Genomic DNA, 144,179 nt, shown 5'->3' with positions numbered 1-144,179 from the left:
ACTATGATGGTATAGTCAGTCCCTTTCGCATTTGGCACATGAAATGCCTGCTCAATATCAAGTAAATAATCAGATGGGATAGGGAGTATCTCGTGCAAACGTTTATCCACAAAAATAGGCAATTTTACACCTTTAGACAAATGTTTAATCCCAATAATACATATATTGGATCGTCTCGTGAAGGCCTCGAGTTGAGAAATGCTGTCAGAGGCATTTTTAAAACAAATTTGTGTCATAGTTTCATTTCCTGCCACTTGGTCTTCTAGCTCGTTAATTTTCGTCTCCATTTTTTGCCATGATGCATTAATTAAATCCACAGCTCCTTGCAAGGCGGTGATGGAATTTTGGATTAAATCTAACCTTTTGGGTTGCTCTGGAAATTGCGAAGATAAAGTCTTTATCAGAGTAAATAATTCCCCTATATCTTCTGTTTTCGAAACTTTTGACACAGGAGGTACGGGGGGAGTTGATGCCAGCTCCTTTCTTCCCCTCGGCGCAGTCATGTTTCTCTCAAACAGAACTTGCAGGTCCTCAGACGTTCTCAAATATTGTTAATATTTCTTAAATCCTCCATCAGGAGTTGCTGATATTTCTTAAAGCATATATTATTATGGAACATGTCAGCCCTGTTTTCTCCTATAAAATAGGAGTCTCAGAACAGCTTTTTGCATTGGTAAAGCTCTGGGGAGATAATCCTGGAATCCAGCCCCCGCAACTAACTCAAGGGGGGTACTTTTCTCCAAGATGTTATCCAGGTGCTGTCTTGCCCCCCTTTTAATTCCGGGGGGTTTTTCAACCTTTTAAAAAGCTGTTTGAGAAAGCTCCCACGGAGAGCCTGTGGGATGCTACCAGAGCGACACTGGTTCCAACCGCGCTGCCCATGAGTTTTTGGAGGAGTTGCGTTTGGTGCACCACCTTTTATGGGACTCCATTGAACAAGTGAAAGCAGCATACAAGGAAACTGAAGACCGGTGTCGCCAGCCTGGCCCACCCCTGCAGCTGGGGGACTGGGTTTGGTTGCCTACCCCATACCTCCCCCCTCGCTCTCCTGCAAAGAAGCTCACAGCCCGTCGGATGGATCCTTTCCAGATTATGGCCCAGATTAACCCTGTCACTTTTCGCCTGGCTCTTCTTCCCTCCATGAAGGTGCATCCTGTTTTTCATCACTCCTTGCTTTCCCCCTGGTCTCTGGTGACTCCCATCGCTCAGCCTGCTCCCCCCCGCCTCCGGTGCTGGTGGTGGGGGGGAGGAGTTTGAAGTCGCTGACATCCTGGACTCACGCCTTTCCTGCGGGCGCCTACAATATTTGGTGGACTGGAAGGGGTATGGCCCAGACGATCACTCCTGGGAACCTGCTGAACATGTGCATGCCCCTTTGCTGCTGAGATGCTTCCACCAACAACACCCCCACAAGCCTGGGGCCCCAGGGGGGGGAGCAAGAGGGGTGGCCTCATGGAAGTGGGGATTATGTCAGGGTTGGATCTGAGCCCATAGAGTCCCGAAGCAGCTCTGATTTGAGGAGGAGATAGAGTCCATGGGAGAGGCACCCCCTCAGGTTTCAGAGGTGTAGATGGAGGGGGAGCTCCGCCTGCGCACATTCCTGGGAGCGATACTGACCCTGGCATGGAAAGGGAGGGACAACTTGAGCTTTTAGACACGAGGCACAGGTGCAGGGAGAAGTGAGAGATTGCAGGAGCCAAGCTGAGGCACTCAGCCCGTTTGGCTCGAAGTCAGCAGCTACGCACTGAGGCCCCACAGGAAAGGGGGAGAATTTCCCCTCCTACTCCTTAAGTTCAGAAAGTTGCTGCGGTTTTCTCCAAACGGAGACCAACTGACGTCCTAACCCTTAGAAACCTCTGGTAGGCTATTCCTTTGTCTTTCTTCTGAGTCTCAGGCAATTAGCATCTGTAAGCCTCATTAGGTTGAATGGAAATAAAGCTTTGGAAAGCAGCCCTTTTGTCTGACTGCTGATTCTGGCTATTGGAGGGCTCAGAAGATTACAGGGACATTCCTGACAGGAGGAAAGTTAAAAATCAGTCCTAATAAAATCTCAGGAAGATTTAAGGTGCAATCCTATTGCAATGATGCAATGTTTACCTAGGATGCTTTGGAGGGGGAGGGAAGGAAGGCAGAGAGGCCTCAGGATAGCTCATATTCTGGCCTCTCCAGTCTCCTCCCCTCCCCATCCACCAAAACGCCCCCTTTCCCCCCCTCTCTGAGGTTGCATTCCTGATCTCAGAGAGGCAGCCAGTATGGTTCTGTCTGTGCCAGCTGCGAGGGGAAAGGGAAGGGGGATTGTAGAGCTGATTCCCACATCCAAAGTCAGAGCACTGTCTCTGATCATGGATCTAGGAATCCAAACTATCCTATGGTTCCTCGGATGCTGTCTAGGAGCCAGAGGATCGTACCCTTAAGTAGCATTCTCTCTCTTAAACTGATAGAATAGGCTTTCATTAAAAATTAAGCAACAGAGATGTCCCAAGACATTATGATGCTTGGGACAGAAAATCCAAATGCTCCTCGCCCCTCGCCCCCCGGGTGGTAAAAATACCAAAATAAAATCAAATTATTTCCTGTTACATAGTCCACTACCTGGCAGGGTTGCTTTTCACTACCTTAAAAGCAAGTTTGCTAGAAAGATGAGCCATGGTGTCACTTCTCCTGACATATTGACAATAGTAACACAGACAGCACAAACTCACCATTCCTGGAACGTACATCGCCATAGTTTCTCTTCTCCCCAGCAATTATGTTCTGCTTACCTGCTTTGTCTTTTATCTTTAGCAGAAGCCAGGGTCCCTTTTCAAGGCAAGACCAGGAACTGTAGCCTTGGGGAACATCTTATGATTTTTATATACTATACCTGCCATTCTGAGTTAACTAATTTGCATTCTGTACTAAAGCCATTATTCATGACTGAATATTAAAGTCGTTAATGGGGATTGCTGGTGAGATAAACTGTAAATGCACCCGTTTATGTCAGTTTTTACTGTTTAAGTAAAAAAAAAAAAAAATCACACACACAAAACACCAGTTACTGTAAGAACTAAAGATGTCCAGGAAAGAAGGTGACTAAACTGTAAATTATATGCGCTTACTTCTTATATAGTTAAGGTTATGGGGATGAGATCACTTAAATAATTGCTCTAGTTAGGGGGCAAATGTAAGCACAGTGCTTGATGCGGACATGCAGCTCAGCACAGTAGAACAGCCTTCCTGAACCTGGCGCCTTAGGTGTGTTGGACTACACATCCCATCATCCAGTTAGCATGCTGGCCCAGGGTGATGGGAGTTGTAGTCCAACACACCTGGGGTATGTGTGCCAGGTTGGGGAAAGCTGTAGTACAGCATAGTAGCAGAAGAGGCAGCAGGCCTGTATTTTATCTTCTATTAATTTTGCTGCGTATTGCCACAAACTAACCAGCCCTCCTCCTAATTTATGATTCACAAACTACTTAAAATGGCCTGTATAGCCATTAAACACAGGAAACATGTTCTGGGTCTGCAGGCTTACAACCTACAAAGTGAGAGGGGCAAAAAGACAAGTGAGCAGGAGGGAAAGAGGAAACATTTGCACAAGCTGGAGAGAAAGAGAGAGAGCGAGTGCAAAAGAAGGGAGGGAGGAGGTGAAAAAGGGTATGTTAATGAGACTAAGCGTAGGAAAGAAACTGCAAAGCCAAACGATACATGAAGAGGGAAATGTCAGACAAGGCCTACTCTGCAACCAGTTATGGCCCCTGTTCCATAAACCACTGGCAAGCTTTAGATTAGAGGAAAGGCCTTTATTCTGCTCTAAGTGTGCTCAACCAGTCCACTCTGGACAGCTGCAGTGAGAGCCCTGCCCACAGACTTCCTGTCCCAGCACTTCCTGTCCCCTTCCTAGATACTGAGCCGTGCCACTTAGTTCCATTGCTCATCATGATACATGTCCCTCCAGTCCCTGGAGTCTACAAGCAACAGTCCAGAAAAACCTTGAAGATTTGTAGTTGCCTGAAAGAGTGCAGGCCACAAGGAAATGCCCAAGAAGGCCTGCTGACTGCAACAAAGCTAAATAAGAAACCTCGGAGAAAAAAGGGGGGAAAGGGGGAAGGAAGCATGGCTCGGAGCTCTGAATTTAATATTTCAGTAGGAAAGCTGAATAATGTAAGTTATCAATTACAGAAATTTAAAGTTGAAATGGTCCTGCCTAAAGATGACGTATGGTAGGCAACACAAACAGGCTGGCAGAAAACCCCCAGTAGTGGGGAAAAAGTTAAAGGCAACAATAAGTTTATTAGTGGAAGATAATAATCCCTTAACCCACATAAGAAATGAGGCCACAACGAAGGGCATGTGTGGAAAATGCATTGCAAAGGATGCATAAAAGAAACAATTTCAATAGTAAGCTCTTCCTCCTGAGGAAATTATACCAAATGAGACTTAGGAAAGGAAATGCAAGACCACATAAATACAATGCTGGAAGTGGTGATGCAGCTACATGGTATTGAGGAAGACATAAAAGACAATAAGTTCTGCGTTCAAAGCAAGGGTGTTGAACGCCTTTTAGCCTGAGAATTCCATCTTGGAGAAGCTCTCTGGGGCTGCATTCTAGTGGTGGGTGGAGCCAAAGGAAAACAAGGTGGGGCCAAATATCAGCATATTTTAGTTTAAAGCTTTTACGGCCAGCAGCTATGCCTTAGGAGAGGCAGTTCAACCTTTTAGAATGGGGAAAAAACTCCACAAAAGCCAGGAAACCACAAACAGGTGATCAGGGGAAGGGGGCATGGCCCTCTGGGGTACCCCAAGGGGCCATGGCCCTCTGGGGTACCCCAAGGGGCCAGATTAGGATCCCAGGAGAGTCATATTTGAGCCCTGGGTCTGATGTCCTGCACCCCTGATTTAAGGGAATACTGTACTGAAGCAGAGGTCATAATCTGTGTTGTACTCAAGTACTGTGCACTGTACCTGTAAACAATACAAGGCTGGGGCTCCTCCTTCTCACCATTTCCTCTTAGCCTAGGAGAAACCTCACTGCAGGCCCGCATTAAGAGCCTGCTAGGGAGCTGTACAAAGCCCTGTTATTAAACCTGTTACCTTACTTGTTACCAATACCTGTATGGATCCTGAATTCTATAGTTAAAGTTCAATACCTATCCCTCCCCAAGGTTCAACAGACAACACATATCCCTTTATTGGCTCCAGTGCTGGTTCTGGAAGGTCAGCTGGGCAAGATGCTCTCAGCTTCCGCATCCCTGAATCTGCTAATCTTCTCCTACTTGCCACTGCTTGCTGCTGCCCATTTGCTTGCCTCTTCCTCTGGACCCAGTCCATCAATCCTTCCAGAGGGAGAAGGCAAGGCATGCAGAGGTTACTGCTCCTTCTCTTTGCTCTTCTCACTGCATCCTTGCTTGGAAAAGGTAGATGAACAGGCAGCAACAGCAAAGAGTGGCAGTAGCAGGGCCAAGAAGCTACAGGAACAGGCTTTGGCAGTCAGAGCCTTACTGGGATCTGGGCCTTGGCAGATGGCCGATGATGCCAATCCCTGACGCGGTTCCTGTTTGGCTCATTTCCTTTCCAATAGTAAGTGGTATGACTGCTAATTTCATTTGAGAGGAATGATTACGGCATTAGTTACCTTGGGCTGCAATCATATGTAAGCGTGCTCTCAGGCGGTTGGATTTTCCAGCATTAAAACGGGCAGCCCGATCTGGTTCTGATCTGTTAAAGTCATACAATGGGCTGAGTACCTTACCTGGGGTTGGATTCAGATTTAGCTGGATCAACTGTGCTAGTGGAAGTGGACTTCCTTGCCCGCTCCTTCCCATGGCGGCCCTCTGGCCCTCTGAAAATGCTACACAGAGGGCTGGTTCACATGACACAGGAGTGGTTAATAAGCTATGGTGGCTTGTTAACCACCCTGCAGTGCCAGTCACATGCCAGCCCGATTCACATAATTACCCCCACTGGGCATAGCTTGTCATGATGTTCAAACCCAATGAGGGTGGTTGGTTGGCGTGGTTAACAAACCACCCAGCAACCCTACAACAGGCCATGGGTTGTGAGTGGTTTGTTATCCACCTCAGCTACTCACCTCCACCAGATTTGGAATCCATGACAAGCTGAGCTCGGTGAGGGTAATTATATAAATCAAGCTGGCACGTGACTGGCATGCACAGGGTGGTTAACAAACCACCATGGCTTACTAACCACCATCATGTCATGGGAACTGGGTCAGAGAGTAGGAGACTGTGCTGAATAGGGTGAGCTGTGGGGTGAGGGATCCCCAACAATTAGGTGGTGCCATTCTTCTCACAGAAGGCAGATCCTGGATCCAAATCCTGGACAGTGGTAACCACAATTCCAGGAAGTGTGTGAATGGGAGAGGCATGTGCTCAACTGGACACAGTTGTGAAGTGCAATCTTATGCAGGTTGACTTGGAAGCAAGTGCAGCTGTGTTCACTGGGTTGTATTTCCATGTAAGTGTGGATAGGACTGCAGCCTTAGTCAGCTAGTTGGGGAACAGATCTATCAAATTAAATACAGTACTGCCTGGAGCAAAACTGGAAAATATAGCACTGGTTTTGTGAGGTCTCCCAAAGCTAGAGCCACATCTTATGAGCAGATTGGTGTGTTGAAACTATGACTGGTGAGGATGGAAGAAGGAGAGAGAGGGCTTATTTTCCTAATCATGAGTGACATGTCAGCTACCGCTTGCACTGACAGCAAGGCTCTCCTGACATGGAGGCTCTCGTGTATAGGCAGATGGCATGCACAGAATAGCTCACTGTGTATTGGCCACAATCCGATAGAGCATTAAATGCCGCTAAGCCCATTGCAATCGAAGGGCTTTAGAATGCTTAAGGGGGAAGGGCTGCAGCTCGGTGGTAATGCACATGCTTTGCATGCAGAGGGATTGAGGTTCAATGTCTGGCATCTCCAGGAAAGGCTTGGAAAGACTGCTGTTTGTCAGTGCAGCCAACATTGAACTAAATGATGGCAGCCGGTATAAGGCAACTTTCTATTATCACGGTTAACTTTGTGTTGGATTTAGTGGAGGCTGGTGGCTTTGATGTCAGGTGGGGCAGTGAATCCGCTCTGGGTTTCACTCAGAACCAGTCAGAACTCTAAAGGAGCTATCTAAGGTGCTTCACACCTTGGATATCTTCTTTAGAGCTCTGACTGGAATCCAGAGTGGATTTACTGCCCCGCTGACATCAGAAGCATCAGCCTCCACTGGCTGGATTATGGCTTTTGTCACTGAGAATGTCATGACGAGCATTTGAAAAGTTCTTCTCAGAGGAGCATAATGAAAGTCAATGCACACCATGTCCTGTGCGTGCTGTCAGCAGGGCTGGCCCAAGACATTTGGCTGCCTGAGGGGAAGAACAAGATGGCGCCCTATTCTCATTCCATATACGTACAGACGCCAGCTGGATTGGCAATTGAATCTTACTTCAAAACTGGCAATGGGATAGTGTCCTCCGCCACACTAGAGGCAGCAGGCTCACTTAGGGGGCCCAGATCAGGTTATGTGGCATACAGAGCTCTGTCCTGTAACAGAGGGGAACAGCAGGAAACTGCTGCTGCCCCCTTAGCATACGCTGCCTGAGGCAATTGCCTCACTCTGTCTCATGGAGCCAGCCCTGGCTGTCAGCTTGGAAGCCAACACCTCTGCATGTCCCATTGGTGGCTGGAAGCCAGAGCAAAGCAATATGTGTCGCATCCTTCAAGGTCAGGAGAAATGGCCCTTAGGGATACAAGTGTGCAGTTATTTCAGCATCAGTTCAGCTTGCAGAACCAAAGCCATATTAATTACTGGCACACCCTCCCTCCCCTGAATGTGCTGACAGAGGCACAAGGGGCGGAAACAGTGCCTTACATGTGTGGGTTTCATTGGAACAAGGGCCCCGAGTTAAGCAAAGCAATATGTGTCGCATCCTTCAAGGTCAGGAGAAATGGCCCTTAGGGATACAAGTGTGCAGTTATTTCAGCATCAGTTCAGCTTGCAGAACCAAAGCCATATTAATTACTGGCACACCCTCCCTCCCCTGAATGTGCTGACAGAGGCACAAGGGGCGGAAACAGTGCCTTACATGTGTGGGTTTCATTGGAACAAGGGCCCCGAGTTAAGTGAGAATTCCTTCACTTTGTGCTGAACTCTGCATGGATTCAAGGATCCACCCACCAATTGGATGCATGTGAGATAGCTCTGAGGTGAGATTATTTGACTCCTTGATAGCTCTAGGGAAGGCTTGGGTTCCCAGTCAGTGTGCAAAGTATGATGGCTCTGCCATGGCCAGAGTATCACTGGGAACTTTATCTTATCTGACCAAATAGATAAGTGCTAATTCATCTGCTGCAGGATTGTTTTACAGTCCAAACAGGAAAAGCTTATTTTGGGGATGAGGAGATGACACTAAGTCCATATCAGTGTATGGGCAATGTGCAGCTCTGCGCTTTATTCTTTCACTTGTCTCATGACCTCTTTATTTGTTCTCTCCATCATTATCTTGGGTTTTTAAAATTGTCTTATTTTTAAAAACATCTATCATTTGACTTCTGACCTTTCCCTGAACCTGTGCAGCTTCAGGGACAGACTAAATGTGATGACGGCACAACCTTCACAGTTTCTTTAAATGTGTGATCCTGCTACAGTCATCTGGAGACTGTTGTCACAGAAATTTTGCTGAGAATTTGTAGTGCTTTGTGGTTGTCCTCAGCACATGACATCGTAGCCATCCCACAGCCACCCTGAAGCTTTCAGTGAAAAAAAAAAAAAAGAGTTCCTGAGACTGTTTATACTCCCATTGATTTCTTTAATTTGCTTTCTCTTCACTTCCGGTGCGTGTACTCTATCCTCCGCATTTACTTCGGCATGGTAGACCAACCCCATGGGTGTGGCTTTCACCTGTCTGTAACCTCGCTGAACCTGGTCAAGGGATGTTTCCCCTCCCATTCAGAAAAGTAACACCAAGCAGTGCATGCACAAGTTAAGACAACACTGCTATCCCTCAAAATACCGCATTTAGAAATACTGTCTCTTTCCCAAGCTGCAAACAGGACTTCATCACCTTGAAGCTCTTCTCACTTCCCACACAGCAGAGGTTTCATACATTGTAAATGAAGGGAGACCGTATGGGGCAAAGCAACCTAGAGCAACCTCCCCCCTTTCTGTGCATGTTTACTTGGAAGTAAGAACTAAGCATTTAAAAGGTTAAAGGCTAAGTTTAGAAACTTTCCCTAAAGTGATCTTTCACTTCTCTGTGAAATCGCTATCTCGCTGTGCTTCTTAGATATTCAAAGAGTATCTGTTGTTATATAAAGTTGCGGTACTGATTGTTCGAGATCATGGGAGTGTTTCATCTCATTGGGATCAGGGATAAGGAGAAAGGTGGGGTAGAAAGAGGGGGATGTGGGCTTCTCAAGGCGAAAGTGTGCACACTGGGGAAAAGAGGGGCAGTAATGTAGTAGCAGGGTGGAACCTTCAGAATTGTGAATTAGTTGCCCTCCATTCATAATAACATAGTAGCAGGGGGGAGCCTGGACAGTGGGGGGGAAACAAACCTCTCTCATTGGCCCCTGCCAGTCTGATGATGTTCAGTTCAACTCCCCCCACCCCACCTGGAAGTATGTTCCTTTCCAGCGGATTTTAAAGGTATTGTACACTGGGCTTTTCTTGCTTCGTGTGTCCTTGACGGACCAAAACTGATTCCATGAAAATCTGGGTAATCGTCCAATGTGCTTCTCATTCCGTTGTTGGGAAGATCCCCCCATATTGGGTTGGGTCCAGATTTAAGGTGGATCAACTGTGTTGATGGAAGTGGACCCCACTGCACCCTTCTTCTCATGGCAGCCCCTCCAGCCCCCCTGAAAACGTTACACAGGGAGTCAAGAGTCCCTGCTGAATGGGGTGATCTGTGGTGTGTATGTGTGTGTGTGAGAGAGAATCCCTCCAAATTGGGTGCAGGGACTTTCAGAAAGCAAAGCCCTTCCTCTTGAGGAAGGTCCCTTCCTCTCAAGAAAGGCAGATCCTGGATCCAACCCAAGGTGTGGGGTGTGAGGTCTGTTTTTAAGAACTATAGGGAAGTGTGGGTAAGGGGAGTTTAACCCCTCCAGTGTGGGGTTAATGGGATGAGTGTGGGGTGAGTTCAACCCCACCACAGAGCCAGTGTGGGGTAGTAGCTACAGTGTTGGACTGGGAGTTGGGAGATTTGGGTTTTGGTCCCCACTCGGCCATGAAGCTCACTGGGTGACTTTGGGCCAGTCACAGACTCTCAGCCCAACCTACCTCACAACGTTGTTGTTGTGAGGATAAAATGGAGGGGAGGAGGATTATGTACACCACCTTGGGTTCCTTAAGGAGGAAAAAAGGCGGGATATAAATGTAATAAATAAATAAATAACCAACCAACCAACCAACCCACCCTTCTCTGTTCATGGTTTATTTCCCTGCAGCCATTCCCCCCAAGCACTTTCCTTCTCAGCTGAGTTTTGACGGTAGAATTGAACTCAGCAGAGAGAAAAGTGTATGTATGAGGAAGGAGTTTGTTACTTCTGGGAAGTTAGGTTTATGACTTTGTTTAAAATAATTTGTCTTTAGATTGGACAGGTTTGCTTTTTATTGTATATTGTTTACTTTCAGTTTCTTTTAAATTGTTTTTTTCGTATGTGACAATTAAAATAAAATTAAATGCCTGGGAAAGAGCTGTAGGCAGGTAAGCCATGGATGGTGGAGGGTGGGTGATGGTGTGGCGGGGAGGTCTCAGTGCCCCCTTTTTCTTAAAATTGCCGTGCTCCCTACTTTATATTTGGGCAGACTTGTGTTTATAGACACTGTCACATCCAGTTTCAAACTCAGACTCTAAAATAAACACAGTGGGTTAGACCCAGACTTAGGCCTACTTAAAGTAAACCCAGTGAAATGGACTTACTTAAGCATGACTAAGTCTGTATTCAACCCAATTGCAGAAAATTGCAGAAAAAGGCCCAAACTCAATGATGTGGACAGGTGGACATTTTTTCATGTGGAAAAAATGAAATAGGCAAACTCTATTTTGGTCATTCTTTGAGCAGAAATGTCCTTCAGAAGTAGGTATCATAGATCTGTCAAAGATCTTTAGAAACAACATGGGGGGCACAGAGGGATTCTGTCTAAATGTAATTAAACATGTATGTTTTGATATAAAATACATTCAGAAACTTGTATTTTGAGAGAGAAGGTGTTTAGAAATTTGTATTTTGAGAGAAAATGGGTTGGATCCATATTTGGCTGTGTGCAACTGGGCTGGTGGAAGTGGACTTCCCTGCCCGCTCCTCCCCAGGGCAGCTCCTCCAATACCCTAAAAATGCTACACTGTAACTGGGTTTGCACAATCACAGAGGGGGAAATATGCCATAGTGGTTTATTTATCTGCCACATGTGCCAGGGGGATTTGCATAATTAGCCTCGCTGGTGCAAACCTGGCAAGGGTGGCTTGTTGCTGTGGTTATCAAGCTACCCAGAACCCATTCTTTCCCCCTCTGTGATTGTAGAAACAGGCCCAGAGGGTTGGGAGCCCTGATGAGTGGGGTAGGATATGTTGTGGGGAAGGGTGGGAAGCCCTGAAAATTGGGTGGAGGCACTTGCAGGCTTGGTGGGCTGCACAGAGAGTGGTGGTACTTGTTATGCAGCCCATTGGTCTCCGGTTGTGCACCCCTGCCCTAGAGCCTTCATAAGTCACCACTATCTATACATATGCATTAGCATGTGCACATTTTATGCAAATCAATGCCCCCTTTTTAGGTGATGCATAAGTGGCCACCCTAGGTGCTTTATAAGTGCACAACAGCATTAATAATAATAGTACGAGAGAGAGGCGTCAGACCGCAGAGGAGTACAGATACTGTGTTGTAGTGAGGAACAGTGAATTAACTGTGTACTCTCCCTTAAACATAACACACACTCTCCTTTTCTCTGTCTTCCCTTGGTCTAAAATAGGTGTGGGCAACTTCCAGGGGTCGGGGGAGGTCAATGTGACTCTACTGGGGGCTGCACCCCTGCCACCATGCTGCCAAAATTTGGTGGCACAGAGGTAGGGATGTCTGTTGTTGGGAAATCCATCCCTTTCTGGGTCTGCTGGAGTTCCACAGAGCACCCAACTTGGCTTGCATTTGCGAGCTGAGCCATGGGTTTTCCCCAAAATCTGGGAACTTTTCCCATTAAAAAAAAATATTTCTGGAAATAGACATTTGGGCAAATTGTGGATGCAATTTGCGTCATTTGCTCAATTTTTGACCACAATTTGTGCAAATTATGCAAATCGCATCCCAGCCAGCATGGCAAACAATTCAGCTGGGACTTATGGGACTGGGAGTCCAACACATCTGGTAGATACAAGGTTGGGGATGCCTGCATTTGGGAAACTCTATTATAGTGACTTTACGTGTTTTTTAAATGCATGGAGGGGAAAGCAGGGCTGGCATGCATTCCATAGCAATATGGCATGCATTGCTTTGTGGTCATGCCACAAATACAAAGACCTAATTATATGTAAGTATTGTAGTACTTATATTGCACTAACGTAATATAGTGCAATATATTGTGCACTTTTGGTTGCTAAAAGACTGGCACTATGATATTGGAAGGATAAGAGCTCACTGCCTATACCGCAATAGACTGAAGACCTAACGATGCTAGCAACTTTTGAAAGAGCGGTATACACTGTAGGTGTAACTTGGAAATGGACTTATATGCAGATATTTGGTATGCTTTTACTGAAGTTTATGTGTAACCTATTCCCCCCTTTTTTTCCTTTCTCAAATATTGTAATATTAGAAACTGAGGATTTTTGAACGTGTCATTGTATTTTGATTTTCGATTTTTTTTAGGTTTTGTTATGTTTTCAATTTGTTTTGTTTTGTAAAAATTCACAATGAAAGATTGGAAAAAAATATTGCGCTAATGTATAGAATAGTTAGATGTATACATTAGTACAATATAAATCCTAGTTACATATACTGGGACTGGCAGTTCTGATTGCCAGGCAGTTTCCAGGCCCAGTTCAAAGTGTTGTTACTGATCTTCCAAACCATAATTAGCTTACGACCATTCTTCCTGAAGGGGTGCCTTCTCCCATATGTCCCTGCCTGATTGCGAAGATGGTCTTCGGAGGCTCTTCTCTGGGTGGTGTCGCCAACTATGGGGTAACGGGTGGCTACCCGGGAAAGAGCCTTCTCTGTAGTGGCCCGCCTCCTTCTATGGAACATCTTTCCCAGGGAGATCTACCTGGCGTCTTCGCTGTCTGCATTTGGATGCCAGGTCCTCTTCCAGCAGGCATTTAATCTTTAATTTGTTGCTTTGATAATTAATTTTGCTGATGGCTCATTAACGTTTTTAATATTTGCTTTCTTTTCCCTGCTCCCTCCCAATCCCTTTTTCCTTTTGTGTCGTGTCTTTTAGATTGAGGGCAGGGACTGTCTTAACCTTTGTAAGCCACTCTGGGAGCCTTTTTCAGCTAAAGAGTGGTGGGGGGGAATGCTCTAAATAAATAAATAATCCTACTTTGATATTTTTATTGCTGTATTTTTTTTGGTTATTTTTTGGTTTTGGTTTTGGTAAACTGCCCCGAGGGCATTTGCCAGTTGGCCAGTATACAGATCTAACAAACAAACAAATAAAATGTTTGGGTCTTTGTATATGTGGTGCTGATCATTATGAGAAAACACTTATTGTGTGAATAATCTATCTATACAATACATTCCCTTTGTGTCAACAATCTGCTATTGGTAAGCTGGGCAGGACAATTCAAAAAATGGCTTCAACAAGATGCCATTTTACTTTCTCATTGGTACCAGGTGTCATGTCTTCTCAAGCCAAATTGCAAGACTACCAATCAAATGATGATGCCATTCAGTCTTTTTTTTTTAAGAGTTTCTAGTCCTCATCATTCTTGAGCAAAACTTGAAGCTGTGACTGTGGCAAGGCTGTAAATATAACGGGGGCAGCGCATGAAAAAGAGCACTCAAAATCATGATTGTGTTTGAAGGAGCTGACCTGAGGTTAGCATTCCTGCCGCTATCCAATCTATTACAGTCTTCTGCCTACAAGCTGACAGCTACTGAAGTCTTGGCTTCAGATTGTTTAGCGCGGGTGATTCCTTAATTCTTCTCCCCCGTTCTGTTAATGAGAAGAACAGCAGCTGGGGAGAACATTTGCTCTGGGTCTCGCGTAGGCTGCATTAGGGATCAGTGCTTAAGCACACCATTTCGACACTGATGCAGAACCCATTTAGATTTCAGCTGTGAACATGTTTAATCTTGTTCAAACTGAGCCTCTTAGAATCTCTCTGCAAAAACTGAGAACTGCAAGAAATTACACTTGCACGTATTACCTTTGCTGCAGAAGGTCGCTGACACCCTAGAAGCACAGCATGTCCTTCTCTATTTGTGTTGACGATATAGCGTACATTTCCCAGTGTTGTGGCTAAGTCTGTATAGGTACACCTATTGTTGTGTTGATTCTATATCTCCTGATCCCTAACACAGCGATCATTCATACCTAAATACAGCAATCTCTGAGCAAGTCAGAGAGAGCAATTTGGCAGCCGTCTCCAGAGAAAACGTCCTTAGAAGTTTCACACCTGGCCACTGCATGTCTAACCAAAACCAGAAGGATTCCTCAGAGACTCACAGTTGAACTGAATCAAGTCCGTGCAGTGCCAGCATCTAAATTTGCTCTTGGTTTGGGTGAAATGCTGTGTAAATTTGATTATGTTGGATGACAATCAACCGTTTCACCACCCAGACAAGGGCAAAGTACAGCTAAATCGACGTCAGCACCTTCATATGAATGTTGGCTTTGGCAAGCTGAGAAAAGAGTTCATTCTTGTACGTAATTACTCGTATTGATCCAGGCTCGTAAAGGAAAGGGGATCTTAAGTTCACAGAGTTGAGGGCACAGAAAGAAGAGTCACCTATATGCAAGACAGTGTGTATCCCACATTTAACATACACACACACGTCTCATTTGCAGGCGGCACACACACGCACATACACCTCTTTTTCAGGCAAGCAGTCCAAATTCTGCACCAAGAACAGCTAAAATGGAGCCAGTTGGCATAATTTCTCCTAGGTGCAGGCTTCATTTCTAATTTTGGAGGGCGTGCAGAGGGTTAAGGTATTGCCGATGAATTGTGCAGGCCAATGAATTGCCACCCCAAACCACTGAAATGGAGTGTTCTCCGCTGTAAAAGAGAACACCTGGCCAGCCTGCTTCTGAGAGTTAAGCAGGCGTGGTCCCAGGGCTGGTGGCAGCACGTGGGCAGCTTCCTCAGACAGCTGCTGGTGCCCCCTTGCCCAGGGAGATCCCACTGCCGAGGCCTGGCCTGGGCCCGATCTAACTGGTACTCCAATCCAGTGGGGCGGCAGGATCAGGGATTCCGCCATTTTAATTTACGACAATGCCCCATTGCCTGGAGCACTGTGGGAAATTAACAAGGTGGCTGCGTTATAGTCATGCTACTGCCGCCTGGCAAGCCCATGGCACCAGGTGGATGCACTGACATAGGAGAGCAATTTGCCAAGGCAACCAGGAGCCAGCCCTGAGCAGTCTATAGTACTTTCAGGCATAACTTCCCAGCCATAAGGACTAGACCCTTGCTTTAAAAATGAAAAAAAAAATGCTGAAAAACAGAAGTCCTGTTCAGACAACCATCACATGGAAGTGCAACATGTGGAGGCAGGGAATCAGGGCTGCACCTGGTGCCCCTGCCCCAGCCATTGTGCATTCAGCTGAAAATCTAAACCGAGCCTTCACACCTACCTACCCAAATACATACCCCAATACATACAAATCTATGCCCTTTGTGCCACGCACACAATCTAGGACATGGATTTTGCAGGGTTTCTGATCACATGGAGAGAGCCTATCTTCGTAAAACCTGTGGGCAGTAGTCTCCATGCACACTTTTGGATAAACAGGTGGAGGTCAGGAACAGGAACAGTGGCTGTAATCCCACTCCTACACCTGCCCAAACACACACACACATCCAGTGAATGTGTGAAAAGGCCCTCAGAAAAGTGTCTTTTTCTGCATACAGCTTGATCTGTATAACCATTGGGTATGTGCAGGCATTATTGAGCTGCCTGCGACTCATTTTTAACAGGGGCCATACCTTGAATTGAGCAAGGGGTGAAGGGCTCTGCCAATGGGCTTGCTCCCATGAGCTGCAACCTGAGAGGTAGATAAAGGGCTCTTTAACCCCTTGCTTCCCAGAGGAACTGGCATAGCTCTCGCTCCCCATAGACACCTCTCCTTCTCACTTCCACGTGTGTTGTCTGACTTGCTTGTGAGAATGTGCAGCTGAGATGTAAAAGGGAAGAACTCTGCTGAAATAGCTGCAGCTGGCCACAGAGTAGGAGAATTCGGGTGCCCTTCACCTGTGCCTCAGCTTGGGAGAACATGGCTCAGGGGGGTAATCAAGGGAGGGGAAGGAGCTTGAGGGCAGGTATCAGAGACCAAGCCTCTGGGAACCAGGTTGAGCCCCTGAGCCTCCAGTCGCCTGTCGCTACTGGACAACATTTCTGGTCCTGTCTTAGTGAATGTGTTGATTAGAGTTCTCTATCAGGTGCCAGCTAGGAGTTTCCAAGAAAGACTAGCATGCAGCAGACGTTGGCAACATCCTTCCAGCGCACAGGTGGGCAAGTTTTTTTTTTTTTTCCTGCCGAGAGCTGCATTCCCTTTATTTGATATTTATTTATTACATGCATTTCTATATCACTTTCTAGTAAACTCTCAAAGTGGTTTATGGCAATAAGAAAAAAACCATAACCTATAACAATAAAAACACAATAAAATAATCACTGGTTACTTATAACCATATAACCTTGAGGGTAATCTGATGTGGGTCACATGTTGGTGGGGGTGGGGACAGGACCAAAACCAAAAGCAGGTGGGTCATTTCTGTTTTTTCTTTCTGCCACCCCCCCCTCCCCTTCTCCCCTGCCCTTCTGATGCAGCAACCTGCCAGGGAAGGGATAGATCACTCTTGCCAAAGGTCTGATTGAATGCGAGGGCTTTTGAAATTAGGCTGAGGGCTGCATGAAATTAGGCCAAGGGCTGCAGGTTGCCCACCCCTGTTCTAGCAGCAATCACATAGGGCTTCTGGTTGTCTGATCCAGGTCTGTGTTTATGGGTCATGAGAACAGGTCATTCATCTCACCCAAAATGTGATGGAGCTTTCAAGAACCTCTATTCACCTATGTGTAACCAGATCTACCTATATCCGGATTTAGACTAGAGGACATCTGAGACATTGAAGAAGATTGTAAATTTGAAAGGCTTGTAGCACTTTGACTTATTATTCACCATTTTCATTGGTGATTTGTTTGTTCTTTTCCATCTGTACCCAAATGTCTGTATTCAGCTGGGACGTTTGGTCACAAAATATTCAGCGTATAACTGTGTTAAGTAATTTGCTGGTTTTATTTGTTTACATTTTTAAACAGTTCAGCAAGGTTCCTTTTAAAGACATGTCAACTTCTGTATTTTCTCTCTCTCCTGACCTCTGCATTGTTACTACAAAAGCATCGCATTCATCCAGCAAGTGAGATGCACCTGCATTGCAATGGCCATTCAGACACATAGCATGTGTTATATAGCTCCTACTTACACTATATGGTGAGGACAGATGTGTATGCATGTCCACATTCTTGGTTTCCACATGCATTGCTGTGAGTGACTGTGTGTGTGCATGTGCGCGCGTGCGTGCCTGAATTTATATGGAGCTATGAAGAAAAAATCTCTCAAAACTCTGTTGTAGATGTTATCACAATACAAACAAGAATAAACACATTCCTCCCAGACTTGTCTCTGTTCATGTCCTTGTGGATTGTGCCCAGTAAAATCTGGTTACAGCTCTCTCTCTCTCTCTCTCTCTCTCTCTTCTTTTGAAGCAGCCATTCCATTCAAGTCTCTGAAATATTTTGGCCCTTGAGGCTCTTAGGAACCATTTGGATTTTCAGCTCTGTAGGTTGCCTAGCACATCACAATGACAAACAATTAACACATTCTAAGGATCTTCCCTGGATGGTTCATGTAATCCCAGGATTCAAATGTTATTAGACTTCCAAGAGCTTTGGAAAGTTCAAATTTTTTCCTGCATGCATTATCCTTTCCCAGGGTATCAACAGCTGTTTTAATTCTTAATAGCTTTGTCCCAGTTGTGTCTCCATTGCCTTCCTAATGCCCTCTGCAGATTTCCCTGCAATTATAAGTCTTAAGCTCCTCATATATGCAGAATACTGTGGGCAGAAGGAATCTGTAGGGGAGCAGAGGTATGATTTAGATTGGCAAATTAAAGAGCAAACCTGAAACCTGGGTTCAAGTCTAGGCTGAGCCATCAACTCTTACTGGGTGGTCTTTCATAAACCATTATTTCAGACTTGGCTGCCTAACAAGAAACCATGAAGAAGGGTGTGTCCAGATGGCATGTTTTGCACCATCTGCTATCAATTGGCCACCCAGTGAGATACAGGGGCCATCGGGTACCTCATTTCTTGTAACTGTCCGATTGGAAGTCCGTCCTTCTTCCTGGCTATCATTCTATTTCTCCATTATTGGATCTTTATTGCTGCTTTTCCTCTTCTAGCATTTCTGTGATGAATGTACCCCTGAACACATTAACCAAGGCACTTTGCTACCGTTATCTGCCACGAACACAGGATGCTGATGTAGAATGAGTTAGTCGATTCTTTCCTCTAGCCCAACATCCCCCAATCTGGTGCGCTCCAGATGTGCTGAAGTCCAACACACCTGGAGACCACCAGATTGGGAAGGCTGATCTAGGCCATTTCCCCCCCTAATCCAACAGAAACTGAGATCCAGTGAGAGCTGGTGGCTCCAGTGTCAGTGGGATGGTGAATCTACTCTGGATATCAGTGCAGAGCTCCTTTAGAGTTCTGACTGAAACCTGGAGTGGATTTACCGCCCCACTGACATCAGAGCCACCAGCCTCTACTGCTGAGATCTCCAAGATCTCAAATTGGGGGATTTTCTTTTCAGCCAGCTGCCTGAATTCTTTTTAAATGGAGTTTCTGGTTGAATCTGGAAACTTACACATGCAAACCACACACACTCTGATTAAAGATTGGTCCATGCATTCAGTTGTGCACAATTTATTTATTTATTGCATTTCTGTACTTCCCAATAGCCAAAAGCTCTCTGGGCAGTTAAAAAAAAGAAAGATTTAAACCCTGAAATACAGCATGAGAAAACATAATATAAAACCTTTAAAAGTTTAAAATAGAATAAAGTCAGAGTAAAAACCAGAAGCAGGGGCAAGATCTAAAAACCCAAAAACTCATTTCAAAACAAAATTTCAAGACTAAAAAGCCTGAGCTTTTTGGCCTGCTGCCAAAAAGACCACAGTGTAGGCGCAAGGCGAGCCCCTCTGGGGAGGGCACTCTACAATTAGGGTGCCACCACTGAAAAAGGCCCTTGCCTCACCTTAGTAGCCAATTTAAAAATAATTTAATGTTACATTAGTTTTTTTTTTTTTTAATAGTATGTGTGAATTCCAGTTCGATTTGCAATTGGGCTTGGAAAATCAAGCTATTTTCCAAAAAAAGTAAAATAAAATAAATTGAACAGTAGCTTGGGTTTTCCAATCCCATTTCTGAACCTGGAGACCCAATGTTGCCATTGGGAGCATGACAGGGTTTCCAATCACTTCCCCAGCCTCCTTCCATAATCCCCCCCTGTGAATCCCTAGATCTTGCCCTGACAACTCTTAGCAGAGAGCTTCGGCTATTGGGTGGTATAGAAATGAAATGAAATAAACAAATAAACAAACAAATAAATAAATTAGCTTTCCTCAGACTTCCCTGAAGGCGGAGCAGTGGTGCTGCAAGGTCTCTCTCTGGAAGTCTCTACCTGCCTGCCTCTGGTGCTTAGATTGCTGCATCAGCTTCATCCCAGGTACAAGAAATGTAGTTCTCCAGGATGCTTGCCCCCATAGTATGAACTCAGGCACCTCAGAGAACTACCTTTCTAGGGCTCCCTTGTACCGGGGCTACTGCTTATGCAGCATTTTAAATACTAGAACGGTGGAGGGGAACCAGTAGTGATCCTCCAGAAGTTGCTGGACTCCCAACTACCACCAGTGCCAATCAGCATAGTTGATGGTTAGGGATTATGAGAGTTGAAGTCCAGCAACATCTGGAGGGTCCTGGGTTCCCCACCACTGTGCTAGAAGGAGAGATAGGGGAGGCTGGGTAACTTTGGGAGAAAGGAAGAGGTTTGTGGTGCAGAGAAGGGAAGGGTTCTTCTCAGGCTTGGGTTACATTTGTCCGGAAAAGAACTCTTAGGCAAACATTACGAAAAGCCAGAGTTCACATTCCCAGAGTGAAAATGAGAAACTTTGGCAGTGTGACTAGATGGGGGAAAACACTTAGAAGAAAAAAGGAAGTACAAGCTTTCAATTTTAGGAGGAGGAAGCATGTATGAGCAGGAAATGTACTGGGACAGTGAGGAAAAAGTTGAAATTGGTGCTGTTGTAGATACAGCCTAACAGTGACATGTCTGAAAGAAGAGTTGTAAGAATGAAAGAGATGACTGGAAAATCCATTGCTTCGTAAAACATGCGGAGCAATAATTCTGTTGTTTTTCTAAGGATCCGCACATAACACTAAGCCATGATGATTGCTTAAATATGGATTGTCGTGTTTGAACCCCTCCCTGCAAACAAAGCGTGTTTGTTAACCATAAATAGAACCAATGGCCTGGTGCACATGACACGGCAGCCCACTGTGGCTTAATCTACCCGCAGTGGCTGTTGCGTTGTGCTGAGTTCCTCTCTTGAACCCAGGCAGCACAGGTGTTAAACAACCCTCAGACGACTCATGGCTTATTTTTTATGGTTATAGAAATGTCATGAAACAAACAAACAAACAAACAAACATATATGCCTTCAGATGTGAATTCTGTTCTCCCCACCCCACCCATCATTCCATACTGTACTATTGCTTCTACATTCCTGATATGTTAGAGGGAGAACCCTGATTTAAAACAACAACAGCTCTGAGCACATGTGATTTCATATTTGAAACCCACTTAAATGATAGCATCACCATGACTACAGGAATAAAATGGAGTTTGCTTCAGCTGCCCTGATGGGAAACATGATAATAAGAGCCACTTTGTTGTAGAAAGGGATAATATATTTTAAAAGCGTGTGTGCGTTTTACAAATAAGAAGGATCAGCCCCAGTGGGACCTGCCATGCCCATGTCGTCCCACATGCTGATCCAGGCCTGCTTGCTGCTCGCCTCATCACTTGCTGCTCTTTGGCTGGTCATTTGAAGCTCCCCTGGGCAGCGGGCCCCTAGACTTTGGCCTTGAGGCCCAGCCCTCACTGCGCCACTCAGTGAGATGGTTGAACTCCTGCTCTTCACAGCCTCCTTCCTTACTCCTCTTCCTCATATGCTGTTGCCAGCAGTCCCCCAGGAGCAATACACAGCTTTTAAGTGAGATTGAAAGGCCATAAGCAGTGCCTGGTGGCCATCCTGCAGAAATGACACGTCAAAGCCACGGAAGTGGAATGGGGTGCCTAGGCTCTAAGGGCAACATCCGACTGCGTCAGTGCTGTTGCACTAGAGGAAGCTAAGTTCTGAACTATGTGCAAGGGGAGAATCTGACTAAGTTACATTTGTGCAAGCGTGGTTGTGTAAGTGGCTGTGCATTATGCTTATGCAGCCATTGGGCAACCGGCTGTGCAACTCCTTTGCACAACTGGTTGCTCAAGCGTAATGGGCAACCGCTTGCGCCAAGGAAAGATTCAGTGGAGCTCCACTAGTGCTATTTGAGTTTGCAGGATGACACCGTTGGATACTGCCCAAAGAGTAGCATGTGCCTATATATAAGACATACGATGTGCCAAACACACGGAGGGACTTGTCCTCTCATTACGAGGCCAGAGAGCACTAGCTGTGTAGAGAATCGAACGCAGCTCTTTAACCCAGAGGGAGGGGAGATTAGCCCCATAAGTAATCCTACACATGCTTAAATGCATGGCACTAAGTCACATGACAACAAAGGAAAAGCTGTGGAAACACAAGCAGCTTAGCTTCCCCTGGAGTGAAGGGACGCCTAATTAACGAACTAATCTGAAGCAGAAAGATATGTTCTGGGCAGAAAAGCAGGATGGATATAATTTATTAAATGAAATAATACATACGGCACTTTCTCAATTCTATCCCTTCCTCAGCTAAACCAGGAAAATGCCATTATCTGTATCACTTCCTAAACTTGAAGCGATAATGCTGATAATGGCATTATTCAGGTTGAACGGGAGAAAGGGTCAAATGGGAAACAGCAGACTTGATTATTTTAAGTCTAAAAGAGAACAGGAAACAAGAGAGAACAATTAAAGCAGCAGCTCAAATCTCAAACAGAAGATTTCCTCAGATCTCATCTATTCCCTCTCTGATTTCAGCTGGAATCAGGGGTGGAAACTGAGAAGCAAAATAATAAAGTGGCCAGTGTGCCCATTACAGTTAGCAGAGCTGTACAGTTTAACAGCCTTCCTCAACCTGGTGCCGTGAGGATGTATTGGCTGGGGTTGATGGGAATTGTGATCCAACACATCTGCAGGGCATCAGGTTGTGAATGCCTGGTTTAGACTGTCCCAGGTGTTCCTTCTGTCAGTGACAGACAGGTTCTGCCCCTTCAAAGCATAAGAGAGAGAGAGAGAATTACTTTGGGTTGAGCACCTCTGCACCTTTCCACAGGCTTGTTTGGAGATTTGATGTAAAGCAGGAGCCTGTACTCAGCTAGAAAGACAAATATTCTCTGAATATTTGTATCTGAAGTGCTTTGCACCTGTAGCCCTTTAGAATATGGTTGTGCATTAGAATCACCTCAAATAGTCCTTTACAACTGATGATACATCAGATGTTACAGGCTGCATTAAGCAGGGCTGGCTCTCTCGTTGGGCAGAGTGAGGTCATCGCCTCAGGTGGCTGATGCTGGAGGGCAGCCCCTCCCCTCCGCCATTCCACTCTCTTGGGGGACAGTCCTGTACCCCCTAAACTAGCCTGCTGTTCTCAGGTGCAATGGAGGGCGCTGTCCCAGTTTTTCCCCAACATGCTGCCCTCCAATATCAAAGTTGGGATAGGGAAAGGGGGCATTAAGCGAGCAAGCAAGAAGGCATCTGACACAATTTGTCCTAATAGTGCTAAGATCTTTGGGCTTTGAAGGTGGACTCCCTGATCAACAGGCTCCAGGACAGGTCACCCTGTTCCATCATCAAAGCTTTGCCCTGGACTGGCCAGGTAAGGTCCCGGACTCGCTTCCACCGGAAGGTCGGAGGAGGACTGGGCATCCTGCTTTGTTAAAGGTGTCAAGTTAGGTTGCAGTGAGCCATCATTGCTTGGAAATTCTATCCCATTGTGTGATTGGGGTCTTGTGGGCAATTGAATTGCACTGGATTGTAGCCTTGGGAAGCCGATGCATTATACTTGCAATCAATAACATCGAGTTGTACCCTTTTCTCTTTTGTGGTCTAGATTTCTGTTCCCGAGTGCACGGTCTGTATAACCTTGGCAAACCCTTATGCCAACTAATGTCAGTGCTTGCTTACCAGGCTCACTTCCTTATCACGAATGAACTACATATGTCCATCAGTTACTAATGCATACCAAATTTGCTAATGCGTGGCAGAAATTTCAGGAGCCTTCTGCTATCAAGCAATAAGGTCGGCACCTCTCAGTCGTTTCCACACTCCCATAGATTTAACCCTTCAGAGGCCAGGAGGTTGCAAGTATCAGAGTAGCTGCCTGAACGTAATTTAGATTTTTGGCACAGAGGAAACTGCCTTATATCAGGCCAAATGTTTTGTGCCACTGAGCTATGGTCCCTCCCTAATCCTTGCCTTGAACTGCAAATTGAAGGAGTAAAATAGCATGTTTGGATTAATGACTTCTATGATGGTTATTTATTACATTTATATCCTGCCTTTCTTTCAAAAGACCCTCCAGGTGGCTAATTGAATCCCTTCCACCTCACAAACGTTTGGCAGAAGCAGCCAGATACTTTTTCTCATTCCATGCAAGCAGTGGATGAAGTAGGAGGTTCCTAGGGATGTCCGCGGAATCCACCTTGGACTCCAATGAGGCCAAATTCCAGTGAATTCGGCCCCCCAAATCCGCGGCGAATGCACTTACCTGTGCCCCTCCGGACTGAATATCTGCCCCTGTCCGGTTCCGTTCCACCGTCTGTGCGGAACCAAGAAGTATCGGACGCAAATGGCGTCCGCTACGCCGTTTGCATCCCCATTTTCCCTTGCAATAGGCTACGCGTCTCTATTTATGTAGATACTTACGTAGCCTATCGCGTGAAAAAACAGGGACGCAAACAACGTAGTGGATGCCATTTGCGTCCCTGGTTTTTCACACGATAGGCTACATAGGTATCTACATAAATAGAGATGCGTAGCCTATTGCGAGAAGAAACGGGGACGCAAATGGTGTAGCTGACACCATTTGTGTCTGGAGAGCACTGTGGGAGCTGGGACAGAGCTGGCCAGCTCGGATTCCGGGGAGGAGGAACGGATCGCCTCTCCCCCTGGCGGACCCCCCTCCCGCGAGGTAAGGGGATCCGTACATCCCTAGAGGTTCCCCACTGCAGGCAGCTTGGCAACAAGGGATAAGAGGGGTGAGGGTGAAATGTGGGAAACGAGGTTCACATCCTTGCTCAGCCATGAAACTCACCTTCTCTCAGCCTATCCTACCTGACAGGGCTGTTGTGAGGATGAAATTATAATCCCCCCATATATTGTTCTGACTCCTAAACCTAAGAGCATGAGATTCAAATCTGAGAAATGATTACAACAGAGGGGGGAAGGAGATGGAAGGAAATGTGAAGGATGTGTTTCCTTTAAGCTAGGCTGGGAAATCTTTTCTTCTCAAAGGGCTACCTTGTCAATTTGCTACAGGGCTGCACTTGAGAACAAACGACATTTTTGATTGCAATATTTAATTCATATGGATTATTCTATATTTTAAGTCATTGTGTTTAAGAACATTAATAAATGTATAGTCTAAAGATGGAAATGTAACGTGTAAGATAGATTAGGAACAGCATGTAAGAAAGGTTTGATATCAATTTTTAATATTGATATTAAGATATTTTTGTGTTTTCCCTGTGTATTTAGATAGATTTAATCTATTAATTTTATGATGAGTATAGAAAATAAAAATTAAAAGGGGAGGGACACACTACATTTCTGCTCACTCACATACAAGCATTCACCCCTGTGGCCTGACTCCAGCTACAAAGGCTGCTGCTCCCGCTGTTACTTTTCCTGCCGCTTAAGATTTTTAAAAATTGTTATTTCTCTGATTGATCTTAGTATGAGTTATTATTGGATTATTTAATCTTGCTGTGTATTTATTAATGTAAGATGTGTATGACTATTCGCCTATATGTATGTCTATTTACATTTAGTTGACTTTTGCTAGAGAATTATCTGGCAATGCTGTTTTATTGTGTAAATTCTTCTGATGTTGCTGAAAGCCACTTTGAACATGGTTTTACTACCGAAAAATGGCAAACAAATAAAATGTTTATGATCATCATCATATGCAAACACACACTGCTTCCACCTCCCTCCTTCATTATCAAACCCATTAGCATTACAACAATGGAACCAATTCCCTAGGGAGGTGGTGGGCTCTCCCACACTGGAGGCATTCAAGATGAGGCTGGATAGCCATCTGTCGGGGATGCTCTGACTTGGATTCCTGCATTGAGCAGGGGGTTGGACTCGATGGCCTTGTAGGCCCCTTCCAACCCTACTGTTCTATGATTCTATGAAAACCTTGACCAGATGTGCAGGTCTACCTGGATATACTTTCGTATCTCTTATACTGTTTCTCACCCTCCTCCCAGCTCCCAGAAGCTGCTTCTTCCTTGAACTGGGCTCTGTCACCCATCTCCCTTGGGAACCTCACAGAGATGAAACTGGGGCTTAAAAACAAAATTAGGGTGGTGCCAAATAAAGAAGGGACATGAACGGAATTGAAAGGCTAAGACCAAAATTGGCAGATCCAACCTGGTACGCAGCCTGAGGTTCCACACCTCTGCCTTAGGTCCCAAGAAAAGTGTGAAATAGAGGCCAAGGCCCAGGGAGCTACTTAAGGTATGTTCAAAGTTTTGGGCATGCCCAGAGGGATTTTTTTAAGCCATTTTTTTTCTGTTAAATGGCAGATCACACTCTGCTTTTGGAAGTCCTTCAAGTTTCAAAAGTGATTTGCCAAATGGAAAAGGGTTAGAGAAATGCAATCCTGCGTTGCCCATTAGATCCCAGCCAGAATTCCGGATCATGGTTTCACTGCAGAACAGTCTCCAGGAGACAAGAGTGATCAGTAATCTCATGTTTTATCCAAAAGCCATTTGGATGACAGCCAGTGTACTGCAATATCATCTAGTACAGGGGTAAACAACTTGGAGCCCTCCAGATGTTTTGGACTACAACTCCCATAAGCCCCAGCCAGCATGGCCAATGGTCAGGAATTCTGGGAGTTCCAACACACCAGCCTGCCTAACCTGATCTAGAAGGTGGTATTGTACTCATACTGTCCATTTAGAAGGAAAGTACACCCATATCATACATTGGAACTATTCAAACTACTACGGTGTCAAGGTGTCAAATGAACACAGAAACCCAGAGGCCAGGTAGGGTGGAAGAATTCATGGCGGAGGAACTGCCAAATCCCAAGCCCTACTGGGTTTGCCAGAATAGAAGGTAGGGGGCAGCTGGAGCAAAAACAAAGTAAGCATGCTCGCTCCAGGGGTGTTGGGGGGGGGCAGGAGAATGAGAGAGACTTGGATTCAGCTGGTGGGACCAAAGCCTCCCTGGATTTATTTATTTATTGCATTTATATCCCGCCTTTTTTCCTCTTGCAAGGAACCCAAGGCAGCTTACATAATCCTCCTCCTCTCCATTTTATCCTCACAACAACAACCCTGTGAGGTAGGTTGGGCTGAGAGTCTGTGACTGGCCCAAAGTCACCCAGTGAGCTTCCATGCCTGAGTGGGGACTAGAACCCGGATCTCCCGGCTCCCAGTCCAACACTCTCACCACTACACCACACTGGCTCCACTGGATCCTCCTACAACACGCTCTTTTTGCTGGTACCACTGTCGGAGTGGCAAGGGCAATGGAGGTTTCAACGCCAGCAAGGAGAAGGCTTGCAAGGGTGGATCTCTCTCTCCATGGCCAGGTCTCCCTTTCCATGGTGGTAGTGGAACAGGGGAAGACCTGCACCATCCCATGCCCTTTGGGATGCCCTCCCAGGGGGCCATAGGACTGCAGCCTCAATGACTTTTCTCTTCATACTTGGGATTTTTGGAGAGGGGGGAATTGTATGCTAGTACCATCTACTTCCTTTTGACTTCCAGTTATTAATTAGAAAAACAAACATAAGATTCAGCCAATGCCCTCATTGAGGAATCAACACATAAAGTGAAGTTTCAAAACAACCTTTATTCTGGTTGAAGACCTAGTACAATTTTTCTTAAAGCAACTTAAAACAGGACACAGATCCATCAGTTTCAGAAAGCCAACAACATTTTTTAAGGAGGCGCATTTGTTAATATTGCCTTTTAAAGGCAATGTAGAAGTAATTCATTTAGCCTCTGCCTCCCTAAAAAACACATTAAAAACAAAGAACTTTTAATGTTTTAAAGACATTTAACAGAAGAGAGCTTAATTTTTTTAGGGGAGGGGAACTAAGAATAAAATAGCAGCATCTTGGGCAGCTAATGCAGTCTCATAGGGACAAATGGCAATGTAACTTTTCCCAATTTTGTATCTGGCCCATTTTATTCAGTTATTAAAAACCAGAATATTGCATTTTGAACCATGTCCCATGGGAGGCATTGTGCTTGGAGCTGCCCATTCTGAAAGCGATCCTGAACAAAAGCCATCTTAGGAATCGCTTTCCCAAACAAATACCATGCATAGCAGAAGCACTGTGTTAAATCTTACCAATGTTCTCCCCACTGAAAAACATCAGAATGGTATTTCCCCCCCCAAGCATCATAGCTCATTGTTAATTACAAGACAAAGCCACTTTTTCTATATAACAGCTGACACTGAAACAGAAGATTTGGCTTCACACATTAAAACAAATTTTAGAAACATGACCTTTTCCAAGCTCCCTACACCTTTCAAGCAGGTTACTTGAATTTAAAGTCAGATGCACCCATGTCATTCACTCTTCACTAGTGAAGATCTAGTTTGGAAAAAAAAAGCTTGTGTTTTCCTTTTTGATAGAAGTTAGAGGTGTTAAAATATGCTCAATTTAGTACAATGACTGCATGTACAGCAGCCTTCCTCCATATTCAAATCTCATTTTTAAAAGAAAATCCAACTTATCTGAATTGAATTTGTCTCCGTGTAAAGAGCACTCCATTTATACAAAGTTCCAATAATGAGAATTTGATTCTATGTGATTCTTACAATGAATCTCCTCTCAGATAGTTTAGAGAACCCTCAGGGAAGCTAATGGCACATAAAATGACAATAAAATCCAAACACTAAAATACAGTTAAGAACATTGCCCAGCCCATCCCTTCCAGGCTGTTTGGATAAATGGGAAGTTTGAAGAAATGTTTCACTGCATGCTTAGATTCACTGAAAACTGCAGTTAGAACACGGCCCATTCTCTCTCTCTCTCTCTCTCATACACATCGATATATATAGAAGTACACCAGAGATCACGAACCTAAGCCTCAAGTTAAGGAACCCATAACTTGTTTTGTCTGTAGAAGCTGTATTCATGATATAAACATGGCAGTTCATATTCCAGAAGCCCTGTTAAGTTATCTTTGTAGCTCAAGAGTTTTGGTTTCATCTCTCTGCATCCAGAGCCAGAGAGGGAGATACATGCACAGAAGTAGGCTTTTGTACGTATGTACACTGCTGAATAGGAAACCACACACTAAAAAGCAGATTGTGCATGGAGTTCCCAAGGCGTAACCACTGTACCCAACCCAGCTCTTGAGGCTGCAAATGTGGTTCCCAATATAAGATTGGCAATGGTGCACAGCACCAAGCAAATGATCAATACTGTCAAAATTGAATGGTGTGTGCTGGTCAACTGGGGGGTGGGAGGACTGAATCCTGGCCTCATCTTTCTCTCTCCAAAGGGACCTACATTCACCTTCCTTTTCCCTCCAAACAGGTGATCAGAATTGACAGTGCCAACTGTCTGTTTGACAATAAGTCAGGTGTGGGAACCCATTGATGCACATTCATCTCTCTCTATCAAAGTGCATTTTGGTCCAATTGTAAATTATTTGCTATTCAGTGACCTGTCATAATTTGCCCTTCACGAATAAGCAGAGCAATATGCATTTTTTTTTTAATGCTTGAGAGGTCTAGTGGGGAAGTATAAATGAATGGATGAAAACTGGTGTATGTTTTTGAGTTGATCTTTGCTCCATGAGATGAAATGAGATTCTCAGTCCACTTCCTCCTGGGTGGACCTGGAGTCGTTCCATTGACTCTAGTCAGAACAGTCCATTGCAAGAGGATTAAAAGTGTTCAGCCTGCAGTTGCAACTCTAACTTCTACCAAAGCCTCTCTTAAAGCTGGCAAAACTCCCACTAGCATTTAAAGAGGGCTTGAACACAGTCCTGAAGTATGTTGAAATAAAGTACATTCCTCAGGAAAGCAAAGTCAACAAGTGATAAACAAACTCCTCACACACCATCACATATAAAAGATACTGGTAAATAAAAACAGAGGGAACCAAACTAATTTATTCATAATGTTACCGAATGATAAAAATATATCTACAAGTAGTCCTTAATGCCTCATTTTAAGAAGCATAGATTACCTATGGGGTCAAAACCATAAAGAGCTCCACAGATCTATTTTCTTTTTTGCTTATTCACTAAAAAAGAAGTCTTCCAGAGTTCCTTAACACTAACCTGTAAAACATAAAATACAAGCATGATTTGTATTGTGTTGTCCAAGAAATGCAGAATTTGGTGCAATATTAACACTGAGGTTTTATGTTTCTTTCATTACTTTTACTCCATTGGTATTGGATTTATTTGCCCTTTCAGATGACAACCTTTGTTCTTTTACTTAATAGATATAAAAGTAACAAAAGATTAATTGTGGGAAATAAGTGTCACAGAAACAGGACCTCCTAAAATTATTCTTATTCTGTTATTCAGAACAATATGAAATATAGAAGTCAAATGCACACATACTTAAGAAAACCCAACTAAAAGCAATCTCCCATGTGACATGGAAAGTATCTTGATGTACTGTCTAGAACTGTTGGTAAAAAATTCCCATGACTTAGTTTAAAGGATTAAATTTGATTTAACTACTCTAGTAGTCAATGTTTTCCATCTGTTTTTATGCAGCATTCAAAATAAGATGGAAACTTCTTCCAAATACAAACACACCAGGACTGAAATCTAAAACTGAATCAAATGTAATGGGATACCATAATCGGCAGATAGTTTTCAAACAATATTGTTGGACTCAGTGATACTTTGCAATGTCCGTATATATTTTTATTGAATAAAGCAGCTTTGAAGCTTATCAGGCACTGCCCAACAAAATATTTAGTCAAAAAGGAAATCTTGAATTTCAACCTTGACCTAGCAGCCCAATACTCTATACAAAGGGGGAAAACCCTAGTAAAATAGTTCATAGTTTTAATTCTGAAGCCAACTTTTACTGACGTTCTGTACATTCCTTTTTAAAATAAAAAAGGGGTGGGGGAGAGAATGAACAAAATGAAAATTAGCTCAAAGATATGAACTAAGGGAACATTTTGAGATGACCCCCCCCAATAGAAAAAAGCTTATCCTCTAGTTACACTTGAGACAAATACACCCTATAGAAAATGAAGTATTGCATAGCAGTGTAAGGATTCAGCTTTTGAAAAACAAATAATGAACAGAATGAGCTTGGTACTGACAGTATCCATCTATGATAGTTAGTCATCCAGAACTATGTACATATTATACTGTATGCCATGAAAGTCCAGTTTTTTTCAGTCTTAAATATCTTCTTAAAACAGGATTTTAAATGTCTAAACAAAAACACTTCCTGGCACTTCTGTTATCATGTCCGTTCCTCTAGTGAACACACTGTCAAAGTCTTTTAAAGTGTCCCTTAAAAATGAAAGTGCCATTCTGCTACATATCATTCACCAGAAAACCAGCAATCCACAACACTGGGCATCTGCATCCACTGCACACGGCTGCATCACCCAAGTCACGACTGAGAAATTCTGCTGCCATTTACACAGCCCCTGCTGCAACTTTGCGGTCTTCAGAGTTCCAACATTTGAGCTCTTAAAGCTTCAAAGCGGTGGTCAGCAAGCACCATGGTTAAAGGCCTCTATGTCCCTGCAGGGAGACAGGTGTAGCACTTCTCTCTTGTTGCGTTTTCTTTTTTCCTTTGCTTAGTTTTTTTGTTTTATTAAAAAAAGCACTTTAGATTAGAAATGTGTGTTCACAGCTCTCAACTGCGATCTCTCCCACTGCGGTTGTGAAGAAAGCTTCAGTCCCATCTGAAGACAGGTGGCTTTGACACCTTAGCTCCAACTCAAGAGCCTTCTCTACCCAGAGGCCTCAGGATTGTTGAATTATCTTTGTGGGTGTTTCATAAAAAGAGACAAAACCCAGAGTATTAACATCTTCATCGCCTCTGCTGTGCATATACTGGATAGGCTAGTGTGACATTGAGAGAGTCATTGTGCTGCACTAGCGATGTGTGTTGATAATGTAGCACCAGTTCTTTCAGCGAGTTGTACAAATTATATGGCTCTGCAAATCCATACCCAGTAGGTGTTTTGTTGATAACACAGTGCTTCACTTCACCATCCACACTAAAAGGAGGAGGAAAAGAGATTCTTTTTAATGTTTCCAAGCAAGATACATTTTTCTTATTTAACTTGCCTTTCCAATAGGATGATACAAATATCCTTTGATCGATTATTACTGTATAGCCTAAAATTACTTCCATAATTTTACTCATGATTAATGATATTTTGTTACTTTGTAGTTCCACCATAGGTAAATAAAGCCCCCTCTTTCCCAGCATCTCTCAGAATATTTCTTATTGATCTTGGGCTGCAATCCTGTACACATTTACATGGAATTAAGTCCCATTGAACTCAATAGGTTATATCCAACTTGACATCCCTCCACTGAGAGAGGGCTCTTTGATCCAGTGGATGATTCTGTCAGTGGAACGAGGGGGGGGTTTGCAACTCCCTCTTGCCATTGCAGCTCCTTGCATCCCCCAACCCCCAAGAACAGATTTGGAGGGGGTAGAAGCAGGGGGCTTTTGGAAAGGGAGTCACTAAAAATCATCCCCTCCCCATTCTGCTGGCAGAAGCCTCCCACTGGATCCAAAAGCCTTCTATCAGTACAGGGACACCAATTGGATATAGCCCATAGAGGCTTATAGGATTTCACTGTTCAACGTTTTTAAAGCATTTTGTAAAACTGAGTCATCCACTTAATGACTTCAGCATGAAGAAAGTATACAAATTAATGGCTTCACAGAAACAAAGCTAGGCCCATGTGGTGTGGAACACCATGCTGGTTTGCAGAGAACTTCAGCGAGCATGTAAAAACAATGCGTGCATAAAGCGGTCACACACGCACACACAGAGGTGGGATCTCCTCCTTCCACATGGTGGATAAACAGATCAATAAGCTAGATCTGGTGATGGGACAAATAGGTTGGTACCAAACACTATTGAACAGTTTGGTAACTGTGAAGATAAATACGTTTTATTCTAGATCTATAGGTTGCCACAACCTGAAGGCTCAAGGCGTGTGCGTGTGCAAATGTATTTCAAGCCATAAAAATTACCTTAATATAACCCTCTGAAAAAGACAATCCAAACATACAGATGCTTGGACTTGAAGTCTGGATAATCATCATCAGAAGGGAATTCATTACAGCAGGTATGGGGAGGAGAAATGGGGGATAGTGGCAGGGCGGATTAATTACATGTTCTGTCCATTGCTTCAGAAAATAGGGCAACATATTTGGATACATACACAACAGAGCAGGCATAGCAACCCTGTTTGCTACTTTCCCGAACAAGGAATGTTCCATCCCGTTTTCCACGTAGTAAATTTTCAGCTTGGCTCCTGTTGATATTTCCCACATTCCATGTTCGCTCATCATGATGAGGCAAATCCTCGTCATCTTCTACCATAGAGTATTGGCTATTTAAAAGCAATACATAATAATCAAGAACCAGTTTCATTGATTTGTATTTATTTATTACAGTTTCATCCAAATTCAGGACTTGAAAAGATAGCTCTCTTAGCATTCTCAAGCAGAATACTTTTGTGAGGACAGAATTCAAGCTTTGATGAGCAGCAAACAATTCCCTAATAATCATTATCTTATGACTACCTTCCAAATCTGGAAAAACAGAACTATAAATGCAGGCTTGTTTGTCTTGAGTCTAGAAAGCATAAGAATGGATGTCCACAACTTTGCCATGTGGCAACTTAATGAGATCAAAAGGATTTTTGTCAACTTCACATTATGGCCACAATCAGGTTTTTATAAATGTAATATACACTTCCAATATTGCCACCACCAATGGCGACACACTGGTTTAACATGAGGTATCCCAATGAGGTATCCATAATCACAAAATTGCCTTCCAAACAAGTTGCAGCAGGCCCTGAAGCAATCTAGGGTGTTCATGTTACCAAGGAGTAAAACAGCACTGGCTGGGTATTTAAAAAATTGTGAATTTTGCTATTTGCCTTGTTTTACTGGTTTACTGCATCATACATTTTTGAATACTCAGCAATTATGTGGTACAACATAAGGACATAGGAACACAGGAAGACAGGAAGCTGCCTTATACTGAATCATTCCAATGGTCCATCTAGCTCAGTACTGTTGACACTTACTGGCAGTGGCTCTCCAGGATTTCAGGGAGGATTCTTTCCCAGCTCTACCTTGAGATGCTGGGAATTGAACCTGGGACCTTCTGCAAGCAAAGCATGTGCTCTGCCACTGAGTTACTGTCCCTCCCTTAAACATCCTTCAAACACTTAGCAGGGTGTTGGACTCGATGGTCTTATAGGCCCCTTCCAACCCCACTATTCTGTGATTCTGTGATTCATTAGTACCTAAAGCTTGCTCAAAGCTGTTGCATTCTGCTTCACTCGCTGCAAGTAGTTATGGTAATCTGCCACAAGAACATTTGTTATTGAGAAGATTTAAAAATCAACCAAACAATCAACAGCTGGCCAAACAATCAGAGCCTTAAAACAGTGGATCTGATACATGCAGGACCTGCGAGCGGTGCAATGGAACCTCTGTAGGGATACTGTCCCTTCTATTGGAGAGAACAGAAAGTGCTACATATCATCTGTTTAGATGAGGGTTCTGCTGATAACAAAAAAACTAATTTCCACCTGCATTGCAGGGAGAAAAGATACAAACTTTAGTCAGCTTGTGGTCAGAGAGTGAATCAGAAATCTCAGTTTCCCTTTATTACTTATATATTTCTTTTTTAATCTTAAATCACCGAGGTCTCAACTCTTAGGCTCCCACTGGCAGAAAAAGTAAACTTGATGCCCAAGCTAGTTTTCTGGGTGAAATAAAGTATTACACTCCCTAAGTACAGCATGAGAAGCTTTATATTCCATCACTGAAAATGCACTGAACTACAATTTAATTGAGATAACACAAGTGCTCCAAAAGATTCTGGATACTTACTCTTCTGTGTTTTCATTGCCAAGCCATTCATTCAATTTCTTCTGCCGAACACCCTTCTGAGTCAGCCACCTGGAAGGCAGTTTTGAAGTCATGGTTAGTCATGGTAATATTCATAAAAATTGGACTCTACAGAAGAAGTACACTTAAAGTCTGGCAAAATTCACTGCTACTTACATCAAGTACTGATCTCTAGTCTTTCTGAGCTGTATGAGGTCTGGTTTAATGCTGTTCATGCGTTTGTCAATTTCCCTGTATTCAGCAGCTTGCTTCTTTAAATCCTCTTCTAGTCTATGCCGACTGTCCACAATTTCACTGATTCGAGATTTGAGCTTTTCATAGTTGTGCATAATTCTAGAGAAAATAATTTGGCATGTTAGATTCTGGTTGGAGTTAGTCACTGTTCAGCACTGCAGTTTCTAAGGAAAACTTTTGTATTTTAAAATATAAAAATGTGAAGCAACACTACCAACCTTTGTATTTCTTTCTCATTTCCTTCCCGTTTGAACTTTTCAATATATTCTTTGCTGTATCTTTCCTGTGTTTGGCACTGTTCTTCGAATATTTTTATGGTTTCATTAAATGCTTCAATAGCAGTTCTTTTCATTTGGATTTCCTGGAGGGGAGAAAAGTTGCAACTTTAGTACAACTCTAAAAAGTATTGGCTAGTCTCCATCTGAAGCACATTTGTGAGAGGATGCTTTTTAAAAATACCAGTAAAGCAGCCGGTGCATCTTTCTGATGCATGCAATATCAACTTTGGCTGTGGAAGAAAGAAAGATGCCATATATCGAATCAGGCCTCTCCTTTATCTATCTCAGTATTACCTACAAGGGCTCTCCAGGGTTTCAAACAACAGCTTTTCCCAGCCCTAACTGGAAATGCTGGGGATTGAACCTGGAACCTTTCACATGTACTGTACCACTGAGCTACACCCCTGCAAAGCATGTACTCTGCCCATGAGCTACACCTCTTCTTTGCCTGAGCAACGGACTGCTGTTTCCTGAACAGCTGCCGCCGCTACCCCTCCCCATGACTAACCACTTTTGAAATTTTTTGGGACATTCAAAAGTAGTCTGTGATATGCTACGGAAGTCAGATGTTTGAAGAGAAAAAGTAAAAAAAAAATCCTATGGGGCATGTCTTACTGGGGCCTGAAGTAGTAATTCTACCATTTACTGCATTTATGCAGATTTACAGGAAAGGGAATGAATCGTATGGATATGTATATGCAATATATGCTCAGCATTTACATTACTTTTAATTGTATGTACGTGTCATTCCAATATTAAATTCATCTGAGTAATTGGTTAGCTTTCTTACAGTTTTAGTTTAGCCGATTTCCCTCAAACACTTCCCTACTGGTTTATTGCTGAAAGTACCATAAAATGACTTCCCCAGCATTAAATCCAGTCCAGTTACTGTTGGAGGATGAATTGGTTAAGTAGAAGCACATGAGGAGTACTAACATTACAGAGCTGAGACAACTGCAAACAACGTACTTCTATCTGATCAGACATAGTAGACTAGAACATCCTTATCAAAACCAGCTTCCTTCATATTCATTCTTTTAATGACTGAAAGAAAGTATAGAGTAGCCAATCTTACCACAAACTAAACATTAAGCATAAACCAGGTGTAGTAAAATCACAACAGAGCTGTGTGAGCAGGCACAAAGCAGTTAACACTGCTACAACCCAGAATCAAGATTTTTAAAATGCATATGCAAATTCACCCTCTGAAATGTCTTTATCCACTCCCCATTTGGCTCAAAATCCTGTACCTTCTAGATACACCCTTGAAACCCTCTACAAGTAAAAGATTCCTCCGATATCTATAAAGCAGTTCTTTTTTAAAATGCATATGCAAATTCACCCTCTGAAATGTCTTTATCCACTCCCCATTTGGCTCAAAATCCTGTACCTAGATACACCCTTGAAACCCTCTACAAGTAAAAGATTCCTCCGATATCTATAAAGCAGTTCCACCAGCCTGGTATTTTTAGTCCCTGCCAAATCACAGTTTAATATGGATAACGTTAACTTCTTGCTGTCCTGTACAAAGAGCACATCTTTTTTATTTTGAAAGTTAGTACTTAATTATTGTGCTAGCGCACCCAGATGAGACTGAAGAACAAAACACTTTCCAAGCAAATGGGTTTTCAGCATATGGAGTGTCAGACCTGCTCTCATATCACTGAATTACACTGATGGTTTAAAAGTGAAAAAGTAATTCCAAATCTGATCAGCTATTTAAACATACACTTTTTGTTCTTTCTAAATGTGAACTCAAAGCCCATCACAGCAGTTTGCATTAAAGTTTCTGAAATATCAAGAAGATGTAGGGCGCAATCCTACATGTTTAGACAGAAAAAAGTCCTACAACTCCCAGCATTCCCAGCCACGCTGGAAGCTGTTGGCCTTTTTTCTGTCTAAACATGCATGGGATTGTGCCCTTAACCTCAAGACATGGCTGGCATGAGCCTGATTGAAGTAAATGGCCCCTGCTGTGGTAGGGGGTGTTAAAGATTGGGCTTATGGACACTGCTCACCTGAGATGTTCTTGTGTAGTCTTCATAGAGTCTGTCGTACTCTCTATTCTTCTCTTGGAACTGGATATTATATTCATGTAATTTCTTTCCTACTGCTTCAATGCTATCCTCTTTAACCACTTGATCCTGGGAGCACAAATACATGGAAATAACGTCCAATGAAGACACAGCTTCTTACAGTATTAATGTATTTCATAAAACAGTAATTAGTTAAGGGTTGTCATTTGTGAAGGGGTTAACATCCATGTGTTAGTCTTCCTACAGCAAGAAGAATGGATTCAGCACATGACTGAGTACTTTGCTTATAATACTGCTTCCAAAAGCAGGTGCATAACACACATTTTATGGTGGAATGAGCTTATGTGTTAATCAAATGCAACTGTAGTTTCTTGCCTACAAGAAAAAAAATGTATGGTGAGATTAGCCATAGGATCCTTCTTTTGGTTTTGCTACTACAGATTAACGCAGTTCCTCCTGGAACTTGCAGTATTATAAAAATAAAGAACTCATAATGATCAGCAAGAAGGTTATTTGGATAATAATGCACATTCCAGGAGAGCAGCTGTGTTAGTTCTGTAGTAGCAAAAACAAATGCGGCATCCTGTGGCAATGTAGATGAATAGGTTTATTGCAGCACACGCTTCTCCTTGAAGGCCAGAGCCTACTGTTGCATCTGATGAAGTTAAGACCAGTTATTTTCTAGTAACAATTATGTTCATCATTTAAATTATCCTTCCACAGTAACAATGTTTTTAAAGGCCTTTAGTTCATATACCTCACAGAGTGATTTAAGGGCACTGCGCCAGAAAATAATCTAAGGGTACAATCCTATGCATGTTTAGATAGAAAAAAGTCCTACAACTCCCAGCATTCCCAAGCCAGCCATGCTGCCTGGGGAATGCTGGGAGTTGTAGGACTTTTTTTCTGTTTAAACATGCATAGGATTACACCTTTAAAGTGTTTCTGTATTCAAGTAGAAGGGCGGGGAGGGGGAGAGGAGGGGAGAGAACAATTTTTTACCTGTTGGTACTTGGATACTGGGTAGAGCAATTTAACATCCAGTTTTGGATTATATTGAGCTAAAGACTCATTCCGGTAGTGGTTTATTAGTTCAACCACAGAATTGAATGTTAATGGATCCGAAAAGCCGTATTTCCCATCTCGGTGAAATATTTTGATTAATTTATTATTTCCCCCCTTCCTGTAAATTAAATTTGGAAAAAAGAGTCACCATATTTATGCCAAAACCTTTTCTTAAATTTAGTCATGTAAAGAATACTTCAATAAATAATCTGATTCAATTGTCTTTACCTTAGTGTAAGTGTATAGTCCCCATGCATTTTGGTGGAAGCATCTCGTACCAGGAATGTACCATCAGCAGTGTCACGAAGCTTCTCATTGACTTCTTCCCTGTGATGAACCAAAAACAACATCCAATTTAGCATCATACTTCTAAAAACACTAACCCTTTTACTAGGAACATAATTTCTCCTATCCTCCTTTTTATTCTTCACAGAGCAAGTATTTAGAATCTTCATATGAACTCTTTTATTTACATATTTTATCCAGTACATAGTTATAACTATCGTATGACTATTCCATGTTATTCTAATGGAATAGCTCTTTTCCCATTTGTTCAAAGAAGGAAGAATTTGGTGGCAGCCTACTTTCTCCCCTATACACACAAAGCTTAAAAATGATAGAGATGTATTGCACTTTTTAGTCTTCTAAGATCAAGCATTTTAGATGTTCAAAAGTATATGCTGGTATAGTTGATATGTTTGCAAAACAATCTTTGCAACTGTAGTATATTAACAGAGAAATGTTTAGAGTATCTGTGTTTTATTTTGTATTTCTAGCTAATTGTCACAGTTTTTAAAGCTTTAACTGTACAAACTAAGCCTTATGCTACAAATGTTTTGTTTTAAATAGACTATATGCTAAGAACATGTATATGTAATTACCAAGGCATCCTCTTGCCCTTACCTTGAGATATCTCCCCAGTACCATTCAGCATCTTGCAGAGACATGTTGTTATTCATACCGTTATTTGTTACAGTATTAGGCTTTGGAGGCTTAGGAGGCAGTGCTGCAAATGAAAGGGAAAAAAATCTTTAGCCTACCTGTACATAGCAAGCAGCATAAGTTCTAAAAATATTAATTATACTATTATCAATTTAAATCTATTAAGAAATAGTAATTTTAATTTTTTTATCAACAGCATTTTTGAAACTTTTCCACCTCCCCTTCCATTCAAGCACTAAACAAAATCCATTCCTTAGCAAGCAAATCTTGCTAAGGAATTAGAAAGTAAGCCCACTGTGTTCAATATGGCTTTCCCTGGCATAAAATTACAGCCTCAGTTACCTCAAAATCTTATGCTCCCAGCAAAGGAGAATTGCTCCTCCCCCATTCTGTCTAGAAAAAATTGCAATTTGGACTTCAAAAGATACAAACTGAAGTTTCTCTCTGCCCCATTTCCCATCCCTGGTATTAACTTCCTTATATCATTTTATGTGATAAAATTATGTCATACTCTTCTCTGCTCCCTCCGCACTCCATTTAATCATCCAGAAGGAATTATTTTTGCTTTCGAGCTTCAGTGCTGCTGCGGGTAAGAACAAATCAGCAAATCCACAGCACTGCTGTATGTTTTAGGGAAAGAACCGGGTTTCTCTGATCTTTTGCATTTTGTATAATGATCTGCCATAAAACACTTTAAGGAACCTATCTAACCCAAATATTCCTGGAGTTAATCTTAGCATTCTATAGGATAAAACTGTTCCAAATGGCAAGACTGATTAAAAAATCACATCCCTTTTGCTCAATGTCAAAGCTGCATACGTAACCAGTAGGTGCCAGAGAAGATACTGCAGCATTCCTGGCTTACTAGCTAAGGGGGACAACACCGGAAACTGATTTTTTAAAAATCAAAAATTAAACAAGCTTTTCAGTTCCATCGTAAATTCAATCCTGCTCATGTACACCAATGCACGTATAAAAGATGTAAATAAAAAAGAATGTTTTATTTTCAGAGGTTTAATGCAGACTACTGCTCTTCCAATTTTTGTTGTTCAGTACTGTACACTAAATGATTGCAAGTAAAAATGGTCAGATCTAACAATCATAACAATGTCCAATTATTTAAAATGACAGCAAGAAAACCAGCTTTTTACAGCATTTTGTATTTGTTATGATACAGAAAACAGGATTGTCTTTACTGTATAAAAAACAGACCTACAGGTGAGAGAAGAAACTAAAACAGAAATCACATGACAATCACAGTTTCATTAAGCAAGCCAAAATAATTTTGTGCAAAATGCCTTTCTGATTCCTTTTCCCATGCACTAAACACAATTTAATTCAACAACGAAGTAGGTTAATCCTGAACATCTGATTCAGCTCTAACCACAGCTATTGTAACATTCAGAATATGCTAGTATTCAACAATAATGCTGCAGTATTACCTGGTGGGTCCATTTCTATGTAAAACATTAAGTCCGTGCCACAATTTATATCTGTCCTAGGATAGTCTATATCCAGTTCTTCCATGTTCCAGACAGTGTTGTACATTTGTATGAGTTTCAGCAAGAAAGCTCAGTTATAAGGAAACAGTCAGGATCTCTTTGTAATGGTGTCTTGGAATTCATTTTAAAACCTATAAGGGGCTGCACTGTAACCTATTACATCATAATCTCCAGCCAATCATGTTAAAAATAATGTCACTGGACCACTCCTGTTTCATCATTTTTGTTATTCATTGTTAATCTTATAACAATTGTCATTTCAGAAAGAATAGACACTTATGAACGGCACCTGATTTTATTTTAAAAAAAGACTGAACATGTTCTCAATTTACACTGATTTTTCCCCACCCCCTTAATCTTTTCTGTCTGCTGCTTGGTACATTCCACTGCTGGCAGGTTGACAAAAGGCTGAAACGCTGCAGCAGGAAGCATTTTCTTTCAATACAGTAGATTTCTTGGTCTACAGAGAGCTGGATCACTTCTCCGTCACATTATTCTACTATCTAGTAGAGGGTTCCTGACTGTGATCCCTTTATGTAAATGTTGAATCTATTGCGATGCTTTCTGAAGAAAGATGTGGGGAAAACGGAAGTCTGCAAGCTTCAACTATAGTATAAAGTGCCTGTTTTGCACAGTTTTGTGTTCTGAATGTTTAAAACAGTGATAATGCCTTCTACTAATAAAATGTCCCCGGGATATCCTTTTTTCACTATGGCTGACAAACACAATGATCTAATCATTCACAAAGTATGTCGGTTTGAAATCCAGCTTCCTTGTTTTAAATCCCAATTTAGCCTTATTAAGATAAATAACCACGATGGGTTTGTGCTGCAATGAGTAAAAACCAAACAACTTCTTTTAAATTAAAATAAATTTCTCAACCATTAAATGCTTGGCAAAATGCTAAGGGATATTTCAGTAAACTTGATTCACGCTGCTTCTCTTGACCTGTTCTGATCAGGGCATTTGCCATTTTGGCAATTCCTAAAGAGCAGGAATTCTTCGGCAGTCTTCTCTGTATTAGACTTGATATTCTCAAGTCTCCTCCTTCAGACTGTCTCAACAAAAGTGAACTAAAAAAGCTTCTTTTTTTTTAAAGGTCATTTCTTGCTCACCCACCACAGAAAAAAAATCCTACTTATTATAGAACTTATCATGCAGATGAATTCTAAATATTTTACATATTTATTACTGCAAAAGAAAGCCAGACATGGAAGTATTTAACTCATTAATACCACTGTTGCCACTCAAATATGGGATGTATATTGCAGAAAGCCATGAATAAATGTTAAATTACGTCTTCCAAGCACTGTGCATATGAATAACCTCTTGACCATTTTTATCCTTCCGGACAATTCTAACACATAAAGACGTGGTTACAAGCACCAACAATAGCCAGAACAGGCACACACTCGTTGCCCTGCAACAGCCATGCGAAAACCCATCCTGAAGTGGCCTCCCACCCCTATCCATTTAGGTGGGCATGTTCCAGAGATTCCTTCCATTCGCCTCGCGTAACAGGACACTTCAGGCAGTCCCAGACACAAGTCCAAACACTGAACTTGAGGGTTTAGCCCACCTGCTATCCAAATAGCTGTGTTGCCAAGGTATGTTGCTTAAATTAGGCTATGAAAGACACAAAGCACACATAGCTAGCTGCTGTAGTCCGATGAGGCCATTACTGCAATTTTTACTTGCGTTTTCTTCAAAGAGCTTTCAACAGAAAAATTGGGGAGGATGGGAGAACAGCACTCTCTCACAAAGGTTTTACTACTGGCTAAATTCTGGATAGTCACTCTTGCATGATCAGGTTACTGCTTAACTCAAACTAGTTTAGCTTGCTGTGACACCATGTGGCAAACCAGAACAGGTGAGATACTGACGAACAGGTGATTTTCCACTGGTCTAGCATACACTGAACAGGTATCAACTTTCACTCAATCACATTTTTAACTATGAATGCTTTACTTGCTAATCAGTTCTACTAGAACATATATCATAGCAAATGTATGTGCATGTATATATGCGAGTGTATGTATATGTGTGCATATATATATATAGATACACACATGTACTGCCTACACAAATGCCTGTATTTTTAACATTAAAAATATTCTATATATTCTTATATATAAAAATAGTCAAATCAAGAGTCACTTACTTTGTATACTGTGCATGGCACGCCGTCACCCTTTTAAGAACTGTATCTGACAATCTGAAAATTCCAGATTGTCGGTGGTCACTGCACAGTTCCACAGAATTAAAAAATAAATTAATTAAAAACCAAGAACAGACTATCCTTGGATCTCTGAAAGCTTTCCTGAAACAACCAGGAAGAAGTATCTTCAAAAATATAGCCTATTCTTCTGGCTCCATTAATCCAGAAGAAAAAGTTGCAGTGTGCAGAATTCAAGAACTCTAAGTCCTTTTACCTTTGGAGAGAATCAAGTTCTGTGCTCGGGGAGACTATCTGCTCATTTCTATTTCATCACTGATTTCAGCAGGGTTTTTTTTTAAGAAGTCCTCTGTAGCTTGCACGTCTCTCCGAGATAAAGATCTCAGTTTCATGATTAACTTGGGCAGGTTCAAATATTTGCTGAGCAAGGGATTTCAGGTGGGGGAGGGGAGCCAGAGTCAAAGTCAGAGTTGTCATCGGCTAACAAGTGGCCAATGCAAGACCAGCCAGTCTCATTTTAGCCAAGTAAATGAGAAGACCATTGTAAGTGGCCTTAAAATAGTCTCTATAGCTGGCTGCTGCATGCAGTATTGAAGTAGATGACTGTCAAGAAAAGCATTATGAGCAGCCAAATACAGGAAGTGGCTGAGCTAGTTCGGAGTGGGGGAGGGATAGAATGAAAGCCTTCCTTGTAAAGTTCTGTGCCTCTGAGAGCCCATGAGCGCAGAAGACGCTTGTTAGCATTCACTGCACCACCTTCTACACACTTTCACCAGACCACAACGACAGGTGTTGTTTGAAGACCCATAAAATGAAGTCCTCCACTGCTGAGTCAAATTAAAATCAACTTAAAAGTCCAACCCTTCCCCAGATGCCTGATAGCTTCAGCTTGATACACTGATTACCACAGAGCTTTCAAATGATATACAGCACAATCCTGTGCACACTTACTCAGAAGCAAGTCCCACTGTCTCTAATGGAGCTTACTCTCTAGTAAGTGTGCACAGGATTCCAGCCTTAAGCACAAGCATTATTTTAGTCAAGTGCAATCATCAGCACTGTGCAAGGCAAGAATTCTGACATGAACTGATTTGATCACATCAATTTTGCTGCATCTGATGAGGTAGGTGTGCAGATGGGGTGAAAGAAAGAAGAGAGAAGTCTCATAGCAATCCTTCTATTCGATTACTAACCTTCTCAAGAATTATATAAATGAGAAGAATAAACCTGCAAGCCTTCATTGAAGGGAGAAAAGGGGTAAAGATAACCAAATCCTCTTATGTTCTGACAACATACTCAAGGAAAAAAGAAACTTCTAGGGACCTCCCCTAGGGACCAGCCAAATAACGCACATACAGAGTAGTTCAGCACATAGCAGTATACTGTTTGTGCTTCTGAATTTTTTTTAAAAAATAATATATTCTATTCTTTGGATGCACTGCTCTTGGCTTTCAACTGGGATGCTATTGAGTCTGGCATGGGTGAGGGTGGTCATAGGAGGTACTGGAGGATGGTGCATCTGGCACCAGGACTCAGGCTGCAGGAACCATTCTAGTCAGCTGCATTCACACTCTAGGGAGAATTCCTCCCCTTGCTGATGTGACTCCATGGTGCTGGCTTGAGGGTGAAGACATGGGGAGGGGGAGTGAACTGGAGGCAAAACTGCACTGGTCTGCTCCCAGAATATTTCAAAGGACAGGAGCTGGGACAGTGACTCCTGTAAACCTTTAATGTAGCCTATTTAAGAGGTTTTGGAGGTGGGGGGCTACATGTGCCCAAAATATTCCTGAGATTGGCTAGGGTTAATAGAATCCCTCCAGGGCTTGATGCCTAAGGGTAGCAGTCATCAACCTGCATGAACGCTGCCTTCAATCATTCTCCTGGATGTTACAGCTATGGTGCTTGGGTCCCTGCCCTCTAGCCGAACTGCTTGTATACCTGCAGATTCAATAAAAGTTGTGACCTGGTTCCACCCCATGCTGCAGGTTTGCTCTCCTCTTTCCTCCCTACTTTCACTACAGCCACAAATGGAACAACTTCTCATATTTGTATGGAAAGTTGTCTGAAAGCAGCAACGGTATTTGATTTGGTTTATTACACTCAGGCATGCATAAAGGACTTAGAAAGTTTTGACAGTGAACAGGCATCTTACCAGATTTCTGGGGTTAAAAAAATACATACCCTTGAACCTCAACCTGTTTTCTTGCTGTACCTGCTTATAACCATACTTTGATATCTCTTGTGACACTGCTTGTGCAGTACCTGGTATTCTCTATCCTAAGCACATACTCGCTAACCTGGGATCAAGCAGTAAGCAAGTTGCATTAAAAGAAAAGTCCTGAAGTCCTGAAGAAACAAAGCTTTGGGGAGATGTAACTCTGCACACATTTCATATCTTTTTGCCTTTAGCTACATACTGGCTTAAGGCTGGACAGCCACTCAGGAAATCAGCTTCCAGTTCTTTAACAGGGAACAGAAAAGTAACTGGGAACACATTTATAACTTCCACTTCAATGCAGTTTAAGTGTCATAATGAAAATCTGCATTTAATCACAGAAATTGCTATTATACAGGTATTTGTTGGGTTCATTTCTTGCTACAGCTTTAATGATTCAAGGAAGAGTTCATTTCCATCTACTACCTGGCTTGGAATGCAGGGATTTTATCAGGAGTCAATGTCCACACTTACAGCTGCAGCTGATATTTAACTTGGCCGCAAGTTAGCCCTTCCCCTATAGGCAGCAGTGCACGTATACAGCTCTGCATATGTGGGAGGGAAGAGCCATTCGGGGAATCCAATCATCTGTGCATAGCTCTGCATGTAGGAAGCAGGAGAGAGGGTAGATTGTGCCTTATGCCTTCAGCTGACTTTATTCTCTAATTTGTAAAATGTTATCAAAATCAGGATTTCGCCACCTCTTGCATGTTTTGGTTTTGATAATTGGTAGATGGTGCTTGAAAGAGACTGAATCCACAAAATCCCTAATGGTACAAACTGAATGGAGTCCATATAACACATCCAACTGTAGCGATTGCCTATGTTGTTATATGCACAGTTTAAACCAAAGAAATGACTGAAGTCTCTGTTTCAGAAATAAGTTTTGACAAAATTTGGGTGGTATTTTATTTGTTAAAAAATATATGAGCCTTGGTTATTATTAGCTTAGAAGGGGAGCCCTCTGCTGGACAAACATTATAATGTAAACTGGCTTAAAGTTAAGAGTAAAGGGGAGGGGAGAAGAAATTATGCTTTCCATAATCACTCGCTCATTAATTTCCTCTAATCACTGGAGACTTCTGATGAATGTTTATACTGAAATCTATAAAGGCACAGCTTAAATGTATTATCAATTAATAGCGTACTTGAAATTCTCTAACATAATACATATCATGTTATACAATCACTATAGCATCCTGTTCTATTTACTGCTCTGCCAAATTCATTTGACATGCAGCAAGCATCAGTTATATCCTACCTATTTTAAAATCTCAAGTCTCTCAATCATGCTACTGATCATGACAGAGTAATCATATGCATGTTTACTCCTATGAATGTTAAGTTAATATGCATTGGATTAACTATGCATGTTAACATGCATAGTTAATCCTATGCAAGTTAAATCAGCCCCCCTGTGTTCAATGGAGTTTGGTCCCAGCTAAGTATGCATAGGATTGAAGCCTAAAAGTATCTTTACTTCAACTTAGAAAAAAAGTAAGCTATTTTTGGCTACTCTTAAATATCCAAAGGGCTTTCAAGAGTAGATAGAACGTTTGTGTATAAAAAGAAAGATAAGCTTCATTCAAATTTATTTATTTATTTACAATATTTGTATACCGCTCCACATCTAGAACAGATTCTGGAGTGGTGAGCACAAGAGATAAAACTGTAAAAGGATAAAAAGATTAGAATACCATATTAAAATTATGTTATTTTTAAAAACAGAATACCAATACCAGGAACCATGACTGATCAATTAAGGAATGCCTCCTGGTACACTGCTGTTTTCAGGAGGTGTCGGAAATAGCACAGTGTTGGTGCCTGCCTGACCTCCAGGGGAGGGAATTCCAAAGAAGGGGGCTGCCACCCTGAAGGATCTTCTCCTGGTGGATTCCAGTCGAGCCATAGGTCCATGTGGAACCACCAGGAACATGCCCTCCGATGACCTCAGTGACTGGGCAGGTTGGTAAGGCAGAAGGCGCTCCCTTCAACAGCATTCATATGTTCTTGTCCCTGATCTGATATGTATTAAAGTATGACGTTTCCCACTTTCAGATTTGACAAGAGATACCTATTTCAGTGGCAAGCCAAAAATCCCAGGCTGGGTTGAATTGTATATAAGAAAGTGGGCTCTCTAGAGCCTCCCTCCTCTTAGGAAGAGCTGTCAAGACTTAAAGATTACAGCAGACTGAGAAAGTATTCAGCATCTTGGTAGAACCAACCTCATTCATGCCTACTTATTTTTTCTGGCAATTCCGACTCCTGCCATTGCTATATTGTGGGAAGAATTGTAGCTCAGAGGCAGAGCACCTGCTTTGCATGCAGAGGGTCCCAGGTTCAATCCTTACATCTCCAGGGTTGGAGAAGACTTCGGCCTGAAACCCTGGAGAGCCGCTGCCAGTCAGTGTAGACAATACCAAGCTAGATAGATGAATGGTATAAGGCAGCTTCCTATGTTTCTTTATTGTGCATAACTCTGCAACAGACTGCAAACATATATCTCATATTTGTAGAAATGAAAAGTGCACAGGAAAGCTGTGCAACAAGTGTATTAAAAGTAAGTTAATGTGCACATCACATTCCACGCAACAAGGACTCCAACCCTCACTAAAGACAATACGACATTCTGATGCTCATGGAAAACAATGGGAAAGGCACTAAATACACGGAGCTCTGAATAAGTGCCAGAACTGCTACCCAGTGTCCAGTTTCTTCATTTTGGCATATCATATCTGTGACCTTATCATTTAGTTTGTGATACTTATTTAGCTAGCATAATTCAAATGTTCAAAGCACCTCACATTATGGGTGACACCTAACTAATCTGCATAAACAATAGTTTGTAGAAAAGTATATGCATGTAGACAACATGGCAGGCACCATTTTAGAAGAGTCATTCCATGCTGCTGATGGGCAAAGGAGGCATATTTCTTCTAGGCTGGCATTTGGCAGCTGCAGCTTTTATAATTACATATATTAAAAATAGTTAACTTTAAAAATGGGTTGTCTAACCCAGAGCACCTTTCTAGCTGATCAAATGGTTTCTAATGTTGCCAATTAATGTTGCAGTTCTACATCACGTATATTATCTCAGTAAATCCTATAACACCTCTGCAATGTAGACTGCTATCATCATCCCCAACAGTGAATACCATGCAGTCTTCAAAATGCTATTCTCTAAAAATCAGTCAAGCACCAAAGTCATCTGTGCATGACTTAACATCCTGCTTCTGAAGAAAGCTCTCTTATCAGATAAATGAGAAGTCCATAACACACAAAGTTGATATGTGTTTGCTGCCCAGAAAATTCAGACAAGAATATGGGTATGAAATGGTGCATCTTCTTCTGGAGTTTATTCATTTTGAGTTGAATGTATTTGGATGTAGGATGTTCTTTCCTATACTGTGTTTGTTTTGAAGGATATCTATTTTATCTTATGTGGAACTTTTGCTGTAATAGTACATATTCCCTAAGTCACCTACAATTTTAAGCATGTAAGTAATGGTAAGAACAAGTGAAGCGATCTTTGTACAGAATTCCAGCCATTCTATTCCATTAAGATCTCCGACTTCACCCCGGCATCAATTCGCTGTTGCCTACTGAACATGCTCAGCCCTCATAGGGATGTTTGGTTTTTTCTCCCACTAAGGGTTTTCTTTCTAAATATTTTTGCACTTCTACACACCTCAGGGTTTCCTCGAGTCTGCTGATATCTCTGTCTTGTGCGTGGGTGGTGTCATTTTGGCTACATAAGGACTGGTGCTCAGAGAATTAAGATCACTATTAGTATATACAATTACTAACCCCATCTATCCGATGGGGAAGGGTAGAGAATAGTAGCTTGCTTATGGCCTACCTAGTAAGTTCAACACAGACATGAGATTTCAATCCAGCCCACACTACTACCTACTACTCCATATCAGCTGTGTGTGTCCACCAGGGCTTATTCTACTGCGAATGTCACAAAGTATGAATGCAATGTGTACTGTTGATAAGAATTTATTGTATTTCATAGAAGTGTTATTCATTATAATCTGTATGTGTGCTATCTGTAAGTACAGAATATATGCTATAAGCTAGCTTTAAGTGTAAAAATGTGTTATTGGAACCGGGACAAAGAAGCTTGCCGCAGGTGGGTTGATTAATTCTTGGTAGTAAAAAGCTCATTACCTCATGAGAAGATGCTTCACAAAGGTGCTTCTGAAGTTAGCTGTAAGCCTGGCTGCATTATGGAGCTATATGACTCCATAACACAGCTTAAGGTTATGAGTAAAAGCTATGACTGAGTCCAAAACATGAAGGTGATTAGATGTGTGCTTAAGATAAAGGAACTAAAGCTATTGTTAGGTAGAATGAAATAAATAATACGATTTTAATATGGTTGACCAGACAGTTCTTGGGAGAATAGGAAGCCTACCAAACATGCTTACTAAATTCTGCCAACTATGCCTGCCGGATAGGTAACTATAAGATCTTAACGATTGCTTTGTTGAGAGGAACAGAACTTTAAGGGAGTAACCCTATGTCTGCTAGTCAGAGGCTAGATGGCCACAGGATATCTGTTTTTCCCAGAACTGACCTTTCCCCACTTCCACGCTGCCTCACAGGCAGCACAGAAAAGCCCCGTGCTCGCAAGAGGAGTGCGGAGTGGCCAAAATGGGGCATGCCGGGGGCGTTCTGGGGTGTGTGGAAATGCCTGTACGACACATCCAATGTGTCCTGTGGCAGCCTCCTCCCCTGCTCAGCCCTCCCATGGCTACACAGCTGTCTAGCCAAAAATGCAGGGCAGGAGGAGCGCAGAGGAATGATCCCCTCCATGCTTCTCCTGCCCTACACTGGATAGGCAGTTGCCTCTGAAGTCGGAGGCGGCCGCCTATCTGCATACGATTGTGCCCTAATTTTACTAAGAAATATGCTAGCACTATTTCTATTATGCTTCTAGTTATCCTATGCTTTCTATTATGCTTCTAGTTATCCTAGACACAGAATGTATGAAGTAATGTGTTTCGTTTGTTTCAGCATTGCAAAGTTTTGTTATTTTCTAATACTGTTTCAGCATTAAATATATATTTTGTGGTATTACTTCGTGTTATTTAGCTTGAGGAATGCTTCAAGGACCACAACCCATAAATTAATGATTGTAGCCCAGAATGCTCAGCTAGGATTTATAAATCTGTTGCTGAGTGAGGTCTGTCCATACAGCCACTGTCTTCTCTCTTGGTCAGGTGAGTCACAGACACAACTGTTCAAGTAAGAGAAACAAGCTATTTGGATGGAACAGGAACGGTTTTTCTGTCTCACTAATAAGTATAGATTCTGAAATATATGCAAGACAATTAATTTAAAGCCACATCACAAACAGAACAATATTTGTGTGTGTGTGTGTGGGGGGGGGCAATAGCTAATACAGGCTTTGCCCTTGATTTTATCTTAACTTTGGATAGGTTCACACCGGAGTTTCCCTCACTCCTATTTTGGTGCTTCATCACAAAACCAGGCAAACAAGAAGGTACAATCTTTGCATACCAGCACAGATTTCTGTGCAGAATCCTACGTTCCCTAAGTTAGCAAATCTTGCTAACTTGGGGCAAGATTTTATTATCAGCATGGCTTGTGGCAATAGCATACTAAACCACTAAAAACCTTCTGCCGAGATGCACTTGTTGCTAACGTTCTAAGGCAAATGCGCTTCAACAGGCTTGGTTTTTCAGCTGTATACACTGCTCACTAACTGGTCGACAATAAGAGAAGTCAAGAATATTTTGCTTCATCAAACTTTCACTTCAAAAAGAATCACTGAAAGGGTAAGAAAAATGCCACTGGCAAAAACTCATTCTGAAAAACAAATGTGTATTTTTTACTTTAACATGCAGTTCCTATGTTGTTAACAAGGAACGTAAAATGCAACATTTGTTGGCTCCAAAACAAAATTGTATAATTTATTACAAAATGTTTCCAAAATACAGATTTTCTTACCTGGTGCAGGTTGTCTCTCATTCCATTCACTTGTAATTAATACTTCCAGGATTTTTATGTGGTGTTCAGTACTGTCAGAGCTGTAAAAATATTTACCATATATTAAAACAATAAAATGTATGCTGAACGAATTAAATATTCTGTATAGTTACTGGATACATGTGTGTACATCTTACCTTGCTACTGGGGTCCTGAATAGCAGAAGGCTGAAAATTTCAGCTAGGGATCTTGCATTCAAAAGGTTTTTGGTAGAGGTCTGACAAAGTCTGGAGAAATGTTTGAGCAGATATTGGAGTGTGAGCCAATACTGTTGAGGTATATTAGGCGATCTGATGAGCCTCTTCAGCACTTGAGCATATTCCTCTGAGTTCTGGACTTCTGCAAAGAAATAAATGTCTCCCAATGAGCTTGGTATCATTCAACAATTGTTTTAAAAAGCTACCCTGAAAAGTATCAATTCTGTAGGAAGACATTAATTCCTACACTAAAACCCAAGTTCCTTTTTCTTCTTTGAAACGTGAAAACTTTAAGTGTGGATGGGAAAACGGATCAACTAAACAAGAGTCAAAGTGAAACAGAAGTATCATTTGGTAAAAACCACAGAATGTTCAGTGTGTGCTGGTAGAGGTCTGCCTTCTGTTTAGTATTACACATGATTGGGTAATTCTGAGATGAAGCAGATAAGACTCAGAGGTGCTGTTCTAACTTTGAAGGTTATACCAGCAATAATATCCTGTCCCTAGAATTTGCAACTGAATATGAAGCCTGCCACTGAAAAGGTTGAGTCCCACTGCCTGAATTCACTATTAAAAGAGACGAGCCTTATCTGTAGGTATTTACCTCATGGTATCCCATAATTGCCAACAGACTTCAGAACCTTGTCTACTCTAATACATTTACCTTGCAAGTACTGATAAAAGGTTAACAATTAGCTCTTTCTGCATACAGCCAAATCCTTGATTTGTTAACCTGTGTTTGTACAAAAATCGTACTCACCAAGACACAGAGTTCTTAACAAAAAGATCCGTTCTGTACATTAAGTTTTAAAGATGTACCAGTAAAATATTTAAATATAATGTAAAAATGTAAGGTGAGCACATTGCACATACACACTTTCAAGCACACATGCCAGGGAACCAGGAGTGGCTGCAGATGATCCCCACTATGGGTATAATTGTAAGAAGCTGATGTAAAGGATAGAGGTCTGGTGTTTGTGCAATGTTCAAATAATACATATGAGTCTTTTGTAAGGTTCTTCCTTTTGGCATATTAAGCTTTCCATATCCTAACCACACTGGAAATAGAATCAAATCCCTGGCACTGCCAAGGGTAAGGATTCTAAGATACCCGATTCTGTACAGAGGAAAACTTTTGGATACATACCTTGTGCTATGGAAATCATTTCATTGTAAACAGATGCTGGAATGACTGGGTTTGGCAAGTCAAGAAAGTACCTCTTCAAAGCATCTGATAAAATCTGCAGATCAATGGCATCAAAATCCACTGTAGAAATATCTAAGAGAGCGAGAGAGAGTGAGAGAGAGAACCCATCATGTTTTGCCTTTTGAACAATTCAGTTGTTTCCTCTGTATTCTTACTTCATACAAAACAGATACAAAGCTTACACCTCAATTTAATTTTATAATGAAATATTCATAGTCCTCCCTCCCCCAATATGGACTTCTATTTATTCATTAATTTGATTTCTATCCTGCCTTTTGATCCAGAAGAATCCCTAAGGTGGCTTACATAAAATAATACAAAGCACACAACATTTTGGCTGTTACTACCCTCTTGGCGACATGGCGTTATGGGTAGCATATCCTCCCTTCACCCTAGGACTGTAATCTTATTATACTATCTAAAGGCAGAGAATGAGAGCCAGATATAGCAGCTGGCCTTCAGGTGAGCTGTTGGACCTTCTGTTGCCTGGCTGTGTGCTTCTCACTCACTCCCCTTAGGAATGCAGATCATTGGCATATATCTAAAAAGTTAAGGAGATCTTCACATAAAATAAATTTCACATCAGCATACAACTAAAAGACTTAATATATTGTACACAGTCAGCTTCTTAATATAAGATCTGTTGACAACTGCATACCACTACTCTTCTAATAGCAAGTTTACATGCAGAGGGTTGAATCACTCTTGAATCATTCATCCCTGTCCCCCTTGGAGCTCCCTGTGCACCCTCCAAATTTGCTCTGGAGGTCTGGGGAACTCTCTGGAGGATATGATGAGAAGGCATGGGGAACTGCAGGGGGAAAGAGAGGAGGAGATAGTAATACGTCAGGTGATGATACCAGCTGAAAGTTCTGACAGAACATGATCATTTGCAGACTGGCAATGAAGGACTGCAAAACCTACATAAGGCATAGCACAATGGGAACAGATCTCACATACTTTAAATATTACTTTGAATATATGCTTACCTCTATTTCATGTGGCAATATGAGTAGACTATTATAGGCCTTCTAAGAATCCAAGGTATTTTTAACTGAGCTATGTTTTACATACTAATATTTTGTGTAAACAGTAGTGCAGTAAAGCACTACAACGAAGGCTAGGGCCAGTGTGAAAAAAATGAAGAATACTATTGGCGCTGAAATCAGTGACTTTTAGATCTCTAAAATTTCAAGTATGTATTACAGGCACATCTGTGCATGTAATCTGTGCATGCAGAATATAATTACTGAATAGATATACTTTTAAGTTTACAAATATATTTGCACTTCCTTATTTTATTTAAGGAAAATCTAATCAATAAACAATACAACCTCAAAATATCTTTAGGCTGTTATTTTAAAAAGTATGCATTTTAAAATAAATAAGGGTATCATTTTGTTACTTTAAAAATAATTTTATTTTGAAATTACATTAATCAGAATTCTGTACCAGGAACAGTTAATAATCCATTTTTGTCATATTAAAATAATAGTAATAATGCACCCCGCAACAACGGAAATTTCAAGAGTTTAAATACTTAAAAGCCAGTTGTAAAGTATTAAACGTTTCAGTTGAATCAGCAATCCAGTTCAGTAGGAATACCAAGTCTTAAGCTTCATTAGTACCATTGACTAAACTGGCTTAAAATCAAACACAGGGTTGTGGAATGTGTTTGTCATTTTCCTTACATATGAGGAACCCAATCACACAGAAACGTGAAATAAAACTGCCAAAAAATTATTTACAGTCTGCCTCATCAAAACAAATGGGTTCAATCCTATACTGAAGGTCCACTGGCTGAGGATATAGGATTCGAGAGAAGGCCTTCTATGCTGGTGAACCACCACTAGATATGTCAGTGGAACACTCCGCTGGTGGAGTTCTTCCACCAGCAAAAATATGCTGGCACAAGAGCCAAAATGGGGCACAGTCATGGGTGGGGCATGGGCAACACAGAGGAGCACATTTATGCCAAATCCTATAGCTCTTTGGTTCATAGCCATACCCTTGTTGAAACTATACCAGCCCCAGGAAATCTCCCTCCCATTCAAACTTCAAATGAGAAGGGGGAGGGTTTTAAAAAATAGCCACCCTTATGTGGACGACTGCCCCTTCCACATCGCCACAACACAGTATAGGATATATATCATCATCCAATTACAGCACACCACCAACCAGTGTATAAATTCCATACAGGGAGACTACAACTCAGATGACAGCTTGCATGGCATGGGGGTATCTATACCTCTCTGGCCCCATGTCATGCACACTAAGAGCTCACAAGGTGATGGGAAACTATAGGAAAAGGACACACTGCACAAAAAGGAAGCGCTTTGCAAGAACAGCCTGGCCTTACAATACACATGGGAATAGGAGCACATTGCTAACACTTCTCTGCCTAGAACCCTAACAGGTACCTCACCTTGGGACTCTAGACACAAATATCCAACACCCAAATCCAAACTCCATTCCAACAACTGAGGGTGCCAGGACAGAGCACCCCACATGGGTAAGCAAGGAAAACACCTGCCATAATGTAGAACTGCTGCACCTGTCTCCCATGTCCCCTCTCATCCCCTTTGCTATATGTGAATGCTGGGTCTTGCCTCAACTCAAGGATTTATTACAGTCACAGACCGACATAAATATAAATAAAACTGAAGTGTGTCATCTCAGCTGTATTACTCTAACACTTTCCCCTTCCCACCACAGCAGAGGTCAGTGCCCCACACACACAGGAGGCACCCTCACACACAGGTAAGCTCTTTGTTGGCAAAGGCCAGATGTTCCATTCCAATTATTTCCACTGCTGGTCAAATGCATATAAATGCTTTTGCTTTGCAGGACCATAGCCTGGATGCATGGAGCAGAACCAACTGTACACACAGTGCTTCACCTCAACCCCCAAGGGGGATGAAGAAGTATACTCACAGAGTAAGTGAAGTCTCCCCTCCCACCATGGGGATGGAAGGTTGATACATAAGCACTGACTGACCATCCATGTAGTACTACTCTTGTACTCCTTCACTTCTTCAATCTCATCTCCTCACAGACACCTATGGTGCATACAGGTTCAGGGATTGTGTACTCCAGCTGTCAACTACTGTTCATTACTCTCTCCCTCCCCTTGCCCTCCATGGGCTTCTCTGCCGCAGGTACAGAATCTCCCACCCACCAATTGATTTTGTGCTGACCATGAGGGAGGCCCCTCCATGAACAGCAGCAGTGACCAGGAACACCTCTTTGGGGGTATTCACCTACTTACTCCATGCAGGCTACTGTACCCTTGCAGCCTCCATAACAGACAGCTATGCAACTGGTGAAGGTATTTGTATCATGGAGCTAGAGTCATAAGGGACACTACCCCTGTTGTCTCTTAAGCCAAGGCACAGAAACCCTGCTTGGGTGATTGACTGGCAATGCCACATATGCATTTCCTTTTCAGGATCAACTCTGCCCTGGATAGTGTTAAATAAGGCATGGATTTTGCCACAGTTCTGTATGCTCTGTGCAGACCACCTGCCCACGGTGCTATGTTATGTGTCCCCTCCTGCCTCCCCTTTGTGTGTTGTGCTCCAAAATGGTGGTTGGGAGGTATCTTAAACTTGGGGCCAGGTCCAGCTAATTTGGTTAATGTGACCCTGGCTGGACCAGGCCCCAAGTTTAAGACAGGAGGAGTATAAGGGGATTCAAACCCTTGGCTGCAAGGATGCCTGGGGCCTGGAGGTATTGGGCTTCTTGCTGCCCAAGCCACTGGGGCTGACAGAGCGGAGGCACTATGGTATCACTGTGTGTGTGGTGCGATGCAGGGGTGTGTGCTGGGGGCATGCTCCTGTTGTAATGAATTGGCTCTCTCTGCATGTGGAATAGTACAGTTCCTAACTGGTGGGAACTGGCAGTATTTCCAATTTTATTTTTCTGCAGTTTTTTTTTAATTATTATTTGCATGATTTTCCCTCTCCCCTCCTGGGCTGAACATGCATTGGATCCAGCAGTTGTTCCACTGGCAGATACGGCAGCTATTCTATTGGCATAGCAGCAGCACTCTTCTCCCAGAGTATAGGATTGCACTGTCTGTCTCAAAAACTCTATTTAAAGGCAACCTCACTGCACTGTTTTCACCATCCCTTTTGTTCAGTTGAAACAAATTACTAGAAAGTTATTTGGATCTATGGAATTTCAGTTTCACTACGGAAATTAACCAACATGATATGGTTGCACACCTATTGATCAGGATCCAAAGAACCACTCAACTAGTTCTACATGCCCAATGGGGTATTCTGGACTTGTGTTTCTGGAACAACTCCCCATGCAACATAGAAAACCACCTTTGAAAGGAGACTTCAAAGGAAGTTTGTGAAAGGGCCCAATGTCTGCTGTTTTAAGTGCTGTTGTTTTTTAAAGTTGACATGACTGGGCATGCCCAAGCCCTTAGGGAGTTCTTTGGATTTCAGCTGTTATACATAAGTTGTCATATACAAACAAAGATTTGTTCTTTGAATATTCTCAAACTATGCAGGGGATCATACACAAGTTATATCTTGCATCCTCAGTTATTCAGCCAATCACATTTCTTTAAAGCTGACATTGTCCAAGGTACTTCCAGAATGCCTAATTCCTTCTAATACTGTAAATGAATTAGAATACTAACAAATACTAATTAAATATATACTATCCTCAATGTTTATGGTTTCATTTTAACATTAATATATCACACATATGAAATAAAGTGCATAATAAATATATTAAGCATAGTCACTTGGAAGCAAATTACACTGAAATCTATCAGCTTATAACTCAATCTGTTTATTTGGAAGAAAAATAGTTGTACCTACCACACTCAGTAATTTGTCTTAATTCACCAGTGCTGTTTGACCCTTGTGACCTATACAACGTTGAACATTCCAGACCTTAAAAACAGAACAGATTGGTTTTATGGACCCAAACATCTCCTGTGGGTTTTTGCATTTTAGATTCCAACCAGATGCTACTGTGTAGTAAGAGGTAGCGTGTACTTGTGTGAATCTATCTTCAATCACTCACGTGCAACAGTAGCCCCATACAGGGTATAGCTGTCATGTGTATTTACAAACTTACTGGATGAGCAACACTAGACATCATGCTACTCAGAATCTTGACTTTGAGAAGTCTACATCCAGGCCAAGCCAAACGTGAACTGGGAGATCTGTGATCAGATCTCCTGACTGGAAAGAACATATGCCCAACAACCTTAAAAGCAGCTTGTGGGGGGACTGGTATAGTGTAACTTTTCTGGGGATGGGTGGGAGGTGGTTAACCCTTCATGCAATGCTTCACCCTTCTTCTTAAGGTGCCATCTCCTCTTGGAGTTTAGCTATCATTACAGCTATTTTTGTTTTTGACACTGCTGCTCTGAATAGTTGTACAGAAGTACAGCTGAACCATTCCCTCAGATTCTTTAACTGTGATGTTTGTCCTCTTCCTATTGATATTTTTCCTTCCATTTCCCCTTGTATAACAAGTTGGAGTATGGTGTATTTTTCACCTCAGATAATATGACCAAGGTATTGAAACTTTCTTCTTTTGATGATCTTTACCAATTCTGTTTGTTTGTTTACTCTGTATAGTTGTTTTCCTGTGTTACTCAATCAGTCCATGGTATGCTTCACCCATTAAAAAATAAGCTGAGGGGTGGGCATGTACACTACCTCCCCTAATACTGCTGTTCTGATTCAATTTTGACACCCCTGCAGCTGATTTTAATTTTTGGTTTTAAAAAATAGTAAGAAAGATCTGACCACAAATCTCCTACATCACATGTAGTTTGGCTTTCAGTTGAAAAGAAGGAACTAACGGACTCAAGTTTGATTTTCAAGATTTCCTTGCTATATGAAACAGCATCCACTGCCACTCTTCATTGACTTTTCCCTCAGAAACAACTGGGCCTAAAATTTCTGGATAGTTGTACCTACACATGTTTTATGCTGCGCCCTTTTCTGAACAGTGTACCTGGAGACAGAGAAAACTAAGTACATGTTGGAGGTTAATGCCTTCTCTAATGTAAAAGCAGGTAAAAGTCAGGTAATGTTTCATTAATATAGAATTTTGGCATACTGATAACAGTACTATCTGTACATTTTGAAACAGCCATGTTAGATACAGGTGCTACTTCCTTTCCATAGGAAGTGTTTGATGTTGCTGACGTTTAACACTGGCTCTATTTAAAAGAAGCCAGCTGTCACAGCAAGAACAGCATTTAGGGATTACAATCCCCCTCACCCTTGGTCTTTCAACCTTCACCAATGGACAGTCCAGTCTTAACTTCAAAGCCAATGGAGGAACTCACTACAAGAACAGCCTTGTAAAGAAAAGGGAGGCTGACAATGTGAAGCAATCAGATGGACAGAAAACCCCAAATTTCCTTTATTAGGCAGACACGTTGCTTGCTTGCCTGCTTGTTTTGTTCGGGGTGGGGGGAGACATGTTACTTCTTTTGTTTTGAACTAAAATATACAGACAGAAGAAGCCTCCTAGAGCCGTCACATGGAACACATACAAGAAGTTTGGAGGTTTTGACTACTGTGAATGGGCCTATCACTGATGAACTGAAGGGTAGGCAGGGACATAAGAAAATAATGCTCTCCAAGTTATTAAGGTTAAAATGAGCAAGATAGCTCTGTAGACATTTGTGGAGGTGGCAAACTGTACAAGCTTAATGACTATGTTCATAACCAAGTAGCCACTGTTCAAACAGCATGTGCATACAAGGGAAGTCTGAACTCAATTTGTTTGAAAATTAATAGATTTGGGTTTATTTTAAGGAAACTCATGAACTTTGGATGCAATTCTGACATCATTATGCAAGTACATAAGAATTGTATAAGACGACACATGACATTACCTGACATGGCTCCTGACATTCACAAATACTGTTTAAATTCAAAATGTGACTCTCAAAAGGTGGTATTTGAATCCCTCGGCACACAGTAAATTAATATTCAAGCACCATTCGTTATCTGCATACCTTTTCTTTCAATGGTTTCCACTAACTTGGCAAGGAGGGGAGGGGCATTTTCAGGTGGTGAAAACTGCTCTGAAAGATCTGGAAGTGTAAACACTGTAAAAGAGGGGAAAAAAGAATATATAAAATGCATAAAATAAATCAGCTGAACTACAATTAGAGTTTATGAAAATCATGAGATGTAATGCAGCTGGTTAAATTTTAAACACTGAACAAATTCTCTTTATCAGCTGTCAAAGTCTATGTAAACAGTTTGTTCGTCAGTCCTTGCTCACATACTGGAATCCTACATATGACTTTGTTTAAAATAAATTCAGGTTTTGAGTCTCAGATATGATGTTTATATTGAAACCAAAAGATTAAAATCTGGATTAAACTTTTAGCATAGTCTTGGTGGACAGTCTCCTGCTGTAATTACCTTTCCAATTAAAAACAACAACACTATGCTACTTTAGAAACATACTCTTCAATTTCAGATAATTTTGTTTACCCTCAGTTATTTTAAATCAATTGTCACTACAATCAGAACTTCTCAGACAAAACAACAACAACAACAATAATACTGTTTCACTGCAAGAATCTCAAGCCGTGTTACAATAATGTATGTCCATTTTTGAGAAATATAAATAAATAAAGGCCATGAGCCTGATCACGGTTTTGTGCACCACCCATATTTGATGGCCATGCACAAATGATACAATGGAGGTGAATGGTAACCGTGTCACAGGGATGCTTAGGGGTCAGTGTGCCATTATCAACTTGTAAAAAAGGCAGCCCAATAGTGCTATCCCTTGGGACATTTCCTGGGAAAGCTAATGCAGAATATGAGAGCAAGTGTTGACTGTGCATGGGTCCCCGCCAGTGATGGTCCCTCCTGGGTAAAAGGTGGTCCCATATATATGGTACTGACTGTCATGAGTACAGCGAACCTGTGCCCAGCTATGCTGGGGATCTTACAGGATATAGCAGCCATATAGTGTTTCTCAAAAAGTGCTCAGTGCTGTGGGACTGGCATGCAGTTTGTGCTCATGGGCAAACTCATATGCAGTCTGGCAATTGCAGCATCTCCCAGGGTTGCTCTATTTAAGATTCTTGCCATGCCTTTCCCAGGCTTATTGTTCATCCTCCTTGTCAGTGTGACTGATGACGGAGGACAGTGGGGCATGGAGATGCATAGCCTAAGTCTAGATTCTATACAAGCTTCTCATTAAAAACAACAACCTGTAGCTATCTGGGTTAATGTCTAGCACCACCTGAGGAAGCTATGCACCTTTATTTGGGGGGCAGTTGGTGCAATTATTAAGAAAACATGTGGTTTCTAAAAAAAAAACCCACTAACATGTCACATTTTTTAAAGCAACAAAAACTTTTTTTAGTTTGTACAGAATCCTCTTAAGAGTAGCTCTTTGCCACAGAACAAGAACCTAAATTCGAAAAATTAGACTCTGGAAGCATTCTTTGCAGCAATGATTAGAAATGTCTCCAGAAAAAGAACAAACTGCCAAAAAGGATGTTCTTCCCTATCCAGGCAGTGGAGCCAGAAGTAGTCATTCTAAATATATTTGCTAACAAGGAATAATTTTATCTTAAAGTTTTAAGAACTTTTGTTTATTCTAGAAAACCAACCATTTTGAAATACAGGCATGTCAGAAATATCTTGCTTTATTTATAAAAGTATATACATTCAAAATATGTGGATCTGTGTGGAATCAGTGTACATATGACCAACTGCCTCTTTCTCATAAATGCATACATGACCATGCATGTGAAGTTTACATACACAGAGTATCTGCAAAGTAAATAGTTGTGTCTGAAGCAGCTCTGAGGAGGGCAAAGATGCAACAAAAAATCCAACACAAGGTATCAACACCCTGCCTTGTTTATCTTACTCCCTCTAGTGTTTTCTGTAAGGAAAGCAAATTGAAGCATTTTCTCTATTGCTTTCAGGTCAGCTTTACCATCTTGTGTCAGAAGTAATCTAGAAATGTTGAACTGTGGCTAACCATCTACTACGCAGAATCCTATGTCTCATTTCAAACTAAAGCCATCTGAATGGCACTTCCCTCTAGATATATTTTTCTGGAATTGCCAGAGTAAGTTACCTGTTATCTGAATTACTGTTCAAAATGACAGTATCCTGAAAAGATAACTACTTGCCACACAATAAAAAAGGACAGCTCCAAGGTAGTGGTCACCTCTGCCAACCATGCTGCTCACCAGGGTGACACAGTGACTTTTTCTTTGACTGTCAGTCATGGGTTTTATGTCAATGTACAGATGGAGCTACTTTTAACTACTTAACATCTGGCCAGAACCAGTTTGGGGAAAGAGCAGTAGCACTGGACTAATATGATGTTTTATACTTCACAAATATACAGGTGCACTGGTTTTATAGCAGTTATAAGTATTAAAGTATTTTTAAGGACAGGCTTCCCTTACCTTCTCCTATCTTCTCTAGTTAGCAAAATCGGGTGATATGAGTTAGAAATGCTCTTACAATTAATTGGGTTTGCTACATAAAAGATAACTTTGAGAGCTGCAATATGTTAAGTGCTATCCTATGAACATTTACTCAGAAGTACTTGCAGTCTTAATCTGTTAGACTAATCAAGATCTTTTTGATTGTCTAAAAAGCCCCTCCCTAGTTAATTGTGCAGCAATTAAAATACAATATTTAATACAAGTCTTTATAAAAGCTGCAAATGGCAAATAAGATCTTAGAGCAGGCACACAAAGTAGGGGCGCCTCTTCTAAGATGGCATGAGGGAAGAGAAAATATTGTTCTTCTAAGATGATGCCTGCTATTATATTTGTATCCACCGTCTAAAAACCCAGGAAGTATGCTTTTTGTTTTTGTCAGAACTGTTTTTATTCAGATGCAAATTTAACCGATGGATCAATCCACTAAAATCATACAATTAACTACAATTTAAAAAAACATTGGGTGGCAGCCCTGATTATTTTGCCTTTTGAAACTATACTTCCATCTCACTTAATTTAACATTCAAATTAACTCTGCAGATTGTAATTTAATTCTTAAGGAACTGATGGAAATTAAAAGCACTTAAAATGTAATGCAAATAAATGATGAGTAAACACATTATCAAAATTGACACAACCTCACAAAATGTCACTTTAAAATACTATTTTAACAGGGTTTTTTTTTAATGGACCTCTTGCTGTACTGTTCTGCAAGTCTCTTGTGTAAAATCCCCATACCATTATACTGCAATTGGTGCTTTCAGCAGTAAACTTTCCACCTTTGGCACAAAACTGAAAATTACAGTCATGGTTAAAGTAAAAAAAAAAAAAAAAAAAGACCTCAGGAAACATTTGTCTGCCAAGCTAAACACTTTACAACATTCTTAGAACTAAATGCTATTTTATAAGACTTACACAGAAGAAGGCCAGGTTTGTTCGTTGTGCTTTTAATTTTTAAAACGCTGACATGCTACAGAAACAGACTGGAATAAAAGTCAGTATTCCAACTACCAAAGCCAAAATAAGCTCTGAATATGGATTAGATGTAATAGAGCAGAGAACTACACACATATCAGAAGGATTACAACGTGAAACAAGCCCACTTCTAACATGCAATTTTTAATGAACGCACAGAAAAAACAAAGCATGACAAGCAGCCTGCAACCAGTACCTGACTTTAAAATTATCTTCTGCTTTGAAGTGTGCTGTAAAACAGCACAGAGGTTTGGAGACCCAAGTCCATTCTTAAGAATCTGGGCAACTTTGCTGATTCCTTTGCTACAATCCAATATCAGTCTTTCACTTAAAGTAATCATTTTACTTTTCAGATAAGATGAAGTGTACTATTTGAGTTTTATTTTAAACCCCACTATCTCCAAAATTTACAAGCTGCTGGACGTATCTTAACGAACCTCCTTCACTAGTCATTAAGCATTTGTTAAAGAAGGCTTCTGATGACATGTCAGAAATGCTGGATTTTCCACTGGTTCTATTTTTACCTTGCCACAATGATAACCAATCAGATGAAACAGAACTTGGGATTCCCTCCAATCCGAATGTTCTTCCTTCTCACTCATAGAGACAGGCCTGAACAGCATTTAGCAACAGCAACGTGTGGGAGCCGACAACATACCTTGCATCTAAGTACTGCCAACATAGCTACAAACTGCAAGACGAAACCAGCACACAGCTGCACCTTTTGGAGGAGTTCTCAGTAAAAAGAGATTTTCAGAGTTATTACCTGGCACAGACCTATGGAAAGTTAAAGCTGGAAGATTGGCCCTGAAGTGTCTGAGCCAAACCTTTCATTACTGCTAGAGGAAGCACGAAAGTGGATAGAACAAAAATTATAACCTAACCTGCCCTTTAAAATGTAATATGATACACTATGAAAAAAGGGACTCATTTACCACAAGGTATACAGGAGACTATGGTCCAATATTACAGTTTAAATCCAACCCTGAGTCATGAGTTCCATCACAGTAGCTTTCATACAGATACATACAAATTCACTTACATGTGTGAATTTTCTTGGAAACTCATACCGTATGAGCACAAATCTTGAAAAAGTTAATTAAGCTTTAAGTCCCAGGAAAATCAACACTAACTTAACTGCCACTAGCTAGCTGCATCCTCTCTGTGGCCAGTAGGGGTTTTTTCTCCAAGAACTACGTCCCACATAGAAAGCCACTTTTCAACTGGGGAGAGCTTAGAAAGCATTTTACCATGTGGGAGAGGAGAAAGAGAAGGAGAAGGAGAGAGGCACAGTTTGCAAGAAATCAATGAAAACTTGCTGGGTGCCTAACAGAACTTTCCGTCGTGCATTAAAAATGTTGTTGTTCAGGCAGGCATTTGGGGTGGGTTAGGGTATTTTAGAAAATGTTTTTATTGTAGAATTTTATTGTTTTAAACTGTTTTTATTGTATGTTGTACATCGCCCAGAGTGGCTGGGTGACCAGCCAGATGGGCGATTAATAAATTTAATAATAAATAAAAAAATAAATAAATATGTTTATAGTATGAAAGTGTTTTTTTTTATTAATAACAGCTGTATGAGCACAATTATGGATGGAGCTAATAGGTCAAGAATATTAAGCCTACAATTCTACACATACTTTATTGGGAGTCTCATTGAACTTTGTCAGGCTTACTTCCAAGTAAACCTGCATAGGATTATGTTGCACATGTAGTTAGTTCTTAGGAAGTAAAGTTTTTCAACACAGATAAACAAGCAAAATGACTACGGAAAAAGCAATGAACATTAGCAAAGTGGCACTCACTTAGTACAGGCAGTTCAGTGTCAAGGAATACTATTCATGCCCTCAATTACATTACAAAAATTCCCAGAAAATGTACCACACTGATGTTCTGAAAACCTGAGAGCTGTAATATTTCTTTCCTAGTTGCTTTCCATTAGTAGGAAAGAACAAGTATTTTACTTTCACTTAACAATGTGAGAATTCATTTTTATTCTTCCCCTAAATGTAAGATGTCTAATTTTAATAGCCTGCATATTCTGGGTACAAGCCTTCTGCACTATTGCTTGTGACAGCTGCGATGGAAAGATGAAAAATTTGTTCAGTTCTGGTAAGTTGTTGGTAAGTAAGTAGTATTTTCTGATGAAACTTTTATTCAAGTTTCAAAATATTTTAAACAGAAGTGAGATGCAAGAAAATGTCCCTTAAAAATGCATAATCAAGATGACAATACAAGGAGTTCATCTAATATAAAACAAAATAGATTCAAGGGGGGAAATAAACATTTTTTTCATTTCTAGGGACGATACCAGCTTCCGAATGCTAATAAAATGCATCTCCCCAGCAGTGAGTTGTTAGTTCTAAACCAACATTTTGCAATAACGAGGCACCATGCTTCTTCATTAAATTTTTAATTATTATAACAACTGTTGCAAGTTGTATGTCAGCTCTCAATTTAACATGTAGCAAACCCATGCTATCTTCTATTAGAAGGAAGCAATATTGTCCGTGTGGTAGGGAGGAGTTTTGTACATGATGTTCTATCAGATTAAGCTTTGGTAACTTTATGAATTATGAGCTGTCATCCACTTTTTCATCTGCTATAGAATATACTTCTTGGAAATGCGAGCTATAAATGAAACAACAGATGTTTTTTATTGGCTCCAATTGGAACTTAAAAAAAAAACACATGCCTGTAGTTAAACTGTCTGTTATATGCTACTCCCGCTATGGGCCACTGTTAAAGTACACGTTATATACAAGTATGGACACTTTTTTCAATCATCCTTCTTTAAAAAAGGAAAAGAAAATGTAACAGTAATACTGTGAGGATGCAGTATGAGTAAAATGGGTAGTGGAGGCACTGGAGTAATAATTTGGATTGTAAGCTCCTTAAGGCAGAGAACTGTTTTGTTTTTACTTATGTTAACATGTAAGACTGTTGCAGCAAAAATAACTTAGAGTCTCATGGCACTGTAGAGACTAAGAAATTTATTCTGGCATAAGTTTTCACCGACTGTTCATTAGATGCACGAAGTGTTAACCTCAAATTGGCAGATTTAAATACACATGCTGGGGGGAGGGGGAGAGATGTAAACTCCCCCTTTACAGTCAGAGGGAAATGAAATGCAAAAAGTAGAGACAGTGATGATTATTTATTTATTTATTGCATTTATACCCCGCCTTTCTCCCTCTCGCAAGGAACTCAAGGCGGCTTACATTATCCTCCTCCTCACCGTTGTATCCTCACAACAACAACCCTGTGAGGTAGGTTGGGCTGAGAGTTTGTGACTGGCCCAAAGTCACCCAGTGAGCTTCCATGGCCAAGTGGGGACTAGAACCCGGATCTCCCGGCTCCCAGTCCGTCACTCTCACCACTACACTACACTGGCTCTCCAGTGTACACAGTGTACACTACATTACCAGTTGCCATTCATAAAATGCTGCTGAGTGATAATGCAGACATAATTGCAATGGTGAGCTGATTAACATATAATTCAAACCACAGGAAATAAGAGTTGAATCTCTTGATGAATTGTACTTCAGCAATTTTGTGTTCATACCTGTCTCTGAAATTCTTTTGTTCAAGAATGACCATCTTAAGGTCATTGACAGGATGTCCTGGGGGGCTGAAATCTAATCCCATTGGTTTCTGAGCATTGCCATTCCTGGTATCAGATTTGTATCCATTTATTCTTTTACGTGGAGACTGACCTGTTTGTCCTATGTAAAATGCAGTAGGGCATTGCTGGCAAATGGTAGCATATCTCACATTGAAAAATGAACAGGTGTAAGAATCCCTGATGTTGTGGGTGGGTTACAGGACATTATTAGGTCCTGTAACAGTGTTGCCAGAATAGATTTGGGGACAGAGTTGGCATCTGCTACAGGGTCTGGTTCCTCCCCACTCTCCCTCTCCAAGAATGTGTATAGATCTGCCGATTTGAGGTTAACGCTTCATGCATGCCAGAATACATTTGTTAGTCTTTAAGGTGCAACAAGAATCTTAGCTTTGCATGTGTACAATAGCACTGTAAACAAGAATGGTAGGACAACTGCAAACATAATGTTTGCATTATTTATTCTTGTTTGATTGGCAAATACATAAACATATAATATTAGGTAGGGTGCACAATCTGAAGCCCGTGAAGCCAGCTGCACCTCACCCACTTTTTCCCATAGCCCAGCTGATCTGCCAGCTTCTTTCCCAAGCCCTGCCCCCTCTCCCAGCAGGGAAAAGGTTGCTGGGAAGGGTGTGTACTCCAGGGGACAGGATTATTTTTTTAATCAGTAGCATTATTGTATTTTATTAACTTGCTGACCCCTGGAATACCTACTATTGTTTTTTCTCCTCTTAACAGGAATGATGCTCAAATTAGCTCCGACACCTAAAAGTCACTTTCATGTTTAATTTCCAGAGTAATTATGAAATGTATTTCTTTCATTTGTATACTGCCTTTGTTCCAAGGAGCTCTCAGCTGCATGCTCCACCTCATTTTATCCTCACAATCATACTGTGAGGTAGGTTAGGCTAAGACAGAGGTGCAGAACCTTATGCCCGGGTGCAAATCCTGACTTCCTGGGGTTCCAATCAAGACCCCAAGACTTCCTCAGGTGGACCCACCCCACCTTCCCCTGGTTTCACACCATTTCCCCCAACAACCAATCATTCAGTGGTATCTCGGCTTTTGTACAGTTTTTTCCCCCATTCTAAAATGTTGGATTGCCTCTCCTAAGGCTTAGTTGCTGGCAGTAAGAGTGCTAAGTGAAAATATGCTGACATTTTAGGTATTTCTGGTAATTTGGACCCCTCCCCTTTTGCCTTTGACCTTGCCCCCTTTTCCTTCAGCCTTGCCACCACTGATATGCGGGCCCCAAAAGCTTCTTCGAAATGGAACTTGGCCCTCCAGCTGAAGGAGGTTCTGCACACCTGGGCTAAGAGACAGTGGCTGGCCAAAGTCACTGTTGGGCTGCTCTTGTCCAGTATAGGCAGGATACGGAATTTAATTTGTAATATCTAACACCAATGGGATATACAAATTAGACATGCAAAAGATATTTCACCTAAACCCCTACAAAGGCTAACCTTGCTATTACTTTTTGTACTGTTTCAGGAAAGAGTAAGTATCCGGTAACAGTGGTAAATCTTTGCCATTACGTATAAAAAGTTTTTTTCCCAATGCTTGGAGAACACTAACTACAATAAGATTTTAGTAAACTCATTAGAGATTGTTACTGTCAAAATAACAGTTCTCAAAGTACTTTGATGGGATACCATCAAGGAAAAATTTCTGAGCAGCAAAACCTATTAGAAAGAAAGTAATATAAGATTCCAGTTATCTCATGACTGTGTTGATTGCTTTGAGGTTACTCCACACCTCAGAGTGTCAGAATTTTCCATCAGTGCCTCTTGGATGAATTTCCTACTCAACAGAGGGCCATTATGCTATGTGTGGCACTATGCTTCAGAGATCTCTTTTAAGTCTCTACTTATTCCTTAATTATAGGGAATGTATGTATTTACTTTAAGATTACTATTCCTCTTTCTTGACCCCATACAGTTCCGCAAGAGGGCCACATATATCTCCGAAGTGTTCATTATTTTGTCCAGACTTATCTTGTGACTGCGCAAACTGAGTTAAATCTTCATTATGTCCAAAAAGAAAAAAAAGAGAGATAACGTTTTGTCTTCTAAATCTGAGAAGCTGGTTTGGAAGAAAGCTATTTTCTCCATCTGCTTTCTATGGAGAATATATAGATATAAAGTTCTTGATTGTGAAACAAAGTGGGCGCTTACTAGTCCTATCCCCCCTAAAGCAACACATGTGTAAATTAGCAAGAAAATTCCATAATTACATTTTGTTGCTTTGTTCTGGAAATCAAAGTACTATTATGGGTCTCTTCCCCCTTTCCTTGCATGGATAAGAAAACCATGACTCTTCATGTAGAAGTTGGACATTACAAATGGTAGGGAGACAATGGCCCTGTCTGGATGTAACAGCAGCATTTGGTGGCAATTTGTGGGTTAATTAACTCATGAATTGATTTTCATAGACTTATTTTATACTCCTTAACAGATTGACTCTGTTTCGATGTAATGGCAATTTCTGGGTTAATTAACCCACAAATTGTAATGGCCGGATGCTGCCATTACATCTGAACAGGGTCAATCTGTTAAGGAGTATAAAACAAATCTATGTAAATCCATTCTTGGGTATAGGGATGCAAGCTGTGTGCAAGCCACTTCCAGATTCCTGGAACAACCTACTGATCTAGCATTTCAGGTTGTTTTTGTAATGTCTCAACACTTGGGGTTGTTCAAGGGTTAAACAACCTCAAGTTAGCCTATGGCTTCTTCTTGAGTTTACCTTGGGTTGTTCAACCCATGAACAACCCTAAGTGCCTGGGTTTGGATGTCACAGAAACAACCTACGCTATTCCATTTACACAGCATCACAAACCATGGCACTATAACAGACCTATGAGAATGTTCATCCATAATAGACAGAAAATGTTTAGGTTAGAATGTGATTAAGAAAGTGCTTTCATTACATACAAAATCCCTACTTGTAGAGAGAAATTAAAATCTACTTATTTGAACTTATCTGGTTAACAGGAAATGGTTTTTAAAAAGTGTTTTTTTCCCGGCTAGGTCTTGTGACCTTTTCTTTTAATAGCTCAGTGCACTGATTCCTAAGGTAACACCACCCACAGGACCTAAAAGCATACTTCGTACATGATTTTCATCATACTGAGTTTGTGCATGCAGTTAGAACAAGCTGTACCCTAATTAGCCTTGCCCTTAAATCTTACAGCAGTATACAAAATTCAACATCAATTAAAGTTGCTTAATACTAACCTGATGCACCAATTGCCTTAACCTACTGCACCTCATTATTGCTTTGATACAAAAAGATCCGAAACCCTCTGGGGAATCTTAAGCTTTTTAGGCTGCAACCCATAGTATACACACACTTACCTAGGTCTAAGTCCCGCTGAATTCAATGGGACTTACGAGTAGACATGTATAGGATTGCAGTGTTACCTTTTCTTCATGTTCTCCACAAGCAGATTTATGATTATTATTTTTAATAAAAACTTTCTCTTATACCGATTGGCTTGGTAAAATTGTATCTCTCTGCAACTGTATGCCTTTTATACAAGAGAAACTTAATCGCTGCTACCTGTGGGAAATGGTTAGCAGTTCTTGTCCAGTGCAAGCAGCTTGTCGCTCACAGGCACTTTCAATATAAATGGAACACAATGAACATGTCTAGCAGATTTCTGAAGTGAAGCCACAAACTAAGAGCTTGCTTGTACATTTTATACTCTACAGTGGGGGTGGGCAACTTGTAGCCCTCCAGATGTTGTTGGACTATGATCAGCCCTAGCCAGCATAGCCAATGGTAAGGGATGATAGAGCTATAGTTCAACAACATCTGGAGAATCACAAGTTGCCCACCCCTGTTCTACAGCTTCCCTCCTAAGGAACAATCACAAGGTCTCAGTTGCGAGTACTCCAGAATGGAGTTGGGCCTAATAAGCTGTCAGTTTGCAATGTGTAGGTAGAACCTGCAGTAAAACCAGTATTATGCTTGCCCAGCATAAACTGGTTGGTTGTACTTTTTCAGTTATCCAGTACATACAAATCTATCACAGCCATTCCAAACAAATGATAAAACCCACATAGCTTAAAACTCTGGGTAAAGTAGCTATGAACTGTCTACAGCAAGGCCCACTGCTAGATTGCTAATCGCCTAAGACTAAAGAAACCTTACTATTATGTTACCATCTGCATTTTTTAAAATTAAAAACTGCTCAAACATTTCAAATGTTGGTGGTGACCTTTAAAACTCTAAAGGGCTTGGGGCCAGAGCCTGGGTTTGGATGACATGCCATAGCTGATTGTGGGTTATTGAACTCATGACACGTTGCGGTGACTGTGAGCACCAGCTTGCATATTCCAACCCCGCTCAGGAGTTGTCATGTTGCGCGAACCCAGTAAGTGTAGGTTATGCAAGGACTAAACAATCCTTACATATCCCTAAAACAGTCCATTTGTTATGCAAGGGTTTAACCCTCCCGCCATAACCCACACTCACTGGGTTCACATGACATGACAACCCCTGAGCGGGGGTTGCATATTCAAAATGATGTCCGCACATGCCCTGCACGCACTGCAACCTCACTGTGGGTTAAATAACCCACAGTGGGCTGTCATGTCATGTGAATAGCCCAAGTGTTTCTAAAGGAACATCTCTTCCCTTATGTACCTTCTTGGCCCCTTAGATCATCTTCAGAGGCTCTCCTTCAGGTGTCACCCGAAGTAGTTAGATAGGTAACTACAAGAGGGAGGGGTGTTCTGAGTTGTGGTGCCCTCTTTATGGAATGTCCTCCCCAAGGTGGCTCACCTGGTCCCTACACTGTTATCTTTTATGGCTGTTTTTGTATATTTCATATTGTTTTTTCTGTGCTACTTGTTGTTTGTATTGTATTTTTTCTTTTAACTTTATGTAATCTGCCCAGAGAATTTTTGTTATTCGGTGGATTAAAAATATAATAAATCATAATAATACTCTTGAGAACAAAACTTCCAGTCTTTCTAGGAGCTAGAAGTGCAAGGAATTTCAGATTTTCTCAGAATATTTGATCCAGAAATAAAAAAAGATATCATCATTTATTCCTGAGTCCTGAAAGACTATTATGTTGAGCCCAGTACAATAAATTAGAACCACATTTAATCCTACTTTTCCCTAGTAACTTTATAGTTTCCTTACACTATAAACACTCTATATTTCAGCATTTGGGCTCCCCAGCCCCTACCCCAGCATGCTGTAATCTTGCCAGCAGACAAGCTTTGCTTTTAATAAGTCGATTTGCCAATTTAAACAGCAGTCTCCTAAGGCAATTAAATAATGAAGCATATGCACGTACTTGCACGTAATGTGTCAAAAGCTTGCTTAGCCCAACACAAATGGTTCCTGCAGTATTAGCTGTTATGCAAACGTACATTCAAAATTATTAGGTATTCAAAAAATATACTTATTACTATGTTCCATCCATCTCTCATTTGCCACTCTTCCTTCACAATTCTTCAAATTTCATGATTTAGCAAAGAAAGAGAGATAAAATCAAGTTACAAAAACTTATTCAGAAGCTATACATTAGCTTTTCCCAACCTGATGCTCTCCAGATGTTTTAGATTACAACCCTCAGGATTCCTGATCAGTAGCCATGCTGGCTAGGGCTGATGGGAGTTGAAGTCCAAAACATCTGGAGGGCACCAGGTTGGGGTAGGCTGCTGCACAGAGACTGGGATCCAGAGAAGAGATATGCTTATGTGGAAGAAGACTACACATGCAGCCAAAGATAGTCTTGTTCTTATTAATTATATTGTATGCTGGGAGCTGCTTTGTATGTTGTTTTGATAGAAAAGGATATTTTTTTTTTAAAAAATGAATAAAATGCATTTTAAAAGCTTCAATTGATGTTTTTATGGCAGTAGTTCCCAATGCTGAAGAGAAATTCCATTTAAAAAGAAATTGTATTTTCACAGTGGGAATACCACAGTAAACACACCCAATTAAGATGCGGCTATGCACAGTGACAACAGCAAATTCAAAATGCGTACCAGTCCCAAGATCGCTTCATACGTTATACGGTAGCAAGTGTGTACAGAATGGGGCTATAACCCATTCTGGTTGGGTTTTGTATATAATATATGCATTGGCAAACATGTTTGTTGACTTTGTATACACATTGTTTTCTGGTCCTGACCTTTAAAGCCTTAAACCTATCAGGGTCCCAGCATTTAAAGGGCCACCTTCTCTGTCAAAAACCAGGCACCACTTAAGAACATCATCAGAGCCCTCTCCAGGTTTCCCCACCTTTGGAGATCAGGCCCTCTCTTTAGAAGCCACCAGCCCATTCTTTGGTGACACTTCAATTATGGAACTCCCTCCCTAGAAATATTTGCCTGGTGCTTTCTTTGCTATCCTTTAGGTGCCTGGTGAAGTCTGCTTTGTTTGCCCATGCGTTTAATGGCTTTCGTGATATTACAGATTCCTTTTAAATTGTCCCACTTACTGCTTTGATCTGGGTTTTACCTGATGGCCTCGCTGTTTTATCTATTCTCATTTTGCTGTTTTGTATGGTGGTTCTGTTTTTACTGTTTTATATGTAAGCTGACGTGAGGCCCTTTAGCAAAAGGCAGGATAAAAACAGCATAAATAAAATGCTGTGTGTGTGTGTCTGTATAAAGTCATTCAGGGCTGATTCCAACATTTTTTTCCTCTTGCTTATGCTCTGAAAGTCAGCTGGAGTGGCAGATCCCCCCCCCCCCCCGACCTATATCTGGAAAAGCTTCACAACCTAGATAAAATGCATGACTGGGATTCATGCATCTCATATTTTGGGAATATGCAGAATAGAAGTGAATCTATTGCCACACATATATTTAGAATATGAGTAGGAAAATATAACACCTTTTGTTATTATACTAGCATTGGAAGCAATCATTTGCCTATAGTTCTTATGGGGAAAAGATGTTGCTATGAAATCCATTATTCTAGCAGTGTTCTTAGATGAAATCTGTCATAGGTTTGGGGAAAATTCTGTTTCATGTTCAGAGTGAATTTGAAACTCTTATATCTTCCTCTATAGCATGTGGAATTACTTGAATTTTGCAATATTAATTTTATTCCTTCTTGAGTAAGCATGCCTCGCATATCACTACTTCTTCAATTTTGCTCTCTGCTTGACTCACAATGTTATCTGGATGATGAAAACTAATCCATTCAGTATTTTAGTGAGGGAAAACTCTCCTCAGATGACACCAAAAGTATTTAGGCCCCTTCCAATTTTTTTTATACATTCTGTACAGATGTTATTACTTGGGTAATTAAAGCTTATTTATAATACAGAAGTTGAGGTAATAGCTTGGGAAGCACTTAATTAATTTGGCAAAAATACGAGGCAGTATCTATTACTGTTGCTTTACTCCTGCTGGTTCCGTTGCGCTTGTGGGATCCACCAGCTGCGCAACAGGAATTAGCGCTTCCGATAGTAACCCCAGTAATGAGCAGAAATGTGTTTCCAAATTGGGGCAGATCAGCGGAGCTCCCTTCTGCAAATTCCACTGACCTGCCCCATTCTGGATACTGCCTATTGTGTAAGATCTACTTAGACTACTTTGAGCCTAAAGCCAATACTACAGCAGTAGTATTCACCATCTAGGACTTGTTTCAGAGAGAAACTAGACAAAAATGGCAGCAGGTAGTCAGCAATCAATAGGTGATCAACTTGATTTTAGCAGAAAGCTGACATAATTTACCTACTTCCTTTTCTGTTAAAATAGTACAGGCCATTCAAATCCACTCTTGCAGGAAGTAGGTGAAGGAGATGAAGAACAGGATTCATTAGTAAATGAAAGATCCAGAAACAGTTGAGTTAATAGCCATAAATAATTGGCAAGACCAGGTGTAGGCTAGATATGGAAGCATTGCTGTGTTGTACAACAACACAACAAGGATGAGTTACATTTGGCAGACACATGACTTGTTCATAACCAGCTCTGTGGCAATTAAGGGCTTCTCTCACACATAGAGGAGCTGCAAGAAAGAAAGCAAACCCAAGATGGCATCTGCTCTTGAACTAAAAGACCAACAGAAATGGTTTACCACAAAGGCAAAATTGTTAATCCTGAATATTCTTGTTGGGAATAAAGGTAATTTTTTTCTCCCTAACCTGCCAAATCACAGCTTTGGAAATCTGAATGTCCCTTTGCCCTATGTACTATATTGGTCGGTAATGGCTAGGTACTATTATTATTCACTAGAGCGAGCTGCAGAAAACAACTTGAAAACCCTTTTATTTACACTTCTCCAAGAGCAGAGGTGTGTGTGTGTATAGAAAAGTAATCACAGCAAGGTTTCTCTAGCTAACAGACCTAAGTGAAAGTAGTAGTAGTTGGTCTGGACCAGCAGGAGTTGCATCCTAAAGAACACCACGTGTTGTGTGAACCCAGTCACTGAGAACCTCTTAGGCTGTAATCCTACATCCACTAATCTATAGGGTGGTCATGTACTTTACAAAGGACTGCCCTCTATTTGAAGTTGTCTTCTATTTGAAGGGCTGCCCAGTCCAAGTCCAGTTTAAAGATAAAAAACAATAAGAAAGGACAGCACAGGCCTCAAAATTGCTCATCAACAGTTAGCACCTGGCCAGTAGACTAAGCAGGCACACAGGTTACCTGGTCACTGTGTGCCAACTATGGTGTGCTGTATTGTATTTCTATTTAAACTGGGTTTAAACAGAAATACACTAGTATCTCTCTTCATACAACATGACCCACACTCAAGGTTCAGTATGCGTTGAGTGTGGGCTATCGTTGAATTGTGGGTTGTCATTAAAAAGTGTGTTGTTGCGTTGTGTGAACCCAGCTGAGCTAAAAAAGCTATGGTTTGTTAACTACGAACAACCCACGAAGAGAACGCATGGTTTGTTGTTGGGTTATGAATTGTGGGTTGTTAGTAGTTAACAAACCATGATTTGTTAGCATGTCTGGGTTCACACAACAACCCACATTTCTATGCCCTTCATATTTGAGTTGTATGTATTTTGCATTCAATATCCATATTCAAGTACAAATTATAAAGTGGAAATCAGCCCTCTGAATCAGTAAAATAAAGGTTGAAAAAATGGGGCACAATATGAACAAGCACTCTCAGATGTGTGTTTTTCAAGTTTCTAATCAATATTGTAAGGAATAGCTTCAAATGGTCAACAGATGAAGCCAATTCCATTAGATGTCATACAGTATTAACAAAAGAGATGCGTGGGCAGAGCAGTAAGTATTCCTACTTGCATTTCTTTTTAAAGCCTACTATGTATGGCCAATACAGTCGTGGACCTCTAAGACTATAGTACTTCCTCAGACAAGATTCCTAAGAGCTAATCCCATACCATCTTTGAAGTCTGGTCCTATTTTCACTCAAGTTAATGAGGGATTTAGCTGATGGCCCTGGTGGGTAGAAGATGACAGTTTGCACCTTCCTGTGCCACGCCAAACAAATATGAAATACTCAAGCACAACAAGTTAAAAACATCCTTCTATTTGTATTGTTGTTGAAGTATTTCAGTGGTTAGTGTTTAGGAAAGAGAGATGTTGTTAAATTAAAAAATGCCACATGTTCTGTTTAAACCTGCCTTGATATAAACACTGAAAGACAAATCCTGCACATCAGACAAATAAACTTACTTTTTGAAGTTTGTACCATTTGGTTCCTTCTTTTACCTAAATATAATAAAAACTATATATGTCTGTCTTGGAGGAAACATCTGGAGAAAAACAAAACAAAAAATAGTCTAAAATTGTCTTCCCCTTTTCATGTTGATAAGGCAATTTGGACCAACATCTATCTGTTGATGAGAATCCTTAAGCTTAATAATTATTTGCACAATCATTTAGGATCTTTTTTCTATGCAACCATTCCAAAGACAAATATCCAAACATGTGCCTGTTTTTATTTGTTTTGGTGGCATATTATCCAAAGATACAAAAAATACCTGAATTGAACCCATTTGGTATAAGTGCCTTTTTCATTGCAAAGACTGGGACACAAGTGAAAATAAACTCAAATGTGCAAGTTTACAGCCTTGGTTCAGAATCAGGGGGGAAAATATGACATTTATGTTTACTGACGTTAACGTCAATAAAGCCCATAAACAGCCACACACATAGAGTAAGAATTATCTGCCGCCATGCAGGCAATCCTTACACAAACCAGTTCTCTTTTAGGCCAGAAATAACTTCCACAGTGAAGTGAGGCAAGCAATTTAGTAAACAAAAGTTGTGGCCTGAACTTTTATGAACGATTTAAAACAGCTTCTTTAAATTGGTCAAGCACACAAAACTTACTAGCCTGTCTCCCACCACATACATAATTTCATCAGGTATGGTTTGGACCAAAAGAGCACCATCTCTGTCAAACTTCCCTGCCTTATCACCTAGAGCCAGCTCTTACTCGCCAGAGGCAAACAGGCAAGTGGCTGTCTGCAAACCTGGCAACTGCTGCGAAGCAATCAAGGGCTAAGGGAAAAGCATGCCTTTCCAGTCACTGTCAGGCAGCTGCGGTGGATATAGGGATTGTCTCAGGCAGCACTGAGAAAGCACACAGTTGCTGACTACACGGCAGCCCCCACTGATGTCAGCAGCACACATTCGGAGTTACTAGTCAGTCAGCGACTGCATGCATCCTTGCAAGTTGCTTACTGAGAGACCCCTTGCAGCTACCACCACCACCTTTTCCTGTTAGGCATAAGGTCCATCCTCCCTCAAACTGCTCTGCAATGGTGATCACAGTTCCCATCAGCAACTGCCTTACCGGTCAACATCGACCTGTTGAAAAGAATCCTGAGTTGTCAAATCAGTCTTACAAAAGAAAAACTGAGGCAGTCTTCACCAACAGTGAAAGCACATTTTCTATGAACTTTGAAGAGGGAATAAGTGGAGACAACTGCCAGCTTATTACAAACAGGGGTCTTTGAAAGCTCTGTGGTACATGCTGTGGTTATTACCAATACAATGGTAATTCCAATACCAGATACATTGTTATGAAAACCTAGCAGTGCAGGTTGGTACTGCAAATTGTTCAGATTGAAGTGGTTTGTTACTGTCAGCACAAAAATCTGCCCCAAAGAGGAAACTGCACAAATATAGAACTGGTGGCAGTTAGGTTAAAAAACACAACTTTAAAAAAAGTATTATTATGCACCATCAGTGTACTTGAGGAGACCCCTTCCTGGATGCACAAAGGCCCTTTAAATCTAGATATTTGTTTTTTTACATAGACAACAAACAGTTCTTGTTATTTACCATTGTGTTACTGAATATGCATTCCTCAACACTTTCCCCTACTAACAGGCAAGACTCTGAAGCCCACAGAGAGGTCAAGTCTCAGAACAGAATTATGCCAGAAAAAGCCCTCAATAATGCTTTTCATAAAAATGCTTATGTAGGCCAATTATTAGCTATGTAATTCTGGATTTTGAACAGCTGACTGGATTTGAATTGGCAAGAACTCCATTTCAATTTACATTCAAAAACTGGTACACGTTCAAAGGCTTAAAATCAACTAGCCACCATTTCTGAAGTTTCTCTCAAGGGAAGAACATAAAATATAAAGCAAACCCTTAAGTTCTAGTAGTGGGGAGAGAATAACTCTCTCAACTTTTTAAAACAATGATAGCTATCTTTTTTTCTGAACGGAGCAATCAAACTTCTTAAGACTTCCTTCATAGATAATGCTCCATAAATACCATTTATGTATTTATACATAAATACTCTCTCTCATCTGCCCCCTCCCCATGTTTTCTCACAGACATAGCCCAATAATCAGATATTGTCAGCAAGCTTTTACTATGACACCAGGATCACCTCCCATCAGCAGTTTCAGTCAATTTGGACACTCTCACTAAATATGTGAAATAAGGAATGCTTTGTTTCAATGAGCATCATTTTGCATTTGCTTGGGTTGAATTTGATCTGCTGTTTTACCGTACAGTCATAAACTCTGGAAGGATCCTTTCCGAGGTCTTGGCAGCATACTTGGTTTAAATAAAAGCATGGGCAGAATGTCCCAGTTTAAATATTGGCTCAGACACAAACTTGCTGTCTGGCCTTAAGCACTATTTCTTAGTCTTCTCTTCTTCTCTCAACTGTAATATAGGTAATAATAATATTGTCCTGCCTTATAGAATTTTGGTAAGGATAGTTAAGACTAAGTATCACAGAGTGCTGTAGATAAGTCCCACTGACTTCAATGAGGCTTACTCATAAGTAATAGTGCATAGGACTGCAGCTTTAGTATTTATAGAGTATTTCTCTTCTCCCGTGCATCCCACCCACCCAGCCCTGCCAAAAATTAAGCACTTTCAAATGTCATTATTTTCAATGGTGGGATTAAGACCTGCTTCGATCCCTTTCATGAATTGTTTGTTGTAAACCAGCCAGTCAGCTTCGGCTATGGGGCCGGTTAGAAATGAAATAAATAATAACTGAAAATAACTGGCCTTAAAATTGCTTAACTTCCTGAATCATGCATTCATGATCATTAACAAATACAACATAGTCATGAACACCTTGGTTTCATAAACATTTTCTTTTTTAAGAACTGTAATTTTTATGGCATTTAAGTTTGTAAGGGAAGAGTGGTAACAAAGAATTATGAAAACGGAGTGAGAATGAAGCAGATCCACAATTCTTGTGGAACACTCAGAAAATAAAGCTTTGAGGCAAAAAGTGGAGCCCCAAACTGACTGAATACAAACTCTGGCTCTCTGTGGCCATCAGGTAAGAAAGACGTCAGAGGTAAGAAATAACCTGCCAGGCTAGAGCAGGAGATCTGGTCCTGTTAGGACAATTTATATAAATATATAACACATTGTATAAATACAATAAAATAAAATTAGAACAAGTCATTTTCTACCACCCTGACAGATGATGCGTTAGGACAAGTTTGAAGCTGTAAAATGCCTCATGTGAAAATGAATGCTTATTGCATAAGGTTGTTGTTGTTGTTCAGTCGTTAAGTTGTGTCCAACTCTTCGTGACCCCCCATGGACCATAGCACGCCAGGCCTTCCTGTCCTCCACTCTCTCCCGGAGTGTGCTCAAATTCTTATTCATTGCATCGGTGATGCTATCTAGCCATCTCATCCTCTGCCGCCCCCTTCTCCTTTTGCCTTCAATCTTTCCCAGCATCAGGGTCTTTTCCAGGGAGTTTTCTCTTCGCATTAGGTGGCCAAAATATTTGAGCTTCAGCTTCAGTATCTGTCCTTCCAATGAGCACTCAGGATTGATTTCCTTTCGGATGGACTGATCTGACCTCCTTGCAGTCCAGGGGACTCGTTACAGTCTTCTCCAGCACCACAGTTCGAAGGCATCAATTCTTCAGCACTCAGCCTTCCTTACAGTCCAGCTCTCACAGCCATACATTGCTATTGGGAAAACCATAGCTTTGATTATACGAATCTTTGTCGGCAAGGTGATGTCTCTGCTTCTTACTATGCTGTCTAGCTTTGCCATAGCTTTCCTCCCAAGGAGCAAGCGTCTTTTAATTTCATGGCTACAGTCACCGTCTGCAGTGATCTTGGAGCCCAAGAAAATAAAATCTGTCAGTGCTTCCATTTCTTCCCCTTCTATATGCCAAGAAGTGAACGGGCCAGATGCCATGATCTTAGTTTTTTTAATGTTGAGTTTCAAACCATCTTTTGCACTCTCCACTTTCATCCTCAACAAGAGGCTCTTGAGATCCTCTTCGCTTTCTGCCATTAGGGTGGTATCGTCTGCGTATCTGAGGTTGTTGATAATTCTCCTGGCAATCTTAATTCCGACCTGTGATTCATCCAACCCGGCGTTTCTCATGATGTACTCTGCATATAAATTAAATAAGCAGGGCGACAATATACAGCCGTGTCATCCTCCTTTCCCAGTTTTGAACCAAATGGATGTTCCATGTCTGGTTCTTACCGTTGCTTCTTGTCCCTCTTTCTCCCTTGCATTTAGGGATGGGGGAGAATTTCTCCCCGAAACTTCGGGTGGCCGAGTGCCAACGCATTCAGCCCCCCAAAATCGGCGGTGAAATTCTCCGCCCCCCCGGGATGGGACTTACCTTTCACGAATGTCCCTCCCGGCAGCAGGTCCCAGCGGCGGTTCGTCGGGTCTTCATCAGGGGTGGCAGCTGGTCTTTTGACTGATTGGCCGCCGCCGCCGCCATTACAAGTGCAGTAAAAAAACAAACAAACCCTGTGATAGGCTACGTAACGATTAACGTAGCCTATCACGGCTAGATCTCCAAAGTCAGCTGTGATAGGCTACGTTAATCATCACGTAGCCTATCACGGGTGACTTTGAAAAAAAAAAAGCACGTACGCAAATGGCGGCCCCCATAGGGAGCCACCATTTGCGTTCCTTATTTGGTCCCTGTAGTCTACGTAAAGATTTACGTAGACTACGGCGAAAATAAGGGCAACACTATTTGCGTTGCCTTTATTTTCGCCGCAGTCTATGTAAATCTTTACGTAGACTACAGGGACCAAATAAGGAACGCAAATGGTGGCTCCCTATGGGGGCCGCCATTTGCGTACACGTTTCCCCCCCCCCAAAGTCACCTGCGATAGGCTACGTGACGATTTACGTAGCCTATCACGGCTGACTTTGGAAATCTAGCCGTGACAGGCTACGTTAATCGTTACGTAGCCTATCACGGGGGTGGTGTTTTTTTTTTCGCGGCAAGGTAGACGGGGCGCTTCTACCCAGCCTGAATTTCGCCAGCGAGGGATAGGGCGCCTCCTGCCCGGCCTGAATTTCGGCCAGGCAAGGTGGGGCGCCTCCCCCCCGCATGAACTTCGGGGGGAGAAGCGAAGCGCCTCCCCCCCACCGCGAAGCAAGCTTCGAGGACAGGTAAGGGACTTTCGTCCATCCCTACTTTCATTTCGCTTCTCTTCTTTCCTCAGCTCCTTGTAAAGCCTCATCAGACAGCCACTTGGCTTTCTTGCATTTCTTTTTCTTTGGGATGGATTGAGTTGCTGCCTCCTGAACAATGTTACGGACCTCCGTCCATAGTTCCTCAACCACTCTGTCTACCAGGTCTAATCCCTTAAATCTATTCCTCACCTCCACTGTATATTCATAAGGGATATGATTGAGGTCATACCTGAATGGTTTAGTGGTTTTCCCTACGTTCTTTCATTTAAGCCAAAATTTTGCAAGAAGCAGCTCATGACCTGAGCCACAGTCAGCTCCAGGTCTTGTTTTTACTGACTGTATGGAGCTTCTCCATCTTTGGCTGCAAAGGACATAATCAATCTGATTTTGATATTGACCATCTGGTGATGTCCATGTGTAGAGTCGCCTCTTGTGCTGTTGGAAAAGAGTGTTTGCTATGATCAGCGTGTTCTCTTGGCAAAACTCTATTCGCCTTTGTCCTGCTTCATTTTGTACACCAAGGCCATGCTTGCCTGTTATCCCAGTGATTTCTTGACTTCCTACTTGAGCATTCCAATCCCCTGTGATGAACAGGTCATCTTTTTTTGGTGTTAGTTCTAGAAGGTGTTGTAGGTCTTCATAGAACCGATCAACCTCAGCTTCTTCGGCATCAGTGGTTGGGGCATAGACTTGAATTACTGTGATGTTGAATGGTTTGCCTTGGATTCGTACTGAGATCATTCTATCGTTTTTGAGATTGTACCCAGTACTGCTTTTCCCACCCTTTTGTTGACTATGAGTGCTACTCCATTTCTTCTAAGGGATTCTTGCCCACAGTAGTAGATATCATGGTCACCTGAATTAAATTTGCCCATGCTTGTCCATTTGAGTTCGCTGATGCCCAAGATGTCAATGTTCAGTCTTGCCATCTCATGTTTGACCACCTCCAGCTTACCTTGATTCACTGATCTGACATTCCAGGTTCCTAAACAATATTGTCCTTTACAGCATCGGACTTTCTTTTCACCACCACCAGACACATCCACAGCTGAGTGTACTTTCGGCTTTGGCCCAGCTGCTTCACTCTTTCTGGCGCTACTTGGAAATTCCCTCTGCTCTTCCCCAGTAGTATATTGGACACCTTCCGACCTGAGGGGCTCATCTTCTGGCGTTATATCTTTTAGCCTTGTGATACATTCTTAGGGATGGCGGAGAATCTCTCCACGAATTTCATTCGGCCCCCCGAAATTGGTGGTGAAATTCTCCGCCGGCCCCCCGCCCCCCCGGGATGGGACTTACCTCGTGCGAATGTCCCTCTTGGCGGCGGGTCCCGGCGGCGTTTTGGCGGGAGCGGCGGCCGGTCTTCTGACCGGCCGCTGCCGCCGCCATTGCAAAATAAAAAAGTAAAAAAACAACAACACACACCCATTATAAGCTACGTAACGATTTACGTAGCCTATCACGGCTAGATTTCCAAAGTCAGTCGTGATAGGCTTTGTAAATCGTCACGCAGCCTATCACGGGTGACTTTGAAAAAAAAAAAAAAGCGCGTACGCAAATGGCGGCACCCATGGGGCACTGCCATTTGCGTTCCTTAGTTTGGCACGTCTAGTCTACGTAAAGATTTACGTAGACTACGGCGAAAATAAGGGCAACGCAAATAGCGTTCCCTTATTTTCGGCGTAGTCTATGTAAATCTTTATGTAGACTAGACGTGCCAAACTAAGGAACGCAAATGGCAGTGTCCCATGGGCGCCGCCATTTGCGTACGCGCTTTTTTTTTTTTTCAAAGTCACCCGTGATAGGCTACGTGACGATTTATATAGCCTATCACGGCTGACTTTGGAAAACTAAGGAACACAAATGGCGCTGCCCCATGGGCGCCGCCATTTGCGTATGTGCTTCCCCCCCCCCAAAGTCACCCATGATAAGCTACGTGACGATTTACATAGCCTATCACGGCTGACTTTGGAAATCTAGCCATGATAGACTACGTAAATGGTTACATAGCCTATGTTGGTGTGTGTTGTTGTTGTTTTACTTTACTTTTTTTTTCACGGCCGGGTAGACGGGGCGCTCCTCCCCGGCCTGAATTTCGGCGGTGAGGGATGGGGCGCCTCCCCCCTTGGCCTGAACTTCGGGGGGAGAACCGAAGCGCCTCCCCCCCACCGTGAAGCAAGCTGCGGGACCAGGTAAGTCCCTTTCATCCATCCCTACATTCCATGGGGTTTTCTTGGCAAGAATACTGGAGTGGGTTGCCATTTCCTTCTCCAGTGAACCACATTTTGTCAGAACTCTCCACCATGACCTGTCGGTCTTGGGTGGCCCTGCACGGCATAGCTTATGGCTTCACTGAGTTATGCAAGCCCCTTCACCACAACAAGGCAGTGATCCATGAAGGGGATTGCATAAGGAGGTATGTATAAAGACTGAAATAGAATCTATGTTTTATCAACAGGGGAACACTTGCCGAATATTTTCAAATCCTAAAATACGAGAAAGCTTCTTTTCTAAAAACAAGCAGTGACTATTTTTTTTAAATATACAGCTGCCCCAAATGGAGTTCTAAATAAAAACAAACTATCATTTCTGCAGATCTGTTTCATTTTACAAAATATTTTCAAAAGTATTTGTTGCTTCAACAGTTACTGATTTGGAATGGTTAACACAAAAATGCCGAGATCATAGATTTAGAGGATTCTGAGAACTGGTGAGATAAGTATTTTGATCTTTCAAACTTTGGGTCCTTTCTTTAGTCGCTTTCTAAACACTCTGGAGTAACATCAGAGAGATAAATGGCGATCAGGAATAAAATAGTTAGAGTAGGAGAAGAATGCAGGCACTAATATTATTCAACATACATAGAAATATCAGTAGCATTAATAAGGCTGTAAAGCTTATCACAGCAATTTTAATAATACAAATTTGTAGTAGGATTGTTTAAAGGAATGTTTTCATAATTCAATGTATTCCTTAAGAAGCAACATTCCAGTACACACAGCATCAAATGACACATTGTGTTCGATACATAGCATGGAGCTGACCCTGTCTTTCTTTCTCTAAGGTAAATACACAGGGTACCAATCTGAACTGTGACCATAATGCACAGGAAGACCCACCTGCTCAGGATGAGGGCTATCTTGGGAGACTGCCTGTGCAACAGGCTGCCTCCTGGGAAACCTCTCCAATCTCCACAATGCCTGGCTCTGAAGAAGGACGCCATCAGAGCCAGGCATTTGGTGGTGACAGCAGCAAGAGGAGGGTGTGAGCAGCAGTGGGGGGGTGGAGGAGGCAGAGGGAGTGGCAGGGGTAGCGGTGGCAAAAACAGGGAGAAGGAGGGGTGGGGGCCGTCAGCAGCACCATGGCTGAGGGCACCCAGAAGTCTGGCTCCAGCATTGTTCATACACAATATCAATGTTAAGAGAAATCTATAATGCCTTATTAATCAGACTTACACAAGAGACTGTGTGTAAAACTGAAGATTTATTGACTAATACAGAACACTGATAGAGGAAGCCCTTAACCCATTCCTGGCCCTAGCACTGCTCCACATATTGGCATTGCTAGTTAAGTTTGATACCAGGATCCAACCACTGCTTCTCTGAATATCAGTTTCTCTTTCAACAAACACATAAACACATGTATTACTATAGCTCCGAACTGTGGTAATCCTCTTTTGAGCACCCCAAAACTTTTTACACAAAGGAAACGCAGTCATGCATTCACTGGAGGCATTCACTTCTACGTCTCTTGGTGCTAATCAGGGCAGGGCCTCCCTGCTCCAGCAACATTTGGATCAGACTATTAGCCTCCAAGCACTATCAGATTTCTACTCCCAGAACTAACCTTAAAGAGAGTTATAGCAAGGGACAAACTTTCAACTGCAAATAATATGAAACACATGCAAGATAATGGGTTGAGTTACTTAGAAATGTTGAAGTTAGAATTCAGTGCAATTATGACTAAGTTATTACTTGCAACAGAAAGCTATCACAGTAGTGCAAACGGTGCTGTTCACCTGCTTGCTATTCATCATGAGACTTCAGATGATGTTCAGTTAATAGCTAAACAGCGGTGAAGCTTTTATACTAGCTGCAATGGTGATTACTTTTGTATTCAGAAATTGGGAGCAGACTTACACTTTGAGAGAAAAGCATTGTGGGATTTGCAACTGGTAGACCCAGGTTTAGGGTATGCCTTATGGCCAAACAAGATGTACCTTGGAAAATGCAGTCCCAACCCCACAGATAACACTGAATGCATGGGAGTCATTTTGCAGGTGACATCCAGTAAGTTGAAGGGGGTGTTTTCCCACTTAAACAACATTTAAGCCAGTATGGTGTAGCGGCTAGAGTGTTGGACTAGGAGTCGGGAGATCTGGGTTCTAGTCCCCACTCAGACATGGAAGCTCACTGGGTGACTCTGGGCCAGTCACAGACTCAGCCCAACCCACCTCACAGGGTTGTTGTTGTGAGGATAAAATGGAGGAGGAGGATTGTGTAAGCTGCCTTGGGTTCCTTAAGGAGGAAAAAAGGTGGGATATAAATGTAATAAATAAATAAATAAATAAAAATATATAAATTTAGCCTGCAATCCTATGCATACTTTTCCAAGAGTAAGTCCCATTGAAATAAATAGAGCTTACTTCTGAGTAGATAAGTATAGGATTATACTGGAGGTGCGTTTTATTGACTTTTCAGTAATCAGTCAAATATTTCAGTTCAAATACTTTATCTATTAGAAAAACATTTGAGAGGTTTGTGCAGTACAAAAAATTAATGTGGGTCACTTTTTTTTTAGGTTTGTTCACTAAATGTTAATCAAACAACATACTAATGGATTCCAGTTACTTTAGGGTATCAGAAAGCTTCCTGGAACCCATATCACTGGCTCCATTCGGACAACAAAAAGGCAGAGAAAGAGGTGCTCTTGGTGGCTGTCTCACAGCTGTGGTATCCCCCCCCTTGGAGGCATGCCAAAAGACTAAGCACATTTCAGAAGCACTGTAAGACCTTTGTTTGGGCTGGCATCTGGGGTCAGGGTTCAGCCAACAAAGCGTGGGTTTTTTTTTTTTAAAAAAAATTCCTATATTCGTTTATTGTAATCAGTGCATAATCTGTGGGATAGGGCAGGATACAAATAATTAAGATATGTCACTTCGATCTGTCTGTTTTGAAATAAAAATTTAACAGACTGGATTACAGATATACTGAAATAAATAAAGCAACCCTAGTAACTCCTTCAAGTTTAGAATGATGCCAGTACAATTCCTCAAAATGGATAAGCTGTAACTATTGTTAAATACTTAGATCATAACACAACTGTCCTTTTCATTCCAAGCTATTAAAATAACGTAATTCCTCAGATTTCAGCCTTCAGACTGATTTCATGGTAATTTATCATGGAGACAAGATTTTAAGCAAGATATACATGCAAAGGTTTTATGGCCAGCTGTGCTGTAGACATCTGTGTTATTTCACAAGAAATTGTGTATCTGTAAACGGCATTAATCAAAGATTTAAGAGGGCATAGGGGTACAGAATTATCATTTCTTGGCAAAGACTTAGTAGTTGCAAACAGTGACATGTTGCAGAAAAAAGTGTGTTCCCTTATAACCCCAAACTGAAAGGGAACTCCAGCTTGTGCCAGGTAATAACAGATATTACCATTGATTAAACATATACCCTGACTTTAATTAGGAACTTCGGGGGGGGGGGGGAATTAAGTATAATATGCAACATGCCATTTGAAGACAAGAAAGAGGTCCTAAAGTAGACAAGCTAACTAGGTTTTGCTTTAGTTTCAGCAGGAATTACCATTTACTAACTGGGTCGGATCCCATGGATACACTGGATACTGAAGCATTCATATTACCCAATTCACAATATTAAAACCAGGTTTCATTCTAAGCAAAATTTCATTCCATTTTATTAATTTCAATCCATCAATTTGGAGTCTCATATACTTCCTCCAGTACTATGAGCATTTACCAGCAGGTGGAGTCAAACAACAGCTAGAGAAGCTCACTAGCAATTATTACTATATCGGGGAAAATAGTAGTATCCCCCAATATAGCAGTAGTTTCCTTTGAAAAGGGACAGTAGATTCCTTTGAAAAGTGTTTATGTGTACACACACACACACACACACTCAGACATATATATATATATACACACACACACACACAAAAAGGTAAAGGTATCCCCAACCTGTCGTGTCCGACTCTAGGGTGCGGTGCTCATCCCCGTTTCTAAGCCGAAGAGCCAGCGCTGTCCGAAGACGCTTCCGTGGTCATGTGGCCGGCATGACTGAACACCCAGGTGCACGGAACGCTGTTACCTTTCCCGCCGAGGCGGTACCTATTTATCTACTTGCAATTTCTTGCTTTCGAACTGCTAGGTTGGCAGGAGCTGGGACTGAAGACGGGAGCTCACTCCGTCACGCAGCACTCGGGTCTCGAACTGCTGACCTGCCGACCTTCCAGTCTGCAGTTCAGCGTCTTAACCACTAAGCCACCGTGGTCCCTACACACACACACACACACACACACACACATATATATTCAGATTTTCAAATGCAATAACAGATATATACCAAAATAAATTGGAAATTAGTACTTCATTTAGTTAGCCATTTAGTTAGTACTTCAAAGAAACTGGTTAACTCAATGACAAAACAAACTTCCATAACAGGTAAGACATTTTTAACATGGCTTCAAATATTTATTTAATAAATTTCCTAGCTGCCTTTCAAGACCACAGTTTTCTCCAGGCAGCTCACAATATAAAACAGCCGCTATTCATTTCAATGTAACAGATTCATAATATAAAATAACACAAAAAAAAATAAAATCAAGCCAGTTAGAATAAAATACAGTGTAAAAACAAATCCAATCTCCAAACTTAGTCAACTAACAGAAGCAGGAGCAAGTACAATAAAACTGGTGCAAAATGCAGCAGCTAGTCTGCTAACTGGAACAAGGTACTGTGATCATGTCATCCCTACAGTGAAAGATCTGCACTCATTATCAGTTGTTTTCTGGGTTCAATTCAAGGTATTGGTCTTAACCTTTAAAGCAGGGGTGCAGCCCCGGGGTGCAGCCCCGGGGTGCAGCCCCGGGGTGCAGCCCCCCCCAGAGTACATGAGCCTCTCCAAAGCCTTTACTGTGACCCCTCAAGAGTACCCTGACTCTTACCACTGAATTTCCCCCACCTACTCTCTACTCCCTCTCCCAGAGATCCTCATATATATTGCTCTTTCCCCGCCGCTACCAGTGATGACAGAGCGATTTACATCAGGATCAGTGGTGTGTGTGTGTGTGTGTTTGTATGTGTGTGCATGCACATGAGTGTATGTGACTCCTCCTCCCCAAGCCAGCATCACATTTGGCCTTTGGGGCTAAAAAGCTTATACCCCTGCTTCAAATAGCTTAGGACCTGACTAGTGGAGGGATTACCTGTCTCGCTATGAACCTATCTGGTTATTAAGAACTTCAGGAGAGTCCCTTTTCGGGGCACACCTACTCTCAGAAGCCCATTTGTTGGGCAGACGTGAAAGTGCTTTCTCTTGCATCACTCCCAAGCTGTGGAATGCACTTCCTTCAGAGCTAATATTGGTCTCCACTCTCTCAGCTTTTCAGAAAGGACACATCTCTTTAATTTGGTCTTTGAAATTGTGAAGAGTGGCTTTAAAGTTTTGGTGTTTTGATATGGTTTATTTGCATATGTCTTTAACTATTATTGTTCTTATTTATACTGTTGTACACTGCCTTGATGACATTTGTGGAAAGATGCGCTATAAATATTATAAATAAATAAGTAAATAAATAAATCCTTTCAATTAAAAGCCAGAAAAACAAACCAGTTTTTAAAGCCTTCTTAAAAACAGCCAATGGGACTAGTCATATATGTATGTATGTATGTATGTATGTCTTGGGAGGGAACTTCCCAGGTCAGGGGCCACCACTGAGAAGGCTCTTTATTGACTACCAACCTTATAAAACTTAATTGTGGTCCAGTAAATAGGGCCTCCAGAGATGTAATTACGTTACAGCATGGGTAGGCAAGTTGGTGCCCTCCAGATTACAACTTTCATAAGCCCCAGACAGGATGGCCAGTGGTTGGGGATTATGGGTGCTGTAGTCCAATACATCTACAGTGCAATACAAGGTGGTAGGTGGAGATACCAATGCATTTCTCTCAACAATATTGTTTAAGAGTTGTGGTTGTACAACTTAAATATCAGCATGAGGGATAACAACAGATGAAGAGGGGACAATAAGTCTACTCCTGGTTTCTCGCTTTTCTAACAGAGCAACTAGCAAGCTGCCTCAACAGCCCCCAATGCTTTAGTGTGTCTTTGGTGTCCTGTGGACTACAGGCATCTTCATACAAGCATTGTGGAGAACCCTAGTTCTTAACAAACTCAGGCTCCCTCCATGATTTAAGATTTTTCCTAACTCCATTAAATAGTGCATGAACAAAGATAAAGAGCATATTGACCGATGACAAAAAAGTGAGAGTTCTCTCCGGCTAGTTTGCATACAAATCACTTCAAGTTAACTCACATTTTAACTTCCTTCAGACATTAAGTTATTCTCGCAATCATAAAGGAGAAAAAGATAGAAGGGCCGACAAATTAGTCCTAATTGAAACTCAGGAAATAAAGCCAGACTGCTCACTTGAGGAAATGATATTAAAGGCAAAACTGAAATACTTTGGCCACATAATGAGAAGACAGGACACCCTGGAGAAGATGCTGATGCTAGGGAAAGTGGAAGGCAAAAGGAAGAGGGGCCGACCAAGGGCAAGATGGATGGATGATATTCTGGAGGTGACAGACTCAACCTTGGGGGAGCTGGGGGTGGCGACAGCCGACAGGAAGCTCTGGTGTGGGCTGGTCCATGAAGTCACAAAGATTCGGAAGTGACTGACCAAATAAACAACAACAACAAATTGAAACTTGGTTGTTTCTAGTTGTCTCGCAGATTAGTACACAATTTCCAGTTGTTTGAAAAGTTTCTTACAATACAAATATGCTATAGAATGTGTTGCTGTTTCATGAAGCTGAACTGTAGATTTTCTGTACTTTACTTTCAGTAACTACTTCTATTATTTGAACACCTAGTCTCTTATGAGGATTAGGTCCTGATGATCTGAACCATTCTGCAGAGTGCTCCCAAATGCAATTTCCCTTCTGTGCAGTCCTTCAATAGCACAAGGCAGAATATCACTGGAGAAAGGCCACGCAGCATAGCTTCATCAATGTTATCACATGGAGCCAGGCTAAACTGACAAGACTCCCTCTTTTTAAAAGTTATTTTAGAAATCCACTTGCTACTTTTGAAAATATTTCTCTAACATTAATTGGGAGGGCAACCCACAGACAAAATTTCTTAGTTTGTGGGAACACATACAATGCCCATTAGATGTCTTAGGGGCTATACAGGAATATATATATATTTATTTAAAGAGCAACAGAAGTGGCCTCTCTCTCAAGTATTTGGCCAGGCCAGCCCTGATATATCCATGCAAATGTCATGTCAGGAGAGATGGGAACACCAGTGTTGGAGAGGGGGGACATACATCCTTCTCGAACCCCCCCCCCCCCCCAGAAATTGCTGAAATCAGAAGTGTATAAACAGCACTGCCTATATACAAAACACAGTGGTCACAAATTTCAGGGGATGTTTTCGAAGTTCATCCATAAATTATGGTTGGCTTATATTTTATTTAACAAGACTTTGTCCTGGCTAATACAAAGCCAGAGCAGTGTGGCTGCTACTTCCTGTTGACTGCATACCTCATGGCTCTAATAATGTCCGAGAAGAGAAACCACATGGGTTAGGCAAATAATCTGGTCATTTCCAACATTAGCGTCACTGGAAGAACTGATGGTGGTGTTTGAAGCAACCTCATGATTTCCCCAGCTAAACCAAGTGTCAGGTCACATGATCCTTCTTTCTAGATATGACCAAAACAGAAAAGGGTCCAATCATGGGAAAGTAGCAGCGTCACCACTCAGATAATATTGCATAGGCCCTTACTGTCAAAATATACTTAGATGAGTATACAACAGGTACAAGGATCTGAACTGACTAATTTGTAGTTTTACTTATGATTAGAAATATGGATTTTAAATTACACTAATGTGTCTAAAGACTATAATTATTAAAAACAAAAATTCTTGTGGCACTTTAAAAACTAACATATTCATTATGGCATAATCTTTTGTGGATTATAGCCCACCATCAGAAGTGTTATCCTACATTGGCAGTTCTATATAAATATGGTTTTATAGAGCAGGGTAGGATTGTGAGCAGCAAGGTCAGGAGGTAATGAAATGCAAAAAGGAAAGATTATGATAATTATAGTAATGCTTAAATGTATGTAATTATAATGATCATTCAGAAAACAGTGTTGATAACACAAATATTCTAGCATTGGTGACACAGTTACCAATATGTTAATCTTTAAGGTGCCATAAGTCTGAGCGTTTTGCGGCAACAGGCTATCATGGAAAAAACCCTGGAATTATTCGTGTTCCACAACTGCTTTGCATTTGCATGCTGTAAAACAGAACATACATTAAACAGTTTTGGATAGCATTAAAAATATATGAAATCCTGGGTTAGCTGCTCTGTCAGTTTTATGAATTAGAATTAGTTCAAGTGCAAGTTAGCACAAACCTCCAAAGATGGTACATGACTTTCAATCAGCTGTGTTGTTTCAAAGACACTATAGAAGCTCACAAAGGCAACAACACTGGTTTGATTATGTTAGGAGAACAAACCAAGTTTCAGGATAAGTAGGGTGCAATCCTGTCTGGATAGTCACCAGCCTCTGAAATTGGAGGCTGACGACTATCCAGTGCAGGGCAGTTGGAACACGGAGAGGGTCCTCTCCTCTGTGCTTTGGCTGCCCTGCATTTTTTTTGCCTAGACGGATAATTTTGCCTGTCTAGCTGCAGCTTTCGGGAGGGAAGGGGCCTGGAGACCTGACAGAAAGCTGTGTAAAGTAGCTTCTGTGGTCTCCTCCCCATCCCTGGGACCACCCCCGTTCCCCATCTCCATGCTCCGTTTCCAAGTGCGGAAAAGTAGCTGGCACAGAGAGAACCATGCTGATTACAAGGAGGTGGGGGAGAAACCGAACTATCCTATGGCCCGCTAGACAGTATCTACGCGCCATAGGATTGCTCCCTCTGTTTAATACTCACAAGTGAAAACCCAAGTAAAGCTTGTTTTGTTTATGGGAACACTCACTTTAAAAAAAAAAGTGGAAAAGGTACCATGGTGAATATATAGGTGGGAAACCACAATAGTGACTTAATTTGCAAGACATACAAGTATGTTTTTGTTTTTATTTGACTCCAAATAGTACACTAAGAAACACCACTTTTCTAGGCTCACCTCCCATATATTCATACAGAGCACTTTGAAACGGTTAAGCCCAGAGAACACAAACTTCACCAAATACAGTCAAGCAAATCTTACATCAGAGTCTCCTTATATTCAAAATGCACTCTAATGTGCAGAGCAATCATTTATTATCCTGGGAAGATTCCTGTTGGTTTGCTGGCCACATGCATCTGGACTATATAAAAGATTAACTATTTCATTCTATGGGGAGAAGAAAATTCCATTTTACCACATTTTATAATTTAAGACTGCAATAACTAGTAGTATTTATGCACCAGATATTTTCACCATAACACACCATCTAAAGGCTTTTCTTAAATTGTTCACTGGACTGCTGGAGCAAAGAGCTAGTGACTTGCACAACTGATGTATAAGGGCAGATCAGAAACTAACAGCAGTTTCTCCATAAGCCATTGGTAGTTATTTTGTCATTACTTTCTGGAACACGGTTGCGTTGTGAACACTGGTTTCTATGCCCTCTTTCCAGGTTTATGATTTTTCAAGTTAGGCTCCACTCACATGCATGGTACTCTTGTAGTAACATCCCACACTACTCAAGTACGCGTTTGAATACAAAAGCTACATAGTGCCCATGACTTGGGTCCTTCCTAAGTAACAGCAGTCTTATAGTTGAGTGATAATCTAGTAGGAAGAACGCAGATTGCTGGTCCCATCCCCAAGGTTCAAGTATTCACACACTTGCTGGAGAAGTGTGGGAAGCTGCAGTGGGGAAAGAGCTCTCACACTCCAAGCAGTGTGTGTGAACATGGCTATAGTGTTTTTTGACTTACAGCGGGATCCATATGCAAGAAAGGACATTGCCTTCAATTATGGAAATAACTTTTTGTTTTACAAGAACCCTCTAAAATATAAAAGGTGCTTTTATATTTGCCATTGTAGGAAGGACTGCAGATAACAGTGTGCTGAATATCTCTATTTCCTCTTCTACTTTGGGAGCCTTCTACCTCTCCAACAGAGGTCTTTATGTGCAACTTAGAGCCTCAGAGGGGAGTCTATTTGGATACATCCTGCTCCCCAGGAAATATGTATATAGATCTGTGAGAAAGATGTATATAGATCCATGTAAACACAGCCAACTCTTGCAATTCACTTGTTCTAATCCACCACTTAACAAATGACACTTTTCCATCAACCACTTCACCACATCACATATTGAAATTTTACCATTCAGTGCAACTGTAGGATCAGGGTAAAATCAGGAATAAGTGGAAGGTGAAGACGAACACTGTTACTGAGTAGTTGCTTGAACAAATTACACTTCTTCAAGAGTGGTAAAGGCTCATGTTAAGTGCAATCACTTAAATATCAAAATTTTCAAGCTGAACTACTTCTGTTGTAATGCGCACATTAGGAAGCTTGAACAGAGATTGGAAATTATTGAGACTAAGCTCCTGCATGAACATCAGATACATTTTTCTTATGAAAAATATGAACCTGTGTTCAGATATTAGCATAGCTCAGGACAGGACATAATTTTTCGTTGAATAAAAGTGTAGAAAAACACTACTAAACATAATGGGCTGTATCCAATGCTGTCCATTCAGCAGTGGAATGGAAACCACTGGTGGAATGGATCCCCCTCCCCTCTGCAGTCCCCCACATGCACCCCCCATCTGTTCTGGAGAGTTGGGGAACCCTCTGGAGCCAATCTGGGGGGTGCACATGTGAAGTGCAATGGGGAGGAAAGGAAGCAGAAGCCCTGTTCTACTAATAGAAGCTGGCTCACATGATGTTACCCAATATAATTCTGGGCAGGACCTTGCTTTATTCTACTGTGGCAGAGGGAGAGAAAGAGGAAGAAAGGTAATGACCATTTACACACGTGCATTGCCACTGACCCCAACGGGACAATACTAGGATACATGCTAATTGATTAGTTCCATTTAAATGTTAAGTTTCTTATTATCTTTTAGGGAGCAATCCTATGGCTGCTAATCAGTCACTAGACAGCCATAGGATATCTGGTTTTCTAGGAACGGACATCGGAGCCTGCACTCTGAGGTCGGTTCCCGCAGAACCAACCTTCCCCCCTCAAAGGCGATGCGGAAAAGCCTCATGCCCTGCGCTCAGAAGGAGCGTGGAGTGACCAAAACAGGGTGTTCTGGGGTGGGGAAGGTGGAAATGCTGGTACAACACATCCTACGTGTCATTCGGCAGCCTCCTCCCCCATCCCGAAATCAGCTGTCTAGCTGCAAATGTAGGGCAGGAGAAGCAGAGGGAATGATCCCCTCTGTGCTTCTCCTGCCCTGCATTGGATAGGCAGTCGCCTCTGACTTCAGAGGCGGCCGCCTAGTGCCATAGGATTGCACCCTTAATTGATTATATGCACAACCACCCATACATCTTGGCTTCAAATTTTTAATGTCAATTATCCTAGCTGATTGGTACAGTCATTAACAAATTTTAAATGGAGACCAACACACACTAAAAATTCTATCTACAAATAGCAAAATTACATTCAAGACATTTTACATCATTAGAAGGAATCTATTTTTTTTTATGTTGTTTTTAAATACCCAGATATACAAGCACCATTGGCACATGCACACGGCCCAACAGTACCAGTGTGTATTCTTTTCTATTTAGCCACAAGTAATAGCACCTGTGAAATATGTGGTTACTACTACATGGGTGTTATTCTAACAGGCATAATTCATGTTTACTGATCATACATATTGCTTAGGTGCTGTAAGTTGAGAAGTTTATTTTCTCAGAATTCCTCATTTTTATGTATAGAGCTTTTCAGAACTTTATACAGTAAGGGAACCCAATGAAAGTTCCACAGGATGAAGCTTTTGATACTGAACCACAACCATCTGGAAAAAAGACACACTACTAACCTGGTTGATCATTGTCTGTTCCTAGTCTTGCAGGACTTGGTGCCACAGGAAGCGGTCGAACAGGACGAGGCTTTGGAGTTGGGGGAGAAATTTTTTTTCTTCCAATATATTCTACGTAAGTTCCTGGGAAGTCCCCTCTTTCTCCAGTAGTTTCATTATAACCATTCAACCAACCAATTTCCTCAGGTTTTGCTTCTTCCCCATCACTGAATCCAAGGGCAACTAAAGTACCTTTATTCACAGTTAAAATATCTCCCAAGTGCAAGTCAATGTCTTCTTCTCGTTCTTTTTTGTAATCATATAAAGCTCTGTATTGGTATCCTTCTGCACTCATTTTGGCAAATGTCTCAACATTCAATTATTTTAGTGAACAACAGCAACACAGTGCTACTCGGTTTTATTGTATATACAATTAAAGGAGTTCTAAACAGGCTAAGTAATTTATCAGTTATGAGGACCGTAACACAAACATGTAAGAAGCACCAGGGTCTGTGGTTATTCTGCTGACGTTTGTATTTCTGTGTTTATATTTAATCAGTGAAAATGCAGAAGAATGTACTCTTTATCTATGTATAGACTCCCAGCTAGTTCCTTTTCGGGTTTGCTTGGTACTTATGGGCACAGTTTTTCAAGGTGGGCTGAATATTACTCCTTGCTGAACTTCCTTCTGACGTACTTGCCATAAAACATTCACTTGTCTTACAACATTTGCAGTGCAGGTCTGTACACATTTTACCTATGGAGAAAAAACATTCAGACACAGTATTAGTACAATTGCTCCAATCATTTAAGGCTCCAACTATAGTAAAGCTTAGGTTCTAGAGCAGGGGTGCGCAACCTGTGGCCTTCCAGATGCTGCTGAACTACAAAACCCATCATCTCTGACCACTGGTCATACTGACCATTGACCACTGGCTCAGGCTGACGAGAGTGGAGTTCAACAATATCTGGATATCACAGCTTGCCAACCCCTGTACTAGGGGAACATTTCTCAAAAATAGGTGTGTTGCCACAGATTAAAACTCATGATGAAAGTCCCAATAAAATTCTAACTGCAAACAAGAACACCAGAGCGTCAGCTAGCTCAGAAAATAATTCCTTGGGCAGGCAAAGGATATTCCTATATTGATGCTCCTCATTCCTAGATAGATAGATGAATGCTCTCTACCTTCAATGTATGCACTGCGAAGTATACACTGTGTACACCTCAAAGAGAGCTTCGGCTATTGGGCAGTATAGAAATGAAATAAATAATAAATAAATAAAAGTATTTTTTTTTACGCTGCTCCCTTTGATGCCCCATCTACTCTGGAAATAACGCCAACCCAAAGTCACTCTGTGGGCAAGAATGAACAAAGTCATAATGGGAAACCATCCTAATTAATGAAAATATTATTATCGTTAATGCCCAATCCGCCTCTGTATCCCTTCAGTGTAATGTCCCCCTCAAATTACTGAGCCAACAGGGCAGGGGCAGCAAGCAGAGAGAAAAGAACAGCTGGAGTCAGGGACAGAGAAGCACGGATGAAAGCCTCAGGGGGGAAAATATTTACACCAACTAACTCCAACACATTTCCATCCACAGCTGGCAAAACCTGGCCAAACAAAAACATGCCAGGCACAGCAGCAGACCAATGGCAGAAAGGCCTTTGCTGCAACGTCATCAGCCCTCCCCGCAAAGACTCCCGGGATAGACTTGTGCCGCGAAGGCTCCTGGGATAGATGCCGGGCGGGGGTTGGAGGACTGAGGAGGGAACAAGCCATGGCAAGCCTCAGAGCGTGCCACTGTCTGTCAGGAGTAATGTAGGTTAGCAAGCAAACAACCCACCCACCGTGGCTTGCTTATTTATTTATATTTATTTATTATTAAATTTATTAATCGCCCATCTGGCTGGTCACCCAGCCACTCTGGGCGATGTACAGTATACAATAAAACAGTTTAAAACAATAAAATTCTACAATAAAAACATTTTCTAAAATACCCTAACCCACCCCAAATGCCCGACTGAACAACCACTTTTTAATGCACGACGGAAGCTCATTAAAGAGGGGGCATGACGGAGTTCCCTAGGGAGGGAATTCCACAGAGTGGGGGCCACCACAGAAAAGGCCCTCTCCCTCGTCCCCACCAGTCTAGCTGTCCTGGCTGATGGGACAAAGAGAAGGCCATCCGAGGCTGATCTTGTTAAGCGGCCACAGTCTGGTGCTGCTGGAGGCGCTCCTTAAGATAGGCTGGGCCAGAACCATATAGAGTTTTAAACGTCAAAACCAACACCTTGAATTTGGCCCAGAAAACAACTGGTAACCAGTGCAACTCCTTCAGCATTTGAGTGATGTGATCTCGCCGGCGGCTGCCTTTAATCAGGCGAGCCGCCGCGTTCTGTACCAGCTGCAGCTTCCGAACTGTCTTCAAGGGTAACCCCACGTAGAGCGCATTACAGTAGTCTAAACGAGAGAAGACCAGGGCATGTACTACCGATGGGAGCAGATGGTCGGGAAGGAAGGGGTGCAGCCGCCGTATCAGATGCAGTTGATACAGCGCTGTCCGGCTCACAGCTGACACCTGAGCCTCCATGGACAGCTGGGAGTCCAAAATGACACCCAGGCTGCGGACCTGGTCTTTCAAGGATAGCCATGCCCCATTCAACACCAGGTCAACATCCCCCAGCCTCCTCTTGTCTCCCACCAAAAGTACCTCGGTCTTGTCAGGGTTCAGCTTCAGCTTATTCCTCCCCATCCAGCCACTCACCATCTCCAGACATTTGGACAGGGATTCTACGGCCAACCTTGGTGAAGATTTGAACGAGAGGTAGAGCTGCGTGTCATCCGCATATTGATGACACTGCACCCCAAACCTCCTGATGATAGCCCCCAGCGGCTTCACATAGATATTAAATAGCATGGGGGAGAGGATGGAACCCTGTGGCACCCCACAAGTGAGTGGCCATGGGTCTGAAACCTCCTCTCCCAGTGCTACCCTCTAGTACCTGCAGGAGAGGAAGGACCGGAACCACCGCAATACGGTGTCTCCAATGCCCAACCCCTCCAGGCAGTCCAGGAGGATAACGTGGTCAATGGTATCAAAAGCCGCTGAGAGGTCGAGGAGAACAAGGAAGGAGCATTCACCCCTATCCAGAGCCCTCCTCCTAGAGCTTCTTCTCTAGGGTGGCTTAGCTTTATGTGCAAACCTGCAGTCTGTCTCATATAAATTCTTACTGAGGAGCTTAAGTTGGGGAAGGTAAAAAAAAGGTGTTATTCCCCCTACACTTCCCCGGTAAGCATTGAACCACTGAAGTCCAATGGCTCTCCAAGTCCAGGTAGCTTTGTGACAGAGGCAGGACAGCTGCCAGGCAATAAAGGAACAGGAGCCCCTCCAGGTGTGTCACCCCAATTTAATCACTTTTAAATCCATTAACTTTCCTCTTGCTAACACATACAAGTGTGTGTGAGTGCATGCATGCATGCGCACCCCCACATACACACTCTTCAATGAAAATAATTTGCTGATAGTCTGTATCTGTCCACTTTCACAACTGTTCTTAGGGCTCTTCTCTTAAATATCTGCTCATGACTAAGAGTTAATGCTCTATTCCCCATTGGTCTACCTTCCCCAAGGCTGAGGACAAGAATGGGCAAAGCCAATTATAGTGAATGTATGCAGGAGGCGGGCAGGGTGTGTGTGTGTGTGTGTGTGTGTGTGTGTGAGACGAAGCTTTGGCATCGTGCCAAACATGGTTTGGGATGGTTCTTTTGAGAAGGAACATTGCTTCGACCCATTTTTTTCCCCTAGGTGAAGCCATTTGTCTCCATTTTTCATGTGTTCAGCCTCAATATATATATAGAGTTTTTCTATGAAGCCTTTCACTTTTTTGTCTTCCATACTTTCATTTAGATTTTCCAGAGTTTTATGTAATTGTACTTTAGCTAACTCATCTAGACCATCTAAGGAGTAGTTTTTGGACAGGTTGGGGTAAGTGGAAAGTTCTCAAATTATACCTGAAAGCTAAGCTTGAATATTTAAATCCTGATTCGATTGTGAAGTAGTGAAAAGAGTAATATGCTGCTGAAAAATAGTATATACATACTAATCATTAGCTTGCAGGAATCTAGAACAGTAGGTTTTATTATTTCACTTGTTATTGGTTCTATTTGATATTTTAGAAAATCAAAACTCAGTAATAATGGAGGGCACAATCCTATGGCCACTAGCCAGTGGCTAGATGGCCATAGGATAGGTTGGTTCCAGAGAACCGACCTCGGAGCCCGTGCTCCAAGGTAGGTTCCCGAAGAACTGACCCTCCCCCCTGCACTGCCTCATAGGCAGCGTGGAATGGCAAAAACAGGGCCTAAGGGGCGTTTCGGGGCGGGGAAGTCGGAAATGCCAGTATAACAGATCCTACATGTCGTCCGGCTGCCACTTCCCGCATTCCGAGGTCCTACAGCTAGACAACCAAAATTGGCTGTCTAGCCATAAATGCAGGGCAGCTGAAGCGCGGAGGGGAGAATCCCCTCCGTGCTTCTCCTGCCCTGCATTGGATAGGCAGTCACCTCTGAGTTCAGAGGCAGCTGCCTACTGCAGTGGGATTGCACCCTTAATTGTTGTGTATTCACTTGTTAGGGAACACCTTGTATAAAGAATAAAATTAATTCAAGGGGGCTGTGTAATTCTAGCAAGTAAAACTATTTATGAGATGATAATTCTTTCATATTGCATAGTCAGACAGTAATTTGCTGCAATTATGATGAATAACAGTTTTGTATGAAATTCCTGTTGATCTTTGGTAGACATGGTTTCCCAAAAAATGTCTACTGCATGGGAGTTGCAATGCGATCATATGGCACCATTTTCAAAACTCTGTATTCTATGAAATATAGGCCATAGAAAAATTAATTTGGTGTGAAAGCCCAAGGTTTCAAGATCAAGGAAATCATTTACATCTGTCATTATGAATAAATTATTCTAGGATCAAAAATCCTTCAGTTTAAGAGTCAAAATTCTTATAAATTCATTCATGCACCAAAAAGCATGAAATTCACAAGTTAAGGTATCAACCTTAATTTCTGCACCATGTAAGTAGTAAATATATTCTGCAGTTTCATGGATTTTGCTTCACTTCCATGTACCCACACTTTCTCTTGGTTTTTCAACCTCAATCCTCTTCTTTTAGAGGTCTGGGAAACCAAGTAAGCCAAGCCAGAGACTACAAATCAAGAGAAGTCATGGGAGCTCCTCTCTCACTCACATGCACACATGACAACATGCAGCAGCACATCACATGCAAATACACATGAAAACAAGAAAGACACCTGTGGTAATGAGAATCTCCTACATGGTCCTCAGGTTTCTGGATGTGACAAAGTCCTTTCCAACCAGGCTTCAGGAATTTGTCATCAAGATGAAAACGTGAAACAATAACAAACAAAATATGATCACAACCAAACAAGGATGTTTAGGCTTAAGATACTGGCATCTAAAATAGTGGTGTCACTGACAAACTCCTTCCTCCTGCATTGAGAGTTTTACTTCCCTATGTACAAAGAACTTCTTACCAAACATTTTTATGGAGACAAGCATATACATTGCCACCAGCTGTTCGACCATCTAATAATTTTGGTTGGATGATTAGCTGTGTATAGTTGATACCTATGACAGTGAGTCTGAAGGAAGATGAATTCTCTGAAGAGACTTGTGACTGCTGTATCTATGTCATTGCTGTGCTACATCAGATAACACAATGTGGAGATATATTTCTACAATATAACATTCTTAATGACTGATATAAATGTTTACTGAACTTCAGTATCTTTTTAATGTATCTAGATCTGCACTGAACAATCATGCACTAGAGGTAAAACTGAAGCATAACGTTCTTCCAATGTCTGCTGATTAATTAAAATCTATTTTATAATATGTCCTTTGGCTCAACTCAAAAACATGGGATTTGACACCATGTTCAGTCTATTATTATCATCATCATCATCATCATCATCAACAACAACATTTCTATACTGCCCCATAGCCAAAGCTCTCTGGGCAGTTTACAAAAGTTAAAACATTAAAATACAATATACAAAGTTTAAAAACCATTTACATAAAAGCATACGGACAGTATATACAAACATGTAACTAAAAACCTTTTTTTTTTTAAATTCTATGGGCCATGAGATAATAAATGCCATCTTATGATTCCCCTGCAACTCCAATTAATTGCAGAAATTTGGGGGGAAGCCTATTAAATCACAACTTGTCTGCAAATTATCCTCCATCAACTTTCCTATGCTGCTAATCATCATCCATCAACATTTTTTTTTCATGCAAAACAACTGCATTTGTCATTTGGCTGGCTGACCATAAACTAGTCTAGAAGAGTATCCCCCTATGTACACATAGTATCAAGAAGTGGTTCTGCATCAACCACCATCTATCAACATAACTAAAAGTTGAAATTATTGGAGTGGACAAACAGCCCTCTGACAAGTACAGTCCCTACCAAAGCAAGTATTATCTTTTAGAGATAGTTATCTGCAAAGGATTAAGAGTCAGTATTAGAATTGAGCAGGGGGTTGGACTTGATGGTCTTATAGGCCCCTTCCAACCCTACTATTCTGATTCTATGATATACTATTTTTCTCCATTCCGTGGTACCCACTGGGTCAGGAGGAATTTCTTTAGAGACTCAAACAGAAAGAAAAAAGATGCATTGACAGAAAGATGTCTCTGCATATGTCATTGCATGACCTAAAAAAAGCACCATCAAAATCTGAGGGACTCACTTTTTAGTAAAAAAGTAATGTTATCAGTATCTGTACTATGTAACAGTCAGGAAATGGCCTTTGACTGAAAAAGAAAGCACTTTCTATAGATACAGTAATTCAGATTTTTGCATTGCATTGCCACTGCATCTATGGAAGTTAACTACCCATTTTGTATCAGATTCAGGCTCTTAGAGAATAGTTCAGGGTGGGGGGGTCATAATTAAAAGGTCATGCACCTTAACATACACTACCAAGGAACTAAAGGCTTTGCCATTAACTTGGAAGGCTTACTGATGCTTATTTTAGAACTTTCACACCTATGCGAAGGAACACAACAGGAATTGGAAACAAGGGAGAAAAACGCATCGTAAGTATTAATTAAATTGTTCTAGTGTAATTTTTGTGTACACTGTTTTCCTCACTAATTCCTGCAACAAAAAGCAAAGCACTTAAACACACCTTGACTTAGGATTGTGGAACTTCACCAACATTCAACTAAATATGCATATAACATGTACCAGAAAATCAACACTTCCTAAATGTCTCAAATACTTTGAAATATTTATTATCTTTTAAAGAAATAATTTCAGTTCAACAAGTTCACAAGTGTGCGAGGACTACTCACTTTGTTCTCACTGCCACAAGTATTTTGGCAGATTGCCAAAGAGTTCTTCTCTAAATACTGCAAAATCTGCCTGACTTAATTTCCCCCCCATCCCCCAATTGTGAGAGACAGTATCCCCCCCACACATTCTATTAAAATTTAAAAGGGAGGATTGTACTGTAGATAAAGTACAGAAACAGCTCCCTTAAATACAAGGATTAACTGTGCATCACATGGGAAAAGAATAACCAAAGCACCAGCATATGGCTTTGTTAAGTGCTGAACTTCCTCACACCCAGATTACAAATACCAATGTGTTCCTTGCACACAGCAATTCCATTTTGCCTCTTTGCTATCTGCTAGTGTGGGCTTGTGCTGGAAATCAGGGTCAAGGAGTTCTCTTGCCAAGCTGGTTGTCAACCCCATGACAGCAATCTGCTGGATCTCACCAACACAGCCACAATGCCCCCACAATAGACAATACAGAAATATTGCAGCATTCACCACAGCCAAGAATATCAGCAAGTGATGGGTTATACAGCAGTCTCTTGTCTGCAGTCAGTCTGAGAGTAGGGAAGAATTTCCCATGACAAACCCAACTGTGTTATTGACCAAGACATCTTAGTATGAATTTTCAGCTTCTGGAGACATGTTAAGTACTATTAGCTCTGCCTATAGACATCCTTATGAGCTTACACATTCGACAACAAAATCAAATGTCATTTACTTGCTACATTTACTGTTTGCACTACTAAAGTGTTACACAAACCAACCACATTTAATCCAAACCCAAAACATCGACTTCAGCTACAATTACATAAACTATCCTGAACTGATTAATTATAGAAGTCCTTACACAACTTCTCGATGACTAACAAATACTGCATGCAAACAGCATTATAATGTTTTAAATAAAATGCAACTGGATTTTCCAAGTAGAAAAGTAGAGTAACCATTAAAGTAGAATAACCACACTTTATGTATTTGCAGTTTACAGGTTTGGATCCTCAGGTCTAATGAGTGGTCCACTTGCATCCCTACAGAGTTCAGATTCTTTCGTACAAGGCTATAGGGAGCTGCTTTACACTGTCAAGTGATCAGTCTCTCTAACCCAATACAGTCTACTCTGACTGACTGTGGCTTTCTGGGGACTCAGGCAAGAGTCTTTCCTGTTGCCCAAGATCCTTTAACTGAAGATACCAGGGACTGAACTGAGACCTCATACATGCAATCATGTGCTCCACCATTGAGTTGCAGCCATCAGACAGCACACATTCTAATTTTAGGCTTAGCAGTCATTTTTCAACCCCCCCCCCCAAATCCTTCAGAATCCTATTCAAGTCAATAGGACAACTCCAGAATAAGGAAGTTAAGGTGGCAATCCTATATGTACTTATCTGGGAGAAAGTCCCACTGAATGCAGTAAGATTTACTTCTGAGTAGACATGCCTAGGGTTGCACAATAAGAATAATACCTTTATCCTATCCAGACAAGAGCAATTTTACTAGTTTCTTTCTCATGTATACATCCAAAATAATGTCTTGCTGCTTTTTTTTTTTACTTTATAGACACTCCAAGTAATTCCCCCCACACCAGAAGTTCACTGTTGATGAACTTATAACAGTATAATGTGTAATATCCCAGTAACCAAACTATGTGAAAATTCAAGATATTCTACCAATCCCCCCAAAATGCTTACTATCCAGACTTGTCATCTGGAAAGCAAGAAATTCCATTGCCTTTTCAACAACAGCACCCATCCTATGGTCTATTCATACAACTGTAGTCACATTTTAATCTAACATGGTTTCCATAGACTTCCTGAATCTACTTTGCTGGGTGATAACTGCAAGAACAAGGTTATAAAAAATCAGTAGAAAGGGAAACAGATAATACAGATAGAATGAACACATATATTGAAAAGCAGATAGCACATCAAAACTAAAAGAATCGGACCAAACAGTTGATAGGTGCAGATATTCAACATCCTGTCTGGACATCTGGCACCCCAAACGTAACACAGTTAGAAACGCCCATTCAAATCAGCATACTTGCTTCCAGGTCAATATGTGTTGGATTGGGATGTAAATTTCAATTGCTTCTATAGTAAAATAGGATAAAATTACTCTGAACAGTATGACTATATTTACTAGCTATATTGTGAGTAACTCAAATGTACTTTAAAAATATCACAAATAAATCTTATTGCACCACTGTAACGGTATAGTCTTGGAAGAAAAGAGTTTAAGCCTCTGAGATTACTTGTTTGTGGCCGTTTCTCAGGAGTTAAACCGCTTCACATAACAAATCAGACTGACCAAGGTAGTTTGTGTCAGAAGCAATCAGAAATACCATAAAACATTAGTCCATATCTATCTAGACTAACAGACAATTAGTTCTAGATAAGGCTATAAACACCCACACTTCTAAATTTTATTTTTGTGAACTTGGTTTGTATTGAGTTATGAATGTTCTATTTACAAACAGCCCTCTCAGAATGCACCACTGACATGCAGTCAGAGGGTCACCTAATGGCCAAAATCAATGCAAGGGAAGCTGCTTGCTTTCCAAAGATTTCTGGACCAGAAACTGTATCCCAATCCTGTGCCTCACAGTTGTCAGAACAATCTGTACATACAACTACTCCAATACTTGGAATCAAGGATTTGGCAACAGAAGAGCACAAGACTTTCTTCTCCTGCTCATGAACTGAAATCTTTCAACCACACATTTGTTCTTTCAGAACCAGACACCTTCCATTTCCAGGAAAGTCACAATGCACTTGAGAAGAGCTTAATAAGACCTATTCTTCCAAAATGTTATCAATTAGCACCAAAACAAGCACAAAGCAGTGCTCTCCATAGCACAAGACGTTCCCTTAACAGTTCACAACACTCCTTCACTGAAATTTAGCTTAGGCTACATACGCTTCATAAAAAAAATCAGTGCCAAGAATTTAACACTTCGCCCCTCAATTGTACATGACATCTTACTGAAATCAGTATGTCTCTCTGGGTATTTAAGACAGGGGAGTAAATGCCTGATTACATTTTCCTTTAAAGACAAAAATTAAAGTAAGATTTTCAGAAATGTCTGTAGAGTCAAAGGAAGTTTGACAGTATTGTGCAAATCAAGCACATGAAGCACATAAACTATAGGAATTTAGCAGGAAAAAAGCTATCAAATACATAATTAAAATTCTTATCAGGAAAATGGTGTGAAGCAATTTTCCAAATTAGGTTCAGTAGTTTACTCACTTATCTATTAGTGCCAATACTCAGCAAGGTTTATTTAGCATCCACTAGTCTAGCACCTTGCCATACACATGCCATTGCATACTGTCTAGACCAAGAAGTGCCATTCACACTTTGTTTTGCTCGTTAAAAAAAAGGGGACAAAATCCAAAAAGTTAGCAACAGACTTCCTCACCACCCCAGCCCAGACACTGTGCGAAGTTCATAAAAAGCTCTGGGTGGGGGTGGGGGTGGGGGATAGGAGGGGAATGTAGTTTTATTTTGGAATGTAAAGCCAGCAAACGGATTTCTTCCATTAAGAATTCGCCTACCCGTGTTGCCATTCACTGCAGATTTCACTCAGCGCGCTGCTATGGCCCTTCAGAAAGAAGGGGGGGGGGAGAAACAAAATAAAGTGCCTGATCTGATCATTCCTGCACCCTCTCCTTCTCTGCAATCTTTCCAATCCTTAGGAGGAAGGCGGCACCTCCGGAAGCCCCGCGTGTCTGGGGTTACGGATTGCCACAAACGCAACCATTATGACGGCTGCGGTCCTAAACACCCTGTCTAGAGAACTCGGGGCGAGTGCCCCTGCACAGGGCTCGGGGCCGCATGGGTCACCTGATGAACCGGGTCGCGGCGCTTGCACGGGGGGACAGCGCTGCTGAACTTCCTCCCTCCGGTAAGCTAGAAGTGGTGGAGGGAAGAGGGAAGGGGGGGGGGAGAAGCGGCTGCCCTCACCGCGCCGGTCTTGCAGGCGCTGCAGCCTCAAGCCCGTCAGGGAGGGAAGGAGGCAGGAGCCCCGCAAGAGCGGAGCCCTCCGCTGCGCGCGCCCCCTTCCCCCGCTCCCGGAGGCCTCGCTCGGCCGAACAGGATGTCGCACGGCCGAGCAGCGCCCTGGCCCGACAGGCGCCGCTTGACTTCCCTTCTCCCGCTCGCTAGGCCGCCGCGGAAAAGCGGGCACGGCGCAGCCTCTCACCTGCGGCTGTCACCCCCGCCTGGGCCTCGGCCGCGCGTCCCTGGAGCAGCCGGGTCCGCAGAGCGAGCCTCCCTGCTCCCTCTGCAGCGCCGCCGCGCAGCCGTGCAGCGAGCTCCCTTCGCCTCGGCCCCAGCCCCAGCCAGGCAGGCCGAGCCCAGCGAGGCTGGCTTCCCTCCCAGCTCGCCTGTCGCTCCGCCTCCTCGCCCTCACCCTGCCAACCCGCTCGGGGCCTCGGGGACCCAAGCGCCGCCTACCCGCCCGACTGGGCTGTCACGACGCCGCCGCCGCTGGTGGTGCAGGGGGTCCTGTGGCTGCTACCGCAGCAGCGGCCGCCATCGGCTTCCCCTCGGGCTCGGCGGGTCCTGCCTGCCTCTCCTGCCCCAGCCGCCACCCCGGCTGGCGCGTTTCATTCCCTCGGCTCACGCAAGGCTGAGGGAGAAGAATCGCTCATTGCCCGCGAGCTGCGGGAGCGAGGCCGGGGGGGGAATATGGAGGGGTGGGATCATGTGCCTCGGACGGAAAGACGCCGCATCAGCCGCGCTTTTTCCTCTCTCAGACGGTGCTGCTGGGCTCCCATACGGAGTGGGCCTTGTTTATTCGAGCGTCTTGGTTTCCTCGTATTATGCCATATTGAAGCTCAATCCGCATATATTTGTTTCTTAAGCCTTCCGTACGGGTTGCCAACAGTTTTTCTGACAGGGCTCCTGTGCCTTCAACGGCCCCCTGATACTTGCATGTGGGCACACACACAGCCCCGCACCTTAACCAAGTTTATTTGGCAGTAAGAGGCATGCACTTCGATGTTCTAGGCTGGCTTAGCAACGTTTCCTGCCCCTTCATTGTGATGTCTAGAAAGCTCTTCTAAGTTTCTATCTGTCAGAGAGCTGTGAGAAACACCAGAGCCCTTCTGTGAATAAAATGGATAGTGTTTTGTGGACTTTAATGGCTCGATGACTGCATAAAGCCGCACAATGCCAAATTGGAGAAATCCTAATTTTTGAATGCCCTGTAGCTCTAGAAACTTATAAAAATAGAAGAGTGCCTTGTAATGTATGGAATTGTAGCGTTCCAAAATAAGAGGAATTTGGAAACCATTCAAATGTACAGTGGTATAATAAATTTTGAAGTGCAGGCGCTTGCATATGTGTATGCACACACAACTCACCCCTGCCCTGCCCCCACCCAAGAGCAGCAGTATGACTACAACCCTTTGCATAGTTACCTGAGAGTAACCTCCATTGAATTCAGTGGTGCTTACTTCTGACTACATGAGTTCAACTTGAAATCTTCAGCCTGCTGAAACTCAACCTTTTACCTTTTAATTATAAATGCACTTATGCAAAGAAGCGTTACCATTTTAAAATGCTAGCGTGCAGTAGGAACCCCAAAGAAAAGGAAAATCACATCCAAGATTTGCTTGACTATTTTCCTCATTCTCTGACTTCATCTATGCTAATCTGTCACAATACTAAAACTTGAAAGCCTTGTTATCACCTCATTCACTTGCCAGAGCAAAGAAGATTTGTCAATTATTGAGTGCACCACCACAAAATGGCTTCCATAGGTCCTGGCTAGTCATAAAACACAAGCTAACTTGCCCAAGAAACTGAGTACAAGGCAGATCTGTGTCTGAACCCCAAATCTCAAACCATATATTTAACTCCACATAACACAACAAAATACCAATTCCTAGAAGGAAAACTGGGAATGCTCAGTACATTCCCCCAACACAAAAAAAGACCCAGGTAACACCCCTTCACCCCCCCACACCCAAAACCAACACAGACAAGATATACAGACACTCTAAAACGTACCCCCTCTCACACAGGCACTACAAAAAACAACCCAGAAAAAACACCCCAAAAGTGCAAGCCAGAAAAACATACCAGGACAAACAAGCACACGCACATACAAAACTCAGACATCTGCCTCTCCCCCACCCTCAAAACCCCCCTGGCAACATCTCCAAGAAAACAGAAAAAATACAGACACAAAACATACACCTCACAAAAATTTAAACACCACCCAAACACCAACAACCCCCACCCCCCACCCCGGCCTGGCAATACCACCCCCAACACACACAGAACAGGCAACATCTCCCCCGCTCTACACACACACACAAACCCAGGCTACGTAGACACTCGCAAAACACAGAAAAACCCAGGCACCGCCCACCCCTAAAATAAAATAGCCAGGCAAAACATACATACACACACACACACACGTGAGGCCCAGAGGCATTCTGGAGAAAAGATAGGAAGAGGGTTGGGCAGCTGGAGGCCTGTGCTTCCCTTTCCAGCATACCCAGCCACCACCCAAAGTCACCAAAAAACCAAATATTTACACATTTTTTAAAAATTAAAAATTTGAGAGGGACAAGGAGTCTGAGCACGCACAAAGGGAGGTGTCTGGGGACACCCGCAAGCATTGTGTTGCTGACTCAGGTTTAAAGGATAATAGAGTTTAAACAGAGAGGCACTATAAAATTAAGCACATTCTTTTGTTGATTTGCTTCTTCTGGATTGCAGAGTTTAATAAGGAATACTGTGTGTTGGGATCATGAAATGTCTCCCGAATAAAAGGGAAGATTTGTTTATCATGACATTTAAGTATCATGTCAACTACATAAAATGCATTTGGGCTTCCCTAACAATATGATGCAACAGGACAACAATGTGTTGCATTGCACAGTTGCTACCTAAAAAGTGTCAGTGCAACTGTCCTATTTAAAAAGGTCTATCCTGAAAAATCTAAAATGTGTGACACTGCAGTGAAGAGTGCTAGCATATTGCCAAGTTCAGAATGAGAGATACATGCTTAGACTTGTCAAGAGCATCCAACAGCACTGTGAAGCAGCTTAGCTTAGTTCTGAAGAATGCTAAGAGCAGCACAGTTAAAAAGGTGGGGTACTTGGGAGCTGTTAGCCAGATATCACCATAGCCAGATATTAGTTTATGAGAATAAAAGTACAATCCTAAGCATGTTTAGACAGATAAAATGCATAGGATTGCATCTTAAGTCATAATTTCAAACAGGGGCATTCAGAAAACCTACTGGTGTATAGGTCTCATGGATGGACATATGTAGATGTTAATAAAGGGTTCCGTGAAATATACAGGCAGAATATAATAAAGTTTTAAGACACAGAATGAACATTTTAACCCCATTGTGAAAGGAAAGTGTGAATCAACAGAAATGGTGAGTGGGCACTAATCACCATCACAGTGACCATCCAAGGAGGAAAAAATTACAATCTCCTTTTTGTATAGACTGGAGAAGGTGATATCACTGCCGTAAAAGTCAAAGAACAAGCATCTGTAATTAAGAGAGGACATAAAAGCACAAGCAAGAGTTTGGGCTTCTTGGACAGATGGGAAGGGTAAGAGCTTCTAAATATGGTGGAAGAAAGAGCAAGATTTAGACCTGGGGCTTTGTTATTAGAATCCAAGTACATTTTTTGGATGGCAAAGAACATTTTCCAGCTTTCATTTTAAGAGTTTTCTTGGGGATGGCACTAACTAAATGTTTAATGCATTTGTAGATGCTACTAGGTCCACCATGTCATACTGCTAGCTTTTTGGTTAAAAAAAATCTATTCAGGTATCCATACTTGATACTCTACCAAAAATAAAAATAAAAATCAGGAGTCTCACCAAATCTGTCTGTCTGCCTATCTTGGACATCAGGAGTTCCAAAACTATAATGTTCTATTTTCTTCCAAAAAGTTGTGATTTCTCATTAAAGATTCACTGTGTCAATTTATCAGCATAAAACATGCTCAGCAGCTCTAATGAAGTGCAACATTTCTGAACGTAGCTGTTCCTGAGCATCTTCCACAATGATAGCTGGATATCTGAAACTTTATTTGCTGAATCAGTGCAAGTATATAGTAAAATAATTACAAGCATTATCTGAATGTGACATCTGTGTTTATTTTTCAGCCTTGTAAAACTATGACAACACAGATCCCACTTTTTCTAAAATATGAGTAAGGCTTTTGCTGCAAAAAAGGAACAATAAAACTTGAACTACATTATCCCATAGATAATTAGTGTCTGTATATGTTTGACAGTTGTGGAGACAAAAGTCTACTGTTTAGATAATATCTGTGGCATAAGAAACACTTTTATAAGCATCTACAGATCATCCATTGAAGGAACTATAAAGTATGTTCTAATAGAACTCTCTCTAGAAGTCACAGTGCACTTTATGCCATTCTTACGCCCTCTACTATGGGTACATCAGATGGCTAAAGCTGGCCATAGAATCACTCAGTGTTGATACCAATACAATATTGCTTGTTTTCACCAATCATGTAGCAGATGGTGGATGAGCATGGGAGACTATTCCAATTTTTCCAGAGAGATTGCCCATATCTGTTCAACACCTAATTGCCATTTTGCTGTGTGTCACATCATTAGCGAACACACAATAAATGGCATAGCTTCCAAAAGCAGACTGTCAAATCAGGCAGTGGTTCTACTGCAAAGCCAAAGTCAGGACAGGAATATAAGGCTGGAACAAAGGAGTGTGGTGAAGGTCCAGGTGGCTCTATCTGCCAGATTGTTGGCAAAAGTTATTATTCTGATTGTCATGGGGTGAAAATTATCCATACTAGTTGGAAAGGTTGATGTTCCTCTAAGCCCCTTTCGCTAGCAATTATAGACAGATAAAAATGGCTGTATAGCTTAGGAGTTCTATGAGGCAGACATCTGGACCTCTTCTCACCCCATTGGCTTATTTATTTATACTACTTTAATATTGCTTAATATCCTAAAATCTCTAAGACAGAATCCTATGGCCCCTAGACAGCATCCGAGGTCCCATAGGATGCTGCAGATTTCCTCCTCCGTGCCCATAGTCAGAGCTACAAGTGCGGAGGAGGAAATCAGATCATAGATCTCGCCCCGCCCTCTACAGCCACTACAGACAAGGTCACCACTGCGACCTCATAAGAGTAGTTGGAGAGGAAGACAACGGGGAGTGCTGGTGGACAGGGAGGGGAGGAGACAGGAAGGGAGAGACTAGAACAGGTACACAACTCAATACCCAGACGTGGGCATTGCCCACCCATAGGGTCTCTGTTTTATCAGGATTCAGCTTCAGTCTGTTAGCCCTCACTGAGTCCACCACTGCATCATTTCAGAACATGCATGGCCTCTCCTGATTCAGATCCACAGAGAAATAGAGCTGAGTGTCATCAGCCTACTGGTGACACCTTGCTTCAAATCCCCTAATGACCGCTCCCAGTGGCTTCATATAGATATTATATTTTGTCATTGGGGACAAAATAGCACTCCACAGTTCAGCTGCCAGGTGGGCCGAGACACAGTCACCCAATGTTATTCTCTGGAACCAACCCTGCAAATAAGCGTAGAACCACTGTAAAACGGTGCCTCCAGCTCACAGAGATGATCCGTGAGGATACTGTTCCCCAGTATCAAAAGCCACTGAAAGACTGAGAAGAGGCAAGAGGGGTGCACTCCCCCTGTCCCAAAGGAAGTCATTCATCAGGGTGACCAAGGCCGATTCCATCCTGAAACTAGGCCTGAACCCAGAACGGAACAGACTGTAACGCTATTGACTACAAGAGAATCTTCCTCTCACTCTTTGTATTATTGTTAGTTTGGACTTGACACCTATGATCCCTTTGAAGCCTTCGTTTTTAATCTATAAAAACCTGAGGCTTCAAGCCCTCAGTGTTCTTTGCCACCCAAGGACAAGGTCCCACCTGGCTGCATAAACCCACTTGGTTCCTTGCCATCTAGAGGCAAGGTTCCACGCTGCTGAAATCACTGGATTCTGGTAACCTCCAACCGGTCCCACTCTGCTGCTGAAATTACTAAAGGCCTGGCCATCCAAGTCAGGCACCTTTAGCTAAACTCACTTGGTTCCAATGTTTCCTATCAGTTCCACCTCGCTGCATTACCCACCATTGGTTCCAGTGCCCACTCACTAGTCCATCTCCATTGAAATCACTTGGTTTCCTGAACTCCCCTCTGCTGGTGCAATTCCTCCAGTCCCACATTCCTCAGTGCATGGCAAACTCTGGAGTTCAGTGGTTTGCCAAGGGCCTGTTGCCCCAGTTAGTCTGCTTGCTTCCATTGGCCCCAGATTTCCCAGCTGAAATTACTAAGCCAAGGAATGCTGTTCTTCTTCCACCCTGTTTCGCTCCCTTTTTGTCCAGATTTCCCAGAGTCTGGGCAGTGGGCACTTAGGTCAGAGACCCACTGCCGTTTATTTTTATATTGACCAATTTTTATTTGCTGAGACCTCAGGAGTTTCAGTACACCCCACTCTTCAGCTACAGGAACGATCTCTGGAGCTTCAGGGAGGAGGGTCTAGCAAGATCCAAGGAAAGGTATCTTTCAAAGCCCTGTTCTGTCTTCTGGAGGTTTTCTGTCTACGAAGTGTAGCTTTCTGCTCTGTCTGTACCCTCCTTTCTATTGTGTGTTTTTGTATAAGTACGTTACAATACAGTCTACCGTTTAACAGTATTTGGTTGGGAACCCAGCCACCTTGTGCAGCCGTTCCCTGGAAGAATTTTTCTCCCTCCCCCCTGCCCCTGGTTTGGGAACCCCTCCTGTCCATTTATTATCAAAGCTGTTTGTGATCAAGCAAAACTCTCAAGGGTTTTCCTTGGCATGCAAGACATTTTTCTAGCTGTTTCTAGATAATAAAGAGTTAGAAGCTATAGCGCACAGGGCACTGGAAATTGGAGTGAATGTGTGAAATAACTGTAGGTTACCCCCATCCTGGCCTCTCCCTTCATGACAGGGACTGCATGCCAAGACCAGTCTTGATGCACAGTCTGCTCTCCCCACATGATCTCTCTTTCTCCCCCCTGTTCTTGCAAGCTCCCCCACAGATCCCCCCCTTTCCCTCTCCCAGTAGCATTAGGACTCCAATAAAACTGCCGCAACTCCCCTCAGAACCACAAGCTCAGCCCACCCTGACAATCTACATACGTCCATGGCCTAATCCCTGTGCACCGTAACCCTTGGTTTAGCCACTTAGAGGATTTCTAAATTAATCTCCCCACCAGTAGCGTAGTGGCAAATTCAGAAGTGCAGGATCCCTTCGTGACAGTCACAGCCATGCCCCTTTCTAAGATTGAACAACCTTGTAAGATATACAGCCTTCAACTGGGATCCAAAAACAGTGCAGCTGAGAGTAAGGCAGTGGTATTTCAACTGGACATCTGAGAAAAAAATGCAGGGGTGTTAATCTTTTTCACTCACCCACTCACTCAAACACAAACATTTTGGGTTTTCAAAGTATGATACTCTATGGAAGCTTCACCCTCTCAACTCAGCCCTCCTGGACAGATCCCTTCTCATTTAAACAGCCCCCTTGCACACTCCCCTAGTGCCCCAACATTACCCATTAGCCTTCCCTAAGCTCCTTCATTATATCTCTCCCATCCTGCAACAGAAACATCCACCCACCCAGCTGGATTGAAGCACACATATATACACACACACCTTCTTTCTCCTCTCACCCCAACCAATTTTTTTTCTGTTTCCCTTCCCTCCACCAGGGCTTGTTTGCCCAGATACATGCCAACCTTGTACCAAAAGTGTAGCTGACAGAGCAAGTTGCATTTGGCAATTCTGCTTACTGTAGAAATTAATGTTCAAGAATTAACAGTGCAATTGAAGGTGTGTTTATTTCGAATTACATTTACAGAGATCTTTGGAAGGCAGCTAAGGCTGCAGTCCTACACACACTTACCTGGGAGAAAGCCCAATTGGCAATTGAACATAGTGGGACTGACTTCTGAGTAAACATGCATAGGGTTGTGTGATAAATCCCAAAAACTGGCACAAGTCAGCCACCTGTCCTGCCCCATAGCAGGGGAGAAGGGTGGGGCTGGAGCACTCCTTGGCCTCATGTGTTGATTTTGAGTTTTTGACCCTTTTTGGAATGCCTGGCTTGGGTCACCCTGGTGGATGACTTACACCAGGGAATGGATGGGCAGGGTATAACCTTGCCTTGGGCTTGGATGCTTTGACTTCTTACGTGGATGCCTGCATTGAGCAGGGGGTTGGGCTCGATGGTCTTGTATGCCCCTTCCAACCCTACTATTCTATGATAATGGTGGCGGCGCCTCCCCACCCCACCCCCGCTGCTGCTGTGGCCAGCAGCAACAGCAGCCCTGAACGGGCGGCCGGTGTTGCAGCAGATGAGGGGAGCGCTGGGCGCACAGGCACGGAGCAGAGACTGGCAGAGAAGCCAAGAGCTGGGGGTGGGGGGAGGCTGCAGAGCTCCCTCATCCTCTCTCCTCCGCTCCCTTTGTCTGGCTGGCTCTGCATAGTAGACAAGAGGCAGCCAAGCGGCAGCCGCCTGCACTCCCTGTGTTCCCTCCTCCTTCCCTAGCAAACTGCAACCGGGCCCGGGTCGGCTTCAAAAAAAGTGCCAGGGCAAAGCCCCGGCACGACCCGCCACCACTACACTGCTGCTCCCCACTATTCAAGCCCGGTACGTGGATCTTCACATTATCCATTTCTAAATTGTATTCAGTGGGTTATGTGGTGCTTGTGATAGGCCCATTCCTTGAGCCAGGCCAGGATTTCTGAATAACCTGGATTAGTCACAGATAATCCACCTCAGCATTTATACTAGACTGGTAAAGCAAGGGCCAGTCTGTGGCTGTCTGCAAGGAAGGAGCATTAAGGTAAACTACTGTGTAATTTCTTTTAACACTACTCATCTCCTAAGTTTTGTGTGGAACCAGATTCTTACTTCCAAGGGTCCAGGCCCCTGGGCACAACAGTTTACTCTGCAGGTTCATATTTATAAGGTATGGTCTATTAATAACAAACATTTTAGTATTTTGTGAAGAGCTCTCTGTCTCTTAAATTTCCCCAAAGTAATTATTGTATATTTTAAATTCTTGTGTGCGTAATAAAACATCCCATTTTCAAGAAATCTCTCTCTCTGTGTCTATCTTTGGGTTATCCCTGTCAAGACATACTGTTGTCAAGGCTGAAATATCCCTTAACAAATGCATGTTTTGGAACGTAGCGACATTTGTACACATGTTAAGAGAGCGCATTCAGTAACACTGAACTTCATACTGAAAAAATGAGAAACCAAGAAAAACCAAAATTGACAGATTTGTCCATCCCTGTTGGGCTGGCAACTGGGGAATTTGAGGAGGAGGAGTTTCACAGTGCAATCTATACATGTCTACTCTGAAGTAAGACCCACTGAGTCACCACCCAGGTAAGTGAGTAAAGGACCATAGCCTGAGTGCATTGACAGAAAGGCAGCATATAATATAATATATGGAGAAGGAGAAAATGAGAGCATTCGTATTTTGTTACTTTGGGACTGATATATTAGTGACATCTAGCATGCTTAAATAAACTGTACCGATGGTACCACATCACTTCATAAACTCAGAAGTGATAAAATAATGGTTTCTCATTTGTTCCAGCAATTTTAAAATAGAAAAAAATGTATTTGAATGTAAATCAACAGAGTGCACATTTGGCACAGATACAACCTGTAGACAGGAAACACATGTATGTGGGCAGCAAATGTTTAAGGGGAAAGACATTGCTATGAAATATGAGGAAAGATTGATGAAAATGCTTCTATTTATCATGGTTGCCAGACTGGAGTAGCAGTAGTGGAAGGATGGGGGCTATTTCATAAATACAGAATGACTGAGTGGACATCAGATTAATAAGACTGCTGTATCATTTGTATACTGATCATTTTCAAGATATTTATTTCATTGCATAGCTTGCCTTATAGGGAATGTTTGAGGCAAGTAACACAACCTTTTTGGCAATTACACATTAAAGATAAAACCATATATGTGTGTATGTATGTGTATATTATATATATATATATTTCCAAAGGTTGACAATCCAAGCAATTTGATGCTAATGTTTAACAGAATTTGAAAAGGCAATGTTTTAACCAATACTGTTCAGTTTTGTACCTATTCCACTGGTTTCTTGTAAGCTGGAGGATGGCTGGGGAAGCAAGATGCCACTCAATGCACTCAGTTACAGACTTACAGTATTTTGTATAGTCCTTCTATTCTGACCAAGTGGAGTTTACAGTATCGCCACAGATATGGGAAGATCCAGTCCTGCACCATCTCCGCATAGAGAGAATGGGGTAGAGGTTCAGACTGAGTACTGGGGAACACCACTAAGTAGGGGTACCGTCAGGCAATGCTGTCTGAGAAAACACAGATTCGCCCTGAGGATTTCCCCTCAATGTAGACCTCACAACATGGCTCCTGCAGCTAGCTCCTCCTTCTATATCCTGCACCTCACTAGAGTTAGAGAATCCCTGCCTCCAGTGCGCTGCTGTCTCTTTGAGCCTTGAAGTCCCTTTCCTACCCACAAGTTAAAAACAAATGGACAAATTCATGGTGGACAAGGCTATTGGTGGCTACTAGTCCTGATGGCTATATGCTACCTCCAGTATCAGAGGCAGTATACCTCTGTACACCAGTTGCTGAGGAACATGGGTGGGAGGCTGCTGTTGCACTCATGTTCCGCTTGTGGGTTTCCTGTGGGCAGCTGGTTGGCCACAGTGTGAACAGAATGCTGGACTAGATGGACCTTGATCTGATCCAGCATGGTTCTTCTTATGTTCTTAAAGCAAACAAACTCAAAAGTTGTAGAGACTGAGGCTGCAAAGCTAAATACACTTTCTAAGGATTAGGCCCCATTGAACACAAGGGTTTACTTACAAGTAAACATGCATAGCATTGCAATGCATATTTCCCCAACAAGTATATTTGGACATTTTATTTAATTCTGAGAAGAATGTGTGAAAATGTAAAGTATTTCACCATGCAAACATTTTTAAAAGTGTCACTTATACTATGTAATGGAATATGACGGTGAAGTCTTTTATGAAGACAATACACTGAGATCAACAAGCCACAAATATATATTTTCTTGTCATGATAATCTAGGAGTAAAATTATCCCCACAATTCAGTTGTTATTGTCATAATATCAGCAATGCCCAGAGCAACCAATTGATTTACTGGTTTTTTTAAACACATACAAAGTGGTACAACTCCCTACCAGTTGCTTTTTATCCGTTAAACCACAAAAACTGTATTAAACTAATAAGGAAAAACATAGAACTTCAAAGATAAGACTGAAATTCTGTCCTTTACCTTTGATATTGTGCCTTATCATTGACACAGAAACTATGCTCCGTGGACTTTGAAGTAAAAGTTACATAGTCTGGAATATAGGGACTTCTTTTTTGTGCATGAAACATGAACAATTGGTTGTACTGTCAATCTCTATTGTTTATTTCTAATTTTTTAAAGATTGGGACAAGGTGTCAGAGAACAGGGGAAATGGGATATGGAGGCATATATGATACATCTCCAGTGTATGGTATTGTGGTTATAATGCCAGACTAGAATGGGGAAAACCTGCTTTCAAATCCCTCCACTCCCCCCACCCAATCTTTAATTCTAACCTATCTCACAGAAGATGAAATGGGGTAGGGGGCTTCATATTCCACCGTGAGCATTTTGGAGAAACAATGGGATAAAAATGTAATGGATAAAAGGATCCACAGCAGCCAGTCAGTGTATTCTAACATGCAATTTGGTCCTTACATAATGGTGCTAACTTATATGCATGAATTAGCTATCATGTCAAACACACCAGACAGAATTTTCATATTGTCACACAACTCTTTCTAATGGAGATAGTTCACTTATTCAGTGTGAGTAATCTATTCGTGTAAGGCTGGGGCCCGGGGGCTTGGACAGGAGTGGGTTAATGGGGCCGGCCATACTGGAAAGTCCCTTAACAGCCAGTGGCAAAGTTGCCAGACACATTTTTTTGTTAAGTAACTACAGGTAAATGTAGCCCAGGAAGGCTTGGAGATGGTTGGAGAAAATGATGCATCTTTCTTTATTCTCCCCCTCCAGTCAGAGGGAGGGGGCAAGGTAGCTGTGAATGGAAAACAATGGAAGCAGTTCTCAGGGCAGACACGTTGGGGGTTGGGGTGGGGGAGAACAAGTGCCTTTTTGAGAATTGCTTCTCTCTGGAGATCTGATGCGGGGCTGTGGATTTGGCTGTCTGCTGGAGTCTTGTGCCTCCTTCTCTGCTTAACCTGCATATCTGTAAATGTACTCAAATATTATAAAACACCAATAAGCCACCAGTGACCTCCTTCCAAAGGAAACCAAACCCGGGTAATTGCTGTGCCCCTGGAATCTGTCACCACTCCGAGAAGTGGGCTGAACATAACAGTGTGGGCAGTATGCTATACTGCCGCTATGCTTCTGCTAGTTCTGTTGCACTAGCAGAAGGGACTGCCGGCACAACAGGAACTAATGGCTCCTGAAATAAACATGGAAACTAACATAAACACTCATTTCCAGAATAGGGCAGGTCAGCAGAGCTCCCCTCTGGGAACTCTGCTGACCTACCCTGTTCCAGAAACAAGTGTTGCTGCTCATTTCCAATTGTTTCAGGAACTGCTAGTTCCTGTTGCACTAGCAGTCTGTTCTGCTAGGGTGATGTTGAAAAATAAAGTGGCATACATACATGTGTGTCAGAACTGACCCTTAGACACACTTTACATGGCTAAGTTTGAGAGCCACTAGCTTGGAACTGAACTACTTGACATCGTGGCGCAGACATGGAGTTCCCAAATCCCATGTTTCTTTTGTAATACAAACAAAGGGGTTGAGGAGGCATTTGAGCCCATTGATTCTTCCCTTTTGACACCCCCCCCCCCAGCTTATTCTTTCACCAGCTGGGGAGGAAAGGCCAATGAGGGAGGATTGGAAATGGACACAGCACAAAAGAATTGGCTTGGAGGAGAGTTAAGCACCTCCTCCCACCTGCCCATTCTCTCATACAAGTGCCCCCATCCCTCTGTTCACATTACCTCAGCAAACGTGGGTTTGGCAATGGCATCACATATTTGCTAAGGTAATGTATAGTTCTGCCCTTAGAGCAGGAGTGGGCAACTTGTGAGCCAGCCAGATGTTTGGGCCTAAAACTCCCGTCATCCCTCATTATTGCCTATGGTGGTTAGGGCTGATGAGAATTGTAGGCCATCTGGAATGTCACAGTGGTGCAGTAATATGGGTCCACAGAACTAGAAGTCATAATGTGGGCACTCACCTCACCCGCTGTGAATTCCTCCCCAAGCACTGAATACTGTGCTGCCATTTTCTTTTTCATACTGATGGTCTTCTGGCTCCTTCACCCACTCAGGCAGTGGAAGTGGAATTATGTGAAAGTGAAGGTCCATGATATGCCATCTGGCCCAGTTCCTATGTGAAAATTCCCATTGTATTTCTTCTCAGGGAAGCCTTCAACATCCACAACCTCTGCAAAAATGTCTTCAATGTGGCTTCTGCCAAGAATGAAGCTGAAAATTTTTAAGTTGGCAAAGGACATTATTAACTTCTATTTCAAAAGAGCCATACTCTACTGGATTTGTATACACTCCCAAGTAAAGTCTACAATTGTGTATACCACATCAGAAAACAGCCACTTCTTCAGGGACTCTGTGTAGAATAAGGGACAAAGACAGACAATTAATTAACAGTCTTGATATTGCCATTTTATTACATATTTGTTATTATGTAACTGTTTTCAATTTTCCTTAATACAGATATGAATGTATTAGTGACCCTGTGTTAAAGATGAGTCAGATGGATCGCATTCTGCCGTTATAGCCAGAAATCAGGAGGGCAGTAGGTTCTAGGGCTTATACTAAAAAAAAGGGCTCAACAGATCGAACTAAAACATTGATGTGTAGGAGAGGTTGGTTTGAGGATGTTCCGTGCTGATTTTGAGGTAGAAAGGGTAAGAAATGGCTGTTTTATAGGAGTTTAAATTTTGACAAGTGAGCTCCGGCAGTTTGACAGATATTATTTGTTTTCTTTCTTACAGACTTTGCTGGGGTTAAACTTTATGGGCCAGTTTTTCTGTTTGTACAGCACGAAATGGTTTGTTTTCTCTGGTCAAGGTGAAGGTCTAGTATGTGATTCGTCCTAGCAGTACTGTAACATAGTTGTAGTTTTTATTTAAAACGTGGATTTTCCCCACCAACTTGAGGCAATGGAGCTCATAAAGTATGTCCAGGAGTACATCAGTTCAATCCCCTGTTGTCCAGGAGGGAGGAGGTAAGAAATGGAATGAGTGAGGCTGGTTACCAGGGAGATAGGGGAGAATACAGGGGAGGAGGGAGTTTTATGTCGGTTAAAGTGGGCAGTTGGGAGAGAGCGAGGGAAAGTGATTTTTGGTTGGGATTCTCCTTTTCTTCTTGTGGAGGTTAAATGCATTCTGCATCAGGGTTGTCACCATTTCATTCTCTCTCTGAATGCTTTCATTTTATTTTCACTTAGGGAAAATAAAAACGACTGCCAAAAAAAAAAAAAATCTGCCTCCTTTTGCTTCTCATTGGGGTGGGGGGCAGGGGAAAGAATCACTATAACTGACTGAAGTACATACTTGCCTGGTAAAGTTGGGCACACACAAGACTGTGTGTGTGTGTGTGTGTGTGTGTTTGTCTGTATGTATGTATATAAGGGGGAGGGTGTTCTTGCATGACTGATATTCTACAGTGAATTATAAAAATCCTTCCTCCTCTATTTTAGTATTCTCTCCTAGTCCTTGTAATTAGGAACATACAAGTGAGGGTCTTGCAATAATTTGTTGTTTCTGCGAGGAGAAACCTGCAAAGTATCCCTCAGCAGTGAAGGCTGCACAAATGCTCATGTTTGATTGTGCTGCTTATGCTGAGAGAGACTGCCTTAATGGCTAGAAGCCGAGTTTCCCTCTTACAGGGGAGCCATGACTTGTGGGGGCACGCAGGCTGTCAGCGAAGGGAGGAAAGGCTGGTGAGGAGCAGCTCCATGGGCCCAACATCAGGGCTTCCCAGGGAGGGGACTGCTGAGCCAATCAGCACTCTGATGGACTTCATGGGGGTGGGGCCAAAGGGGAGAACCCACCGGAGTGAGATCCCTCTCCTTTGTTCTCGCTCCAGTTCACCCTGAGCCCCCTCAAAGCAGGCCTCCCACACGGCTACAGGATTCCAGCCACTGACTTCCCCACCCACCCGTTCCGGGTAGTAAGATGTCCTGCTGTGGCAGATGTAGTCGCCAGTTGATGGGGCTGGGAAGGAATTTTACTTGTTTTGCATACCAATTGGCAAAGACAGTGCAGGGCTTTTTGCCTTTCCCATTGCAGGATTAATTCCATTGTGAATAAGTTGATCTGGACTATCAATACACTATTTGTGGATGCTTTGTTTTATAACATTTGTCACAGCTAGGTAGGTGTGATAGGCGCTCGGCTGGATCCATTGGTGAGGGGGAGTGGGATGGTGCTCCCTGCTCCCCTATGGTACAGTATCTTGGGGACGTGGCACCAAGACAAACCACGTCCAGGGTAGTGGAAAAGGGTTTACATTAGTGGTCCACGTTGGGGTCTGCCCCTGGCCCTGCCATCCACCACCAGCACTCCTGGCATATGGGCCAGGAGGGGGGAATCGGACAGCAGGCGGGCTGGCCGATGACATGCTCTGTGTCACCAAGCCTATTCAACTGAAATTCAATGAAGTTGTGGCCAATTTATTATCCCTGCTATGTCTGTGTGCCTAATCTGTTCTCTTCTTCGCCAGCTGGACCCAATTAAGCACTGCCCACACAAACAGCATGGAGGAATGGGGCGGCCTTTAAGGCTTCCCCCCCCCCAGACACTAGCCTTGGGGTGTGTTCAACTTGAAATGTTGGGGGAACGTTTCTCTGCCCTTTCTATTCTCTGAGGGAGTCGAAGGGGGTTGCTTTGGGAAGATAGAGGTCTACCTATTGAATCACAGTTAACATTCATTCTGGGCTTTGTGTGTACACAAAACTGAAGGAGGTACCAGTCAAAGATGGTCTTGGGGCTTCAGAGTCCTGAACTTTCATCTCAGATGTTTGAAGGCCAGGCTGGCTAAGGCTGGGAAGGAAATGTACTCTGCATATGCTCAGAAGCAACTATTTCCAGCAGGTCATATGATCCAGCGGCATCTCCTCCTCCTCCTCCTTCTTATCTCCACTGTTGACTGGGCCAGAGCCAGGTGAACAAGCAGTTGCAACAGTGACAAGGAGGGGCAACTCCAGTGGCTGCTTGTCAGTGGTCCCTTGCTGGGGTGTGGGCCCTCAGCAGGTGCCCAACCATGCCTACCCTCAATGCTGGTCCCATTCATCAGAGAGGGATCTGTCTGCTTTGGGCCAGGTGGCTGAGTACTAAAGGATGAATCAATCACTTTATTTGTATACGGCTTTTCCATACAGTATGCTCAAAGTGGTTCACAACAAAGCATTATGAAAAAAGCAATGCATTCCTATATACATTAAAGAAGTCAGAACACTTTCATAATAAGTACATAATAAAGCATCAATATCAAAACAGTTAATTAACTCATTGTTAATTAACCAATGGGGATTTGAGAGACTGTAGCATTTTTGTAAGTTAATACGATATTTTAAAAAACACACATACCTTACGTAAGTATTGTCTTCGACTCTATAGTCTTTCAAATACCACCCTGTGGGAGCAGATCAACTGAGCAGTTTCGGCACCATTTGAGAGAAACTGACAGACATACTTACGGTATATGATTATGGATACATGTCATCCTAGATACTTGGTCCACTTGCCATCACGCACCCGCACCGTTCTGAGAGCAGACAGAAAAAATGACCCCAAATCTCAGTAAAATTTAATTGCTGCTATAATCTCTGTATTGCTTTGTGCCTTCAACCCCATTTCATTTGACTCATTCTGCTCTACAATTTACATAGCACAACTGCTTGAATCCTCTTTCCTGCCCATCAGTTTGTTGTCTTTGTTTGTTTGTTTCTTTTGTTTTGTTTCTTTCTTTGTTTTGACTACAGAAGAGGCACCAAAAAGGTTTTCCATGACGATCTTATACATGCACTTTCAGATTCTGTAAAATGGTGCAGGCTGAACATCTCTATCAAAGAGAATTATGGTGGTAGATGATGTACAACAGACTATATATACATCTTACAACACGCCACAGCATTCTATATATACATCCAGTATCAAAACAATGCTTTACTTCCACTGAAGTTTTTTATTCATAAAATCAGGTTTGTTACAACATTGCTAGTAAAATGTTTTATTTGCAACATTAATGTTTAAATTAATTTCAATATTAAAATGCATAGTAATCATATAAAGGAATGCACATACACACAATCTTGGAATGTATTATCCAAATACATAGGGTTGAATCCAGATTTAGTTAGCTGAACATAGTTCCCGTGAAATCAACATGAGATATGCCATGGCTAACTTGTCCCTGTTATTTCAATGGGACTTAAGTTCAACTGTTGGCTAATTTGCATCCAACCCATAATAAACCATATCCAATCTCTATCATTCAATAAATGTGTTTGGAAATACACCATCGTCTTGAATAAGGTAATTTTGCCATGAATGGTACCGTATAGTTCAGTTTTGTGTGTGTTTTTTTTTTGTAATCAGTAGGGTATAGTGGACTGACTCATTGCTTTTTTCCAATAAGATGCTGCACATTAGTGTCTGTAAATAAATTCATTAGTAAGTCCAAATCATAGTAATTAACAATTCCTTTGAGATAGTATAACAGAACAGAACCTCAGAACAGAATGTGGAGGGGGGAGATTCTCTCTCCTTCCTGCAGTCCCTCCCTATATAAAATCTTCTCTAGAGGGTTGGTGGACCGTTCAGAACAAATTTTGTGGCAACGGGGGTGGGGGGCTGCAGGGAAGAGGAGGAGGAGGAGGAGAAGGAAAGTTCTGTTGTGCAAGTAGAAGTCTTCTCATATAATGTTGGATCTCGCACTGGTATTCCACTGGTATTGATTTCCAAAGTAGAAATGTAATGTAGATGTGCAGAGCACTAATGTCAGGGGGTGGGGGGAGAAATGCCACAGTACGCCACTGTGAAAGCTGTTTGTATCTAGGGCTGTGCAGGGATCCCCCTGCGACCCACTTCGGAGGCCAATTCAGAGCTTCCAAATCGGCCCTGGCCTGCCTCAGCCCGATCTGGGGCTGGGCTGACCCACTTCAGCCTCCAGATTAGAAACGAGGCAGCTGAAACACACACACCCCTGCCCAGCTGCACCCCCCCTAGCCATGCAAGCCCCCCAGCCCCAGCCCTGCTGCTCCTTACCTGGACCTGTGGGGAGTGCCTGCAGCTGGCGCCATCTTGGAGGGAGTAGCCATTTTTTTTTTTAAATGATGCATCTTCTTTCAGTAATTAAATTGTGGTCATAAAGGCCTGTAATGCTGCGTAGATGGCCATTTTACTGCAATCTACGCAACATTTAATTACTGGGAGAAGAAGACTCTCTCCAAGACGATGATGGCTGTGGGCAACCTCCACGGGTCCAGGTAAGGAGCAGGGGGCTCGTACAGCTGGGTGGGCAGCTGTTTGGATTGGGCCAAAGTGGCCTGAAATGCTTTGGATCGATACTGACCCACTTCAGGCCGCTTTGGCCCGCTCCTGACCTGCTCCAGAACAGGACCCCTTGGTCCGAATCACCCTGATCTGCTTCAGTATTTGGACCAAAGTGGTGCACAGCCCTAGTTGTATCTATACTCACCCAGTTTGGTAGGGGGAAGACACACTGCTTGGAAAACCCCCAAACAATGGGAAAATGCCACACCTCGCATACACACACACTCACACTCACACACAGTATCCGTGGAAACACTGACAACCTAGCATGCCCCCCCCCCCCCGCAATCATGGGCTAGTGAAACGCAGTGCTCGGAATATCCCCAAATGGCAGAAAAATGGCTGACATGCCCCTAACATCACTAGAAACACTGCCACACATCCCATTCAGGTACAGAGCCAATGATGATGCTCACATGCCACCCACCCGTGGAGGGAGCCAGTCCATGCAGACCAGTCCAAGGCTGTGTCTGTCATCACGTCACCACACCCGCAACACGGAGGAAACACAGCTAACGACAAGGCAGTAGGCAGAGGCATAGCCAAGGGAGGCCTGTGGTGCTGTCTGCTAAAGCAGGCACAAACACACTTTGGAATTAGCTGGTTCTAATCCAGACAGGGGGAAACATTTACCTCCCCCACTGTTCCAAGGGAAGAAAGACAAAACCTGGGAGCAGCAAAAAGCAAGGAAACTCTGGGCAAGCAGGCATAAACATGCTCCCAGGACTGAGGGTCAAAATCCACACAGGGGAGTCCCCCCCTCCCAATTTCTCAGTAGTCATTGTTTAGGGGCTGGTCAATACAGTTGCAGAGGCCCACAGAAGAATGTGCACATGCTCCCAGGGTCATTGGTTCAAATACCACAAAGGGAAAACATGTTACAACCCCCCCCCCCCAATATTGGCAGGGAAGGTCCAGGACAAGAGAGAGAGGGCTGGCGGAAGCAGGCAAGGAGCATACAGCTCTCAAGCATCTGAAGTCTCATCAAGGGAATGCAGCCCCCGCTGCCCCCCCCGGCCTAGAAACCACACAGGAGTAGGGATGTGCCAAAATTTCATTTCCGTTAGTTTAAGACCAGAACTTGTCCCACTTGCCACCCCTGGACGTGAGCGTATTTTGTAGGCAAAGCTCACACATTCCCCAGCTTGTGATACTCATTCACAAAACAAGTACTTTAGAAAAATGTGCACTTTGGAAAAATGTGCATTTTCACACTTTAGTCAACTGGGGGAAAGTATGCATTTGGGTGGGCAATTTAAAAAAAACCACACACACCCAAATGCATACTCTTCCTGTTTGAACAGCAGGGGCGGGTTCGAGGTGGAACGACGTTGAGCCTTGCTGATTCTCCCACAGATTCCACCCCCCTCCATGAGTTCCGGAGAGAGAGAGAGAGAGAGAGAGAGAGAGAGAGACAGACAGACAGACAGACAGACAGAAAAGGGGGAAAGACCAGTTCTCAAGCATCCGAATGCACACACACCTGGACTGGAAACAACATGGGAGCATTCCACCAATGTATCTAGGCAGTTTTGCCAGGGGTGTAGCCAGACTAAAAGTTCGGGGGATGGGGGGATGCCAAAAAAAAGTTGGGGGCAGTTCATCTGGTTTGCAGGCCTTTTAAAGACAACATTGTAAACTGTTTTTTAATTATTTGTTTGCAAAAATACTTAGGGGGGCAGAGAAAATTTAGTGGCAACCACCACCGCCCTGCCTACGCCTAGCTACAGGCCTAAGTTCTGTCGGTGTATCTTTTGTAGCAGGGGCATATCTCAAACGCAGACGGCATAGCGGGACTTCTACCAAATCTTATAGCCTCTCAGCCAGCAGATCTGAAGTACAGGATTATGCACTAGTAACTCATCCTCACCTTGCTCCTTTTTTGCCTGTTCAGACCAATTCCTTCAGATTTCCAAGGAGTGATTTTATGAGCAAAGACAATACTACTTAATTCCAACACTTGCAATAATTCTTCAAATGATTTCTTAGGACAGAATACAGCATTAATGCCTAGCATCTATGACACAACACATCAAGACACTATTGGGGACAACACCCAAGGTACTAAAACTACATTGGATGTGGAAGCCATTGATATCACACACACGCTGCTAAGTCTTAAAATAAAAACCAAAACAATGCAATACCTTTGCAGGACATGGAAGAGGACCTGCTACTGGGGTAGATTTATGATGGGTGATGTCCAAGGACAAAGCCCAGCATGAAAGCTGATCATTCACATAAGGTGTCAAGCTACATTAAAAAAAAAAAAAAAAGGCTTGGGAGAGATAAAGGACCAGCCTTGCCCCTGGCTTGTATGGAAGTGGCAACTGTTTCTTAAAGCAAAAAAACTGGCTAAGTCAGTGTGTGTGTGTGTGTGTGTGTGTTTTGGTTGGTTGACAACCCTAGTAACAGAAATGGTTGCAAGAGTTGTTCCTCGGAGAGTCTCAAAACACAGCCACTCAACTCTGCAGGTTTATTGAGGGCTTATTCCTAAAAGAGCTAGTTAAGTGAAGGGATAGTCTGGCACACATGGAGACACACGCACATGCCACTCCTTTATCACTGGCCCACTCTGACAATGCAGGCAATTGACCACGCTTTGATACCCCATTCCTCAAACGGGGCACACTTTTGGATAAGGTGATTTCTGAAATGAGAACTAGTTAAGGCAAGACTTGAACATGAACCTTGACCATGCATTTTTTTTTATGTATTTGCTTTCTTTTTATTATTCTCTAAGTATTTTTATTCTTAGAGAATTTTTACCTGCAGCCATAAAAGAAGTAAAATAAACAACAAATATGGCACTTATTGGTAATAAGTAAAGAAACATTCAGCTGTTCAGTTCAAGTGCAATTCTTAGATTTTCATGAGAAACGCTCCCATTTTTTATTTTTGAAATTCCCTTTAGGCACCGGGGCACTGAAATGTATTTGATCTTAAGTGGGGCTCACATTTTAGCAATTATCTAAAACACTTGCTTTTGTATCATGGAGTACGAGAACAGTTAATAAGTTATGTTCTGATTCCAAAGTGCAAGAGTGTGAAAAAGCAATGACTAATTTGTTATTATTGATAAAGAACGGAATGTTAATCTTCCGTGAGAACATCTTGGCTGTCTGTATGTTTTATCTCAGAAAGACTCATATGTTCTGGAGTGGCCAACAAATGAGCATTGTGTAAGGCCCTCCTTGACAAAAATAACCGAGGAAGGAACTAGTTACCAGTTCAAGTTTGGGTCTTCCTCTCAAGAAATGATTTTGTATAGCAGAAATTGGCTGTTTAAGAGAAGTAGCCTTTGGCTTTGTTCTCTTTCATGGGGGTAATGCCAGAGCCAGGCTAATTAATCTCTCTCTCTCTCTCTCTCTCTCTCTCTCCTGCCCCTGTAGATATTGTGAAGGAGCTGAGGAAGAGATAAGACCAAAATATTTCACTTCCTGATACCAACTGCATATTGCAGGTGGGAGTTGTATGCAATTGACGTTTGCAGTTCAGCCCAGATAGTACATGTAAGACAAACTAAGGTCAATGGGAATGCTGCTCATGGGCAAATTTGCATTTTTAATGGTAAAACAACTATCAAGCTTGATTCATCAAACATGGACTTTGAAAGACATATACATTTCTGCACAGCTAGGCAGATCCCATCACTGATGTCCATATTATCTTCATAGGCATAAAGTATGGCACTGTGAACTTCTCAGCAAATATTATACACGTGAAGGCCCAGGATGAATATGAGCAGTTGATCTTTCTGACTGGGGATGCTTTCAGATGGAGGGCTCCTAGCGCTATCAATCAATAGACATTGTGCAGCTGTTCCATCTTTCCCTCCTTAACAAATCTTCTGTGGTAAGAAAAAAGCTGGAAGAGCTGGTAAGAAAACACGAGAGGGTTACAAATGGAGGACGATGAAATCTGGACACAGCGCCCCCCCGCACACCATAAAATTATGTGAACAAAGTGGGGGAATTGCACAATAAAAACCTTATGTGGAAGCACCCTTGTTCTGTTCGTGCTGTATGTTTCTAAATATAACTTCTGTGTGCATTTTTGTATGCATTTTTTTTCTTTTTTGCAAACATCATCGCAAACTTATGAATTTCAACAGCAAACTGTGTTCTGGTTTGTTTTTAGTTTCAGTAAATGTGGATATGGTACGTTCTCATTGACACATAAGCCAAACAAATTTCTCACCCTTCTAGAGAAGGGAGAAAGGCATACTGAAACCAGAAGTCAGGCAGGCTGTATGTGTCTAGCAATGATGTCTGTGATTGAGAGCCATTTGGGACATGGAACGTTTGTGGGTCACTTGAAGAAAAGAAAAAAAAAGAAAAATGGAAGGCAGCAGAAGAGAACACAACGGCCTGAGCCAGGCTCTGACAGCTTATAGTAAGTATAGTAAAGAGAGGAGCATTAGGGGTGAAAATGGCATAGCGGCCGCCATTTGCATCCCTGCTCTTTGCCATGATAGGCTACGTAAATACTTACATAGCCTATCACGGCTGACTGCAAGCATGCAAATGACGGCCGCTACGACGGCTGCCATTTGCGGCCGCAGCAGCCCGGCAGCAGCCGGCCAGGAGACCAGCCAGGGCTGCCGCCGCCACATCCACAGCTGCCGCATCCGCCACCAGGTAAGATCTGTCCTGGGGGGATTCCACGGGGGGGTGGGGGTGGGGGAGGCCATTCCTCCATGGATTTAGAATCCGGCCTCACTGGAGTCCGTGGCGGAATTCTCTGACATTCCTAAGCACAACAGAGAAGGCGGGAGGTGGGGAGAGAGAAAAAAGGTGTACTTGATCCCTTTCTACTCCTGCAACCCACCCTGCCCCTAAGAGGCCCAAACAGCACTACAAGGGTCAGTGGGGCAGGATGGGGTGGACCTTGTGGGCAAAGTACAGAGCCCCAAAGCACGGTGTGTCGTGTGTGTGTGTGTGTGCAAATGACCAGCCAGAGAGTAGCAAGTAATTGGGGCCATGGCAAACCAGCTTGGCATCAGCATCTGGCCCAGCAACGGTATACCTGTGCCCACCAGGACTGACTCTGGGTGCTGAAGTATAATTTATTCTTATTTTTAAAGAATTGTACTGTCAGGAGCGGCCAAGGCATATCCATAACATGTACAGATGCTTATTTTATTATTTTTACTTTAAAAATAGATTGTCCTTTTCTATAACCAAACATTGCTTATTGCCATATAAATGTAAGAACATAAGAAGAGCCATGCTGGATCAGATGAAGGGTCCATCTAGTCCAGCATTCTGTTCACACAGTGGCCAACCAGCTGTCGACCAGGAAACCACAAGCAGAACATGAGTGCAACAGCACACTCCCACCTATGTTCCCCAGCAACTGGTATACATAGGCTCACTGCCTCTGGTACAAGACTAGTAGCCATTGATAGCCTTTTCCTCCAGGAATTTGTCTAACTCCATTTTAAAGCCATCCAAATTGGTGGCCATCACTACACCCTGTGGTAGCGAATTCCATAGTTTAACTATGCACTGTGTGAAGAAGTACTTTCTTTTATCTCTCCTGAATCTCCCACCAATCAGCTTCATAGGATGACCCCGGGTTCTAGTATTATGAGAGAGGGAGAAAAATGCCTCCCTATCCACATTCTCCACATCATGCATAATTTTGTAGACCTCTATCATGTCTTCCCTTCCCCCCCTTTATGTTTAGCATCAGGACAGGAGAAGCAAACTCCATTTTATTCCTGTTGTCACGATAGTGCTGTGATGTAAGCGAGTTTAAAATACAACATTGCACATGCTCAGAGTTTTTCTTCTTCTTTTTATCAGGGTTGGCAAACGGGTATTTCCCCCCCTCTAATGTATCAGAAATGTAGAAGCACATCATGTTGGGTGGGGCAGGCGGAGAATAGAAATGTTAGCTGTGTGCTTCAGAGCTGAAGTAATGCACATGGCCATGTAAAGGGCCTCCCCATAAGACCATTCAGTCTGGGGTCTACAATTCCCTAGATGCTCCACTGACAAAGGTCCAGTTCCATGCTGGCTGGAGCCCTGAACAAGAGCACTCTCCTGCAACATTGCACTGTAGGGCCCGCTTGGGTGGGCATTTTTCTGTTTGACAGCCTTCACCTTCACCAGCTGAGTTTGTTAAACCACCACCACCTTCCCCCAGAGTAGGAACCAAAGTGTGTATGAACTGAACCCCAGGCACTCCTGCACCTCTATCAGCATAGAGTCAGAGCACCCAAATTCAGTACACATGAAAGGTAGGTGCACCGTTCTTAGGAAAGTAGCTACAAATGCCTGCTTGTGGGTTTTCATCCTTGCTTGTGTTTGGGTTCACAGAAAGATTTGAGCTTTGATGGCCTGTTTTCTGTTTCTCTTTCTGTTTTCATGTTATGTTTTGGCTAGAGATGTGCATGGGGGAAAAACATGTCATAGGCAGGTGTCAGGGTTCCCCTTATGACCTGGACCCCCTGAGCAACTCCTTAAGGATCTCTTGCCTCCTTAAGAGCCCCACCTTCCTTCTTTTACACTTCCCCCTCCCAGTAACGTGGGGCTTAGACTGTAGACGTGGGGTGATTGGCACTTCAGACACTTGGATCTTAACCACAACAGTTTACTTTTAAATTAAAACAAGCAAATTACAACTAAAATAATTTGCTTGTTTTAATTTAAATAATACAGAGTAGAGGTGAGTGATACAAAAGGCATTAAGAGAGAATAAAGGTCGCAAAAACACAACCCTAGCTGCACTTAGACTTCTCCAGGCTACTTCCTGCTCTCTCTTCAAGCTCTGGTCTTCCTCTCTCTCTGGTCTCTCCCCCTCTTTATCTCCTCCTTCCCCCAAAACAAAAGTACTGTTTCAAACCTGGAGAGATGAGACCTAACTCAGGAAAATGAAACTTACTGGGAAAATGAAACTCCTCCTCCAGGGATACCCCTTCCCAACAACTCCGCCCCCGCCCCCAGCCTCTAGGCCTGACCTTTTTATCTTGCCTCAAACCTTCACAGCAGGTGAGAAATATAAATTCCCATATTAAATATGAACATAGCAATGTAGGTAAAGTGAAACCGTTTATTAAATGAGCTCTAGTTGATGAGAGTAAAATCCTTTAGGTTTTACAGGTCATTTCTTTGGACAGAAATGAAGGTGGAAATCAATCCATGTTTACAGACAAATGAAAACAACAACAACAACTTCTAATTACCAGTTACCTGTTTTATGATCTACCTGCTACCACTACTAATTAAACACTCTTGGCTACGTTCAGACATTCACAGTGAATAGAAGATGTAATGGATGTGAATTTATTTATTTATTTATTAACTTTATTAATCGCCCATCTGGCTGGTCACCCAGCCACTATGGGCAATGTACAACATTTTCTAAAATACCCAACCCACCCCAAATGCCTGCCTTAACAACCATGTTTTTAATGCACGGCGGAAGCTCATTAAAGAGGGGGCATAGCGGAGTTCCCTAGGGAGAGAGTTCCACAGAGTGGAGACCACCACAGGTTTTAAAGGTCAAAACCAACACCTTGCATTTGGCACGGAAAACAACTGGTAACCAGTGCAACTCCTTCAGCACTGGAGTGATGTGATCTCGCTGGCGGCTGCCTTTAATCAGGCGAGCCACTGCGTTCTGTACCAGCTGCATCTTCCAAACCATCTTCAAGGGTAACCCCACGTAGAGTGCATTGTTGTTGTTGTTCAGTCGTTAAGTCGTGTCTGACTCTTTGTGACCCCATGGACCATAGCACGAGAGGAGACCAGGGCACGTACTACCAATGGGAGCAGATGGTCGGGAAGGAAGGGGTGCAGCCGCTGTATCAGATGGAGTTGATACAGCACTGTCCGGCTCACAGCTGACACCTGAGCCTCCATGGACAGCTGGGAGTCCAAAATGACACCCAGGCTGCGGACCTGGTCTTTCAAGGGTAGCCATACCCCATTCAACACCAGGTCAACATCCCCCAGCCTCCTCTTGTCTCCCACCAAAAGTACCTCGGTCTTGTCAGGGTTCAGCTTCAGCTTATTCCTCCCCATCCAGCCACTCACCATCTCCAGACATTTGGACAGGGATTCTACGGCCAACCTTGGTGAAGATTTGAATGAGAGGTAGAGCTGCATGTCACCCGCATATTGATGACACCACACCCCAAACCTCCTGATGATAGCCCCCAGCGGCTTCACATAGATGTTAAATAGCATCGTGGAGAGGATGGAACCCTGTGGCACCCCACAAGTGAGCGGCCATGGGTCCGAAACCTCCTCTCCCAGTGCTACCCTCTCGTATCTGCTGGAAAGGAAGGACCAGAACCACCGCAATACAGTGTCTCCAATGCCCAACCCCTCCAGGCGGTCCAGGAGGATACTGTGTTCAACGGTATCAAAAGCTGCTGAGAGGTCGAGGAGAACAAGGAAGGAGCATTCACCCCTATCCAGAGCCCTCGTCATATCATCCACCAAGGCGACCAAGGCTGTTTCTGTCCCATGCCCAGGCCTGAAGCCCGACTGAAATGGGTCTAGATAATCGGCTTCTTCCAAGTGTGTCTTCAACTGCATCTCCACCACCCACTCAATCGCCAGTGTATGGTTAGTTGCAATTAGGAATGTACGAAACCACCTTACCTTGCATCCGCTGGGGGGTTTTTGGTGGGGAGGCGATCCGGTCCTCCCCCCCTGAATCCTCCCCGACTGGCTCCACTCCGCGGCGAGTCCGCAGAGCTGCCGGCTGGGGCCGGGCACTGCCAGACTTCTGGCCACGGCTGGTCTCTGGACGCAAATGGTGTCCGGCCTAGCAGATGCCATTTGCGTCCCTTCCATGATAGGCTACGCAAAGCTTTACATAGCGTATCACGGGAAGGGACGCAAATGGCATAGCGCACGCCATTTGCATCCCTTCCCCTTACCGTGATAGGCTACGTAAAGCTTTACGTAGCCCATCACAAAAGGGGAAGGGATGCAAATGGCATCCGCTAGGCTGGATGTCATTCGCGTCCAAGAACTGGCCGTGGATGGACCCAGCTGGATCTGGAGCCGGCGGTGCCAGCCTGCCAGGTAGGATCTGGCCGGGTCGGACTTCGCGGGGTGGCGGGGTGGGGTGGTCCATTCCGCCGTGGACTCCGCGGGCCCCGGATTCTTAGAAACCCCCCCACCCCAGAATCCGTGGCGGAATTCTTTGCCATCCCTAGTTGCAATGTCCTTTTAGTTTATTCTGAAATCCATATTAATGTAATAATTTTGCTTATGGCCAACATGGCTACCTTTGCTTCTTCTAGTTGATATAAATATTATCCCAGCCTGGGGTTTCTCCAGGTTTCAGAAGCACCCAGAAGTTAGCTGGGATTTAGGGTTCTACCAAGTAAGAGCCACCATGGAATATATGTGTGGGGGACTTACCAAAGTTTGCAGCAGATTCTGACTGAACCAAGACTGGGTCACCCATTTGGCCAGAGGAAAGAGTCATTCAGAGGCAGAAGAGGAAGCAGGTCCTGATCCATTCTGTTCAAGACAAAGTAAGTTTTGAGCCTCTCATTGATCTTGTGAACATGCAGGAGAATGCAGGTGCAATTATAGGGGTGGGCTAAATCCACACTCTGAAGGCTACAGAAGCCAAATGATGAGGTGATAAGGCTTGGCTCATACTAATGATGTAACTGGCATACACCACTGCCTACAGGTAGGGATGTTTGAGGAATTTGATCTTTGAGAATTCTCATGTGTGCTGACCTGATCCACACCTCCCAAATTTATGTTCAGATTGAAACATAACGTTCCTTCAAATTTTGCACTTCTATATATGCCTGCCCGAGGACTGAGATCTGTTGGAGGGGCCCTCCTCTGCATCCCACCAGTGTGAGACATACACTATGGTGGAACGTGGAAGAGGGCCTTTGCGACTGTGGCACCCTGGTTGTGGAATGCCCTCCCCTTGGAGGCCCAATTGGCACAGACGTGGGTTTCATTTTGGTGCCATGTAAAAACATGACTTTTTACCAAAGCCTTTGAGGACTAAATGCATTCCCTAAAGTAGCACACTGTTTTAACTGTTTTATGGTTTTAGATGTTTACACTGGTATTAGTTTGTTTAATGGTTTAATATGTTTTAATTGTTTAAATTATGTATTGTTTTATACTGTTTAAATTGATTTTATCTGTATGCCGCCTGAGATCTTAATGATATATGGCAGATACAAATGTTTTAAATAAAATAAACATAAATAAACATGAAATAAATAAAATAAACTTCTCCAAATTTTGCAGTGCAGTTTTGACTAAAAAAAAAATCATATCAAAATACATTCAAAAATGCATATATTAGGATAAATGTGTACATTTAGATGAAATACATTTATAAATGCATATTTTATAAGAAATTACATTCAGAAATATGGATTTACATATGTATATACATATTTTTGTGTGTGTGACACATGACTGCGGAAATGGGACAAAGTGGACTACAAATGAACAGGTGTGAAATTGACATGGACCAGAAATGGACTGAACCCTCCCTGTGCACAGTTCCTGGACAGACCCATTTCAACACAGCTGACATCAGAAGACTAAAGCAAACAGACAGCGGATATATGGTAAGTCTGAATTAAAACTTGCTTAGAATTGACAATGTTTGCTGTTCCTCGTTTAAGCACACCAGCAAGGCAACACCTGCTAATTTTCTCATCATATGTAATCCTCATTAGTATTTCTTACATTGTATCAATTTGTGATAGATCTTTGAATACACTTTCCTTTGAAGGCTTATAGCTTTGAAACAGGACCAGCGCTATTGAGTTCATTGAACTTTTTTTTTTTTTTAAATCACAACCTTTGTGACTACCTTTCAAAGTGTAGCCCTGCAATAACTCCCTATGGTTAAGAAGAAGAAGAAGAAATGTACACGTGAAAGAAGGTTTGAATCTTTGCTTTATGCTGTTTCTGCTTTCTAGACAGCCAATTTGGAGCTGAAAAGAGCACGGACGTTTTTCTGTTAATATACAGACCTTGCCAGTTCTTCCATTTCTCCTGGGTGTGTGCTGGCTGGCTGAGGGGCCCTTTGACCTCATCATATCCCTGTCCTTTTCCGTTTTTTTATTCCCACCCCTCTGAATGTTTCCATCTAGATTTCAGAAGAGATAAAAGGACAAACATGATCAGGACCTTGCTTCACATGCACAGTGTCATCTTTGGGGTGGGATATCTGTTCTGAACAAGGCAGGTGCAAGGCAGGCCATGTGGCACACACAGCTCTGTGTTCCAAGAGCAGCTCAGGAGGAGTGGTTGACAGGCTGCCCCCTCTGCCTCCAGCATCTGCCACTGAGGTGGTTGCCTCACTCTGCCTAATGGTAGGGGCGGCCCTCTCTCAGAATGATGCTAAAGCAGTCATGCCAGTTAGAAATCCTCTAAAATGCTAGTTTCCTTTTAATTTTGTTTCTTCGATTCAGAGCCTGACAAGTAAATTATGATTTCTGTTGGGGTGAGTTCGCCCATCATTAATTCAAAGTACTGGTGTTGACCTATAAAGCCCTTCACAGTTTGTGGCCACAGTCCGTGAAGGAGCGCCACTTCCCATATATACCTACCTGAGCCCTGAGGTTGTCATCAGAGGCCCCGCTCTGCATGTTCTGTGCGGAGGTATGGCAGGCGGCTTACTCAGGAGAGGGCCTTTTCAGTAGTAGCCCCTCAGTGCTGGACCACCTGCCCCAGAGAGCTCCACCTGGCACCTTTGTTATATTTTCAGCACTACACAAAGGCCTTTTTTCAGGCTTTTTTCATTCTTTCAGGCTTTTTAATCCTCTATACATTCCCACTGCTATGCTATGGTTTTTGATAGTTTTATTTCTGTGATATCTGTGATCTTCCTGTTGTGATGCCTGTTCTTAATTGATTGCTGGGCAGCAGTTGCCACTGGAGGGGGCACAGTGGTGGTGGCAATGATGGGCAGCATTGGGGTGGCAGATGGGGAACTTGATTCTCTGCCCCTCCTGATCTCCCATCTGCAGCAGAGGGTGGCAGCTCTCATGTCAGTGGGGCAGTGAATCCACTCCAGGTTTCAGTCAGAACTAGTCAGAACTCTAAAGGAGCCGCCCAAGGTAGTTCTGACTGAAACCCGGAGCAGATTCACTGATGTCGGAGCCACCAGCCTACACCGCCCATCTGAGCCATATGGCCCTGCTAATTAGGTTCCAGAGGGAAGCATATTTTTAAAAAACTTTGCAAAGACGTTGGCTGCTTCCTCTCTACATATAATACAGAGCCCTTCCAGCATTCCTGCCTTGGGAAAGACAACATGATTGATCCTTTCTTCGGTGTGCATGAGTACAGACATGAATACGGCTTGGCAGCTTCACTCTCCCTCATTGGCAGCTGAACCACTTCCTAATTTATGTCTTATTATAGTGAGGAGTAATGGCCAGATGCTTATTTCTTTAGTTCAGGCATCACTAAGAATAAATCGGTATGACTGCTTTTCCAGCACAAATTAATTGCAAAATCAAGCCACAACCAATGTACAGATATGTCTTTGTTTTGTGAATATTTATATTATGGGCCTTGCCCAGATTGAAAAATCTTGGCTGCCAAGATGTGCATGTCCTAAACCGATTATTAGAATATATGGCTATGAATGTAGAATCTAACTAAATATAAAAACACAAGAAGAGTAGTCCTGGATCAGAGCTGCCTAGTCCAGCATTCAGTTCCCACAGTGGCCAGCCAGATGCCTATGGGAAACAGGGATGGGTGGCCCCCCCCCGCCCAAGTTCTCTGGGCACTGCCCAGCCGCTGGCCCTGCTTGCATGCACCCGGACCCTCACTCGAGCTCCCCGCCGCTCGCTGAGCCACCCACACTCACCTGGGCAGCCTTGTCAAGCTCCGCTATCGCCATTTTTTGAAAAATAAAATGGGGATTTTGAAAATGCACACATTTGTGTACATGCAAAATGGCTCCATGAATTGCCCGTATATCCAAGATTATAGGTGTTTGCTTGCCTATAAGGGTCATTCACGGCCCCATTTTGCATATGTGTGAATATGAGCATTTGCAAAAATGTGATATTTGCGCATATGCAAATATGCTTTTTTGAGATCGCCATTTTGTTGCAAAAAATGGTGATTGTGGAGTTTGCCGCCGCCTGGGTGAGTTTGGGTGGCTTGGCAAGCACAGGCAGGGGTCAAGGGGGGCAGGGGCTTTGTGAGCACAGCTCGGGGGTATGGGCAGCGGCGGGGGTTTCGCTGGATTCCTAGATAGAATCGGGTGCCTGGGCCATCCCTAATAGGAAGGCCACAAGCAGGACGTAAGCCCAATAGCACATGCTTGCTCATGTTCCCCAGAGACTCATACTGAGAGGTATGCATCCTCTGATACTGGAGAGAGTGTACAGCCATCATGACTAGTAGCTTATAACCTCTAATAGCCTCCTTGACACTGCTAATTAACCATACAGGTGACCTCTTGGACTTGGTGGTACTTTTCCTAACCTGTGGTATACATTCTATCTGAGCTTCTCTTGCTGTGGTTTTGAGTAATTCCCAAGCATTCTGGAGAGATCCAACTATCTAGAATTTCCCTTTCAACTTTTTTTCCAGTCCCCTCATTTTAGAGAAGTTTCCTCTTTTGATGTCTGATGTCTTTTGATGTAACTGTGTTGGACTTTTGGGGGACAATTTTCCACTTACATAGAAATTATACTTCTTGATTGCTATCTCTTTGGTCCAGTTCACGCATAAAAATCAGCTGTTTATTTCTTCTCCTATGAAAGAAACATCTCTGTGAACCAGAGTTTTATGGGTGCAAACTGCAATAGCAAATAGCCATTTCTACTATTATGACTACTTTGCAGTTGTGGGTTGTAAAAATAAAAAGAGATGCTGGGTGTGAAGCTGGCCATTCCGACAGGCCAAAGAAACTGGGCTCTAATAAATTTGGCTGGGTTACTTGAGACAGGCTTGTCTTTGACTTCATTTTTATAAACAGCTTTCAACAATGGGATGGTAAATTCAGGGCATATAAATCCAACTTTTTCTTCCAACCCTAGCTGCAAGAGACTAGGACCATACGGAACAAGGTTTAGTCATCTCCCAAGAAAGCCTTTCAGTAATGTATTTCATGCAGGTGGCCACAGCAATAAAGCTAGTATAGAAGTTTGCCCAGCTCAGAGTAGTCCGACTTTCATTCCCATCTTCACTGGGAATTGGATCCAACTCTCCATTTCAACAAAATCAAAGAATCTTTCACCATTGTCAGCTTATTTGTAATGAAGACATCTTTGAAAATGAATCCCCTCAGAATGTGGGCCAATGGGTCAGCTGCAGACTTGGCTCAGCCATGAAGCATGTTTGCTGGGCCGTTTACAGGAACACGATGTTCTTTTTCACTTCTAAGTGCTGAGGAGAATGAAGTCAGGGCTCGGCCCAAGATATAGCTGGATCAAGGCTGAAAGAAAGGCACCAAGTGCAAAATGAAGGCAGGGACAAATGAACTGAGATACTTCGCTTAAAATGTGGGGATGGGAAGTGGGGCAGGGAAAAACCTCACAGGAAAGCGCACACACACACACAGTAAGGAGTAAATAAAATGTTTCATTTCAGTTTAGAACCCAGTTGTTTGGGGTTTTATCTGAACTGGATCAAACAAGGATAATTCTCTGGCAATGGTTTATGGAATCTGATCTTTCACTCTCTCCAGAAGGGATATGATGTGTAATTCCTGGAGGGGAAAAACTTTGCAACAGTAAAATCAATTTTAAAAGGCGAAAATATCTCATGAAACCCAACCTACTGAAAACCTGCTTTAAATAAATTTGAGATACGATTATTTTAAAATGGGCAAACCCCAGCATTCTTGTGCTTGAATGAATTTCCTTGAAATACCCAGTTACCAGAGAGCACAATTCCACCACCAGTTGGTTTGTCCCTCCCTAACAAGCACCTTGGCTCAAAAGGATACATTTTGTTTGGGAAAGTCAGCTAGTCTGGAAAGGATCTAGCAAGCTATAACAAAATGCAGTTGAAAATGTCCTGCCAGAACTCCACATTGAAACAGATAAGGACATTGGAACAGATAAGGGAGTGTCCACACCCTCTGTACCTCATGATGGTGTTAATGCCCAGCCTTCCTCCAGTTCCTAATCTAATCAAAGCACATTGTTTGATCTATCAATTGGCTATGGACTGGAGAGCCCTGGTGATTTGTGCAGGTGACTTTTGCATCCCGACGGCAGTGGTTTTTATGTTTTGTTTGTAATATCCAAAGGGAAAGTCACACGGGAGGCAAACACAAGCTCCGCTTGTGTAGAGATATTCATCACAGCAGGACTATGCAGGGCAAGCTCAAGGCCTTTTGCTGCCTGAAGCAGATCCCCAAAGGAGCCCCTCCCCTCCCCACCGCCAGTGCCGACCCCAGGCTTTGGGCAAGACACCCTCCGTGAGCCCCCTCCCTCCGTTAGCCTCCCTTCACACTGCCATTGCCACCCGCTGCTCTTGCTCCTCTTCCTCATCACAACTGCGACACGCTGGTTGACAGGCGGGGAGCAAGCAGGCAGTGGCCTCTGCTGCTCCTCCTTCTCACCACCCCCACGGTCTGGGCCAGAGGGAGAGGTGGATGAACAAGCAACTTGCAGTGGTGAAGAAGAGGAGTGAGCCCAGGGGGCTCTTGCCAGTGGGCACTTGCTGGGGTGTGGGCCCTCAGCAAGTGCCCAACGATGGCAACCCTTGATGCTAGCTCCGCCCACCATGCTTGTTAGGGCCATGCTTGCTAGGGCCATGCTCACTAGGGCCACGCTTGCTAGGGCCACGCTCGCTAGGGCCACGCTTGCTAGGGCCATTTTCAAAAGTCTGATGCATGCACCATGCAAGACACCAATTCCCGCCTTATTCCTTCCTTCATTTGATTTGTACCCCACCTTTCTACCTAGAAGAATGGCACTCAAGGCCTTCATCTCTCCCTCTCTCGTGGTGCATGGCAAGGCTAGCAATAAGAGAATGGGCCTTTCATATGAGAACCCATAAAAGTCCATACAGATCTGGGCTAGGGTGAAATGTGCATGATAGTGGAGTGAGGCCCAACAATTTATTCTACAAAAGATTTCTATTGAAAAGCCAGACTGTGACCTGAAGCAAATACTCTAGAATTATAGCACAAAGCTTAACTTTAAGCGTAGGAGTTATATCTATAGAACATAATAGATGGGCTGCAGGGAGTAAATAATGCATTGCAAAATGTATGGTTGTAACCATGCGTATCCATGTCTCCTGCCACCCAAGAAGTAGAAACCTCAACATAAATGTGCTTTCGTAAGTGGGCTGCTATTTTAACTAATTTGATAAATTCCTCCTTAAACTAGGATATAATAAAACGGGATGCCAGTGCTTTAAAACATTTCCATTCTCAGCCTAACATTTTTTTTTTTAAAAGCGTGCTTTAACATTCACATTATTTTCATGTTTGAAAGAGAAAAACCATGTAAACTGCTGGACCTGGAACTCTCAGCTGCTGTTTGTAAACCTGCATTTATAGCTTTCAGACAAAAATATAACAGTGGAAGTTCTCATTCTCAGCTGCTTGCTTCTTGCTGGCTCTCAGTGACCTGATCCCATGGAAAACTGAGCTGGGATAGGTTAAAGAACAATAAAGGATTAGTAAGTTTGTTTTAAAGTTTAAGATTTAAACAGTTATTTTAACTAATCCAAAGTCTACTTAAAAAAGGAAGACAATAGAAGATGAACTGTAAATTAACCTGAGGAAACTGAAATTCTCACTTAGATGTGAGCTGCTGAGTCACACATTGGTTTCGTTGGCAATGTACGTTCTGTTGTAGAAGACTCGGATTAAAAAAAAAACCCAACCCTCTCCTATTTTCTGCCTGATATGTTCTCCCTTGCTAATAGGTATTAACCAGGAGGTAAACTCAGTAAATTTATTTATGTATTTGTTAAATGTATAATCTGCCATTCTACTAAAAACAGTGATCAAGGTGGCTAACAATAATAAAATGGAAGATGAATTACAAAACTATGATTAAAATATAAAAGCAAATCTATTAAAAATGCATCCACAAAAAATAAATAGCGCCCACCAGCTAAAACCTTCTTCTGCAAATAAGTCAGCTTAAAGGCTGAAACACCTGTCTGAACGCCTGTGTGTTGGCAGAAGGACAAGAAAGATGGAGCTGGCCTGGGCTCCCTTGGCAGGAAGTTCCAGAGCCTGGGAGCAGCCACTGAGAAAGCTCTTCCTCATGTTCTCAGTAAATTTGCCTCTGCTGGTGGCAGGACAGAGAGAAGGGCTTCTCCTAAGATCTTAAGACTCAGACAGGCTCATATGGGAGAATGCTGTCCTTCACACAGCCTGGTCCCAAGTTGTATATGGTTTTATAGGTCATAACTAGGGATGGTGTGGGTGCCCGATTCAGACCGGGAATTTGGCAGAAACTCCCCTGCCCACACCCCCGAGCCCCACTTGCTGAGCCCCTGCCCCTGCTCACCCCCTGCCCGCACTTGGTGAATGGCCTGCACTCACCTTGGTGGCCTTGTCGAGCTCCGTGGTCACCATTTTTTGAAAAATAAAATTGTGATTTTTTGCAATCATTTTATTTTTCAAAAAATGGTGACTGCGGAGCTTGATGAGGCCACTGGGGTGAGTATGGGCTGCTCACCGAGCACAGGAGGGGCTCAAGCGTGGTCTGGGGACTGGTGAGAGGGGGGAAGGGGCTGAGTGGGCACCCGGAGAACCTGGATGGGATGGGTTCATACATCTCTAGTCATAACCAGTGCTTTGAAGTGTGCCCAGAAATGGAGTATACTAAATTTCAAACTCGAGACTGAATAAACTTTACTAGTCTGAAAGGGTGAAAACTTTGCAAGACTTGAACATATTAATGTAGCGATATATGTGAAAAGTATCTACAGAAAGCTCAGTTTCATTATAGGCCATCTATATTTTTCTTCTCCAGTGTTACTGTTTTCTCAACTAAATCGATCATTATTCTCATTCAGGGTTTTCACTTAAATCTGGTAAGTAGTTGGAAGTATCATGTTTTAGAGCAGGGTTGGACCTCTCTCAGCCTGAGGACCACATTCCATCTTGGACAAGCTCTTGGGTCCTGCATTCCAGTGGTAGGTGGGGCCCAAGGCAAAAGGGGTGGGGCCCAAGGCAAAAGGGGTGGGGCCCAAGGCAAAAGGGACAGGGTCAAAAATACCAGCATGTTGCAGCTTAAAGCTCTTGCTGCCCATACCTGAGCCTTGGGAGAGGCATAGCAGCCTTTTAGAATT

The 144,179-nt window shown here is 42.6% G+C and overlaps 1 protein-coding gene and 1 long non-coding RNA gene across 3 annotated transcripts; one reads left to right on the top strand and one right to left on the bottom strand.

Moving 5' to 3' along the window:
* Positions 1 to 27,480: 27,480 nt before the first annotated feature.
* On the bottom strand, positions 27,481 to 107,624 carry PIK3R1 (phosphoinositide-3-kinase regulatory subunit 1). Of its 2 annotated transcripts, XM_084833344.1 has the most exons (16): positions 107,439 to 107,624; positions 95,866 to 96,601; positions 59,649 to 59,741; positions 57,481 to 57,555; positions 52,583 to 52,714; positions 51,376 to 51,577; positions 51,200 to 51,279; positions 39,289 to 39,391; positions 38,614 to 38,712; positions 38,323 to 38,503; positions 37,303 to 37,428; positions 35,225 to 35,367; positions 34,929 to 35,105; positions 34,755 to 34,823; positions 33,065 to 33,235; positions 27,481 to 31,878 (listed from the first exon to the last, which is right to left on the bottom strand). In XM_084833344.1, exons 2-16 carry the CDS (start codon positions 96,197 to 96,199, stop codon positions 31,689 to 31,691), a joined length of 2,175 nt encoding a protein of 724 aa, XP_084689470.1. In that variant the 5' UTR covers positions 96,200 to 96,601; positions 107,439 to 107,624; the 3' UTR covers positions 27,481 to 31,688. The 2 variants fall into 2 exon arrangements, with proteins under 2 accessions (XP_084689470.1, XP_084689471.1); XM_084833345.1 differs by lacking the exons at positions 57,481 to 57,555; positions 59,649 to 59,741.
* Positions 106,909 to 130,037, top strand: LOC146352152 (uncharacterized). Its single transcript, XR_014787609.1, has 3 exons — positions 106,909 to 107,141; positions 129,315 to 129,385; positions 129,600 to 130,037. It is a non-coding gene; the product is annotated as an uncharacterized LOC146352152 (long non-coding RNA).
* The last annotated feature ends 14,142 nt before the right edge of the window (positions 130,038 to 144,179 follow it).

This window comes from Heloderma suspectum, chromosome 2, assembly GCF_057233095.1.
Source record: "Heloderma suspectum isolate Gila_16-S chromosome 2, 16-S_ref, whole genome shotgun sequence".
NCBI classification, from domain to species: Eukaryota; Metazoa; Chordata; class Lepidosauria; order Squamata; family Helodermatidae; genus Heloderma; species Heloderma suspectum.
This window is presented reverse-complemented; position numbering and strand designations above follow the sequence as displayed.

Coding starts and splice junctions, on each gene's coding strand:
- PIK3R1 (XM_084833344.1), bottom strand. CDS start 96,199: ATGAGTGCAGAAGGATACCAATACAGAGCTTTATATGATTACAAAAAA. Junction 57,556..59,648: donor GGAAACCATTGAAAGAAAAG/GTATGCAGATAA, acceptor TCTGTTTTTAAG/GTCTGGAATGTTCAACGTTG. Junction 35,368..37,302: donor ACTACACAAGAACATCTCAG/GTGAGCAGTGTC, acceptor TCTCCCCTCCAG/GAAATCCAAATGAAAAGAAC.